Raw genomic sequence first — 144,179 nt, forward strand, 5'->3', positions numbered from 1 at the left:
AATTTACAAAATAAATAAAGATTTAAATCTTGTTTTTTCTAACTTGCATGAAATTTGTAAAAATGTGTTCTTTAGAAGAGGAAAAAACAGTACCCTATTCAAAAGCGCAAATTTAATGGTTATATTAACAATATAAAAGTAAATTTAACCTTATATTGTTGACTTTTCTAAATTTTACAATAGTTCTTTAATTAACACTCGAATGGATGGACGATCTTTAAATTATTTAATTTTAAACTGCCAAATATAATAATTTTTCTCCACAAAAATATTTAAAAATTATTTTTCCTTTCTCGAAGGAAATCTGTAAAAGAGTATCTTCCTTTAGGCGTATTACATTGCAGAAGAAAAAACAATACCTCATTCAAACGCGCGAATTCAATGGTTATTTTAACAATATAAAAGTAAATTCAATCACATAATGCGGACTTTACAAATCCAAAAGTACAACATTTCTTTAATTTATACTCGACTGAATGTACAGTATTTGGAGTTTTTCATTTCAAATATGCTAAAATTCTTAGTATTTTACGAAAATAAAAAAAAAAAAATAAAAAAATTCATATATAATTTTTTTTTTCCTGTCCCGAATGATATCTGTAAAAATGCTTCCTCTTTTAAGCTTCCTCTTTTATTTCTAAAAATGCTTCTTCTTTTAATTTTCAGAATTACTCAAATAAAGATTTTAAAAAAAATTGGAAATTTGAAAACAAATATTCAATATTCTGAGAGGATATTATGGAACTATTTAAACTTTTAATTGCATATGGTAAAAAATAGGGAGGAAGCTGCTGCATATTTTTCCTAGATTAATATTATTATTTTTTTTCATTTTTAATTTACCCAATTCTAGTTTTTGTTTTCTTTGTAACACTAGTCACAATATTTCACGCGCTTTATTGACATATATTGATTTCTATTTCATATAATTTGAGTTGAAAAGAAAGTTTTTCATGTATTTTTTTCCATAATAAGAAAACGAAAAAAATGTGCCGATTTAGATATATAAAAGAACTGTATTATTGGGATTATAACTTTCTTGGATGTGGTTTTTCGGAGAACACAATTGACTTTTCTCCGTCATGCAATAAGGCTAAAGGAAAAATTACTTTTTTACAGAGTTTTTTCTAGTCATAAAAAATTACTCTAGTAAGGGCATTCTTTTTTTTTAATTATTTATATTACTTTTAAAATATTACTTCCATTAAATGAAATATTATAAATTTTTATTTTATACTTATTAACTCAAGTCAGGAATGACTTTTCCATTTAAAACTTATAATATTCTTTTTATATTTTTTATTATATAGCCAGAATTAGAAAGTCTATGATTAAGAAATTGATACAGACTAAATTGTGATTAATAATTACTAATATTCGGATTAATAATTACTGATTGAAATAATTACTGATTAAAATAATTGCTGATTTATTTAATTTTTAAATGCATTGTATATTAAATGTGTTTTACAAATGTTCAAAAAATATGCAGAGAGAGTTCTGACATTACGAATCCTTTTTAAATGAAATTAAAATATTTTTATAGTGCACAACACAAGGCAAAAGTGTCTATTTCTTAAATTTTAACTGCAATCGTTTTTGGAATCAGTTGTGTTCAATAATCAAGTATGTTTTACATAATTTTTGGTCCTTATTGATATTTCAAACAGGACCAGAATAAGAATTAGTTAAAAAGTACACTGTTTTACCATACAAGCTTTAATTATAACTTTTTCAATCTATCATTGTTTAAAAGGCTGTCTCAAAATTGAGCAAAAACATGCCAAAAGAGCTCCGAAACAATACAGTAAAATTTGAAAAACCCATGTATTTATTATTGAGTATAATAGCATAAAAGTTGAAAGAGCATGTAGTTGTTTTTGAACAAAATGCATCATCCAAAAAATGATTTCAGGAAAAAATGTGAAAGATCGTGTACATTCCATTTACTTAAAAAATTCTTAAGATAAAGCAAAATGAGAAAAAAGTGAAATTAACATTATTAATCACCTAACCATATTGAAACCATATTTTCCATATTACAACTCTTTGTATCATTGAAAATTAGTTTTTTCATCATGACTATACTATATAAAGCTTTCTAACTCTTCTTGCACTGTTAGAAATTTCTCGGAAAGACATGGTTAAATAACATTTTATTGAATGGTTATTTTACCATATTTAATCAAAACAGTCAAATAACCATAAATAAAATAGATATCAAACTGTTACATTTGAGAAAACCAGTTTATTAACTGCTTTCATCTAATACGGTTAAACAACCAGAATTTTATCTCAGCAATTAGAATCACCTAAGGAAGCTACTTAGTTCTTTACAACTGTGTACATATCACAGCCGAGCGGGCTTATCTGTCAATCTCATGACCGGCAGAACTGGAGTTCGAGTCCTAGAGTTGACACCACAATATTTCCGCCATTCCTTTCAGCACATGAAGAATTTCTAGTTTCCGGCACTCTCCAATACCCATTACCTTACGAAAATCCAAGCTCCTTTGTCTAGTTAAAAAATTATTATTTTTTTTAAAGTTTTTGAAAATACTAATTGTAAATAATTAAAAAATTGTACAGTTTTGCATTCATGGTTTTAAAACCATACTTTGTTGTAAATGGTTTCAAAACAATAAAGAAAAAAAATGTTCTTTACCGTAAACTTCACTGCTATTTTACCATAATTTTAGAATGAAACTTTTAACAGTGTGGACTGAAGTGGTTCAAGCATCCGACTACAAACCCGAAGGTCTTTGATATTAATTCTGTAGGCAGCCAATAAATATCTTGGTTACACAATTTATCTTCTACATCATTTTTGAGATTATGACATTTTTTTTACAAAAATGAGTATATGCTGTTTCAATTTCCATGTCACTGTACTTAATAAAGAATACATAGCGTGCACAAACTCGACTATATTTGTTTCGAGGCTATTTTGATACATGTTTGCTCACTTTTGAGAAATCCTTTTTTATAGTATGATTCTATCAACTGTATTTTGCCGTATTTTATTAAACGCAAACGTTGATAAAAATACATAAAGTTCAAAGAATTACTCTTCTTGATAGCAGGAATAAAATATTAAGACATCTAAAGCATAACTTTTAGACTAGCTTTTCAGTTCAAATTATTTTTGTGTACATCTACTTATGAAGTAGACTACAGGACTGTATAAAAAACAATGGTTAAAAGAACTTTTTTAACTAGAATGTAAAAGCATAACTTTCACTAGAATTACTTTCATTACTTTTCATTACATTACTTACATTTATCTTTCGTAAAAGCATTACTTTCATTACTTTAATTTATTTAACACAAATTTCTTTTAACAATAATTTTTGCGGAAAATTTAAAATAAAAAGAAAATTTAATCTTCTGAAATAATTCATTTTCTTAAAACGATTTAAAATATTATGTTCAAACAGATCTTATAGTTAATTAACTTAGAAAGTAAGACATCACAGTTTGCTTTCGTTGCACAGTCTAAACCATATTTACTCCCTGCGTTCGGTAAACGATTAATTTAAAGGAATAGTTAAGCAAGTAAGATAAATCAATTTAAACTATTGCGCAGTTAGGAAACCATGACAAATTGGTGTTTTATTGCTGTGAACACTATTGGATCGTTAATCAGTGACATCTAATAAAAGATTTTCTTAAAATTATTCCTTAAATTTAGCATTATGAAGCATTAGGAATCTTAGTTTTGAAGAGAATATGAAAATATTATTTTAGCTCGTCCATTTAAATTTATTATTGGACAACAACATGAGTTAAGTAACATAAATGCATAGGTAATTTAAAAAAATGATAAATAAAATAAGACGAAATTAAAATTAACGAATTTTTAAAATGTCATTTAGTAATATTAATATTTGAAAAACTTTTTTTTCATGCATTTTCAGAACTATTTTTTCAATGTTAAACTATTATATGAACCGGAAGGTAATGCCATTTTGGTGTATTTGATAATTGTTATCAAGATTTTATTTATAATCAATATTGCAGAAAAAGTAATCTATATTTGACAATACTTAACATTATTAACACTGCAACATTCGATCATGCTTTCCATATATTCTGTATATATATATATATATATATATATATATATATATATATATATATATATATATATATATATATATATATATATATATATATATATATATATATATATATATATATATATATATATATATATATATATATATATATATATATATATATATATATATATATATAAATAAATAAATAAATACAAGAAAACACTAAGAAAGTATATATATATATTATATATATATATATATATATATATATATATATATATATATATATATATATATATATATATATATATATATATATATATATATATATATATATATATATATATATATTGTATTTTGACATTTTGTAACGGAATTTTAATTTTTTATTTAGACAATATCTACTTTGAAGTTGGAAATGTTTAATCAATATTTTATATTTCACTTATTTCTTAAGTGTCTACTTATCAGAATGAATTTATCCTTCCCTTATTTTATTCACATCATCGAATAATAAACAAAAAGGTATTAATCTATTTAAGTAAACCGAAATATAAATATTCTCTTCCTATTACATTTTACATAAAATCTTGTCTTTATTGAGTAAATAGAAAAGGGCCGCCGAATGTTTGAACTCAAACATAATAAAGTTGAAACATTTCACCATCTAACGTATTTTACTTTAAGGAGAAATATAACATTATTTACGTAGATGTACTTTGTTTACATAATTTGAACCATGTCTGCTAAAATTATTCTCAAAAGAAACTTACTCATGATTAAATAAGATTATATTTTCCTTAAAAAAGTAATTGAATTCAAATTGTAAATTTGTGTTAATGGGATTATGAAAAATATATTTTAGGGATAACATTAATAAATATTTCCCAATAATAAATTATTCACATCTATAGTGCAATTTGAATTTATATTACTATTCATATTCATTCCACATTTACATTATAATCGACTTAACACATTTACAAAACAATTTAATAATACATTACCAATTTACAATACAATTACCGTACAATATATCTTTACATTATTGTTACATTATAATACATCGATTACAGTTATATTAAATTATAATTACAATTACATTAAATATAATTACACTGGAATTGTGCAATTTAATTTCTTTTCAAAATAATTACTTTGCTGAACAATTTCATTGCAACATAATTGCATTACAATACATTTACATCGCAAAACAATTACATAAGAATGCAACTAATTTATAATACAATTTCATGAAAAGGTAATCACAGAACAACGAAGTCAAAATGCCATAAAATACAATCATTAAAATAGATCATTAAAATACAATATAAATACATTGGAATGCAATTATATTACAATATGGCACAATTGCTCTGCATTACAATTACATTACCACACAGTTACTTTACAACGTAAATACTTTACAATACAAGTATTTGGCAATAAATTTGCTAAAATTGCATTATAAATCAATTATATTTCTAGATAATAACATTGCAATATATTTACCATTATATTAAAATACAAATGCATTCACATTACAATGCAATTATGTCATAACACAAATCCACATTTAAAACAATAACAATCATTTTGAACTTTAGTTATTGATGAGTTTGTACAACAGCTTTAAAGAGCATAATTTGAATTTTCTATTCTAAGAGATTTGGTAGATGAATCAAAGATCACACTGTATAAAGAAATAATTAATTTTTAACTAGTTCATTATAATGCAAGTTCAGAATGTATATTTTATTTGCGTGGTTAGTAAGACATGTTTTATTTACTGTAAAATTAAACAAAAGAATTTTTTACAATAAGAAAGATTGCCTTGTTTCATTTTCAAGGATAGTTGCAAAAAATTTGGAAATACAACTTAAGTTGGTAAGATTTCATTTAGATATTCAGTTAAAGCAAACTGAAATGAAACAGGAACTATTGAAATATAAATTTAATCTTATAACAAAGCTTTCGTATAGTCGCAAATCACTTATTTACAAATGATAAAAGGATAAATTAATTTATTAGACACAATTTGATTGTCATACTACTGCCATGATTGCCATGTATTTGAGAAGTATACTCGCCTGATAAAAAGTAAATTGCTTAGTTGTTAAATACAGAAGCTTTTTTGTTTCAATCATTGAATTATTAGCATTCAGAAATTTAAATTTATATTCCTAGCAAAACTGTGAATTATTAATTTACAAAAGAAACGTTAATACATTTTAAATAGGTTTTCTTTTATTACGTTTTGTCTTTTTAACGTTAGAACTTTGACCAATCAAAATAACAACTTTGAATAAAAAAAAAGTAGCAGATAAATAAATGACAAAAATAAGAAAATGATATAAAAAATATTAAAAACTATACTTTTAAGTTAGATTTTCATCACAACAAAAACAAAACAAAACAAAAATTGATTGCATCACTTTTGAACGACGTTTGGGAGATTTTCGGTAATGCTATGAGTTTATTACAATAGTGATGCGTCATATGTTTTTAAATTTTGGTTTGGAAGGAACTGAATTAATTTTTTCACTTTGAATAAATTTCACTTTATTCAGAGAGTTTAAATTTTTCTAGATATTTCCGAAAATGCAATATACCTTTGTTAATAATTAATATAATATTTAAAATCAATTAAATTTAAAATATTAATCATTAGAAATTAATAAGCATAAGATGAGGAAAAAAAATTTTGATATAATAATCAAGATATAAAATATGAGAGGATTCAATTTTATATATCATAGATTTGCACACATTATTTCCCCAAAAGTCAAATTTTTTATATTTTCCTTTCTCTTCGTTGATTTAAATTGATACGAAAATTAGTAAAAGTGTATACTTGCATAGTAATTTATAAAATATTTCTAAAAAGTTCATATTAAGTTAATCAGTACTGATTAAGATTTTTAAAAATATATAAAATAAAAACAATTACCATCTGTTCGATACTAAACAGAAAAATCGCTAGACAAGCTATAAAAAATCAGAAAAATCACTTGACTTAGTAATCAAATTATAGAAAATCATGAAAATCGCTTGACTTGGTAATCAGATTATAGAAAATCATAAAAATCACTAGACTTAGTAATCAAATTATAGAAAATCAGAAAAATCAGAGAAATTAGTAATCAAACTATAGAAAATCAGGAATTTAATGGTACATTTTATAGATTAGTACACATTGTTTATTTAAAACTCAATGCTCTTATGTTTTCCCTTTTATATGTTTTTTTCCATACAAAACTTATTCGAATGACAAAAAAGCAGTTAAATCGATTCAGTTGCTAACAATTACCATCTGAAATAAACTTAATTAAAACAAATCTTCTGACTAAATAATCAATGTATAGAAAAATCAGGGATTTAGTTTCGCATTTTTTAGATTAGTACACATTATTTATTTATAACTCAATGCTCATATACTTTCACTTTTTTATGTTGTGTTTCATTTTAAACTTATCGGAATGACATAAAATCAGTTAAATCGATTCAACACCTTTGAAAAGCCACACCTAAAATGAAAAAAAAAAATCCTTTTTTTTTCCAGGTCAATCATTTTTAAAGCCAGCACAGCTGAGGTGTTTCCAAGCACTGCTTAACCTGCAACTTTGGACAGAGATTTCTACCAGAAACAAAACAGTGTAGGTGTATCGATCGATGACGTCATCGAGTCACATGTCGGAAAGTGGGCGTGGTTTCTGGAACAGAATCCGACCAGCATTGTGGCATCTAGAACTCTATAAAATTTGTTGCTGTTCGCGCTTTCAGTTGTTGGTCGCCCACGCCAACACTACACGTGACAATCACACATGTGAACTAGGATATCACACATGAACTCTTGAAAATCATGAACTCTTTTTAGAGTACCAATCCTCAAAAGAAAAGAGCGCAAAATATTTTAACTCCATGCTGTGTTCGGAATTTCGAACATCTAACAGGTGATAACATATTTCTTTACGCATGCTTTTAGGATTAAATCATTCAGAAGTTTATGGCATCGTATTTCTGTATGAAGATGTTTGTTTAATTATTTTAGTATTTAATAACAAATTCTGAATGTAAATAGTTGCAGGAAACTTATTCCTCATTTCTAGATTTGATATAGATAATTTTGCTTAATTATATTAAAAGCAAAATATCTTACTCTAATCAATGAATTTTTTTTAAATACTATAAGATGCAAGTTTTGTTAGTTTTTTTTTTAAACAAATTCCTTTTTAAAAAATATTTTATATTAACTTAATGTTTTATTATCATTTGCGTGCATATCGTTCAAATATTAAAGATTAAAATAATTTTTTTAGCAAATTTATATGAGTTATATATATATATATATATATATATATATATATATATATATATATATATATATATATATATATATATATATATATATATATATATATATATATATATATATATATATATATAAGTTAATCAGAATTAAAGAGATACTATCAATTAGTTCATTTTTTAATATGTAGACAATTTGTATAAGGTTGTTGTACTAAGTAATGTTTTGTTGGTTTTTACTTTAAAAATATTTTCGTAATAAATATTGTGTTAATTTTTTTCCATAAGGCATAACGTTTCTATGTTTGTTAAATTAAATAAAGTGGAAAATATCAAAATAAAAATAAATAATTAAAATATTAATGCATTTTTATACGATATTTTAATGTTATTGTTCTATGCAGTTTTCTTTATGGACATATAGTGATTGATAATTTTAATTAGAAAAATTAATTGATTATTCTAAATATATAAGTTATAGAAAAAATACAAACTTCAACATTAGTCTTAAAAAACTGAAACACATTACTCAGAATTACTAGAATTTTGATAAATGTAATATTAATAAAAATATTTAGTAAAAGTTGGTTTTAATAGAATGATTTTTTTAAAGAAATTAATAGTTATATGTATTCATAGACATGAAGTAGTTTTTGGTATTTCTATAGCAAGAAAAATATTGTAAAAGTAATAATTTTACAGATGCAATTGTTATATGAATTGTGTGTAAGAAATCGTTTCTAAGTATATAAGTATAGAAAAAGAAACATAAGTATAAAAAAAGGAAAAAGTTAAAATAATTGTTTAATATTTTAACTAACAAATCAAGAATGCATTTTTTGAAAGAAAATTTTTAAAATTGGAAATAGCTTTAAGATATAGCAATAAAAATAAATTTAAATACCTAGAATGTTTTTCTTTTAGATTTAAATTAAGTAGTATGATCAATTCCTAGATCTTAAATAGTTTTTATTATTAAAATAACAATAGATATTGTCAAAATAATGATTTTGTTGATGCAAATATAACATCAATTATTTAATAACTGAAAATATTTCTCAGGAAATATTTTAATAAGTAAAAAAGCACTAAATATATACAGAATATATTTAAATAAGTAAAAAAAATTTAATCATATAAATAAATAAAAATTTATCATTTTTTCATATTACAAATAAAATATTCGAATACGTAATTTGGAATTAATAGAGATTTTTAATAAGGTACTGCAGTAAGAATAAATTTCAATTTAAGATGGGTTTTTTTTTTCAATGCCCACCTGGGGAATGACCTTTCATCATACAAGTCATCTGAAGGGCAGATTTGTTGGCCACTTTTTTAGGGGTACCATATTGGGCGGCCCAACTTTGCTCTCACAGTAAAGACAGATGGTACAGAGAATGAAAGAACATCCATGCCTTGCCTGGGATTCGAACCCAGAACCTTTCTGATGCAAGGCCAGTTACCAGACCCCTACACAGATCGGTCGGCTCAATTTAAGATATTGCAGCATAGAGTTATCTTTTTTAAATTACATATTATAATTAGTCAGAGCTCGCGCTAAGGACTTCAAATTATTAGCCAGTAAATTAGCTAAATATCAAAAATAAAACTTCTTAACCAAAGAAAAACTTTAAAAAAATTTAATGGTTGATTTTTCACATAGAAAACTTCAAATCAAAATATAAATTTACCATTAATTGAATTATTTTATTAAATGCAAATTTAAATGAAGAGTCATTTTTTAGTTGGGGAGTTTGCAATTAATCAGAGCCTGTGCTAAGGACTTCAAATTATTAGCCAGTAAATTAGCTAAGTATCAAAACTATTAGCAAATTTCAAACTTCCTAACCAAAGACAAACTTTTAAAAAATGTTATGGTTGATTTCTCACATAGAAAACTTCAAATCAAAATATAAATTTACAATTAATTGAATTATTTTATAAAATGCAAATTCAAGTGAAGAGTCATTTTTCAGTTGGGGATGAGTAGCGACGAAATGAAGAAGAGAGAAGATGAAAAATGTAGCTGATGTCTTTGAGAGAAAGAAATAGGAATATATTGAGGTTAATTTTTGATAACTTCTCTGACTAGAGCAGTTATATACTTGGGCAACATTATGTTATTGTCACATTATTATATGTGTTATTTTCCCAAGAAAACATATTTTCTGCAAAAATGTATTTTGTTGTTGTTTCTAATTCCCAAGAGGTCCATCCCAATTAGACCAATTCCATAAGTCCAAAAATGTTCAGAAAGTCTAAAAACAGATGAGGTTTTGAAAAAGCCTCGTTGATCTTAAAATCGATACAGTTTAGAATATGCTCGGGCGAAGACTGAGCAGTCCTACATTTAGTGCAAAGTCCAAAAGTCTTTTGTCCCTGAACATACGAGAGACACCTCAAGTGACCACTTGCAAAGCGAGATAAACAAGTCTGCTGGCTTCTAGGTTCCTCAAAAAGCAAGGCACTTCCAGGTCATTTTCTGAAATACCAACTATGCGGAGGAGAAATCCTCCAGAGGTCCATAAACATTTTTGAACTTTGCAAAGACCTCATAGAAAGTGGAAGGTAAATGTATGGAAGATAATATGCATCTTGTTACGAGATAATCTGCTTTATTGACACTAACTGCAGGAAAAATTTTCATCTTGTGATATCGCGTGATCTGGCAACGAACGTAGTAATCTGTATTTTACAGTAGTTAGTCTCATAATATGTCTTGTTGCGTACATTATCTAAACTTAATATTAATTCTAGATGTAGATGCTTATATTACGCAAATATAAGCATCGATGTATATAGGAATATAAGTATACGTCGTAAATAATATTATACGACGTATCTAACGGAAACTATAATCGAATAAGAACAGGATTTTTTCAAAAAATTCCATTTAAACTTTTTTTTTCACTGAGGAAAATATAAATTGTTCTTTCTGGCAGAAAAATCTTTCTCCGAAACCCAATTTTTTTGACGAATTTACGATTTTATCGTATTTGGCGAGGTGTCGAATGCATAGCTCGGGCTTGGATTAATTATAGACTTGAAATAGTTTATATTACAAAGATAACAATAATTACTGTTAAAATAGAAATTTTTTGAAGCGAATGTAACAATAATTATTTATCTCCAAAAAAAATAATTTTACACTTTTTTTTTCATTTTGAAATTTTGTCAGAAAACAAGTATCTAAAATAGAAACTAAATTTTTAAATAAATAACTTTCCCCTATATTTTGACAGTAGATGAAATCAATTTTTTATTCAAATAATTTTATGATTTTGAAAAACACATAATTAGCTCTAAATGAAACTGCGAAACATGACAGAACCAAATTTTTTGAGTCATTTTTATCAGGCTTATGACTGATACCTATTCATTCTAGTGTCGTAATGGTCCTATTCCAATTTTAATTTTTCTTTCTTATAACGGTGCAGATATAGTAAAATTTAAAAGTAATTTAAGCATAGCATATGCGAACTGGAAAATAAACTAGAATATTTTTTCAGATTTTTTACTTTTAACATTTCATTACATATTTTTACATTATGAATTTTAATACTCAAATATTTCCAATAATTCTTATTCTTTCTATAGCAACGTGCTTTATCATTTTGAAATATTATGACCGTTCTGCTTAAAGGCTATTGTTTTCCCATATTGTATGATATGAAGTCGTAGCATTTATACTTTCTAAGAGTAGCAGTTTTGAATTAATTTATAAATTTTACACAAAAAAGTTACTTTTAGAATACTATGTTATAGTATTAAAAAGTAATTAATGTCCCTTACATCAAGTAAAAATATTTCCATAATCCTTCCTAATTTTAATACTCAAATATTTCCAATAATTCTTATCATTTCTATAGCAACGTGCTTTATCATTTTAAAGTATTGTGACCGTTCTGCTTAAAGGCTAATGTTTCCAGATATTGTATGATATGAAGTCGTAGCATTTATATTTTCTAAGAGTAACAGTTTTGAATTAATTTTTAAATTTCGCACAAAAAAGTTACTTGTCAATTTACTGATATATTGAGCTTAATATGCTTACACAAGCCTATAAATTTTTTACAAGTCATCGTTGAGTCATCATAAATTAGTTTGTTTCTCAAAAAAGTAAATTATCATTTCGTATATTCGAAGTTTTGTACTTAAAATAATCTATAAATTCTGCATAAAAAAGTTATTGTAGGCAACTTGTTATCATGAGTGTTGGGAGTAATATACTAACGTTTATCTATAAATTTCACAATTTTTAAAGAGTTAGTGTTGAATAGTTTATCGTTATTAAAGTTTATTATTATGTCTTATATTAAGAGCGAAGGTCTTAAATTAGTAAATAAATTACGCAACTTTTAAACAGTTATCGTAGGAAAGTTTTTATTTACACCCTTAAAGGTCATTATCACTTATTTTACTCATTAATAAAATTGCAAATACGATATAAAAATAAATAATCCTAACCCTCACCCTAGCACACTGGACCAGCATCCAAGATTTCATGGCCAAAATTAGTATTTCGATAAAATTTGTTTCAAAATTTGAGTTTTTTATTTAGGGGATTTTATGAGCAGGTAAATTGAATTCATAGTTGAAATTTTGAAATACACTAAAACTACCCCCCCCCTCCCCCCAAAAAATGGCGGCTGAAATATGGCGAGCAAAAATAAAAAAAAATAATATAGTATGTATAAATAATTAAATATAGCAATGAAAATATAATAATTTTCGTAATTTTATGTTAAAAATGTAAAGCAAATTAAATTTCCGAAGTAGTATTACAAAATAATGCGAATTAATTACAAAATAACGCTAAAACATGAAGAAGTAAAAACATAATTTTTGTTTTTCGGTAAATTTAGTCCACCTTTGTAATACGGGCAAAATGGGGCAGGTTTTTTCGAAAGAAGAAACATCAAAGAAGACAACAACAAAAAAGTTTAGCTAATTACCTCGTAGAACTTTTTGGAACTAAGTTTCGAAAGTCATTCAAACATTATAAAATGTCAAATGATAAGATATAAACTATAAGTTTGTCAAAGAGTATTAACTAATCCAACAAATTGAAAAATTGTCCTATAATTTCAGACTAATTACTCTGATGAAAATGTTACAGTAAGGTGAAATTCCTATATTTCTGAACTAAAAATTTTAAAGTTACATTTAAAAAAAAATTAAACATATTTTTCATTACATTGTACTCTCGTCGGTCCAAAAAGTAAATTATAATGTTTGGAATGATTATGAACACTTAATTTGGGCTATATTAAAACTGCCTATACATATTTTAGTTGAAAATTTAATTTTTGACTTTTGGCCAAAGATCATGGTCTTCTGGGCAACAGTGCATTGGCCAAATTATTTGCTTTAAATACACCTTTTTTTTTCTCTTTAGAATAATAATTTTGCATCAAATAGACCATGTTAAGAAATTTTTGGCTTACAAAAAGCTCTTTAAAAATGTTAATATTCCTAAAACTTTATTAGCATTTCAGAAATTGTTTGAAATTCGAGCATAAGTTATAATGTATTTCTTAAGAAAAATTTACAAAGTAGAGTCCGCCTACCTTTTATCATTATCTTTAACCTAGTAATGAAACACTGCTGTTTTTAGGTTTGGTTTTTAAAATATCCATAAGCTTACAGGAATATATTTATTGATTTCAGTAGTTTTTAGGATTTATTTTTTTATACACAAAAAAAGCATAAACAATAAAATTCAACTGATGTAGAGTATTTTTTCCCCATTCTTAAACAAACGTAGTTTTGTTTTGACTTTTTCACAAAAGTGTATGTATGATTAATTATTAATTAATTGGTTTACTTGAGAAAAAAATATCAACTTGAGCTTATACAGTTAGAAAGGTTTTTATGAGTTATACATTTAACTGTATTTTTTATAATTTATAATAATATTGTATAACTTTTATTAACTTAATTACCTTTTATAATATTATATACTTTTAATAATATATATAACTTATACATTTAAATAAATTTATATAAATGTCAGAATATACTTTAAAAAATCAAATAAATGTCAGCTTATATGTTAAAAAGTCATATAAATGTCAGCTTATATGTTAAAAATCAATAAAAATGTCTAATTTTAAGTTAAAAAATCATATAAATTTCAGCTTATATTGAAGAAAAATTATATAAATTTCAGCTTATACTTAAGAAAAATTATATAAATTTCAGCTTCAATATTGAAAGAGTTTCATATAAATGCCAGCTTCTACATTTTGAAAAATGTTCTCCAGTTTCTCTAATTTTGGTCTTGGGGTTAAATTGTTTATTACTCTAGTGAACCAGTAAAACCTTCCTGTAAAAGAGATTCTCCTCTTTTGGCCTCGTTATATCAGGAAAGAAACTATCTTTCTTCAAGCCGTGACTTCTTAAATCTCTTCAGTCCCTAGGCCACTATTTGAGTCTGAAACTTTGGGTATATATTTCAATTATATCTCTTTTCCCCCTGCTTATTCTGAATGTGGTAGTGATGTAATGGAAGCGAGGCAGAGATGCTAATTTGTGAATTCTTTAGAATGCAGCATTGTCTCTTACCAGAGTCTTGAAATATGAGAAAAGTAGAATAAAATTTTATTTAATATCACATGACATTTTTTTTATAAAAATCATTTCCGAGTGTTAAAAAAAGAATTTTTGCTTATTTATTTTTTATTTGGGAAAAAGTGTATTGAAAGAAACTATAAATAAATAAATAATTGAATTTTATTTTCCATTTCTTCGTGTTTCTTTTTTTTTTCCTCTTTAGTTTAATACACTTATAAAAAGGATATTACGCGCGGTTTTTTTTTTTGTAATTACATGTCTGGTTTAAAAAAACAACAACCCATAATTCTGATAATAAAGCCAAAACATACGGCATTTTAAACTATTCATTTGGTAATTTGTCCCTTAGTATAGTAACTGTATACCGAAAATTCAGATTTTTAAAATTATCGTTTTGTTTACCACGTCAATCCCTGCTCTAAGTTATCCTGATAAAACTACTAAATTTTATAACATTATATTTTATTTTATAAAATTAATTTTATTTTATAAAATTATACTTTATTTTATAAAATTACATTTTACCAAAATAAGGTTCTTCAGTAAAAAGTTTCGAGATCTTTGGTATTCCTATGCAGCCAGAAACATGATTTATCATATTCTGGTAGTTTCAATAATATTTTTTCCCTCAGTGTACATATAGCACATTTGATTCCCGGCCAGAAAAAAAAATATTTTATCTGTCTGTTGTTTGACAAAGAGTCTTATTTTATTTTATAACCGTCATAGAACAGTCGACCTAATTTCGGATTTACGACTACTATTATTCATCTCTGTAGCCTTGTGATTTTTAACCCAATCCAGAGGCCAAGGGAACTCCAGGATCAAGAATTGGGGGAAATTTGCTTTTGCGGAGGACTATTTAATGGGACTGACCCACATTTACGTTACACGGAAAGAAAAACCACGAAAACCTCCCACTGTGAGTCGGTTGACTCGGGGATTCTAACGCATGATCCGTTTATTACGGAAGATATTTTACATCAGACTGTGGTCGGTGTCAGCCGGATGCGGAATTCGTATTGACCAGGCATCGTTGAGATTTGAGCATGGTTCACCTCATTGGAAGGCGAATGATCTATCCCCTGAACCGCCACGGCCAACGAGTTGGTTGGCCAGTTTTGGGGTACCTTAGAGGGAGAATCATTCCTTCTGCCGAGGGTTGACATTATGATGGAATGTCTCAGATCATCCTCAGGAATTTTTAGATCATTCCCAGACCAATAGTGAAGTGTGAAGCTCTAGTGTAGTGTAAATTACTACTATAATTTAATCAGTATCAAAATGAGGATCAACATTTTTAGCACTTATTGCTGAAACATTATTAATACATATTTTGCCATTTAGCACTAATCAAAAATTTGTGAAAAATTACAAATGAAGAAATACTGAAACGTATCTTAGATTAGGAATGCTTATCCATTCATTACAAAGTCAGTGTGGAGATAACACTGACATTATTTTAAGAGATTTTCTTGGTTCATTAAGAAATGAGAAAAAAAATCACTCGGGGTGCGTAGCCAAATTACTCAACAAAAAATAAGCACCTTTTAAGCACTTTTCAAGCACTCAAAAAGTATTTTTAAGCACTTTAAAAATATATCATAATTAGGCAGGGTTGGAAAGTTTTTGACAACTGACAGTGTTATCTTGTTTTAACCATCATGTCAAAAAAAAGAAACCATTTTGGCATTGTTTTTGACAATCGTCAAAAATCATGAAATTTTGAATCCTGTGAAGCGAATAGCGTTTTCATACGCTACGGACTAACAATGCGTCGAAATATATTAGGGTTGAATGAATTGTGAAAACGTTGAATAGAACAATGTGAACTGAGTTCTTTTGCGGAATTCGGAGTGAAAATCAACATAGGAAAGGGAAAATTAAGAACTTTTTAAAAACACCCAATGAAAAAAGCACCTTTAAGGGCTTTTAAATAACGAAAATAAGCACATTAAAGCACTTTTTAAAAACGCTACGCACCCTGTCACTCCTTAGATTCCCTCTACTTGTCTACATCCTAAATGATTAAGCATATTTCACATAAAAAAAATCTAATATTTCCTTATAGATATTTCAGAATATTAAATACTTGCAATTAAAATATATTTTATAAATGGAAATTATAGATAAAAATTAAATATTAATAATTTAATGCTACCGACTTTTAATAACACTTTTATAGAAGTATAATTAAATTTTCATTCCAAATAAAGTCATTCCTAAGAAACATAATTAAATTTAAGTGTTATTGTTATCTTTAAAAAAAGTTAATTACAGTAAAAAAGAGTTTTAAATTAAATTATTCTTAAAGCATTTTTTCGTTTCCTTTTCCTTCACTTACCAAGGTGGATTTTATTAAAAAACAGAGATATTCTTTATTCGCGAAACGAAACAATGAATAAAGGTAAAATCGAAATGTAATATATTTGGAAACAGCTTATATATTAATCTAAAAACTTAATTAAAAAAATAAAGTTTTTTGGTTGGATTCTCAAGCTTTAATTAAATAATTCTCATCCTTTGGTTTAAAGAAAACAAATGATTTCATCAGCATTTGCAAGTTTTTTCAAGACTTTTGTGTTTGTTTATGTATATTGTTAATTAAATTTTTAAATCTAGAAATCTAAAATGAAAAATTTAAATTTATTTTATCAAAATGAAATATATATTCCTTTTTTTAACTCAATGTCTTTTTAAACTTAATATTTGATATATATTTATTTTTAACTAAGTTATAGTGGGAAATAAAAATACGTCTTTTTAGCGGGCTAAAAAAAATGAAGAAAAAAAAATTTTTTTCGGTTCAGCCTAAAATAAATCAAATAATTTTAAAAAGTTACTCTCTCTAAGTTAAAAGTGAGAACTTTAAAATGAAAAATAAAAATTTATTTAATCAAAATGAAATATATTCCTTTTTTTAACTCAATTTCTTTATTCGCGAAACGAAACAATGAATAAAGGTAAAATCGAAATGTAATATATTTGGAAACAGCTTATATATTAATCTAAAAACTTAATTAAAAAAATAAAGTTTTTTGGTTGGATTCTCAAGCTTTAATTAAATAATTCTCATCCTTTGGTTTAAAGAAAACAAATGATTTCATCAGCATTTGCAAGTTTTTTCAAGACTTTTGTGTTTGTTTATGTATATTGTTAATTAAATTTTTAAATCTAGAAATCTAAAATGAAAAATTTAAATTTATTTTATCAAAATGAAATATATATTCCTTTTTTTAACTCAATGTCTTTTTGAACTCAATATCTGATATATATTTATTTTTAACTGAGTTTTGGTGGAAAATAAAAATACGCCTTTTAAGTGGACTAAAAAAGAGAAGAAAAAAAATTTTTTTTTAGGTCCAGCCTAAAAAAAAATCAAGTTATTTTTTAATTTTTTAAAAAAACTTTTTGTGGTTTTGCTTGAAAAAGTAAGAAATCTAATATTGGATGTAACTTATAAAAAAAAAGAGTTGTTAAAGTTGTTTTCAGAAATTATGCTTATTGTGTATAAAGCAGGGCTGATTGTGCTCCGGAAAAAATCTGGATTTCCGGATTTTTCGTTAACCGTGATCCGGAAGTTTCCGGAGATCGAAGGTTCAGATGTTTAAAAAAATCGGTGATCACAAAAGATTTCGGAAATCAAATTTTCAAAGGTTGAACTTAAAAACGAGTTTATTTTATTTGTTTATAAGAGAGCTACTTTATAAGCTTATATTCAAGATTAATATTAATTTTTTATCAGTATAATCATAAACTCAAGAAAGAAAGACATATTTGTAAATTTCAATTGCTTCTCCAGGTCATCATAGGTATGTGTAAAATTTTAAATATATTTTAAGTAAACTAGGAAATATTGAGAAAAAGGAAAAAACCTTGTTTAAATTTTTTTCTAATTTTTCGGTTTAAACTTTTTTATTTATTTATTTTTTTTTACTCAAGAAATTTTCCGGAATTTTGACTGGGGCTCACAATTACCCCTGATAAAGTTTATCATAAAATGTGTTGCAATAACTTTTTTCTGAAATTTTTTTTTTAAAAAAAAGGCAGGTGAGAAGTCAGTGGTTCATTTATTTAAAAAAAAAATTAAAAAAAAGTTTTTCAACACCTTTAAGATAAACTTCATATAAAACGAACATAGTATCTAGAAAATTACCTCAAACTGTATCAACTTATTCTTATAATTTACATCCAATATTTTATTTCCCACTTTTCTTCGTGCAAAACCATAACTAATATATTTTTTAAAATTATATTATTTTATACTTTTTGTCCTAGGATTTAAGCCTTTTAAAGAGTAATTTGGGCACTATTATTTTACAACATTTCTCATATTTGTGTATTTAGTACAAATAGCACAGTAAACCTAAATTTGAGATTAAACGTGTTTGTATAGTGTATAACAAATGAGATAGGTCATATGAATCGTATTACAGGTTATATGTATTATAGGTTATATACATAACTGTTGATACTAAATTATTATTAAAGTCATTAATGAAATATTTTATAGACGAACCACAATATAGAGCATAGTGAAAACATATGAATCGTGATTGCAACACTGGCAGGATAGGGGTCCAAATCCCAGATCTTCGCATTACCGTCACGATGAGCTGTGCGTGCAAAAGTTTAATCTGAATATAAAATAATACAAGTATCGAAACTTCACGATGATGTAGGGGATGGGCAAAAATACTGATTAATCGTAAAGAAAGTTGGAAAAAAAACCAATGGAGGCATAAATTTTGAAAGACGTAAAAATGTATGATGATAGTAGAAGTTCATTACAAACGTGGTGCGTTTTACAAGTATCGTTTTAAGTGCGGCAAAAAAAAAATTATTTTATCATTTTTTACTTCACTTTAAGAACGTGATTTTTAAAATTTTTATTTTATTTTAATAATTTTCTCTTAAGTTTTATTAAGTTTTATGCCTACTAGTTTGCTTATGCCGCTAATCATGTCAAAAGTTTAATTAGGGATACATTTTACCTAACACACACACACACACACACACACATATATATATATATATATATATATATATATATATATATATATAACAACTGGGAGGAAGGAAAAAAAGAGGGATAAAATTTTTTTTAAAAGTCCGGAAAATGAAAGATATAATCTTTTCATCAGCCCACACGATTATATCCGCAAAAAAGAGTGCTTTCTGATATTGTATCAATATAGTCAAAGCAAAATATATTAATACAATAGTGTTAGGAGCACTCAAAAAAATTTTTTACGGAAATTACAACAAATAAAATAGGACACAATAAGTAAAAATAACGCGTAAAAACAGAAAATAAAATATAATAAAAGGAAAAAAAAGAATAAACAGCTTGCAGCTTATGCGCAATAAATGAAACTTATTGTTTTTCTTAATTTTCTTCGTGTTATTGTGTTTTTTTGTATTTATTTATTTTGTTATATATATATATATATATATATATATATATATATATATATATATATATATATATATATATATATATATATATATATATATATATATATATATGTCAATAAGTTCAATTATACTTTTTGCGGTCAAAAAAAGATAGAATCTTGCATTGTTGTCATTTGTCAAGTATAAAAATGCAGCCATAATTTACTGTGGGTTTTTTGATTGATTTACCGTGTTTATTTCTTATAATTGCCTCTTTAAAATAACTCTATAAGTAGCTTAGAAAATACAAATTTAGTTTTCAATAAAATTTTTAAAAAAAACGAAAGTTTTAGTAAGAACAAAATTCTGTAATTTCAAACGTTCTAAACACTGATCGATTGCTGTAAAAATAAAATTAGCATTGCTAATTTTACGATGGCAATTATAACATTATCTCAAAATAAACAAATCATATTTTTAAATTTTTTGAGAAAATTGCATTAGAGATAATGTTCGAAAGGCCTTTCAACTTACACGTCGTCGGTATTAGTATCGTAATGTAATAGAAACTGCATTCTTTTCGAAAGAATATTTCACCCGTTGCTTAGTGACGTCAATGTTAGAGATCCCTTATTCGATTTGGAAACTGAAAGTGCCGTTATGAATTATTAAATACGAACAAAATATTCCGCCATAATTTTTCCTTTGATGGAATTTTCCTCTCCATATGCACAACCCTATGGCCTTTTGTTTTTACCCTAAACTTGGTTATCGATTAGTTGTTACTTTCAAAAATCGTTTTAAAATTTTTCAATGTTTCTATGAATGCATAAAAGCATTTTGTTGCACATGTACTTTTGAAATAGCTTGTGTTAAATATATGTACCAGTCATAGAAACAATGTTTTATTTTATTTTATTACCATCGCTAAATAGCCGAACCAATTTTTGGGTTTACGACTTCTAATGTTCAACTCCGTAACCTTGTAGTTTTTAACCTAATCCAGAAGACAAGGGAACTCATTGATTATTGCGAGATATTTGCCTTCAAGGAGGATTTTCTGATGGAAATAAAGCCTCATTTATGTTACATGGTGAGGAAAAGCACAAAAACCTCCCACTGTTAGCCTGATGGCAAGGGAACTCTAATATATAATCCGTCTACCACTGAAAATATTTTACGCCATCACTATGGTCGGTGCGAGCGGGGTGAGGAATTCGTATCGACCAGAAATCGATGGGATTCGAACCCGGTTCACCTCACTGAAAGGCAGACGTTCTGTGCTCTGAGCCACCATGGTTCCATGGAAAAATGTGTGCGAAACCAATAATTATTGAAGACACTATCTCGTAGAGTCCAAAAAAATTATTTTGCTCTACCTGCTATCAAAATTCCGATAAGGTATGTGCTTTCTTTTCAATCCTTACTCGCTCCGGGTAATCTTTAAATATGTAATCATTTCTCGAATATCTTAAAGTTTTTTTTAATGAACACATTAAACAAGGTTTGGTTAACACGAAATTTATAGATATGAAGCACATTAAACATTCGCTTAATCCATATTACGCTTAATTCATATTGGGGGGGGGGGGGGGTTATGGAAATGAAAGGCATTAAATATTCGATCAAGCCATATTAAATATTAGGAGTAATTATGAAAATTGAACACAATGATAGAAATGAAACGTACTAAAAATCGGTTAGTCCACATTAAAAAATGAATAGTTCTGAAAACGGAACACATATACGGAAATTTTTAACACAATAAAAACTTGGTTAGTTCACATTAAAAAATGAAAAGTTATAAAAACGGAACACATTTATGGAAATTAAACACATTAAAAACTCGGTTAGTCCACATTAAAGAATGAAAAGCTATGAAAATAGCGCCCATTTATGGAAAGTAAACATTTTAAAAAATCGGTAAGTTCATATTAGACGATGAGGTGTATTGAAAATGGAACACTTTTATGGAAAATAAGACGGAACCCAACACGGAATTTAGGGAAATGAAAGACCTAAAACATTTGGTTTACATTTATTAAACATCATGATACGGTTATGAAAAAAACATTTATAAAATTTAGATACATTTTTTACATTTATAAAAACACAATATACATAAAAACGCACTATACATTACGCAATATACATCCGGTTAAACCATATCAAACATTGAGGAGTTATGAAAATGAAACACATTTTTGGAGAACTAAAGCACATTAAACATTTTTTAGTTAACGCGGATTTTATGGAAAGACATCATTCTTTTAAGATATCTTGAAAATTGTGGAATCGTTTTAAAAATAGATTGCATTTATGGAAATGAAACTCAATAAGCGTTTGATTAATACATATGAAACATTGAAGACATGCTATGAAAATGGAAACTAGTTATGAAAAAAACACATTAAAAATGTTTTTGTGGTTTTACCCGGGATTTCTGGAAATTTGTTTTTTTCACATTAAACATTGAAGAGTTGTTAGGAAAATAAAGCATAATTGTGGAATCAAATATTCTTTCAGAAGCATTAGCCATTTTGAACATGCAAATAAATAAATTAAATTTTTGCAAATAGCTATTGCTTGATTTCATTAAAAACTTTTGTAAAATCCAATAATCTTTTCTAATTCAATTTTACACTACGTACTCAACCTCTGCTTCAAAAGAAAACAACTTAATTAGTTTCCCAGACTTACTACTTAGAGAAATTGTTAAATTCTTACAAACCAGCAACCGACCTAAAAGTTACGAAAATAGTTCGATTCTTTGTTAACAAAATCAATAAACTATTGGGAGTTGTTTTGAAAATGGAACACATTTTGGAACGATTTCTTAAAGGAAACCACTACCCAAATAGTCAATTACAGAGAATATTACCCTAACTTTCTTTAACATGAAAAAGAAATTTTTAATGGCGCTATTAAATCTGTAATGACCATCAAGGAAAAATCCATTTGGAGACGATGACGTGTTACAAGACGTCATTTAAGTCGCGATTACAGTTACGATTTATGGTTTTTGTAAGGTTCTTAAAAGAAATGGAAATGAATTAGGAGTATGTCAAGAAGAGGATTTAATATAAGTTTTACTAGGTTTTCGTCGAACCTAGGAGTAAAATTTAATCAGTTACGAAGGAGATATTTATGTGAATATTCCATGGAATATTTCATTCTCTTCGTTTGAATAATAATTTAATGTTGCGTTAATCGTATGCATTTCCTTACATTAATAAATAAAAATCAAAATGACGAGTTTATAAAACGGTTTTAAGTAATTTAAGTTTATGTCTTTTTTAATTTTAAAATTTATTTTAATTAAAAAGAAGAAAAAATATATGTAACAAAAACCTGAAAATTGGTTAAATAAATAATTCTAAGAAACTAAAGTTGTAAGATATTACTCGATTAAAAGCTTCATCCACTTCAGAAATAGAGAAGTTTGAAAAAACAGTCGACGTGTTTCAAGCGCTCAAAAATAGGCACCTATTTTCAAGACTTGCCAGATGCGAATGAGAAGAAACAAAAGTGATTTGATTCATAAAAAACGAGACGTTGCCAAATAAAATTGAGAAATAAAGGCGAGAATCAAAAATAGAAAAACCACAGTGGCCAAACCTGGCGAATTAGGGTAAAATGTATTTCCATGCGCTATGGAGAGGTGGTTAGGAACTAATGTCGTTAACAAGGGAATCAGCATTTATATGAATAACACATGATCCATTGCGTCATTTTGTATTGGCAAATTATATTATATTGTAACAATTATACTTCCAAACTTGCTTTTATATGGACAAAAGATGTTTTATGCCCTGTATTATTTTTTCTGTTTTCTTTCATTTACTTTCTTTCATTTCTTTCATTTTAATTTTTTTTTATTTACCTGAAAGTTTTAGAAAATCTTTTTATAATGATTAAAACGCTAACTACTGTTTGCTGTTATGTTAAATTATTTACGCAGCATTACTTCTTATTGTGGTTTCAGCACCTCAAAATGCAATTATTTTAAAAATACTATAGAATAACTTTGCAATTTTAGATTAGTTATATATTTTTCTCAAACTTTAAGTTAAATATGTGAAGTTAATTTCTTTTATGAATTTTCAGAACATAATTTGTCAACGAGATACCTGCAAGTGACGTAGTATGGGTATCTCAATCCTGATTGATTGTTAAAATGCGTCATTTGTTTACGTTAGCAACTGTTTTTGTTTCATTCTATTTCGAGTAAACCAAACCCGTCAAGTATCAGTTCTTTTAAGTGACACATTCCATATTCTTACACAAAGATTCTTTCACTAAAGATTTCAGTTCTTTCACTATATATTTCTTATTTAACACAAAGGCAAGCATGAAGCTATGTAGAGCATAAACAAACTAATTATGCATCGAAGTTGCCAGGTATACAAAATAAAAATTTGTCTTGGTTACAATAAAATGCATTAACAAACAATAAATCTAAGATAAGTAAAAAGCGTAAGCACAAAAGAGTTATATTTCTACAATTCGATGTGCGATACGGCGTTGTATTTAATTAACCTCACGTTAATTAACATTTTAACTTATGTAGAGAAACTTAGCTCGACTTTAACAAGCCATTTTGCTTATAGACGGTCAGTTGGCGCTAGCGTCATAGGTCACATGTGCGGGTATCTGTTATTTTCTTCTTCTTGAAGTGCAAGTACCCAATTGTCTGTTGCAATTCTTAACATGAAAGGCAATTTTGGAATTTTTTTGTTTATACGAACTTCAATACTCTTTTGTAGAATTTATCTGTAGAAAATGTTAATTAACTTAATTAACTAAAATGTGAGCGTGTGTTTAACGTGAAGTTAATTAACTAAAATGTTAGTTAACTTCACGTTAATTAACATTTTAACTTATGTAGAGAAACTTAGCTCGACTTTAACGAGCCATTTTGCTTAAAGACGGTCAGCTGGCGCTAACGTCATAGGTCACATGTGTGGGTATCTGTTATCTTCTTCTTCTTGAAGTGCAAGTACCCAATTTTCTGTTGCAATTCTTAACATGAGAGGCAATTTTTGCATTTTTTGTTTATACAAACTTCAATACTCTTTTGTAGGATTTATCTGAAGAACTGTTGATAAATTATCATGCTTTTTTAAGCAAATAAGTTAAATAATAGATTAAAATTTACTAAATAAATTCCTATTAGTTTAAATAAAAAAATACTAACCTTTTCCTTTTAAAAATTTTATGTTCTTTTAAATACTTTTTATGATTATTTTCCCATTTAAAATTATTATACAAATAAGATGTTTGTTTCAGGAATCACAATATTTTAAAGAAATTATTAAGCCTTATTATTCATATAGACTACTTCTCATTAAGAGTACTTTTCATAGATCTTTAAATTTCTTGTATTTATTAAAACTGCTTACAATCTGTTTTAATATAAAGGAAATATTTGATGGTTTTTGATGCATTTGCTTCCAAAGCTGACAATAATACTTGGAAAAATTTTTTATGATTATCAGTAAATGAATATTTATAAAAAGAAATATTGTGTTTATAGGAAACTAAAACGACGTAAGATTTTGGCATGAAAATGCCATAAAGTTAAACCGGAGATGATTTTTAGAATATTTTAAAATCCTTTATTGAATACATTTTTTTTTAAATCTAACAATTTTGCATTAAATATTTTAAACTAAATAATACGCTTGTTACTTAAATATGTGTGTAAAAAAAGCCAAGGAAGTACGCGAAGAAGTAAATAAATATTATAAGAAATGTAAAAGTAGTATATATGCTACCGGCAAAGTATGAAACGCCGACATTAGAATGCCTAGGTATTGTATAAAATGCCGGATGTGTTTAGGAAAGGTATAAAATCTGAGAAGTATTACATACTTTTCCTGGGCATTATATATAATACCTAGGCATTCTATAGAATGACAAATGCTATTTGGGTAAAGTATGAAAAAAATGTCCTGATGAGGTTATTTGTAAATCATGTGCATTTCTCAAAAATAAAAATTTTATTCTGAAGAAATAATGAGAGTGCCATTAAAAAATTTTTATTCAAAATGCGTTAAGAAAAATGAAAGTTGTACAAAACATAATGTATGCCTTTCTTATTAAGGGAAACAAAATTTTCATATAAAAAATTATTCATTACATTTTTCACGACAAGACAGTTCATATTTTAGCACTTTGTTTTACGCATACATTTGACGAATCCTTGGCGAATCAAAGATGTATTTTATACTTTGCCAGTTTCTCATTTGACATTCTATAGAATGCCTAGGAAAGGTGTGAAATATAAATCATTTCATACATTGCCGGTTTCTCATTTGGCATTCTATAGAGTGCATAGGAAATGTGTGAAATATAAATCGTTTCATACATTGCCCATTTCTCATTTGACATTCTATAGAATGCCTAGGAAATGTGTGAAGTATAAATCGTTTCACACATTGCCGGTTTCTCATTTGACATTCTATAGAATGCCTAGGAAATGTGTAAAATATAAATCGTTTCATACATTGCCGGTTTCTCATTTGGCATTCTGTAGAATGCCTAGGAAATGTGTGAAATATAAATCGATTCATACATTGCCGGTTTCTCATTTGACATTCTATAGAATGCCTAGGAAATGTGTGAAATATAAATCGTTTCACACATTGCCGGTTTCTCATTTGGCATTCTATAGAATGCCTAGGAAATGTGTGAATATAAATCGTTTCCTACATTGCCGGTTTCTCATTTGACATTCTATAGAATGCCTAGGAAATGTGTGAAATATAAATCGTTTCATACATTGCCGGTTTCTCATTTGGCATTCTATAGAATGCATGGGAAATGTGTGAAATATAAATCGTTTCATACATCACTGGTTTCTCATTTGACATTCTATAAGAAATGTGTGAAATATAAACCGTTTCATACATTGCCGGCTAGTTTTAGGCATTATATATAATACCTAGGCATTCTATAAAATGCCGGATTTCAAACTTTGCCTGTAACATATAAAGTAAATTTAAAACGTATATGAAAAATCAAATTTCTAGTTTGGCTCTATATTTTGAAAGTCGTATTCTTGGATCTTGGAAAGTCACAAAGTAATATAAAGTGTAGAATATAATCCGGATATTTTGAGTTTAAATGCAAATAAATCGAATTTATTTGAAATGAAACTTTTTACAAACTTCCGTTTTGGAAACGCTGGTTAATTTTCAACTGTGTACGTAAAGTTGAACTGAAATGCTTTTAAGAATCTGTTATTGAAAATTCAATTTTCGAAGGAAAGTTCATTTTTTTTCTCATACGCATTTTTTTCTTGCTATTTCTCTATTATCAAGATTTTTTATATTATTGGATGTTGAGAACTAACAGTAAACCTTGAAGTACAAATTTTGTTTATAAAAATGCCCCATTTACTATGCGTCGAAAATTGATAAGCTTAAAAACAAATAAATAATGAAATAAATAATTAATAGCTTACATTAAAACCCTAAAGTAATTTTAAATTTTAATGTTTAAAATCAAATTGAACTAAATTTCAAGTTTGGCTCAAGTTTAACTTGACAATGATTGACAATAAACTTGATCAAGATAAATCAAGTTTAGTCTAAAACTTAAGTTAAATTTCAAGATAATTTTTAAAGAAAAACAAGTTTTTATTCTTTTGTTTATATGTTCATTTATTCTTTTTTCTTATTCATTTCTTAATAAGGATATTTTGATTTATTTACGAGTTGAGAAAATACCAGTTAACTATCAATACGTTAAAGACCACTTACTCTTATTTCAATAAACCGAGTGTATATATATATATATATATATATATATATATATATATATATATATATATATATATATATATATATATATATATATATATATATATATATATATATATATATATATATATATATATATATATATATTTCGGATTGTTTTTTTCCCGGTTCCTTGTTATTTTTACTTTTATTCTTCTTCTTTTTCCCCTTTTTTCATTGTTCTGTAATTTTTCCCTTGTTTTCTCTACATTTTGAACTTATATATTAATATGATGATGATTAATATAAAGAACAGCAAGTTCTGAACTTCAATCAAACAGGTTTTGATTTTCTGTACGTATGTTTTTCTAGGTAGTGATTCATCAAAATTTGATATCATTTTTAAATCTCTCTCGCTTGAATATTAATTTAAAGCAACCAATGTAAAGACTTTTTTTTCTATTCATTCTTTATGAGGATTCTAAAATTATATATGAAGGTGCTTCACAAAGCAAATTGTATATTCCTATGTATGCAAAGGAGAGAGAGATAATATATTAGTGAAAATCTTTGTGATGAAAAATTAAGCTATACCTTTATTTAAATAATAAAACCAAAGAATTATTCCTTCCATTTCAATCAAATCCAAAACACAATATTTGTTCAAATAATTCACATTTCAATCTTTTCAATTTTCTTTGCGTATTTATTTTTCATAGTATATTAGTCTCTTTCTCAAGAAAAGGAACAAAAAATCTGTTTGTGTGACAGCACCAGTTAATTAATAAGAGAGTAGCTTTTAGATACTCTCTTATTAATTAATTTCTTATTAATTAATTACTTTTTAATTAATTACTATTAATTAATACAAAAGATTTTTAACCTATTATTTTTTATAAAATAAAGATTAGTATTTGTAATGAAAACACATATGCATATTTTAAATTAAATTGTCACCGTGCTTTACTTGCAGTTGCAAAAATAATTAAAAAGGTTCATTTTGGTATAAAATGTATGAAAAATCGCAGAAATTCACCAAATGTACGAAAGCAAATATAGTTAGAAGATTCTTGTTAAATAATTGTGCCGTTTATCGTTCGATTTCTTATTTAGTATATAAATTGTTACTTTATAAAATGCTTGGAAAATGCAGACTTCTACAACACTTTGAAACAATATTTAACTTTTTTTTAAATATATTCTTTTAGTTTTAGAATTTAAAATGCACTTATTTAAGTTTAATATTAAATTTTAGTTTAAGGAATATAAAATTAAAACAACCTTCTAAAACACAACTGTTCGTTTACAGGATTAACAGTTAAGAATTACTTCAAAATTAACTAAATAAATTTAATATGTGATTAACCTAAAAAAAATATCTACAGCAAAGCATTCAGTCCATTTTACGAGTCGGGTTTCTCAGTTGCTTTGCAATCAAGCGAGAAAATCGTGAAAAGATAATAATAATTTTCAAGAAATAGTAGATTTTCGGGCAACATTTTCTCTTAACCCTTTGACGCATTTTTCATACTTTTTTTTCATTATTTTGCATTAATTTTGGTCAAAATAAGTGAAAAATATTGTATTTAGCATTTTAATAATATATGGTTATGATATACAAAGTAAACAATAACTACGCTAAAGTCAAAATCTTTTAAATACGGCTCACTTCCAAACAATAACTTTTCAAATCCACTCTTATTTCTTATTATTTAGTTATAAAATGAACATAATTTAAATTTAATTGATTTTTAAAATCAATTATTGATATACTTTTGATTAGGAATGAAAAGGAACTGCTTCTTTAGAATTTTGTATTTTAGCACAAAACTAATTCCAATTATGTAACATATTTTTTTAGTAACTCTTAGGCTTTTTTAATAATTAAAAATTACCAAATATATTTTTACTTTTAATTAGGGTGCCAGAAAAAAAATATATAAAAAGGAAACTAGTGATCCCATCTGCGTCAAAAGGATAACGGAAGATTTTGGAAAAATTTCAGTCATAATTTTTCCTTCATTAATTTTAGGATTGAAAAGTAAACTTCGAGTCATAAATGTTTCACTTTTTTCTTTATTTCTGTAAACAACCAAAGATAGACTGAATTTTGAACATTTAAATGAAATTGGAAACAATAAAACAGCTCAAATTGTTTAGTTTTTGAAATATAGTAAATGTTTACTTTTCCCATTTCATGTCACATATAGATTACTTCTTCGTTCTTTTCTTTCGTCATAAAAATCCATTTTAGTTTATTTTATTACATGTTGAAACGAAAGCAGTTAACAATAAGCCTTAAGTTACAAAAGACCATTCACCTTTGATTTGAAAATAGAATTGGCTATTTTCTCGGTTTGACGAAAAGAAGAATTTTTCAGAAAACAACTAAATGGTTGAAAAAAAATAGTAAACTACACCTTTCCTTTACGTCCATTAGAAAGAAGAGCAGGACGAAAACTCTTATCATTTTTTTTTCTTTCAGTGATAAGAGGCTCTTTTTTTTACTGAGGCTGATATGTATTTTTAGAGCCTTTCAGAGAGACTTTATGAGCCCATAAAAATTGCGAACTAGATCATGAGTAGCTATTAAAGAGAAGAAAAATTACGAGGTGTGATAGAAGTAATGAGAAACTGTTATTTCAAATAATTCGAATAAAAATTATAATTTTCATATTTTTGGAGTGTTCTTTGCTTTAACAACGTTAACAAATAATATAAATAGACATTTTACGCTGTTTTTTTATTTACTTTTTTTTTAAATTTGTGTGTTGCTTAGAAATAAAATTTTGCATTTTTTTTCTGTAAGATGTTGAATGTCATTTTTAAAAAATTATTTTAAATTATGATTATTTAGAATCGTAGCTATTTAAAGATGTTCAGTTCATATGTTAAACTCAATTGAGAACGTCATTAGTAGAGCCCGGATTTTGATGACCTAAAACATCTTAACTAATGCCCTTAAAAAGTGCAAAAAATGCCCTTAAAAAGGGCCAAAAATGCCCTTAAAAATGCAAAAATTGCGCAAAAAATGCATTAAATAAAGCAAAAATATTGAATTAAAAAAATATTTCGGTCTTTAAAATTATTATGAGTTATTTAAAAAATATAAAGCAATGCAATACTTCATTAAAGTTTGAAAAATTTGTTTTATATCCTAAAATAACAAAAAAAGGAAAATATATTGACACCAAAATATTTTTATTTTGTATAGAAACTTTAATGGATATAACAACTTCCATCTCATAATATTACTAAATATCAGAATTACATTGGATTATTAAATGTTTCTTGATAATTTGAAATGTAAACGAGCGTCTCTTGTCTGAAAGTAAAATTTTCATTCCTGCAGAAGCTTCTTTCAACGTCTACTGATGTTATAGGTGCGTACTTGAAAAAGACGGTCTCACTTACTTACAATTCTTCTTCAATTTGAAAAGATTTTGCTTCACCTGTTAATATTCTTTAGATTTTCTTCATTGTTTGGAAGCCAGTGTAATAATGAAAATTGATAAAAAATAGTAAACATTGGAAAAAATTAACAAAAAAACTTTAAAAAATGCATTAAAATGCAAAATACGCCCCAACATTTAAAGAAAAATGCCCTATAAATCTAAAAAAATGCTCTAAAAGACAAAAAATGTTCAAAAATGCAAAAAATGCATAAAAATGCAAATGTCATCAAAATCTGGGCCTTAGTCATTAGCATATATGGCAACGTTACTTTTAAAAAGTAACGAGTAAAAGTACAAGTATTTTTAAAAAAAGTAACGAGTAAAAAGTAAAAAGTTCTTATTTTAAAAAGTAACGAGTAAAAAGTACAAGTAAAAGTACAAGTACTAAGCAAAAAAAGTAACGATTTAAAAGTACATTTCTAGGAAATCGAAAATTCAAAGTAACCAAAAATTTTATTGAATAATATTCTTATGTTCTTTAATGTTTCTCCAAAATTGTTGTTATTTATTTAATAATTTTTAATTTTGAAAGTTATGGATATTAATTTATTTTTAAATTTGGAAGAACATTATAATATAATTTTATAATATAATCGTATAATATAATTTTATAATACAATCGTATAATATAATTTTAAAATCAAATATAATTTTAATATCAAACTTTTTATGGATTTGCACGAAAAAGAAGTTTTATCCATTGATTTTAATTTTTAGTTTATTATTTTTATTTATTCAAATTACCATTGATTTAAAATTGTTTTACTCTTTAGAGATACGTTTTAAAAGCACAAACATAAACAAAGCATAGATAGCTTTGTGATCTTTGAGCTAGTAAAAAATAATTGAATGTGCAGTATAAGTTGAAACAGAAGGTATTTAAACACGAAGTTAGCTGTGAATGCATATATATTGCACATTAATTTTATAAACTAAAAAAACATAAGCATTTTTTTTTTTAATTTAATTTTTTTCTTTTTTTTAGAAAGCTTACCGAGTTTTAGAAAAAAGTAACGATTTCATTCGATATTTCCGTTACAAATACTTGTACTTTTTCCCTAAAAAAGTAACGAAAGTACAAGTAAAAGTACTAAATTTAAAAAGTAACGAAGTACAAGTAAAAGTACGTACTTTTTACTTGTACCGGCGGTACAAGTAACGAAAGTAAAAGTACTGCCATATATGGTCATTAGTAATTAATCATCATTGGTAAATCGTTAAAAAATAGCGAATGATAGAAATACATTATGTATAGATTTTGTACTTAGGTAAGGATTTATTGATTGGTATGTCAATGTTTGAAGAACTATATGATGTTTTTTGAAGGCTCCGTCATCATATGAAATGATGAGATTTTGCGAATAATATGATATTTTCAAAATTGCTGGGAGTTTGCAATAGTTGATCGTCATATGAAATGATGAGAATTTGCGAATAATATGATATTTTCGAAATTGCTGGGAGTTTGCAACAGTTGATCGTCATATGAAATGATGAGATTTTGTGAATAATATGATATTTTCAAAATTTCTGGGACTTTGCAACAGTTACTCATGATTGTTAGGTAGATTTTAACCATCTGTAACAATCGCTCTTTATGCTTATTCTCAGAATGGAGAAACAATTATATGAAAATGAAAAACGTTTGTGGCCTCTTTTTAAGCTTTTAATATTTAAAAACTTACTGCAATGCTGAATTATCTGGGCTCATGAAAATTTGTAAAAACTAAGAAAAATGAAGTGATTTTAATAATTTTCATCAAGGTCATAAAATTTCTAATTGGAGATTTTTAAAAAAATATTAATACCGTAAAATATTTAAGTTTTCTGTTCCGATGTCCAGATAATTCTTCACGCAAAGATGGTATCTATGGATTAAAATTATTGATTTGATTCAAATGTAATGTAATTAAACTGTGCCGTTTTTATTTTCTTTGGCGAAAGTGCTTCTAAAATCCAAGTGATATTTTAACGAGTAATCAGCGTTAACCTTTATGAGTTAATAATAGGAAATAGAAATTATAAATTAAAGAAATTATAAATATTATTCTTATCCGTAAACTTCCAATTAGAAACCATAAGCTCTCAGCACTCATTTGCACTATTCGTGTCATAGCGTTCTTACTCTTGTTTTTATTTGATCTCAAAATAATGGTCTCTTTAAAGTTGTTTGTTGCCAAATGGGACGTTTTTCCATTTCAAAAATACTCAAGGATTGTCACATAGTATCTTCAATCACTGAGACTTTCGAAATTTAAATACATGGCATGAATTTAAATACTTGGAAAATCAATGTTGTGTAGGTAAATTACACTAAAATAAATTTTTTTTCGAGAAATTTTGCATTTTTCATAATTAATAGAATCTAGATTAATTATGCTTTGCATTAAGTATTTAATCTAATTTGTGGTCAAGATTTGTTTTCTTAAAATTAATAATACCAACAATTTTCTAAAACACCACTTCATTTTTATTTATCATTTATAAAATTTTTTAAAATAATCTACTTTTCGGATTAAAATTGGATCTGTGACCTTTACAGAATAATGAATATGTTTGTGAGTAAATTCGTCTGCTTAGGTGTCACTTTGTTAGTAAACAGCTGAAATTTTTGCAGCTATAAAACTGAAATTAATAGCAAATATTAACCCTGATTTATGCACTTTTAACAACGAATAAAATAAGAATCTCCCTCTTTTAAATACGAATACACCTATACCATTAACATCAAGATCATTGTCGAATTTCAAATGCAAATGTTTTTGTCTTTAATTATGAGAAAATGATGCTATTTTGATTGCACCATTTGTTTTATCTTAGTGGGAGGACTCTTTGAGAAGTCCGACCTTATTTTTATCTTCCATGGAGTAATTTGAGAAGAAAAGTTTTCTGGCTTAGAACTCAAACAGTTTCTTTTTAGAGTTCAAATTTAAAATTACGTAATGTGTAGTAAGAAAATCGTTTAGTTAATTAAGATCTGAAAAACATCAAAAAACTTTGAAACATCAATTTTAAATTTAATTATAAATAATTATTGAAAAATCTTACAATCAATATTCTCAGCATTTCTCTTAAGATAATGAATTTTTATACAGATTTTGAATGACTATCAATCAATACTGTTAAAGCATTTAATCTTTTTGCTTATTTTTTGGAGGTAACCTATTATCACAGTGCTAATATTAGGTATCGGTACCCAATATAGATACTGTAGTACTTACTTACGTATGATCTTCACGTCGCCTGTAGCCTAAGGTATCCAGCTTATGCACCCCGGTCTTTGGCTCTGAATCTGGCTTCCTCTTATCCTTTAAATTTTCCTCTCTTGAAGTCCACCTGTACTGGTCTCTGACATGTCATTCTTGGTCTTCCTCTCTTTTTCCTCTCATCAGGCGCTCGGGAGAGAGAGAAAGAGACGTGTGTTGATTTCTCTTTTGACCTTCTCAGTGCACGTCCCATCCATTTCTATCTTCTTTTGTTGACACTAAAGTTATTATATCTTGTTTTTAAATTGCCTCGCTAAAATAATTTGGAGACTCCGTTACCTAATAACCAATGGTCTGGTATGCCTAACAATCAATGGTCCATAATGCCAGTAATGCCTATTACCATAATACCAGTAGTACTTATTACTACAGATAATTAAACATTAACGACGTCAATATTAGTTTGGTGATTTTTTTTTCTCCACCAACTTGAAATAACTAAATGCCTTAATTTTATTCATTTACTTTTTCAATTATTTTTAATCACAAAATTAGCTCTATATTTCATCGAAACATATTTATTATATAAATTTCAACATCAGGTTATTGTTATCAATTTATCAATACAAACTTTTCATATTATTTCATAGTTGAATTTTTGATAAAACGTTTTACTTGCAACTATAACAATATTTATTAATTTTTACAGAACCTGAAGATCTTCATACATGGGAGAAAAGAAATTTGTTGCGGAATTAATGGGCCTTAAAAATGAAGCATTCCATAACAGTTATAAAATTTACAATATGACACAGTTTTGAGAAGTTTTCCAACAGTTTTTGAAATATGCAGCAACAAGCTGAGTCGGACAACAGAACTATCATCAATCTTACGATGCGATAGCCACCTGAAAATTAACAAAACAATACAAGAACAAATGGTGATCAGAGACTAGATTTCATACCGAAAAATGCATTCTGGACAAAACTAGCAATAAAACATAAATTTTCTATACTTCAAGAGTCTTTTTTAAAATATAGATATGTAAATTATTTTACGAACGCGTTCGATGCTTTAATACTTTACCACTCATTTTAGAAATGTATATTTTTGAAACTCGAGCTATCTGAAGAAATTCTGGTGATTATTTGAATTGTTTGTATAAAAACCTGATTATGAGTAGTAGGTGGAAAGTCTCTTATTAAGCCTTACAACGATTCTAGAAATATATTTAGTATTCGAACCAGCATATCACTCAACTATGTCTTCAATTCCCCAACAAGAATCCATGAAACCTTCTTCGAAGTCACCAATACCGAGAAGCAGATCTGATTTCAGCTATGTTGGATTAACACCCAAAGAGAAAAGGTGGACCACGGATTTTTCATTGCTACTTCCTCCATTTTCAAGAGACTCGTCAGGGTACTCACGCCTGACAGAGTCACCAGTGACTCTCCAACCGAAACCTAGAAACAATAGTGCAACTAAACTTGTCAAAAGTCCAACCATGGATTCCACTGCTCTAAGATCCAAGAAAAATACCGAATCTCGGACCATAAACAGAAGTCCTACTTTTGATCTACCGCTTACAAAATGCACCACAAAAGACATCAACGCTGCCAGCGATACCAAATACCAAAACAGAACATCTTCTCAGCTTCCAAAGTCTAGTCCAGTCAGTAGTTCCAAGTCTCTGAATCGAATAAAATACCCCGGGGCTTCTTACTGCAATTTGGAGCCTGGACGTTGCCTCAGGCATGAAATGTTGATGCGCCGAAGTCCGACAATGGATTATAAGGTTTTGAATCCCAACAGGATTACTGCTAGTATCAGTAGGAGTCCAACTCTTGATCCAACAGTATTGAGTCGGAGTCCAAGAGATACCTGTCGTTATGCAAACGGTCATCTGCCAGGAAGGAGTCCTTTGAGCAATAGAGTTACTTTATCACCTTCTGAAGTTGTCAGATCCCAATCAATGCGATCGCTTCGGAAAGCAGGAGACAAAAGTCCTTCAAGAATAAGAAATTCCGAAAGTGCCCAAGGTGACGTCACTTCACTACGCAAGTAAGTATTCTTTATTGACTTAAGAGTTACCTAAAAAAAGGCTTGCATTAAAGCATACCAATATACCATAAGCTGTTTCTTTATTCTTTCGTTATTTATTATTTAATTTTTCTTTATTCTTTCGTTATTTATTATTTAATTTTTCTTTATTCTTTCGTTATTTATTATTTAATTTTTCTTTATTCTTTCGTTATTTATTATTTAATTTTTCTTTATTCTTTCGTTATTTATTATTTAATTTTTCTTTATTCTTTTGTTATTTATTATTTAATTTTTCTTTATTCTTTCGTTATTTAATATTTAATTTTTCTTTATTCTTTCTTTATTTATTATTTAATTTTTCTTTATTCTTTCGTTATTTATTATTTAATTTTTCTTTATTCTTTCGTTATTTATTATTTAATTTTTCTTTATCCTTTCATGAAACTATTAACTGTATCCAATATTGTTCCACAAATTTTAAGTGAAAACAAAATAATACTCTAAAAAGCTTTATCTTTATTAGGGTGTGTAGCGTTTTTAAAAAGTGCTTATTTTTTATTTAGGTTTTTTAAAAGCCCTTAAAGGTGCTTTTTTTATTCGGGGTTTGCAAAACGTGCTTAATTTTCTATCTTTTAAAAATAGATTTTTCCTTTGCCGCATCGATTGTCGTTCTAAGTTACAAAAAAAATACATGATTTTCACAATTTCCTCTTCAATTTTTATCAGAAACTAGATATTATTTCACGATTGTGTAAAGTTTTTGATAATGCTTTTGAGATTTTATAGATTTTATGTTTATAAATTAAAAACTTTAAACGATAGAAAAAAACAATTTTATTACTGCATGCAACCTAATTTATTATTTTTTTTGGAAAGTGATTAAAAATATTTTTAAGTGCTTAAAAAGTACTTAAACGGTGCTTAATTTTATTTGAAAAATCTAGCCAAGCACCCTAATTATTGCCGTCTGAGACGGTGAAAATTGTCCCATTCGTTGACCGTAAATTATGCCAGGCAAAATCATTAAAAATACAGTTCTGTCCGTAAATTTTTTTCTTAAAACATAAGGCCACTGCCCGTAAGTTTACGTTAGGCTCGTAAAAAATATTTTCAGTTAGGGCCTCGGCGTTGTTTGAGACGTAAGCAATTAGTGAATCAAAGCAAAATACTAAAATGCTGCCATAAGATAAAATTGGAAAAAAATTTCAGTAATTTTGCGTGGGGAAAATACAAAATCTGTGCGAAATCAGCCGAATAGTTCCTAAGAAATCGAATTTTTAAAAAGTGTTTTTAAAATTCGATTTTTCAGGAACTATTTGACCGATTCGACTGTGATCTTAAGGTGTAAATTTTCTTAGTTTCTTTTATGACAGGTAATCTAAAAAAACAAATTAGGGGTTTTGATTAAGGAGTAAATTTATGATCGTCATTTTGGCACAATCTACATATTAGAAACGGTCATTACAAATAATCTTGTATAATTTGCTAATTTATTTGCGAAGTTTACTTTTAAATGGTAAAAATTAGGACATTTAAAGAGTTAAAACTGATAGCATATATTCACACAATCTTTAATTTAAATAGTTAAAAATTTCGTTGAAATAAATAACAGGGTAAGTATGAATTGGAATTAAACTTAAACACAGCGAAGTGTAACAGAAAGTTTTATATAATTAACGGATTTCACAGAAAAGCAAAATAATTAATTTAATTATAGTTTGAAAACACGTTTTGTTTTTAAGGTTAATGTCTAATAGATTTTAAAAAATTGCAGAGATTAACAATTTTTAACGCAAAAATACCACACTTGAAAACATTGAAATATCTATTTGAATCAGTAATTGCTGTTTAAACATTAATGTACTAAAATGAATGCTTGAAATTATTGTAATAATACTTTTGGTTAAAAATTCCTTTGAAATAAATAACACCATCTGTATGCTTTGTAAGCAAACTAAAACGCAACGAAATGTAATAAACAGTATTTAGTTTATTGTTGCGTTTTGTTTTAAACGTCAGTGTCTAATAGTTTGAAATGCAGAGATTGACATTTTTAAACACAAAAATATCGCACATGAAAATATTAAAATATCTATTTAAATTACTTAAAGCTGTTTAAACATTCATTTACTAAGATGAATAATAGAAACTTTCCCAGAAATCTAGAATAAGTTTTTAGCATTTCAAACTACAAAGTAAACAGATTTTGGCGACAGAAGTATTTATCGTTTGATGGTCTAATTAAGAATACACATTCAGAAATTTGGCATTTTGCCAGATCAAATCTTACGTCACATTATCTTTTACTGATTACGAAGCTAATTATCTAAATCTTTTAAGCGTGATTTCATTCATATCTGTAATATTTTCCATCTCAACGAAGAAGAATTCTTCTAGAATGATAATTTGAGGAATTTCTCTTGCACAAAGTTAATTTTTGGCGAATATAAAAAGAAGCCAAAGAATGTTCGGTAAAAGATATCGCCGAAATAAAAGGGGAAAAAAGTCTTAATATATTAATATATACTGATGAAACTTAATTAAGTGAGATACTGAATTTAAGAAGGCATTTTCGATTTGCATAATGAAATATGCATATTAAATTATTTGTGGGGGTTTGGTGTATTTTATTTCTAAAAATATCTATTTTATAAATATTATAGTAACTTAGATCAGTTATGAAAATTGATGATAAGAAAGAAAATAACTTTGTAACTGTGCAGTATAAATCATGTAACATTTGGTATGCTTTATTTTTACTTTTTACAAAGTTTTATTATGAGGCTTCCCTGTTTTGTTTGTTGTTAAAAACAAATTCTTAAATCGATATTTTAAAAATCTTTCTGACTTGCTAGAGAGCTCGAAATTTAACTGATTTGCTGTACCGAATGACAAAACAAGATTTTATCGTTTTTTGACCTCTAAAAGTAGGGCTTTTTGCTGCAGTGTGGAACAATTTCTCGCCCAGCTAGAAAGTTTAATGTGACGCTCTGCACCAGATTATAATACAAATTTCAATCTTTTCCTGACCATACAAGCAATATTTTTGGCCCATGAAGTTTTAAAGCTCTTTCCGAATAATTAAATTGCGTACATTTCAACCGGATCTCCTTGCCATATTACAATATGAATTTCAATCATTTATTGCCAATAAATGTTTTAAGCGCTTGCCAACAATCTATTTCCGACTAGCTAGAGTGTTTACATTTCAACTCGAGCTCTATACGAGATTACTGTACAAACTTCAATAAATCCTAAAATTTAAAAGAAAGAATCTTTGCGAATCAATTTACCACTAAGTAGCTAGCATGTTTAAATTTTAACAGTAACTGATCGATACTTTTTACAGTGGCTATTTAATTTTAACAGGAGCTTAACTTTTAACCGATTACAATACAAACTTTAAACGTTTACTAGCTCCTGTAGGCAGAATAGTTCACTAATCACTATTTCAACCTCTCTCCGACAAGTTAGAGTGCTAAAATTTTAAAATTTCAACTGGAACTTTGTGCCTGATAGTATTATAAGCTTCAATCGTTTTCTGGCTACTAGAGGCAGAATAATTCCCTTACCTATTTTTCCGACTAGCTAGAAATAGATTATTTCCAGCCGGACTTCTGTGCTAGATTTTAATACGAGTTTCAATAATCTTCGTACTTGAATTCGTTGCCAATCAGTGCTTTAAGCATTAAATTTCAACTAGAGCTTCATGCCAGATTATAATACAAACTTCATCATTTACTTACCATTAAGAGTAGTCAATAGATTTGCCTTTCTCAAACTAGCTAGAGAGCTTTAAATTCAAATTCAACTGTATGCCTTATTATAATATAAACTTCAATCATTTCTTGACTGCTATAATCAAAATTACCCGCTAATCTAGGTTTCAACCACTTTTCGAACTATCTAGCTTACTTAAATTTCAATCATGCTGGGTTACAATTTAAATTTTAAACGTTCCCTGACTGCTGTATAAGCATAATATTTTGTCAATTTATGTTTCAATAGCTGCCCCACTAACTAGAGAGTTTAAATTTCAACAGGAACTCTAGCCGTACTACGATATAAGTGTCATTCTTTTCCCTATCACTACAAGCTAAATATGTGACCATTTAATAGTTAAATAAAATTTATAGGCACAAATTTTCGACATATTTTAACTAATTCAAATAAAAAAGAAAATAATTTAATAAAATAAAAAAAAACACATATTTTAAGCAAATTAAAGTGGACCTATAATTTGTTTAAAATTTTTATCACACCTGTAACTAAAATATAGAGGGAATTACTTACTCAATAAATATCTATCATTGATTGTCATTTTTTTACGTCATTGACGGTTTAATACCCTTTTAAGAATTTTAGCTTTTTTCTTTATCACTCAAAATTTTGTAATATGATTTATGTCATTCTTTTCAGCAGCTATCTTTTCACAAAATATAATGCTTCCGACATCCTAAATAATATGATATTTAATATTCTTAGATTTTGCAAAAACGATACATAAAGTTTCAGAAACGTTTTTATTTACTTCATGAAATTTTTAAAAACCTTAAAAAATCCATAACTCAATAAAATTTTAAATTTTAAAAGGGAAAAATTGTTAAAAAAATAATAAATTAATTATAATGAACTACTTTTATCTACATTTCTAAAACATCTAAAAACAATTTTAGTTGGTTTCAAATTCTATAGACTAAATATATTACTACAGATCTCAACCTCATCTTTATTCGATGATGATTGGATAACACAACATTAATGGAAAAAAAAATTAAAGATTGAGACGAAGAAAATTACTTTTCTTACTGCGCGTGCATTAGTTTTATTAATTAAAATGAAAAAAAAGCTCAAATATTGCGAAAAACACATACAGTAGTTTTCGTTTTTGTAAGGATTAACTTTCGTCCTTATCAGTGTTAAAACTCAGAATAACACAGGGATTGTAACACAGATGAACAAAAGAAAATTTCAAACAAATTACAACAAGGAAAAAAAGTGTTTTGACCAATGGAATAGTGGAATAAGCTTGGAAAAGAGAATAAAATAAAACAAGATGGATAATAAACTTGTGTATAGGGAGACTTTAATCTGTTGCAAGCTGAAGAAATTAAAAAATAGATTTCAAAATAGCTGAAATAAATGGGTCATAGACTAAATTAAAAAAATGTGACATTATGATACGCTTTCCAAAAATCTAGATCAGTGAATTATGTTCTTCAGACACTGACCTAAGTTAACCCATCTTTACCTTGAAAAAAATGGCAGATACTAAATTTTTTTTAAATTATTTTCTTAAAAAAAAATGTCGAAATCAACTTTTCTTCGTCAAAGTCAAAACATACAACTTTTAAAACTTATTACCCTTTGACGAAATGGGTCTTGGTTCGGATTTCATGGCGTCCGCACTTTTCAACTACAATAATCAAGAGTAATCGTAAACAGTGCGCATGCGTTGCTAGGGTGACCGCTGCTGTTTGATAAATTTTTTAGAAATCTTCCTTTCACTTTAAATTTTGTTACACATTAAGTTGGTGAGTTTATTTTTGAGATATGGGACCAGAGAGATCCCATGAATGCTTCTTGAATTGTGAATGAAAGAGAATTTCATCATTTGAACGATATTTTTGTTTTTATTGTTTTTATTAAGAGTCAGAAATTCTAACCTAGCTTTCAAACTAAATCGTTTTCAATACTAATACAGGGGAATATCACAAATAAAGAGGTTCCGAACTGATTGAGACGGTCCAAAAGTTAGAGTTGGAGCAAGAAAAAAAACGATTCCAAACCGAAGTTGAAAAAGCCAAAGCCAAAGAACGTAGACGGGAATACCTTAAGCGTTACACAGAAACGGAAAAACGAAAGGATTCCGTTCGCAAACGCAAACATGAAGCCCATCCCTCACAAAAGTACCAAAGTGGTTGAGAGAATTAAACCTTACCGAAGAGCGAATGGTGAACCCTTCTCCAAACCCTTTTCATGCAAATACGAGAACTGGGGATAAAAGGATCCATTGTCAACGTACCCAATAACTTGCACAAGACCGTAGACTGCCTTTCACGCCTAGCTTTCAAATCATATTTCGTATAGGAACTTGTGAATACGAATCGGGTGTATGATGCAGCTTACAATCTCTATCAAACACCGTTGTACCAATTTGAAAATGTTAATATTAATCTCGATTGGCTGTTCAATGTCTATTCAGTCATCAAACGAATTTACACAGAATGCGTCTGAGCTGCATTTAAATATGTCTGTGAAATTGTATACCGAGCAATTTAAAATTAACAGTTAAAGATGTCATCACAATAGATGAATAAAGATGAAATCACAATAAAGTTTCTCTTCCAAAAAGAATTTGACAGCAACCATTCTGCCAATGAGTAACCTTTGATATTGACTTTGCGTTTGAAATTTTTCTAATTTTAATAATAGTTATACACAAAAATGTCAATAAACTGTTTCTAATTAACTTAATTTTCAATGTCATACTTTTTTTAACCTATTTATTCTTACCCCTGAAAAGTAAATTTTCTTTCAAAATAAATCTTTTATAAAAGTTTGTGAATTACTATAAATATCTTTCAGGAGAGAGATTTCCAATTGAAATAAAGTTCTCGCTCTTTATTATGTGTTCATAATTTATTTCTCCGCTTTTCATTGAAAATGTAATTAGTTCGCGAAACTATAGAATATTTGTAGCGAGAAACATAGAATGCCATCAAGAAGAACTGTTGGGTCCATAATGAGAATCCAATAAGAACTCAGATGATGATGACAGTATTGGAAATAGTAAGGTTTCTTTGATTGAAATAGTATAATCAGTTTTCTGAGTTTTTCCATGTAATTAAACATAAGTTATTAGAATCCATGTCTTTAGATGTTCTTCATCTTTTATCTTTATTACATACTCTGCTAATAGTGGTGTTTAGTTAGGAAAATAAAAAAAACGATATCACCCTGAATTTTTGTTCTAATGATTGGATTTTTGCAAACTAAATGCCAATCCTAATGATCCGTTATGGGGATATCATATATCTTACGTAATTAGTATTAACTATTAGTTAGGTAGCAGGATCATATACAAAACGTACTTTCTTTGAAAAAACTTATCTTTTTTTTAACAGGTTTAGATTTTTAACTATCAAACTTTGAGTCATAGTTGCAGTCTGGAAAACATGGTCCCGATGATAAACTTACATGTTTTTCCATAGATTTAGAATATTTACTATCAAAATATGAGTAGGATCTTCAATCTGAAAAACATGGTCCCGATAGTAAACTTACCTCTTTTTCGAAAAGTTTAGACTTTTGAATGTCAAAATATGGGTATCAGGGCCTGCGCTAAACATGCGCACCAAGCCAAATGAGATAAAATAGTAAATTTGGCGAATAAAATTGTATTTTGGTGAAAGAATTGGCGAATGATTTTTCCACTGAAAAGTAAAATATATATTTAACTCGATCCTCAAAATTACGTATAAATTACGGTAAAATAAATTTTTCTAAGCAAATCAGTATTTTTTATTCGATGACAGTAATTTTCTTTAAATGCACCGCATAACCAATTAGAATTGGGTTCAAATAATGTTAGTCTGAAACAAACGACAGTAAAATAGTTTTCTATGGGGAAAAAATTAATCATAAAAAATTGTTAAGATTTGCATTTGGCGAAGACTATCGAAAGTTGGCTAATACTTTTGTTATTTGACTAATTTACTGGCTAATAATTTGAAATCCTTAACTTTGATTCTGGCGTAGTAGCTGCAATCATGGTTCCGATGATAAACTTATTTATTTTTTGATGGATTTATATTTTTTACTACCAAAATATGGATAGTAGCTGTAATCTGGATAACATGGTCCTGATGATAGACGCATATATTTTTTGATGGATTTAGATTTTTTTACTATCAAAATATGGTTAGTATCTGCAATCTAGAAAACGTGCGCAATTTTTGCTCATTGTTATGAATTAGTGATTCCATATAAGAAATAATTTTTAAAAAGTTCATTTTTATTATTTATTATTTTAATTAATAAGGAACGCAAAAATTTTAAGTTGTAATTTGTACAAATTTTTTTACGTTATTTTAGTTCATGTAATCTTAAATGATAAAATAGAAAATTTGAATGAATTTAATTGAACAGTTTTCGAGAAATAGAGTTTTAAAACGACGATTCTTGTTTAACATTTTATAACTCAGAAAATATTTTACTGATAAATAATCTAAAAGATGTGAACCATATCAAATAAAAGAAAAAATAATTAAATAAAATCGAACGACCAAAAATAAAATTAAAACAAACTCTAACACTAAAACTACTGGTTATGGAATAGCTTCCAAACTTATAAAATTAGCATTTTTGTAAGTGAAAGAAATGAATAAAATAAATAACTAAAAAAAACAATAATAAATTCAAAAATTAAACAATTTACAAACGAAATAAAATATAATTCCGTTACTGTTATATTTTCAACATAAATTTTTGAGAAAATTTCTAATTTGAAAAATTTTTATATTGCGCTTTAAAGAATATAAATTAAATATTAAGCCCCATAAGTTTTTCCCTTAACGAAGTTTTTTACTAAATAAAATTATTTGAATTACCTATCGTAGTTTTTTTTCAATAAAATTTTAATTTTAGCCCCAATAGGTTCAACAACCTATAGTAATCGGTGAAAAAATAAACTAAAATTTCTCAGCGAAAATTAAATTTCGACGTCGATATATATGTATATAGCCCCGAAAATGCATTTCTAAGAAATTTTTTAATCACATATAGCAATTCGCATTTCTCATCATTAATTAAATTTAATTCTAAATTGGTTTTTGTTCTAACGGATTTATTTCCTAAAAAAAATTCTATCATCCATTGTAGCTTATATTTATTTATTTCAGTTAAATTTAATCCCTGATAAATTTTCACTCCAAAGAATTTATTTAAAAGAGAAATTTCAATTACTATTCTAATTTACTTTTATCAGTATACATTGAATTAAAATTTAATCCCCAATAGGTTTTTACCCAATGATTTTACTTCTAAGACAAGTTCAATTGTAATCACATTTCTATTTATAATAATTTGCATTATTTTCTTACAATCTGCTTAAATTTAAAAAAAAAACTATAATAGTGAAACAAACGTTTAGATGTTTTAAATATTACTCTTGTTTTGTTTTTTAATTCAATCATCAATTACTTAAACTATAAAAATAATAATAAAATACAAATGTGCTTTTGAAAGTTACTAACGGCAAAATATTTTACTCTAGCATTCAAGTTGGTTTCTGATTTTCTGACAAAAAAAAACTTTAGAAAACTATTTCTTTTTGGAAATGTTTCAGAAAAAAAATTCTTTGAAAGAGACATTAACGGAAAGACGCAAACTTTCTTTAAAACTTTCAGGATTAGAATTTATTTCTACATAGATATTTTTGACAGGTTTCTGTGAAAAGTCTTTCTAACTGATGTGTTTAATAGAATAAAATTAACTCCAGACTCGAACATTTTCCTTGTAATTTTTTTATGTTAAAGGTGCAATGAATGGTGATTTTTTTTATGATTATTATTATTTTTAAATGCTGAATAATCTAAAAGTTACTTTTTAGTTTCTGCTCTAATGTTTTTCAGATATTTTATGTGTTGAAGAACTATTATTTAAAATTAAGAAAATGAGTAAAAATATAAAAGAAAGAGCAGCAACAAAATTTCTTTCATAGTAAGTGGAAAGAGTATTTGAGGAAGTCTTTTTTTCTTCCTTCCTTAATTATTTTCTTTCCAAGAAAGTTTCGAGTTCTATTTTATAAACTAAGGTAAAGTTTCTCCAATATGCTTGAACAAAAATCAAATAGGCATCTGTAAAAGTTTGTACATTGCGAAACAAATATGGTCAAAATTACCAGAAAATGGTAAAATTTACCATTTTTCTAGTTTTAAAAGAACACCAAAAACTCGGTAAATTTTACTGAAATGCTTTGGTAATAATTTTTCTGAAATTAAAATATAGTTTTATAATGTGCGATAAAATTTGGTTAAAATTAGGTAATTTTCTCACTTTAGAGCATGACTTAAAAAACCGTTTATTCTGTTAAATTTACTTTTCAGTTTCAAATTTTTGCTAAATGTAAGGTATTAGGAACTATAATTTTTAAAACCGAAATTTTCAGTGAACCCTTACCATTTGAACACATAAATTACCAAATAAAAGGCTTAAATACTGAGTATTTTGGTTTTAATAACTAGAATTATGTTTTTTTACTAGAAATGTCATTAACATGCAGCATTGTAATTTTAAATTTTTTTTATTCGTACACTGTTAATATGAAACCCAATTGTTTAAAAAAATGGTAAAAAGATGACTTGGAAAGATAATTAAAAATTACAATTATTGAAATTAGGTTTTAAAAATGAGAATAACTTTATCGTATTTTACAATATATTAAAGATACGATAGTAAGAATTCTTTATTCTTAGTAATTGATAAATTTTGGGTTTTGACTTTTTTTGACATTTTCAATGTATTTTCAAATTTTATCATTTTCTCGACATTTCCTAATAAAATAAAAATAATTTCTTTCAATTGGAATTATGTACCAAATATATTTCTATAATTTTCACTCTCAGCTAGCGTAGTAGCTATATCTTATTAACTAAGCAACCAAATTCCTGATTCTATTAGCCGAAGGGTACGTTCTCAATGTACAAGTGAAATATATGTCCTACATGTATACGCACGAATTCAATACGTATCTGTAAAAGCATCCGTTGGTAATGTTAACTTCATGCTCAAAATATAATGTTAACTTTATTTACGAGTTAAACTTTATCCGTAATAATCGTGTCTACTTTAAACAAAATTCTACGTCAAAGTCAAAACATATAACTTTTAAAATATATTTGTAATTTTTTTTCTTTCTTCAAAAACTGGTTTTAAATATTGAAATATTAGTTTTAACGTACTTTCCAATATCAATATCAACTTGTTTTTAAATATTAATTTTAACATGCTCATAAATCTTCTCAGAAATACATTGAGAAACGAAAGCATGGTCAGAACTACTTGAATATGGTGCAATTTACAGAGTTTTTGGCACTATGGTAACACCAAAAAGCACGGTGATTTTAACCGAAGTGCTTTGATATTGACTTTGAGTTTGAAAATTTTCTAATTTTAATAATAGTTATACACGAAGTTTTCAGTTAACTATTTCTTATTAACTTAACTTTCAATGTCACAAGTTTTATCAATCTATTCATTCTCACCTCGGAAGAATAAATTCTCTTTCAAAATAAATCTTTTATAAAAGTTTGCGAATTACTAAACATCTTTCAGGAAAGAGATTTGCAATTGAAATAAGGTTCTCGCTCTTTATTATATGTTCAATAATTTATTTCTGCGCTTTTCACTGAAAATGTAATTAGTTCGCGAAACTATAGAATATTTGTCGAGAGGAACATAGAATGCCATCAGGAAGAACTGCTGGGTCCATAATGAGAATTCAATAAGAACTCATATGATGATGACGGTATTGGAAATAGTAAGGTTTCTTTGATTGAAATAGTATAATCAGTTTTCTCAGTTTTTCCAGAAGTTAAGCATAAGTATTTAGAATCACTGACTTTAGATATTCTTCATCTTTCATCTTTATTACATACTCTGCTAATAGTAGTGTATAGTTTTGGGGGAAAAAAGATATCATCCTGAATAACTTTTGTTCTAATGATTGGATTTTTGCAAACTAAATGCCGATCATAATGATCCAGTATGGGGATCTCATATATCTTAAGTAACTAGTATTAACTATTAGTTAGGTAGCAGAATCATGTATAAAACGTACTTTTTTTGAAAGAAGTACTTTTTTCGACAGGTTTAGATTTTTAACTATCAAAATATGGGTAGTAGCTGCAATCTGGAGAACATGGTCCCGATGATAAATTTACCTCTTTTTCGAAAAGTTTACACTTTTGACTGTCAAAATATGGGTAACAGGACCACCATGCCAAATCCAATAAGATCGTAAATTTGGAGAGTAAATTTTTGTTTTGGAGAATGATTTTCCCACACACTGGAAAAATATATATATATTTAACTCGATCCTCTTGCACACAGTTAAGCCATCTGATCTTAGGCCTACCTTAAACTTTAGTTTCCAACGGCTTGTAATTGAAGATCTTAAATGTTAATGAAGCAGGATCCATTCGACCGATGTTAGTCTCAAGCTTTAAGTTACTTATTTCAATGTATTTGTTGATATCTACTTCCTTAAGTAGCCTATATAGTTCACAATTGTGTCGTTGTCTCTGTAAGTCATCCATATTTATATCAACTTAATTTTTTGCCCAATGTAAATAGTTTTTTCACATTGAACAAATTTTATCGCACATCATAAAACCACATTTTTGTTAATTTTACCAAAATCCATTACCAAAGCACTTCGGTAAAAATTACCGAACTTTTTGGCGTTCCCTTAGAGTTAGAAACATACTCTGGTAGTTTTGACCACACTTTTTGTTTCTCAAAGTAGGAAGATTAAATATTAAAATAAGATTTAAGGCAATATTAAGAGAAAAAAACCCAAGCGAGTTCTTAATAAACCGCATTTCTGCCACGAAAAGGTTAAAAAAAAAGGAGAAATTATTAAGAAATAATTTTATTAAAAATGAACTAAAATATTTAGCGATATTGTATGTTTCATGACACCTTTCATATTTAAACGTGACTCCATACTGCGGCTACTAACTTGAAAAAGATTTAGAACATTCAAATTGTCATAGAAATAGCTGCTCCATCAAAGCTTTTAGATTTTGCAATCAAATTGGTGAGATTTGTAAGTAGTCGCCAAATAAACTACCATAAAATACACAAGTATGAGCAACTTTCGAACATTATTAGAAAATGAAAATTAGCAGTTATTAGAAAATTAAAAATTAACAGTTATTGGAAAATGAAAGATTAACATAAAAGGATGATAATTTAAGGACGATAATTAAAAAGAGATGATAAATAAAATAAACATACCCGTTCAAATACGTATTAGAAACCAGTCCATAATAGGGAAGCTCACCTATAGCAGTGTACGGTAGCATTTTTGGCCATCGGTTGCTTTGTAATTCTCAATTCATATTATGCGAACTATATCAACACCTTCTAGAATAGATAAGGCCTGCTCACACAACCACAAACGGGGAATCCGATCCTCTAGTAGTTCTAACGTTGTGACATCGTTATTAATAATCTCCAGTGCGCAGTTTATGTTCATTGTGTTGGATTGCCAAATTAATCCATGTGGAAGCCTTCTTTTTTTTAGGAGGTGTTTCGTATAAACCTTGCCTCCAGGTTTTTTAACACTATACTGAATCATATGGTATTCAATTATTTTATAGGCCTTATCCATTGGCGGAAGCTGACGAATTTGACGAGGAAGATATTCGCCGCCTTCGAAATTTCACTGTGACATCTAAAGGGTTAATCAACTGGGGTGATTCTTTTCGATCCCATTCACTGACATCAGTTCCTGCTCTGGACTTTACCCCATCCTGCAGCAATAGCCAATGGGATGTCGCCTCAACTAAATCGTATCCCATGACTTCCAGCAGTTCGCATTGGAATTGCAACAGAAAACCTCAAAGGTAAAATAAATTATTTTTTTACGAAATATGGGTGGTACTTTTTCCATTGTCTTTGTTTACTTTAAAGTAACAAAATTCTTTACACTAATTCTTGATTTCAGTTAAGAAATATATAATTCTATTTCTGCAAGAAGTAATTTTACAGTGCATTACTCTTTTCTGAAAGAAATAAAGTTCGTTTCTGCAATTCAAAGTATATGATTCTATTTTTGCAAGAAAAAATATCGTTTTCTTTAGTATCTGAGTTCACTTTACAGGTGTTAGGAATTTCTGCCTGACCAAAAGAGGGCGTTGTAATCACTCACAATAATTCTGTAATCACCAATGAAGCAGGCAATGAATGGAAGTGGATTGCTTACTGAAAGACCCCATTTCGTATCATGTTGTTTTATTTTTTATTAAATTTGTTTGTTATTAAATATGATTTATTTATTTAATGCACCAATTTACCACTGAATCATTCTGCAGCATCAGCGTATGCTTTTTTTGAAAGGAACAATGTTCGTCTCTTCAATTCATAATTTCAGTTCAAAGAATATTCCAGTTCAGGGTTCAAAGACTATTAGCATAGCTCCAGTTCAAAGAACATTCCAGTTCAAGGTTCAAAGACTATTAGCATAGCTCCAGTTCAAAGAATATTCCAGTTCAAGGTTCAAAGACTATTAGCGTAGCTCCAGTTCAACGAATATTCCAGTTCAAGGTTCAAAGACTATTAGCATAGCTCCAGTTCAAAGAATATTCCAGTTCAAGGTTCAAAGACTATTAGCATAGCTCCAGTTCTAAGAATATTAGATCCAGTTCAAAGAAAGCCCCATATATTCCAGTTCTAAGTATTTTAACATAGTTAAGATCAATACTTCAAATAACTTGACAGTATTTAAAAAAAATATTCTGAAAGAAACAATCTTATTTTTTTCAATTCCTGTTACAGTTCAAAAATATGACTCTTTTCCAGCAATACACTATCTTAGTACTTGAGTTCTATAAACAGTATATCAATTTTATTTTGAACTACTTATTGTTGCTAATGTTTAAGTTTATTTTACAGTTTATGATTCTTTTTCAGAACGTGACTAAAATTTATTATGGTGAAATCTATTGTTTCTAAAATAATGTAGTCATTTTCAATGCACTTATACACTGATAAATATCACACATTCATAGGTGATATTTATTTGTACTCTTTATTTAAGGACAAATAAACTAAGTAAAAGTTTTAAATGCAGTCATATATTATCTCCCCCAATTTGCGTGTTTTGAAGATTGATCAAAACTATTAATTTACTTTAGGTTGTAGATGATGTGGTTAAATATAAAAGAAAAACATTTAAAAGTAGCACAACAAAGTATGAAAGATCATTAATATATAAAGTGGTGATAATGTTCTTAGATAATTTTAAATTTACGACATTTTAAGTAAATATTTCATTTGTTGAGGGGGAACTTACTTTTCTGTCAATCTTAATTACTCTCTATGCATTTATTGCCTTTTAACAAACTAATTTAGGAGCTCGGACAAATTATTATCTCTATTCATGATAATATATTAGTTCCTAGCGTGTCTGTTTATGGCACTAAAATTTTATTTGTTGTTAAATGACTTATGTTGAGGTTTAAATTTTTTCTCATAAGTTTTGAAATACTGTTTTTAACTGTTTAGTTTTATTGTCGTACAATAACTTTTCTTTTTATCTGTAAAACGTTTGAGTTTAATACGCAGACTTGGCATACGGGGAATTTTACATGAGTGTTAAATACTTTAAATATGGATTATGAAATATAAAGTACAACAAACGGGTGGCTGTTGTTAGATGGATTTTATCAACAGAACATTTTAAATTATTCAAATTGAATTATAGTAAGGTTTAAATTCTTTCACATAAAGTTTAAAAATACTGTTTCGAACTGTTTAGTTTTATTGTCGTATTTTTTTTATCAGTAAAATTTTTAAGTTTATTACGTAGACTTAGCATACAGGGATTTAGCATACGTATTAAATACTTTGTATTTAGATTACAAAGAGTAGAGTGGTATAAAAAACGGATGGCTCCTGTGAGATGGATTTTATAATCAAAACATTTGAAATTTTTAATTTAAAGCAAATTAGATATGCAAGAGATATACATTAGATATATTAGATAAAGCAAATTAGAACAATATCGTTTTAATGCGATGTTGTTGGTTAGAAATATTTTAAATCACTCACATTTTGACAATATTAGTTAAACTAAACATATTTGCCTACTTTAAGTCGTATATTACATTCTGGAATACACAGATTCTAAACAAAAATAATTTGTGTAGAATTCGTTTTGATACGCAATGGTGCACTAAATATATATGTTTTGGTTTAATTTTGTTTTAATACGAATTAGTAGATATACCAAAATTTTGTATTGAACTAGTTTTTATAAGAATACTAAACTCAGCGGCGCGACAGACCTTGAGAGCCAAAGCCTACTGTGCCCATCTCAGTTTTCTTGACCTTGGGCACTGGGGTGCAGGAGCAGATGATCCAGTCAGGTGGTCAGCCGAACTCGGAACCCCCAATGTTTAGTTCCCAAGCATGCTTGGTACTCATTTATCGACCCACTGAAGGGATGAAAGGCTGAGTCAGCCTTGCCCGGCCCGAGGATCGAACCAGGGAATTGTGGCAAGGCAGCGCGAAGCGCTACCGCTCAGCCACCGGGCGTCAGTTTTTATAAGAACTGTCATTGAAATTAATTTTAGTTCAAACTAATGGTATAACTTGCTGGGCCCATATCCAAGAAGTCGTGGGTTCGATCCTCGCCGGCCGAAGACTCCCCGTGTAGTAAATGGTGACTGATGCACGTTAAATCTGTCGAGTCTCAAAGTCCTCCATGTTCCCACAACAAATCAATACCTCTGGGGGTACTGATCCAGGAGTTTCCTTGTCTTCTGGATTGGTTCAAAATTACAAGGCTACGGAGTTGAACGTAAGTAGTCGTAAACCCATGAAATTGGGCCGGCTGTTCAACGACGGTTATAAAATAAAATAACAATAAAATATGCTATAAAAATAAGCAAAGGTAAAGTGAGATTTCTTAGAAATATTTTTATATTAGATGATTTTTTAGTGTGTGATGATTTTTAGGGAGATTTTTTAGAAATATTTTATATAAATAAAAAGTTAGGGATATTAGAAAATTTGACACAGACTCAGAAAAAGGAGAATATTTAATATGCTTAATAAAGTTTATGAACAGGTATACGTCTTTGATTTAATAGAATTTTTATGCATATCATCATCTTTATGCTAATCAATTTTTTTATTATTCATCATTTCTTTAAAAATATCAAAATGTTTACATTATTTTTTACTAATGTAAAAATAGTAATTAATGGTTTTGAGAGTTAGAAACTAAAATAATAAATGATCATATTAAAAAAATATTTACGTGTTGGAATTTAGAAATTATGTTTGAAAACGTTTACTTTTATCATACTGGATTTAAATTACTTTAAAGAGAAAAGTTAGAAGTATTTAGTTTAAATAGTTGAAATAATGTAAACCGAAAAGCATTTTAATTTCACGCAATGCGTAATGCTTTAATAATGCCACTTTGACTGAATAATAGCGCTGTCCTAGGATATTACTGGGATATCCTAAGATGGTTGCTTAATTCGAAAAGTGATCTAGTAAAACCTAATTGAAATGTCGGTATTGCAGTTAGGGTTTCATCAGGATAATTACTGCAAAGGAAATGCGTGTCCGATGCTATAGCTAATTAACATTCCTACAAATGTGCTTGATAAAGTTCAAAATTGTTTCCTTTAATTAATATAGTGACTAGAGAATTGTAAGTTATAATAAAAGTGCTCATTTTAAATTTTAAAAACTGATTATTGGGATACTAATATTAAAAGTATTTAAGCATGAATGAATAGTTTACGTTAATTCTTTATTCTAATGGTAATAATTTCTTTAGACAATTTAAATTTAAAAAAATAGTTAAAATGATTAAACAAAATTAGTCATTTATAATTTTTTGTAACAAATAAGAAATAAATGTGTATAGTATATTTTAATCCGTAATAAAATAAAATACTGAGAATTATTACTGAATACATTATTTAATGTTTGATGTAAAAACAACAAAAGTTTGAGTTACTGTTTTTTTAGTTACATTTTTGACCATGTGTGAAATTTAGAAGAAAAAATGTCTTGAATAGAGATTTTTTATTTAGTTACTGAAGAGCTGTGTTTTAAAAGCATGTTGGATGGCCGCACACCTCTCCATGTCTTTGAAAGAGGCTCTGTGAGTGGTGTGAGGTATAGGAATGAGGTCTTGGGGCCCTATGTTTACTTTTTCAGGGGTGCAGTTGGCTCTAAGTTCATTTTAATAGACGATAACGTGAGGCCACGTGGAGCTCTTCAGGTCGACTAATTTCTAGAGAGGGAAGATATTCACCGGATGGATTAGCCAGCCAGATCTCCAGACCTCAACCCTGTAGAGAACGTCTGGAACGTTCTGGGGAGGGCAATTGCAACTCTCTACCCAACTCCAAGAACCATCCGTGGAATGAAAACAGCGATGCTGAATGAGTGAGATCAAGTGCCACAGGAAATGATGAACTGCCTTATTTCAAGTATGAAATCACGCTGCAAGGCTTGTATATCTCTAAGAGGGGACCATACCCGTATTGACCCTTTTTTGTATTTATTCTGGAACCGCTGTTTCATACCTTTCTACTCCAACGAGAGTTACGCACGATCATGTGTGTATTACAATTGTTGAATGGCTATTTGTTTGTATTGCATCAAATTTCATTAAAATTGGCCCAGTAGCTCTAGAGATAATCGACCCAGTCTGCAAATTCTCTTAATTTCTTACAACAATGTACAAGGCTGCGGAGTTGAACATTGGTAGTCATAAACCACCAAAATTGCTGCTGTTCAGCAATGGTCGCATGTTCAACGACGGTTATGAAATAAATCTGGCTAGTCAACCCGTTCAGAACCGTGATTACATATACCTGATGACGTGGGTCATTCGTCATGGCTCATGGTATTATACATGAGGCGAGCTTTTCTGAATCCAACAGCGTATGATCTAACGAAGTGTTTTCCAATCTTATGACTTTTGTGTACCCTTTCTAAATTTTTCGTAACATTGAGTACCACTAATAGAGAAACGAAGGAATTTTTTACGATAAAAAAAATCGCGCAAAAGTTAAAAATCACTGTCAACACCACTAATTATTAACTGTTAACTCTGCCAAAAGTAGCCAATGGAAAAATACGTAAACGTAAATTTTCATGGCTAGCTTTGTTTTTAAATAAAATTTTTTGAAATTTTCGTTTGTTGCAAGATATTTCGCATAAGAGCGCTTACCCCCGCTAAACTGTTCGCGTACCCCTGGGGGTACACGTACCACACTTTGGGAAACATTGATCTAACGGACTTCAATTACGAAAGTTTTATTTCAATTTTATAAGTGACACTAGATGGAGGTTGAAGTCCGTTATAATTTCTCTCTGTCTCTCTCTCTCTCTTTCTCAAGAGGATTGGGCACACATGAATTACTTATTTTTGATTGGATTTTTGCTTGACGGAGTAGGAAGAGGAAGGAATACTTATTGGTAGATGGGGGTGTAGACTTGTCGTTCACAATCGCAAGATATTTTTTTTTCAGTATCACGAACATTTTACTGCAGTATATTCAGGTACGATAGTAAACTGGAAATTTCAGCATATTTGATTGCAGTAATGACTTTATATAATTTTTTTAATGAAATTAGGCTTATATGGAGAAAATTAGCGTACGTACACTCTAGGAGTATGTGGTCCTGCGGAAGAGCTTCTTTCTCCTTTCATCTTGTCATGAAATATTCAATTAAATACAACTCATAAGTAATTTATTATTTAAAAAAGAAAATAAATACCCCTTTTATTATTTACTGATAATTATATTAATTGCATTTTCCTTTTCTGCAGATACAAAGTTGCATTGATGGGAGGTGATGAAGTGGGGAAGACGTCTCTCATTAGACAGTTTCAAACCTCTGAATACATTTGCGCCTTTGATACGAGCTATGGTGAGTTATACTTTGATGAACCTTCTAAGGTACAATCATTATTTAGCAACCATAGAGCAAAAAAGTCCAATATCGGAGAAAATCAAAAAATTGCCTAGAAACAACAGTGAAATATCTACTGAAAGGAATTTTTTGACAAAATTTTCCCTAAACTCCACATTTTAGTGTCCAATATTACACGGTGAAAAAGTTTCTGGTAAGATTACTGTGAGACTTTTCCGGTAAAAAAAAATTATATATATATATACAGTGAGACCTGTTTTTGTGCGGTCCTTTTTTATGCGATTCTGTTTTTGTGCGATTGGTTTTATGCGATTTTATTTTTGTGCGATTTTTTTTGTGCGAATTATTTTTATGCGGTATATGAACCTTAACGGCGTTAGCACCAGTTTAATGTTTCCTATCAATGTGCATATGCATGTTGTGGACGAACTCTGATTACGTGGTCTCCTTGACAACGATGTATCTGAACTTCGCGATGCTCTGTTTATTTATTTTAATAAGTTCATTTATTATCGTCAACTCCATTTTCTCTTCTGTTTAAAATTTATTCTACGCTAAACAAGTCAGTAAAAAATCGTCTGCTGTGTTAAAATACTTTGTATTTTAAAATTAAACCATTATTTTTATTTTGTAAATTCTCGTCTGCGCGTATCTCAAATATACGCTTCGTATTCAGAGTTTTTTACACGATTCATGTGATTAAGAATTCACTTTATAGTGAGATTAAAGGTAAATAAATTAATTACTTTTGTTTCTATTTATATGTAGTTTTTATGATTTTTATTTTATTTTTAGACATAGTAAGTTCTCCCTTAAAATGAATAATTATAGCCAAAACAAAGTAAAAAGACAGACAATAGAAACAAAAATTCTAATTATTAAATAGACTGGTGAAGGATCCACAGCTAATGAATTTAAATTAGATCAGAGAGCTATACACAAACGTGTATGAATCTCTTAATAATACAACAAACGACAGTAGTAAAAGAGCATCGTATTCGAGAAATATTGTAATAGAGAAGACGGCTCTCGTGCTGTGGGTTAAAGATTTAAATAAAAAACGAATCCCCGTTCACAAAGAATTAATTCAAGAAAAAGCTAGACAGTATTTCAACCAACTGAAGAACCAAGTTCGTCTTCCTGTTTACGAGAAGTGACATTTTCTGCGAGCAATGGCTGGTTTGCTGGATTTTTACAACGGTACGCACTTCATAATGTGAAGATACAAGGCGAGGCAGCGTCCGCCGATGAAACAGCTGCAATGAATTATCGCAAAGTATTAGCGGAAATCATTGATGATGGTGGATATTGCCCAGATCAAGTATTTAATGCAGATGAGACTGGGTTATTCTGGAAAAAGATGCCCAGCCGAACATTCATTGCGAAATCGGAGAAAATTGCAAGTGGTTTTAAAGCGGCAAAGGATCGAATCACACTTCTTCTTTGCAGCAATGCCTCTGGTGCAAAGATGTTAACACCACTTATTATAAATAAAGCTTTACACCCACGCGCTCTAAAAGGCGTAAATTTATCAGAATATCCAGTACACTTCATGGCCAATAAAAAAGCATGGGTCACATCAGCTGTATTTGCAACATGGTTCAACGATTCTTTTGTACCAGAAGTTGAAAAATACATGAAAGAGATGGGTCTTCCGTTTAAAGCATTGCTAATTGTAGATAATGCACCCGGTCATCCCTGTATAGAACATCCTAATGTACAAATAGTGTTTTTACCACCAAATACGACTAGCCTTATACAACCACTGGATCAGGGCATAATCGCAAATTTTAAGAAACATTATATCAAATTAACTTTCAGTTACATTTTGAAAAAGCTGGAGAGCGATAAACTAAACCTGACTGAAGTTTGGAAAGAATTCTCAATTTTAGACTGCATACACCATATTATTGCAGCAATTGGGCAAATCAAACAACACACATTAAATTCGTGCTGGAAAGCGATCTGGCCTGAATGTGTAATTAATCGAAACGTCACCGAAAACGCGTCAACGTTATTATCTGAAATTAGTGCGCTCGCACATAACATCGGCGGAGAAGGCTTTGATTCTTTCGGCGTTAATGACTTGGACGAGATGATTGAGGACCAAACTGTGGACGATAGTGACATTATCAATAGTTTGATAGATTATGAAAATGGACAAGAAGAACCGGAATCTATTACAGCAGATAAAATATATGCAGGGATCCAGATTTCGAAAAAATTGGAAACGTATTTTCTTAAAATAGATAAAAATGTGGAAAGACGCTTAAAATTCCAAAAAGAACTGAGATCATGCATGTCTCGCTATCGTGACGTTTACATGCAATTGACTAGTCGACCGTCGTCACAAAAACTGATCACTGACTTTATGGTACCAAAAAACAAATCAATTGAAACCCTATCTTCAAGCGACGACAGCGATTTTCAACCAATTCATTACAAGAAGATGCGCGTTTTGGATTACGACGAGTAGCGGCAAACTATTTAAAGTATAGTTTGAAAACTTCTTCATGTATATGTACAATGAAGAATTAAATATTTTTAAAATTTCTTTAGGTCTAATTTAATTATTTAATTTTATTGAAAGCATTCTCTCATCTATTTCATAAATCATTGATGTATTTTCTGAGTCCGACTTTTTTTATGCGGTTCCTATCAACCGCATAAAAAAAGTTTTTGGTGATATATCGTACAAACTTGTTTATTACATGTCAGAATTTATAAAATTTTCGAATTTTTTTTTGTGCGATTTCTTTTATGCGGTCCCTATCTACCGCACAAAAAAAGGTTTTACTGTATATATATATATATATATATATATATATATATATATATATATATATATATATATATATATATATATATATATATATATATATATATATATATATATATATATATATATATATATATATATATATATATATATATATATATATATATATACAAGAAAACACGAAGAAAGTTAAGAAAAACAATAAGTTTCATTTATTGCGCATAAGCTGCAAGTAAACAGAACTCATTTGATAAGTTCAAAATGAAGATAAAACAAAGAAAAATTATAGACATATGAAAAAAAGGGGGGGAATAATAAGTAAAGAAATAACAAGCAGCAGTTTAAAAAAAAAAGAAGAAAAAAAAGGATGAAATTTTATTTAAAAAAAACGGAAAAAAGGAAATAATCTTTTTTTATCAGCCCACCCCTATGCCATCAGGTTAAACGTGGGAGATTTTCATGGCTCTCCTCTCCGTATAACGCAAATGTAGATTAGTTCCATCAAAAAGTCATCCACGAAGACAAATTTCTCCTAATATTTGATCCAGGAGTTCCCTTGTCTTTTGGATTGGATTCAAAATCACAAAGGAAACGGAGTTGAACGTTAGAAGTTGTAAAATCAAAAACTGTGTCGGTTGTTCATTGACAGTTATAAGATAAAATTTTTATTATTTTGTACTTAAAAATGGAATTATCATGATTGAAAATATGAAATGAAATTCATCACTGTTTCTCAAATATACTATAAAGTTAATTATTTTAGATAATTTAGATTCAAATAGACTGTGTACTGATGAAATATCTTTTAGAGTAATGATAGGAATTAAAATTTTTAATATATATATATATATATATATATATATATATATATATATATATATATATATATATATATGCTCCTCACACTATTGTATTGATATATTTTGCTTTGGCTATATTGATACAATGTGAGAAAGCACTCTTTTTTGCATATATAATCGTGTGGGCTGATGAAAAGATTATATCTTTATTTTCCGGATTTTTAAAAAAAATTTCATCCTTTTTTTTCCAGTTGTTTATTATTTTTTTTCATTATTATTTTTCTCCCCCCCCCCATCTTTTTTTTTCATATGTCTATTATTTTCCTTTGTTTTATCTTCATTTTGAACTTATGTAATGAGTTCTGTTTACTTGCAGCTTATGCGCAATAAATGAAACTTTTTGTTTTTCTTATTTTTCTTCGTGTTTACTTGAATTTATTTATTTTGTTGTGTATATATATATATTAGATGTTAAACTAAAAAAACAATCTTGTAATCATATGTAAAAAGAATTACCTTGTTCAATAATATGATACAGATTTTTCTGGATGCCGCAAATTTACACAATATTTTGGTCAACATGTTCTAATATTTCAAACAATATGTGATAGTCTTCAAATATAATATTGTAAATTTACCGCAATCATAATAAGATGTTAAACTGAAATAAAATATCTTGTAATCAAGAACAAGAAGAATCAACTTACTAGATAATATAGCTCAACTACATAATTTACTATAACAGCAGTATACTTATAAAATATTATGATAAACAATAATAGTCAAGTTCGAGAGAGTAATAGATAAATAAAAACATGAATGAATGTCTAGTTCAATTCAAATTATTGTTCATGAAGCTTAAGTTTCTCAATTTTCTATCTAAACGAAATCTAACTCAACGACTTAAAAAAAATTGAAATCGATATTTTATTACAATAAACAACAACAATAATTGTCTTCTTTCATCAGATTCTGAACAATTTTAATAGAATTTTATTAAAAGCAACTCAAATGTAATTGAAGATCAAAAAAAAAAAATATACAAAAAAGTATTTTTTGTATAGCATAATTAAAATACACTTACAAGTGTACCAGGAAAACACCAAACAAAACCAATTTATTGAAAGTGTAAAACCAAGTTTAAAAAAAAAACAATCTCCTTTAAAGAAAAGTCTAACAATTCCATCAACTTTTTCAATCTCAGCGCCATTTTTTTTTCTCTCCCTCTCTCTCGACGCATTTCCTCGAAAAAGAAATTTCCTCCAATAGGGTGATCGTATTTCATTTCTTTAATAACATCTTAATTTGATAGTTCCACATCTAGAACTTTTTTTTATTCCAAATTCTCTCATCTCCCTACAGATAGCTCTCAACTAAGAATATTGATTCACGTTTATAACATTGACCGACACTCTTTACTCACGAGTTGCTTTTGTTCTTCTTTTGGAATAGTGTTGCTAAAAGCGTTGCCATTGGCAACAGAGTGTAATGTATGATCCGCTACTGTAATCCTTTCTCCTTCGTCGTAACGCATTTTATCTGTTACGGTAATGTGGAGTTATTTGAACTTATATGATTTGGTTTCGATTATCTAAGACTAAATATTTTTCTTGGCAAATTATTTTCTGAATATGTAAGAGATACCGTTCTTTTATTTTCTTGATTACTTAACTTGGGATGGTCCATAAAAAAGAACCTCTTTTCGCTGCAAGTAATAAAAATGCTTGAAAATTGAAAAATGAGGTTGTAACTTTTTTTTCCATCAAAATTTAACTTATTGTTTAAATGTATTATGGGGACCAAAAAATAATGTCTTTTCGGGGCATTAAATATTTGTTAGTCTTCAAAGCTTATTCACTTTTTTTTATCCATTTTGATTCATTTTCGATCAGGCATTGAAAGGTTGTTGCTAACGAGGGTGAATACATTAATAATTAAAAATAAAATCTTGATAATAAATATCAAATACTTTCCGGTTCCCGTGATATTTGTACTTTTTTCTGCAAAATATTTCTCAGATTGATGTCTAGTGCTTTTATTAAAATTTTACTGCTTTTTTTACATTATATATCATAAGTCGAAAGTAATAATAGCAAATTAAAAGAGTTTCAAAGATTTTGAATGATTACTTTCAATGCATAAATCTCATATTTTTACTCCTTATCTTAATGTCTGTATTTAAAATTTAACTTATTAAAATTTTACTGCTTATTTTACATTATATATTATTAGTCAAAAGTAATAATAGCAAACTAAAAGAGTTTCAAAAATTTTGAATGATTACTTTCAATGCATAAATCTTATATTTTTACTCCTTATCTTAATGTCTGTATTTAGAATTTAACTTATTAAAATTTTATTTAATTTAATAAACTTATTTAATAAAGTTTCGCACACAATTTTAAAATTCGTTTTACCCAAGATAATTCCACCCAAAAATAATTTTTAATAATTATTTGTTATTTTAATTGTTTTATTTAAAAAACTTATTTAATAAACTTATTTAATAAAGTTTCGCACGCAATTTTAAAATTCGTTTTACCCAAGATAACTCCACGCAAAAATGATTTTCAATAGTTATTTTTATTATTTTATTTAATAAACTTATTTAATAAAGTTTCGCACATAATTTTAAAATTCATTTTACCCAAGATAACTCTACGCAAAACTAATTTTCAATAATTATTTGTTATTTTTATTATTTTACTTAATAAACTCAAAAATATTTCGAATGGTAAGGTATGCAAATTTTTTTACATCATTTTAAAATATGTAAATTTACATGACAAAATACTAATCGAAATCGGTGGAACAGGTTCTGAGAAATCGAATTTTAAATGTACTACTTTCTAAAATTCCATTTCTCAGGAACTATTCGAGCGATTTTGCTTAAATTTTGTGTTTGTCTTATAAAATTCTACAAAATTATACAAAATTTGTATACATTACAACTCAAAACTTTTCGAGTATTATTAAATGAAATAATTAAAATTTTTAATAATAAATCCATAAAAAATAAAATTTACAAGAATGTCGCGCCAATTTTACATACCCTCATAATTTTTAAACAAAATTTACAATTTTTGGATGTTCAGAAAAAAATAAAATTTTAAAAACGGATTGGGCAAGAACCATTTCTTCCTCGAAATTCTTCGCCAATTTATGCTTTCTCAGTAGATTACTCGCCACCATCTTCACTATATTTCTATTTGTTCCTTTTGTCTACATGTGAACAAGAACAGTTTTTGCCCATCATAGCCCCTCTTCATTGTATAATAAACTCTCGATGAAAACCTATTTTACCCGTTATTTATTTATCAAAACTTAGTAATCTTTAAAATGAAACAGATGACGATCCAATCGTGATGTTTTTGCGAAAAATGGGCATGAATTGTCTCCCTTTATCTTCAAGTATTATAAATTTTTCATCAAGTCTAATTGTTGTTATAATTTTCTCCAGTAACTAGCTTTGATGTGGGACAGAATTTTTCAAGATAAAAAGAATTCGTTTATAGACATTAGGCAATCTTCTAATTTAAAGAATGTTAAAAAAAAACATTTAAGAATGCGATGCAATTTTGATGTTTCTGAAGATTTTATTTAATTGATTAAATTTCGTATTTATCTTTAGGTATTTATTGGCATTTTGTTTTAAGCATAAATTACACTTTTATTTGAATTATTATCCTTTTTTGAATTAAATTTATTAATTTGTAATTTATTAAAATTTTAATATATTTATTTACAAATTATTATATTATTATCAATATAATAATTTCTTAATATTATATAATATACTAACTTATTAATATTACATAACATACTAACTTATTAATATATATAAATTTATTAATAAGTTGAGATTTATAATTGTTTTATGGGAAAAGCTAACAATAAACATGTTTTTAAAAATTTTAGCAATTGTTTTTCATTTTAAAGTTTTTTTTAAATATTTTTTTGTAATTTTTAGGAATTTTTAGGTCATTAACATAACGGCCCTGGTAATAAAAATCATTTTTAAAGTTGATACTATAAAATTGACAAATATTATTAAATATTTCATTCAATTTCTAGATCTTTATCTTCAAGCCTTTACTGAACTCTGTATTACAAATATTATTGTATTTTGAAATTCCTTATTAATTTTTTTTAAAAAAATAACAATTGCTCCAAGTCAAAATGTTAAAAAAAATTCAGTTCTGGAAGGATAGTTAACATATTGACTTTTTCTTAGCTTATTATGTGCATTTCGGTATAAATTTGTTTTAAAATATTAAAGGAAAATGATTCGAAAGCTTTTCACGCGGCAAGGTTACTAAAAATATTTCAGAGAAAATCGAAAATATTCTATACAATAGCTCACTATCTGAGTAGCAAACAATTTCACATGCGTTTTCAAATACGAAATATATTATTGTGCTGAACAAATATGAATATTTTTTATTGAGGAAGAGTAAGTAAATATGAATATAAAAATGTACCAATAAATATTTCAGTTTTCTGTCTTGTTTGACTTTAACATCCCATGTATGCGTCACAGTGAATGAACGAAAATGGTTTTTGACGACTTTCACCGGTGAATGTCAATGCCCAAAATATTTTATAGTTCCGATTTGATATTAATGTATACATCAATATTTATTCAGTATTTTAATATATGATTAGGAGAAACATTAATGTTGCAAGCACCGAGCAAGTACAAGGATAATGACCGGTATTCGCTACCCAAACTTATTTTAGATTAGAACTCTTAGCCCAGTTTACACTTGTCCGGTATTCCCTACATTGATGTTTCTTTCCTTACCTGCTCCCGCTTGCGAAAGAATTGAAACAAATCATTCGCATAGGGAAGGATCTCAAAATTGAAAGGCTAGTGGTGCATGCTTGTTGTTTTGCAAATAGTGCAATCAGATTCAGGGTTCAAATTGCGTCAGCGACTGCTCGATTCGTATACAATTCTTTGGTTACCCTCCATTGACTTCCAAAGAAAATTATCAGTAGTTAGCAGATTACAGATTGTCATCGGGCTAAACACTGGAGGTTTTCATCTACATATAATCTCAAACACGAGTCACCTTCTTGTTAACTTCTGGAGTGACCTCTTTTATCTCAGTACTTCATGTAGGAATTTCATTAGTGTTTACTTTTAGTAATGCTACAATTTTTAAATGCATTTGCTTATTAGTTTTATTTATAAGAATTGGTTTTTTCGTATTTAAATACTTTGTTAAATTGTGGAGGATATGCTATTTTAATTTTAATTCTCAGTCGATACTTAATAATTCAAAATTCTAGTTTTAAAAAATTTTTAAACACATCTCAAATCTAAAACAAATACATTTTACCTTTTCAGATACTACTAAAGACTATGCTATAACTGTGATATTAAATAAAGAAGAATCCGAATTAGAATTTGTTGAGTTGCGTTCACCTGATGATGAGGTAACTATTTCTTAAACTATTGTGTAACTATTCTTTGCTGCCACATATTCTATTTCATCACAATGTTGTCCTATGAATTTTTACATTTCCATTTAGTAATAAAATCAACTTAAATTTGTTAAATTTAAATAAATATTATTATTAAGGGATATATCATGATTCAAATTTGTTTTATTTGAACTTTTGAAAGTTTCGCTATTCGTAAAACTAATTTTATTTATATTTACTCATTTTTATTGAAAGCAATATTGTATTGAATAATATTGAATTATATTGTATTGAATAATATTGAATTATATTGTATTGAATAATATTGTATTATTGAAGTATTTTAAAAATGCATGAATATACTTATAATTTTTAGAAATTGGTATTTTTGAAAAATACAATTTAATTTTTTTCAAATTGAGTTTTTTTTTTTAATTTTGCATTTGTGTTATATTACTTACACTCGTAAATAATTGATATTCAAATATTATTTTGAAAATGTGCAAGAAGAAATATGCAGAGTTTATAAATAGATTATTTTAAGTTATTCAAATTTTAATGAGGAACAGCATCTTTTCAGTTTCGATCTCTCTATTGATGAACTATACGTTGGTTTACAGTAGATTTAATCTTAAAATCCTTGACACAGTGGCCGAAATTAGTATATATGTAAAGAAACAAATTTTGATCTCCCTAATCTGTTTTTCTAGAAATGAGAATTTGTTTTCCTTCCTCATTTAAATAGTAATTTGATTCTAATAATGTGCACATTTTTCAGTTTAATTTGAACGAAGAGTTCAAAAATATATATTAAGGGCTGTGGATCATCCTAAATTCTTCTTTTTCTTTGATAAAAGTTGCAATTTAGGTATCGAAATACTTACTTAAAAATTGTATCTCTTGTGTTTACATACAGTGAAATATGCTTAAAATATATGTATATATAACATAGGGATCCTGTTGTAATTGGCATGCAAAATAAAGAGCAAATTTTTAATTTTTAAATGACATCAGAGCTAATTAATATTTTTTTTAAAAATCATTATAAATATTGAATATTTTCTTCTCTTTCCATGCATCCTAAATAAGCTGATCAGCTTTCCAATAAAGTAAAAACTGATAGCAAAATTCCTAAAACGACTTTCAAAAACGCACCTTTTTACATTTTTAATTAGTTAAAAAAATAATTCTTGTTAGAGAATCTCTGAGAAGAATTTCTGTTCTTAGAATATTCAACTGAAAAGATGAAGCAGTGAGTTTTCAAAAATCTGTATTGAAATTTTAATACTCACTTTTTTTAGTCTTAGCTGGACTTGGTTAGCTTGTGGGGGGCGGAGTTATCGACCATGCCAACCGTCATCTATCAAAAGGTACCTCTTGAGAGAATCAAGTTAGCATGCTTTATATACTAGTGAATGATGTTAAACTTTCATAGTGGTAGTTACGCCACAGTACTCCCCCACCAGAATTTTATCAGGGATATAATTCGATGAACAGATCTCACTAGTTGCTGTACTTGTGAAAGACCGGGAGAGAGAGTCACCGGATTTTTTTTTTTTTTTTTTGAGTGCTGAATGTGAGAGGTGTATTGACATCACAGTCGCTCCTGTGTTGCCATTAGCAGTCGAGAGTATGCAGGCGTTGAGAGTGTAGACGTTGTGTGTTCGAGACGAGACTGAGTAGCAACAGCGCAGGAGGTGAATAATGCATTCACATATAGCAAGTCAACGGTTCAATGTGGACTATCCATCGAAGTAGGCGTTACCGTTAAGAGATTACGAAGTGGGCGTTACTTGCGTGAGCAGATCACGTTCGAAGGTCACCAATGTGGGGGCGGAGTTATCGACCATGCCTACTGTCATATATCAAAAGGTACCTCTTGAATGAATCAAGTTAGCATGCTTTATATACTAGTGAATGATGTTAAACTTTTGTAGTGGTAGTTACGCCACAAGCTTATAATAAATGGAAATTGAAAGTAGTATAAATTGTCTTTGTTTTATGTATTTTTAAGTATCAATGCCTGTTTCTTTATATATTTCTATATGGTTGTGCGTATTATTATGATGTTTTGAGTATTATAATGGCACTTTTTTATATTTATATATATCTTAATACAAGAATTTTTTACGTACACATCTAATTTTATAATCAACAAAATTGCTGAAATTTTGAAATTATTTATGTGTAATTCCCTATAGTATGAGATGAGATCATACAATCACCTGATACTCAGCATCCAATATATTCGAATTTGCGCCCAATATTTCGAACAATTTCATCACTAAAAAATATTTAAATTTTTTTTCTGTTCATATGCTTTCCCAAAATGATTTTAAATTTAAAAATTAAAAATTTTACCAGCAATGGTGGAAAATTTTAATTAAAATAAAAAAAAGTATATAAGAAGGCTAAGAAAAGGTAAAGGCTCAGAGATAGGCTCGATTCGAGTGGTTTTTTGGAATGTTTTATGCTACATGAATATTTCATTATTTGAGTCAAATAGATTTCTTTTTTCGTGTCTAAAATGTAAAAAAATACTTTGCAAAAATGTCATAGTACATGTAAGAAAATGCTAAGAAATTTAAATTTATCACTTTTATTTAACAATTAAAACTAACTAAAAAAGTTAATTAAGTTGAAATAAATTTCTGTTTAAGAGATATGGGTTTATTTTCTCCTAAATTAAATATTTTGAATAAAAAAATATCATTTTCTGTCACTATTTTTAGCTTGGATCTCATGTACTAATGAATACTTGTTTTTCTTTACACAAAATAAATGTGTAAGTTATATTTCAGAACAATTTTCATCTCTCAAAAACATTTTATAGTTTTTTGTACTCTTAAAAAACCATAAGATTTTATCGTGTGAAATGTAACTTTGTGATTGATTTTGAAACCTTTTTAAGATATTTCATTTGAAACATTTTGTCTGGGTTCCGAAGATATATTTAAAATATGTGCTTATTTTTGATACCAAAATAAGCGGAAAAGAAATATTTTTTGGAAAAGAAATCTTCAATGCATCTGGTTTAAAAGATAGTGTGTAATACCAGTAAGGGTGGGGTTTGTTTGGTGATGAATATTTTCCAAACATTTTTCAATTTCTTGTTTATTTCCTGTAGTCTTTAATACAGTCTTAATGCTTAAAACTTTTAACCTAATTCTTTAATATAACCTAAAATAGAATGAAAAATATTATAGCTAACTGAAACTGGAAAAAAATTGACAAATTTTATACTGCTAAACATGACGAAAAAATTAAATTAATAAAACATACGATACGAAAACTGAAATTAATTATGTATTTATTTATATATTTATAGTATTATATAAACTTACTACAAATTATTTATTTCAACACAGAAAATTACTTGAAGATTAATAGCTGTGTTTTTATTGACGTAATTTCAAAAAGTTCTTTTAAATGGGTTTTACCATTATCAAACTTAAAATAAACTAAAAAATCCATTTTTTCGATTTTTCATAATTATTGGATTTTGTAAAGTATCTATCATGGGTATATTATAAACTATTGAAATACTTAAAACTTGCTTTAAGTATAACTAATTTTAAGTTTTACTTGGTTGTGATTAGAATTAATAGAAAAGTATATGTTAATTAATAAGTTGAGTTAGAACTTAATTTTACAACTCAGTTTTTCAAACTCTGTGCATTAAAAATTCCGTTTTAAGTATAGAGAAAGCCAAATAAACATTTGTTAAGTATTGTCCCGATTTTCAAGACATTTTTGAAGCGGAACAAGAACTTAGCTTGTTAATATTTTCCAAAACCTTTTTATGGAAGACAAAATACAAAAAAAAAAAACATTTAATGATCTATTTTATACACAGGGTGTTCTGTAATTGGCCTTTTCAATATGTATTATTAGAATCTGAAGGAAAAATAAATGAATAATTATTTTTTCATTAAAGATTGTAAATTTTTTTTCAATAGAACAATTATTAAATTCTGATAAATCGCTGTTGCTAAAAGCAAGATAGATTAAGAACCTCAAAACCTGTTTGATTGTCTGTGGAGAATTTAGAGATACGATCGCTTAAAGCATCTTCAAATTTCGCTAAAAAGTTTTGTTTCGTTTCGTTAAACTTGTTTTATGTTTTTAGCTCCACATTTCGTCAGGTTTTGAGTTATGTTTGATTTCTTCCTTGCTATTTATATTAATGAAACCTCAATTTCTATAATTTTTTATGTTATCCACAAAAATTTTAAAAAGTTTTTTTTTAATTGTAACCAAAGGTAACATAAGAGAACATTATTAGAGATGAGCTCGGCCTCGCTATTGGAGGGCCGCGAGCCTTCTCGATTTCAGACTCGGTCTGAGCTTGCCTCAGCCCTAAACATTGTGTATAGATATTTTTTTATAAAACGAATGAGACATTCTTACCTTGCATGACCAGCTTATTTACTGCAATTTAAGCATTTGTGTAGAATTAAAAGATATATTGGGCAACTGATAACAAGTTTTGTAGCTACAAGTAATTCTACCGTTAACCTGTAACTATCAATATATCTCTTCTGTGGTAACTTGTATATATATATATATATATATATATATATATATATATATATATATATATATATATATATATATATATATATATATATATATATGTATATAAAATTTTTCTTTTAAGTGATTTAATTTATCGAAATAGCTGAGTACTTAAAATATCAATTAATAATCTAAAACACATATAAAAATAATCTTTATTGAGATTAAGCGAATATAAATGAAAGTATAATTTAATTACAGTTGTGCCAATTTTTTTTTTTTTTACTTTTTGATGCGACATCATTTAAACTGTTAGAAATTGCTGAATAAGGTATTTCAGTGAAGTTTCTGTACGACCTGATTTATTTGAAAACTTTAACAATAATAAAATTGCCATTGATTTAGCGTACAAATTCTATCATTCAAACTACCGTTTTCTGTCTAAATTTGAAAAAAATTGTTAAATAGTAATCTGACATGGATGATAGCACTACGTTTATCCAACATAGTCACCTGATTGTAAGATACCGATTTATGGAATATAAGTAGAGTTTCAATTAGAAGATAATTATAAAAAATCCATGTAAAGTGTTGCAAGTAATTCATATAAATATTTAAATAATTTACATAAGACATTGAACATTTTCAAAGCCTGAACATTTTCTTTGACCTTTAAATATTTTTCTGTTTTCGTTGCTTCAATAATAATTTCTCTAAGAAAAGTGGAAGTTCATCTTCAGAAATTTTAATCTGCTTTAGAGCCTTTACTGTAACATTTATTTCAAAACATGTGATTACGTCAGAATTACGGTATCGAAAGCGCTATCAATATACAGAATTATACTTAACTAGCTCTAATAAGAGTATTTAAAGTGAATGTAGAGTTGTGCTAATGAGGATGATCTTAGAACAGAACAACGAGAAATTAGTACAACGCACAGAACAACGAGGTCTTTTTTTAGTGACTGAAGGTGATTGCACCGTTTCTTACCTGAGACCGAATGCGCCCCAGATGTCAGGAGTGGTAACTCTTAAATGACCTAAACTAAGCATTTCATCAACGGAAGCAAGAGATATATTGATTGCCCTGTTACGGTTGGGTATAGAATAAAAATGAAAAAGTTGCAAAAATGATAACAATTTAGAAAATAAAAAAACTAAAAATTAATGGCCGGGTGAAACATAGTTAGTGGTACATTTACGAAGTTTTGGCTAACCCAGAAAAATAGTAAATTTTCTTCTTCAAAAATACGTTCCAGAAGATAACAAGTATATTCAAAAAAACATACCTTCTTCTCCATAAAAAAGATATCCAGTTTAGGATGAAAACAACCCGAAAAATCCTTGGCTAGTGAAAAAGGAATTAGTCCAGTTCTTTTTTTAAAAAAATCATTGTGGTTTTATTGGAGGAAAACAAGTTAAACAAATCATCATGTTGAGGCACCTCAGGTAAGAAATCATCAATGGAACATCCTAATATTGTGGTAACTAGTGATAACTGGAATAAGCAGGAGATATTCCTATCATGAAGTTAGAAAATGACTGTGAACGATTTCCATCACTGTCGGTGGCTGGTCAGAGGGTCATCTTAAAAAAACTGGAGATTTATAAGCAGGAGGTATCTTTAGTAGGCATTAATCCGATTTATCAGGAACATTCTTTTAGTAGGCATTCATCAGCGACAATGACAAGGACAGCAGATTTTTAACATGGCGGTAGATGAGTTATTTTCAGAGAACAAAGCCAAACATCAAATAAAGATGGCGCAAGGAAGCCATCCTTCGAAAAAAAAAGCTTCTCCACCTTAGGGAGGTGGGAGCAAAAAAATATGAAAAACTCCGTTAAGCGGAGGGCAGCAAGTTATTTGATCATCAAATTATCGAAAGCTCTTCGTCTTTCGCGCTCCTCCTTTTTATAAGATACGAAAACTGAAAGTTGAAGTTGTAGTGCATGTTGTGCAAGTTAAAGTTAAATTATCTAAAAATCACGAGTTGAGACGAAAAATTGATTATACGTTAAAAGTTACGGTTGAGAAACACAACAAACACGCGGAGATGAAAGATGCCGACGACCAGTGGAATTCTCAGAAAAAAAAGGGGCTACCGCTTAAGGGGCTAAAGAAAGATGATGAAATAAAAAAAATGTATTACAAAATTATAAATTAAGTCAAAAGAATTAGTATTATTGATTAAAAAAAACAGGATATTTATAAATTAGGCTGTGACCTAATGTCACATTATACCCCCCCACTGCAGAAAAAAATTTTGAAGAAAAATTTTTTTTTTCGTTTTTGCCAAAAAAATATTAATCCAAAAAAATTTATAAATGAAATTAAGTTCTAACAGCCTGCAACTCCAGTTCACCACTACTCCACTTACAAATAGTCAGATGTTTACATAACAATCTAAATCAAAACTTTTGATAGTAAGAGTCTGAAATGAGAAAAGCTGTGCCTCAAACATAAGACATACAAAGAACTAGTAACACATAATAACACATACATATAAGCAGCTTTACATGGCTGCATCTTGATTAGTGAGATGGCCAAACAATGTTAATTGTTTGATAAATGGACGAAAAAAAACACAAAACAATCTTAATTGTTTGCTACATGAAAACAAACATTTTGACAATAAATCGTCAACACATGTACTATAAATTAAACTTAAACAACATATGCCTTGATGCATGTGAATGCCTATAAGTGCAATAACACCCGTATAAAAAAATTCAGGCTACATGAAGTAGACTGAGAAAATCTTCTCCAAAGAAAATAACATTAAGGAGGTAAAATGGATAATTGATTATTCAAAAAAAACAAAATCTCACTTAGTAATAGTGGAAAAGCAATTTTTGAGGTAAAGGACATTAACTCAAATTATTCCTTGTAAGAAGGAATTGAAAAAAAAATTGATTTGTTTGCTGGAAATTATTATGAAAAAAAATTGAAAAATTGCAAACAAACGAAAAAAAATCAGGCTACCATTGTAGACTGACAATACTCCGAGCTTAAACGAAAAAAACTTTGTACAACATTTTGTACATCAATCCATTAAGTGAATTTTGAGAAAAAAAATTGAAACCAATCAAACAAGATTGATAAGTAGTAATCCGAGTTAAAACGACAAAAATTAGTACACATCAAACTGTATACCTGAAACAAATCAAAGTCATTAGTGAGAGCAATAAGTGCATTAAAATTATTAATTTTAGACTTGAAAAAAATTTAAAAAATTTGCAATTAAATTTACTAGTTGTAACAGGAAAAGCCTAGGCAAAACATTAAACTTAACAAAAACTGCAAGGAATTTTAACACTTAAAAAAACAACAAATTGACTCACAGAACTTTGACCAAAAAAACTGCTAAAACAAAACAAAAAAAACAAGGCCTTGACACATTGCTTACAAAAAGCATTACCTAACAAAAATTGCTGAACAATATACAATTAACAAACTCAGCATCAACAATTTGTATAAAACAACATAACACAAAACAATAAAAAATCATAACAAACGTTGTGACACCTTGAGATGTACAATGAGGTGTACTTTTATACATCATTATGCAAAGAGAATTCACACTCTGCAAAAAATCCAAAAAAATTTTGTATGTAATAAGAGTGACTTATGACATACTAGAAAAGGAAAAAAAATACTGTACAGAACTACAGGGTCGAAAAACAAAAAAATTTGGCATTCGAAAATCAGACGTCATTAATTAATTACAATTATGTGTTTAAGTAATTTAAAAAAACAAATATTAACATGAAATATTTGTTAAAAAAATTGCAATCAGTTAGACATGAACAACCACAAACACGAACCCATACTTATAAGTTTGTAGAGTCGCAAAAAGGAGGGCACTGCTCATCATCCACCATAAGAAACCATATCACAATTTGAATACCTCATTCAATTAAAAAATGTTAGAATTATTGACAAAATTAGTTACAAGAACTGTATATCAAAAAAAATTTAACCAAAAAAATCACTGGTATTGCCTGACAAGTACTACAGGATCCCGATGTTCCGCGGATATGACGGCCAGCATCATATACACCGATACCCAAATAACACCCATCACACATAACAATGTTACATTCAACCAAAATTTATTAGAAAAAATTATTTACTTCTTAAATTGTAAGGACAAGCCTTAGGGAGAGTGATATCCTTATCAATTACACTAGGGGAGGTATCCAAAGAGGGATGAAAAAGCAAATTTTGCCTCCTATGAGGACATAGACGTAAACGGTCTATATGAACAGTTAGTTTAGGTGCCCTTGTATTGTCCAAAAGTTGGATTACATAATCCACATCATTAAATTTTGACAAAATAGTAAACGGACCATCAAATTTAGGTTTAAACACATTAGTATGTTTTAAGTAGACAATATCACCAATATTTAGTGATCTTAATTTTGCTTTTGCACCTTGTCTCGAATTTTGTTTGACTTGAGCTCGTTCAGAATTATGGTAAGCATTTTCATATGCAATATTGAGTTCATTTAAGGTCTCCAATAAATAGTGAGATTTATCCAAATGTATTGGTTCAACACTAGTTTCAAAACAATCAAAAATTAAGGCCAAATTACGACCAAAATGAAGTAAGTTAGGGGTGAATTTGGTTGAAGAGTGAATTGAACCATTGTATATATTTTGGTGAATTAATAAGCTGGTTGCAAATGACACACCTTTCTCATGTAAAGTTAAAACAGAGGACTTAATAGCTTGATTAATGCGTTCACTCATTCCATTACTTTGAGGATGAGCAGCACTGCTATGGGCTAATTTTATGCCTAACTTTTTATTGATTAATTCAAAAACCTCAGCTTTAAACTGAGTGCCTAGATCTGTTAATAGGTATAACATTCTACCATAATGAGTAATATAATTCATTAAATGTTTAGAAACAGTCTCAGTGGTTAAATTGACTAGTTGGTTTAAAATTAAATGTCTAGAGAAATGATCTATGAAAGTTAAAATATATCCACAATTCTTAATGGGTCCTACAATGTCCATTGAGACAAATTGTCCAGGCCTCTGAGGTAGCCACATTGATTTTAAAGGAGCAGGCTTGCTCGCAGACTGTTTATGTTTAATACATAATTCACAAGACTTAACATAATTACAGGTATCACTGTAACAACTTTTCCAAAAATATCTTTTAGACACAAGCTCATACGTCTTTTGAATACCAGAATGGGAAACATGACAAATATTTAACACTTTAGATTTTAATGAATTTGGAACTACAATTCTGTGTTTATGAGGAAAAACCTCAGTGGCATACATTAATATACCATCATTTAAAAAGAAATGTTCAGTCTTAGATTGATTAATTAACGTGGGATTGTTTAAAAGAGAAATAATTTCCTGAATATTTTGATCTTTACATTGTTCCGATTTAAATGTGTCTAAAGAAATTTCAAGAGGGGAGTCATTATTAGTTAAAGCATGAATTACATGGTCTTCATTTATATCAGTAAAAGGTAAAATTAGTTCAGAATCATTACTATTTAAAGCAGGTTGACAAAAATTAGGATCAGGAGAACGACTAAACCAGTCGGCTAACACATTCTCATGACCAGGTATATGTACAAACTCAAAAGTATATTCACTTAAAGCAAGCAACCAACGTGTGATAATATCAGCAGGTGATGTAACCTTGCGATAATGTTTTAGAGGTTTACTATCACTCAGAATTGTAAAGTTTCTATTATAGAGGTAAGATTTAAATGCTGTAACACCCTTAAAAATTGCATATAGCTCCAATTTGATGGCGGGATAGTTTTTCTCAGACTTGGACAAAGCCTTACTAAAAAAAGAGACAGGGCGAAGAGATCCTTCATGCTCCTGCATCAAAACAGCTGAAATGCCTAATTTGCTCGCATCAGTATTTAGGAAAAACGGTTTACTGAAATCGGGTAACTGAACAAAAGGTTTAGAAAAAAATGCATTCTGTAATGCATCAAATGCCCGCTGTTGTTCGTCATTCCATTTAAATTTAGATTGCTTTGTAGCAACTTTAGTCAACACAGCAATTAATTGGGCGAAATTTGGAATTAAATGGCGATAAAAGCCACACACACCTATAAACTTCTTAACCTGTTTGGCATTACGAGGGGTAGCAAATGAAGTAATTTTGGCTATATTGGATGAAGTAGGGGTTATACACTTATGGGAAATTACAAAACCGAGATATTCAACAGAATCTTTAAAGAAAGAACATTTATTAGGAGCTAAAGTTAAGTTGTATTTAGTTAAAATTTTAAGTAACGCTGATATTCTATTAGTCATTTCCTCAAAGGAATTTGCTCCGATTAGGAAATCGTCTTGATAAGCGTGGATACCTTTAATACCCTCAGTATTTAATTCCTCAATAATTAGGTCTACTAAAGCCTGGAAAGTACTCGCTGCCGTTTTGAGGCCAAAAACGAGTCGTCTATTAGCGAAGGATCCAAAAGGAGTAATGAAAGTTAGTATGTCCTGTAGGTGTTCAGGAAGCATAACCTGCCTATAGGCTTCTCGAATATCACACTTTGTGAAAAATTTATATGAAGAAATCTCATTAATTATCGTGCTTATTTTAGGCAAAGGGTAAGTGGAGCTTTCTACCACTGCATTAAGTAATCTTAAGTCCAAAGCTAAACGATACTTAGGTTTTCCTTGACTATTCTCTGAGTTTTTCTTTTTGACTAAGACTAGTGGAGCAGCCCAATGGCTAACATGCCTATGAATAATCCCGGCTTCCACTAATTCATCTAATTCTTGTTTAATGTCATCCCTTAAAGCATATGGAATTTCAAATGGTAAGGTTTTTATTGCATTGTCATTTTTCAATGTTAACGAGGGAACCACACGATCAGTACATCCTAAAGTTTTTATGGTTTTAGAAAATGCAGCAAAATTCTCCAATAAAATGTTTTGAAGAATTAAATTTTGATCAGTGTCTAAATGTGCTATATCAAAATCAGTAGATTTTAGTTCTTCTTTTCTTAAATTTAAAATATCCTGAGAAGCAGTAATTAAATTACACTGTTCTAGATTAGTACAATCATTTAAATCTACATTATTACCATCATTACTATTTTGGACAACAAAATTACAAATAATATTACCTATATTCAAGCCTTTATTTAAATGAACAGTGTTATCAGAATTATTTTGGATTATTGTATTAAACATATTATTGTCAACAACATTAATTGAAGGATGAATATTAATTTTTGAATTATAAGTAGGTGTGAAATACACTTCTTTATTTGTTTGATTAGCAAAAGAATTAATTCTTAAATGGGCAATGGCAGTCTCGCCTGGCTCAATTGTGAGTTTATTTTTTAAAACTACATCAATTTGTTCATTATTGGTATGATTAGAAGCTAACTTATCAAAATTATTTAAAGGAATACAAAAATTACTAAATTGCGCCAACTCGTCTTGGAATTTAATAAGAACATTATGTGTTCTTAGAAAATCAAAACCTAGAATTCCCTGAAAAGTATCACTCTTAATATCTGCAATAAAAAATTGATGTCGAAAAAAATTATTATGGATTTTAAAGGAAATTTCAGCACACGCCGAGAATTGAAGCTGAGAATTAACTGTTCTTATTTGGACTTTTCTTGATAAGAATTTTACTTTATTATGAGCCCTAATTGCATTAAAAGTATCTAATGTCAATAATGAGACTGACGACCCACTATCGAGTAGAAAATTTACATTAACATTTTTAAAGCTAGAAGCAATTGTAGGAAGATTACTTTCATGTGAAACAATATTTATGTGCTCAGTATTTTCTTTATAGTTACAGTTAGTCAAAAACTCCCTAATAGTAACATTTGAGTTATGCATCGATTTTGACATAAACTCATTTATATCAAAAATTTTGGATGGTTTGGTGGATGAGAAGACAGGGCCATCCCCTACTGCCTCCTGCGAGAGTTTAAAGGATTGTTACCTCTATAATTAGTATTATTAACCCTCGGTCTAAATTGTTCATTTTGACTAGGAATCGGTGGCGGTGGATACTGCGGTGCAGTGAACCTGGGAGAAACCATGGGGAACTGTGGCGGAAAAGAATGCATCGCCAATGGCCCAAATGAATTTTGTCTTAAATGTCTGAGATACGTTCGACACTCACTCATGATATGCCCAGACCTATTACAGAAAACACAGTGAAGGTTTGGAGTTGGGCGAGGTTGTTCATGTCCAACCCGATCCTGGTTCTGTACAGGGTGAACTAAAAGGGGACATAATTTAGTGCTGTGGGGTTTCGAACATATATTACAATTAGACTGCATAGTCTCAATTTTTGTTGTCAGCATTTCGAGTTGTTTTGAAATTAAGGTGAGCTGATCAGGTGCAGCAGAAGCACACTGAGTCACCGCATGAGCTGCGACTAAAGGAGTAGCCGATCCAGCTAAAGATTGTTGAATTGTCACAATATGATTTGCCCTTTTGACCATCTCGCGGTAATCTTGTATTCCCTCAATGAGAATAGTCTCCTTAAGGTGCAAAGGGATTGCAGATAAGAACTGCATAGCTTTTATCCGAGACAAAGCAGTTTGGTCATTTATAAAGTTATATGCCTTATGGGCAAGAGAATCTATCCTATATTCTAAATTTTTGATAGTTTCAGAGGGCAAAAGGCTGATTGCCTGAAATTTTGCCAAGTCAGCCGAGGAAGAATCTTCTTGTTTGAAAAAATTTTGAAGCAGCTGACATGCATCCTCGAACTTTGTGACCACCCTACATTCAGGTGAATTCTGAAAAAAAGTGAGAGCAGCCCCAGACAATTTTGATTTTAATAAGTATAATGCAGCCGGATTATCAAATTGATTTAATTTTACTAGATCTTTAATTTGGTTCAGGAACCACTCTACATTCTGAGAGTTTCCAGAAAATTCTGGACTATTGAAATTGAATTTAGGGGTTTGCCTATTGGCCTCTATGTTATTTACGTTGTCAGGCATAATTATTGGATTAGAATACGTTCTATTACGGGTTTGAATTGGGGTCATCTAATGAAAAATAGTAAGTAATGATAGTATCAATTAAACAAGTATTATTACTAATTGTAACCATTTAATAACCTCATGAAAATAATATAAACATTGAAATATAATAAATTTAAGTATCAAGAAAAACACAATTAAAAAAATTAGGTAACCCTTCAAATTAATCATATAACGATATACTTGCATAAACAAGAAATATCAACCATTAGAAAAAAATATTGTCATTAATTATTTCAAAGTGCAAATAAATACCCAAACATTTTCAAAAACCAATCAATTGTAGTATAATATATTAGAACACTAATAATTTAGCAATATAGGAGAGTAAGACATTGGCAATACCTATTAAAAATCAATTCAATAACCTTTCAACAAAATAATTAATTAAATTATTAAACATGACCTATTTCAAAAGCATACGAAGCAAAATTTTATTTCGCATAACATTTACCAAATATTAAATAATGATTATTTATTTTAACCAATTGCTGTGAAAAAAAAATATTCAAACCATTTATGTAAACATCAATTTTATAAATTAAAAGGAATCTTATTTTTAAATTGTTATATGAAAAATTATTTACCAAATCTTATCCAATTACTACTTATTATTTAATCAAAAATATTTATATTAATCATCCTGATCAAAATCGTTATTTTTAATCACTATTATAAAACAATTGTAATATTCAATTACAGAAATTATGACAAATAATTATTATCAACTCAACTTAAAAAAATTATCTATTTGGTTATTGTATGAAACAAATTAGTAAATAACCAAAACAAGATATTAATTAACCAATCAAAACATAAAGTCTATTAAAAAAATTTGATTACATTGCATAATTCATTATTGTTTATTTGGCTATTATATCAAAAACTATTGAAATAAACAATTCATTTCCTACTCCAAACTTAAAGAAATTTATTGAAATTAATTGTATTAAACATTGAATAATAATATCTTACTTTACTCATAGTAAAAAAATTTAATTTGAAATAATACACATTCCCTGGTCAAAATAAATATAGTTAAAAACTATATACACCAACCGAAAAGCGGAACGGCACCAGATGCCCTGTTACGGTTGGGTATAGAATAAAAATGAAAAAGTTGCAAAAATGATAACAATTTAGAAAATAAAAAAACTAAAAATTAATGGCCGGGTGAAACATAGTTAGTGGTACATTTACGAAGTTTTGGCTAACCCAGAAAAATAGTAAATTTTCTTCTTCAAAAATACGTTCCAGAAGATAACAAGTATATTCAAAAAAACATACCTTCTTCTCCATAAAAAAGATATCCAGTTTAGGATGAAAACAACCCGAAAAATCCTTGGCTAGTGAAAAAGGAATTAGTCCAGTTCTTTTTTTAAAAAAATCATTGTGGTTTTATTGGAGGAAAACAAGTTAAACAAATCATCATGTTGAGGCACCTCAGGTAAGAAATCATCAATGGAACATCCTAATATTGTGGTAACTAGTGATAACTGGAATAAGCAGGAGATATTCCTATCATGAAGTTAGAAAATGACTGTGAACGATTTCCATCACTGTCGGTGGCTGGTCAGAGGGTCATCTTAAAAAAACTGGAGATTTATAAGCAGGAGGTATCTTTAGTAGGCATTAATCCGATTTATCAGGAACATTCTTTTAGTAGGCATTCATCAGCGACAATGACAAGGACAGCAGATTTTTAACATGGCGGTAGATGAGTTATTTTCAGAGAACAAAGCCAAACATCAAATAAAGATGGCGCAAGGAAGCCATCCTTCGAAAAAAAAAGCTTCTCCACCTTAGGGAGGTGGGAGCAAAAAAATATGAAAAACTCCGTTAAGCGGAGGGCAGCAAGTTATTTGATCATCAAATTATCGAAAGCTCTTCGTCTTTCGCGCTCCTCCTTTTTATAAGATACGAAAACTGAAAGTTGAAGTTGTAGTGCATGTTGTGCAAGTTAAAGTTAAATTATCTAAAAATCACGAGTTGAGACGAAAAATTGATTATACGTTAAAAGTTACGGTTGAGAAACACAACAAACACGCGGAGATGAAAGATGCCGACGACCAGTGGAATTCTCAGAAAAAAAAGGGTGGAAACTTCTCGAAAGAAAGGGGCTCTTTAAGGAGCTGGTAAGGAATTTTAGGGGGAGAATGTCCAAATTGCGCTACCGCTTAAGGGGCTAAAGAAAGATGATGAAATAAAAAAATGTATTACAAAATTATAAATTAAGTCAAAAGAATTAGTATTATTGATTAAAAAAAACAGGATATTTATAAATTAGGCTGTGACCTAATGTCACATTGATGATAATGATGTTTGCTTGAATTTTGGGACTAGTCAGAGATTCGATATTAGAGTACACCTTTCACGAGAAATTTTGCGCCTTTTTTCTTAAACATATGTCGTAAACTATGTTCCCAATTAATTGCTACCATTTGACGATAAATATCTTTGCATTACACTCCCCTTATGCCACTGAAACTCTTATCATGGTGCTCTGTTCTGTTTGGACGCATTACTCTAAGCATGAATTTACATTCACTTTCAATGCTCTCACGCAAACTGATTTATTAGTTATTCGCAATATGTATAGCATTATTATAACGCTTGTTCTCTTCTCATTTCGACAACACTGTATAATTGAAGAGATTAGTGGAAGAAGCAGGTAAGTGACATGTTCAAGGGTATTTATAAATCAGGGGAAATAATAAAAAGTGGCCATATCCATATGAATATACTTAATGTAACGGAATCGCTTTTGCTTTCTTTTTAATTTTGACATAACTAATCCACATTCGCTTTAAGTAAGCTTGCACGATTTTTTCTTTCAAATTAGGTAAATAAAATATTGCAAAAAAATATTTTCCTCAACTTCTATTAAATCAACAAAAAAAAAATAGTTCGGATACCCCTTTTTACCTTCTTAAACTAATTAAAACCACTCTGAAAATGTCACTTATCTTGTTCTTCGCCTAAACTCTTCAATAACTGGACAACATTTTCTTAAATTCTTAAAATTGTCTAATAGTTTGCTTTGCATTTTTTTTCACAATATAGAGTGATGAAAAAGATATCAATGTGAAAGAAACTGCAACACATGTGCGCAACTCTCTGAACATTCCATACGCCGATGCCCACGTGATCGTCTATTCAGTGACAAACAGAAGGAGCTTTCTGCGCGCTTTAGACCTTACTTCCAAAGTTTTAAGAACGTTCAAGAGAAGTGCTGTTCTTTTAGTTGGGAATAAATCTGATTTGGTGAGAGTTAGAGCTGTAACTACGGATGGTAAGTGAGAATTAATTCACATTATAGCAGTTTATTTATTTTCAAATCGGAAGTCGTCATGGAGAAATCTTCAGAGGAAGGCATTGGCTCACATTGGGCTGTCTGTCCAACTATAATGATGATGATGATAACTGTTTATTTATCAAATTCTTTATTCTTTTTGTCTTGCTATGGAATTTTTAAACTTTAGATTTTGACCTATAGTTAAGTATCCATTTTAAAATGGATACTCAGTTTGAAATAAGAGTATTTAAACTTTTAATTGTATGTCAAAGAATTTTTAAATTTTTGATATCAGCGTATGTTCAAGTTTCCTTAATAAAACAAGAGTATTTAAATTTTAAAGTGACTGTCAAAGAATTTTTAAATTTTAGATATCAACGTGTATTTGAAGTGTCTATTAAAATAAGAGTATTTAAACTTTAAATTGAACGTTGAAGACTTTTTTGAATTTTAGATATTAACCTATATTTTAGTAATTTCTATTAAAATAAAAGTATTTAAACTTTAAATCAGATCTCAAAGAGTTCTTAAATTTTTGATATCAACGTTTGTTTAAGTTTCCTTAATAGAACAGAAGTATTTAAATTTTAAATTGGATGTCAAAGAATTTTTAAATTTTAGATATCAACGTGTATTTGAGTGTGTCTATTAAAATAAGAGTATTTAAACTTTAAATTGAATGTTAAATACTTTTTAAATTTTAGATATCAACCTATATTTAAGTATTTCTAATAAAATAAAAGTGTTTAAACTTTAAATTAGATGTCAAAGAATTTTTTAATTTTTAATATCAACGTATATTTAAGTTTCCTTAATTAAACAAGAGTATTTAAACTTTAATTTTAATAGTTGTGGATTAAAAATTAAGGTAATGCTTTTTAAATATTTTTCTTTTGGCATTTTTATTTTAAAAATTTTTAGAAATTACAAAAATATTGAGGATTATGGATATTATTTTTAAATTGGATAATAATTGGGTTTTTATTTTTATTTGAGTGCAATTCAGCAGAAAAACTAAAGTTCTAAAAAATTTTGATTTTTTTTTCAGTCTAGTATTCGCACTACGTGCTTCTTAGCACCTTTAATGCAATCAACTTTTTTAAAATTGACGAATCTTAACAAGATAAGAACTAAACTTTTCATCTCATTCTGTGACGGGTAAAAGGGATAATATGCTTACATGCTTTGCTAATTTTAGAAATGGGTTGTAAATTTCATTATTCAAATTTACCCATATAAACCATGAGTTTGAAGTGTACTCAAGAAGTCAAATATGTGAAATTTTAAAATTCAATCTCTCGAGAGCTATTCGTTGAAATTTTGTATTTTGTTCTTTTAGATTATATGCTTAAAAATCATGAAACAATTTGTATATCTTACAATTCTAATTCTTTTTTTTATGAAATATTAAAAAATAATAAACTATTATGAATTATTTTTTGTATAATATTGCATTTTGATGAAAAAAAATGAATTTCACAATTGTTTGCAAACATTTTCTGATTCACTTAAAAAGTTATTGAAATATGACGAAATTCGCAGTAACTTTTAATCACTATCCAAAAAAGTTTTCGAAACTATAATTTCCAAACTGTGATTTCTCACAATTTTTTAAGGGTCAAAAATCCAAATTCGTCGAAAAAGATGCAATTTTTATTCCGAGAATGTGCGTTTTAGCGTCTGATTTAGCAACTTAAAATATTATTGTGATGTCACAATTGGCATTACATATTTATTTCCTATCTTTTTAAAATATCCTTCATTACTTAAGCTTATTTTTATTAATAGAATTACATTTAAAAATAAATCAAAAACTTAATCTTTTTAAACGAACATAAAATATTTATTTCTTCTCTTCTAGATTAATGTAACGGATACTTTTTTTTATTTCATTACTAATGCAGACTTATATATTCACTGTCGCCTTTAATCGAAAACAAAAATCTATTTATAGCTTTTTATTCCAATTTTCCAACGGCTAAATGTTTCGGTTGCATGGTTGTAATAATTCACATAAATTGGTTGGCGACTCGTGATCGCCAAGGTGTTCTTTTACATCCATGTTGATATGCTAGTTGGCTTTGTTTTGGCTATGGTATATTAGGAAAAATCGGCAAATTATGGATCTCCTACCCATACTTTCTATGTCCGTTGGGAATAATTATATTCACTTTTAATTTCAAAATTTGCGATTATCTGCTTGCATCACAATTATCTGCTTTAATAAATAAACATATTTAAGGTGAGGCTCATGAACCATGTGAATTTAGTCTGAGCCAGTAAAAATCCAATCATTAGATCAAAAGTTATTCAGGGTGTTTACTTTAGGACAATGTACGATGTTTTTGCAACAGTTTAAGCCCGTGAAGTACGTCACACTTGTTTGCAGGTTAATGTTGTAAATAGCCTTAAATATATTTTGTGAATAAGGTGAAACCTATCACATTGTGAATATTGTTAAACCTATCACGCTGTGAATAAGGTTAAACATATCACGTTGTGAATAAGGTTAAACACATCACGCTGTGAATATGGTTAAACATATGACACTGCGAATAACGTTAAAATTAAACTTTTCAGCTTGTATATATCATTTAAATTGCACTCTTAATGTTGCGGATATCGTTAAAATATCACATTGTGAATAACGTTAAGCATATCATGTTGTAAATAACGTTAAAATTAGACACTTTATGTTGTGTTTAACATAAAAATTACATTCTTAATGCTGTGAATAACGTTATGATTTAAACACATTCAGGTAGTAAGGCACGTCAGCACGTTGTGAATATGGTTAAACATATGACGCTGCGAATAACGTTAAAATTAAACTCTTCACCTTGTATATATCATTTAAATTGCACTCTTAATGTTGCGGATATCGTTAAAATATCACATTGTGAATAACGTTAAGCATATCATGTTGTAAATAACGTTAAAATTAGACACTTTATGTTGTGTTTAACATAAAAATTACATTCTTAATGCTGTGAATAACGTTATGATTTAAACACATTCAGGTAGTAAGGCACGTCAGCACGTTGTGAATATGGTTAAACATATGACACTGCGAATAACGTTAAAATTAATTTCTTCACCTTGTATATATCATTTAAATTGCACTCTTAATGTTGCGGATATCGTTAAAATATTACATTGTGAATAACGTTAAGCATATCATGTTGTAAATAACGTTAAAATTAAACACTTTATGTTGTGTTTAACATAAAAATTACATTCTTAATGCTGTGAATAACGTTATGATTTAAACACATTCAGGTAGTAAGGCACGTCAGCACGTTGTGAATATGGTTAAACATATGACGCTGCGAATAACGTTAAAATTAAACTCTTCACCTTGTATATATCATTTAAATTGCACTCTTAATGTTGCGGATATCGTTAAAATATCACATTGTGAATAACGTTAAGCATATCATGTTATAAACAACGTTAAAACTAAACACTTTATCTTGTGTTTAACATTAAAATTACATTCTTAATTCTGTGAATAACGTTAAGATTCAAACACATGCAGGTAGTAAAGGAATTAAGTAAGCACGAATCAAATGGAAGCTTTATTATCCAGTATTGACCATTTCTTTTATTCACAGATGGTCAATCTGCCGCAAAAGAGAGAGGCTGTTCTTTCATTGAGACCTCAGCTGCCATCAATCATCAGGTTGACGAGTTACTCGCATCTATATTGACTCAAATACGAGCCAAAAACAAAACTTCCTCAGATTGCTCTGCAGCCAGCAGGTGGAGCCACTCTCCTTATTCCCTGTCAAAAGCCAAAGGGTTGATCAAGAAATTCCTGAAGAAAGCTTGCTTCCAGTCTAAATCATCAGACAATCTTCAAAGGCTGTAAGAAGCCAATGAATCAGTGCCTTTTTCTTTGTCAGAAATCTGTTTGTGGTTCGAATGATTTGAATTGTAGTGTGTTGTTCTCATCTTCATAGAATAAATGTTTTTAAAAAATGGTGTAATATCGTGCAGAGATGAATGTGGTTATCATACTTCTTGGATTTTTTTATGCATTACTATGTTTAAATTTGAATTGAAACCTGGTTCATTTTAAGACCTTATTACGATAGCAGCAAAATTTGCATGGTATTATGGATTAAGTTACCGATATTGTGCAATAGCGTTGAAAGCATTTCTAAAAATGCATTTAAATAAATATAATAATTAGACAACCAGAAGGAAATGTGGATATTTGCTTTATCATGATTCATACGAAATATGTGAGATAAAACTTGTCAAATTTATTAAGTATAGGCTTAAAAAAAAGAATGAGGAAAGGCAATAAATTTGCAATAAAAAATCTAAAATTAATTACTGTTTGTTTTAGTATCTTAAATTCAATACTAAAGTAAATAACACCTTAAATTTTTATAAAAGGTTTTTGCAGTTTGTTTTAGTAACTCAAATTCTATACTAAAGTAAATAACACCTTAAATCTTTATAAAGGATTTTGACAGTTTGCTTTAATATCTTAAATTCAATACTATCAAAAACAAATATAAACTAAATCAGGTGCTGTGATTGCTTAATTGCAACGAAATAAATAAAAATAGAAAAACTTTAATTAAATTTCTGAATTATATTTGCAATTTAAAATTATTTTTAGCTTGTGTGAATTATTTCAATGAATAAAAGAGGACTAAATTTTAAAAATATTCAGAAAAAAGTAAACAGATTAAGACTTAAACAAATAAAATAGAATTAATTCTAAATTAAATGAACGAGGAAAGTTTGGTTTAAATACATTTATTTTTAAAATATGAAACGAAAATTCTAAAAACTGTGCTTGACTTTCAAGCATTTTATTTTGTACTACATTATAAGTTAAGTTATAAAAAAATCCCTTGGTCCATCAGACTTCATAAAAATCATATTATTAGACTAAAAGTGATTAAAAGTCATTAAACATGTCTTAGTTTCTATTTATTGCTGTCTGACTGTGCTTCTTTAAGCTTACTGATAAAGATAAAGCTTCTTTAGAAATGCTTTAATGATATTATAATTATAGAACTAAGAAGAGTATTCTTGACTGATTTCGCTTATGAGAAATAATTTTGTCTATAACAATAAATTTCAATTAATTTATATTCTTCATAAAACTGAATTTGTTTTTGTCTGCTACAACTATAAGAACTATACTCTTTTTAAATAAAATATGCGTCTCAAGGTCACGCGAATTTATCCACTACCCACGTTTTTCTCACTCATCTGTGCTATAGTTTAAGTAAATCTCTTTTTTTTTTCCCCGGTTGTACATTTCTGTAAGAAGTTGGAATATGGTTCGGGGGAAAAAAACAGGATTTGCTGTAACCATGGTAACGGAGAGGGGGAAATTGGAGAGTGAAGAACTATTTACAAAGAGTATAAAATGATTGTCTAGGGGTTAATAGCAATATGAGAACATCACATCAATTCAATCATTCATGTAATCATTATCATTTGATGTTAGAGTACATAAACAACGATGTTTAAATTCATTATCATTCATTTAAATTACCAAGTGCTTGTACTTACGAGAATTACTCGTCACAGAACACAAAAAACTAGTCAGATTTTGCATTATTTTTAAATTAATATCTAGAAATTATTTATTTAGATAAAAAAGTAAGTCATAATTGTTCAACTAGTTTTAGAATTAAGTGTTCAAATGTTTTAAACTTGTGAAGTAATGCATAGAAAAATAGATATTTTTAAATTAATTCATATCAATTGATATCACTAGTCAACTGTTATTGAAATTTTTTTTCGTCAGTTATTGAAAATTACTAACGTATTTGTTCGAGTTTTAAGATATTGAATTCGGGTATTATCTCAATATTCCATAGTGATTTCGTTCTGCATATTTTACAATTTTAAAAAATAAAAATTATTATTATGGCGCCTGTTTGGATATTATCAAAACTTCAAAGGTTGCAAATACTAGAAAATTTTTGCACATCATTTTCAAAGGTTTAGTTTCTTTTTCTGATATGTTAATTTAACCATTTTGTAGATGATTCCTCATTTATTTATATAAGTTGATTGGAACTTTTAACATGACACATAACAGCGTGAAAAATTATTCTAACAAATCTATTGTGTCCTAAATGAATGGAGGTGCAAAGCAGTATTAAGATTTCCAATATCGTCAAAAACTATTCTTGTTTCTAAATTAAGAAAGGTATTTTAAGCTGCTATTTTCGATGCGAAAAACGATATCATCAATTTTGATTCATTTATTCTATTCAAAAAAAAGTGTTCTTTTTCTGTGGTGTCGCTGAATTTTTTTTTTTTAAATTCTTCATTCATTATTTTTTTTAATGACAAAAACAAAGCAAATTTTTTAGACGCATTTTAATATTTTACGGTTTTTTTATAATTTTCTACCATTTTTTTTCTTAATTTTAAGAATATATGATTTTGTTAAACAAAATTAAAAACTAAAAGAAATGTTTTTTAAGGCAGATGAATTGAATCCACAAAATTGATTTCATAAAACTAAAAGATCAATTGTATTAAAAAAAGGACCGAAAAGGTTTTGAATCTAAAATCTAGTTATTTAATTAAAATTATAAACACAATTATCATATATTGAAAAAATCCGATCCTTCATAAAGAAATCCGGATCAAATTGCAGCAAAATGTATTGGCAGCCTTAGTGCAGCATTCGTAAAATCTACTTACCGTAAAATTTTATTCCGTAGTTTCTACAATAATATTTGTTAATTCACAGTAATTCCGTGATTTTACAGTAAATATTACTGTAAAAAAATTACGGTATTTTTTAAAGTAATATTTATTAATTAACTGTGATTCCGTGATTTTACAGTAAGCGTTGATGTAAAAACTATGGTACATCAGCATGAATTTTTTCGATAAAAATAGACTATATGGTAAAAAGTACAGGTACCCTGATTTAATTTTCGACAAATAATTCAGAAATATGACATTATTTTAAATGAAAAAGCGAGTAGATGTTATTTCAGAGAGATGAAAGATCATACATTTAACTATCGATTAATTTTCAAACAAAACTCGAACTTGCGTTTGAATTCAATACCCTAACAGCTGAAACAAATACGCTAAAATATCTTGCTGGCATTTTGTTGACCAATGCAATCTTATTAGCAAAAGACAACGCTTTGATATATTACTGCACAATTACGAAGTAGCGTCACATTTTAAATAGAAAGTGTATTTATGAATGTGGTTGTAAAATATAAGTTCTGTGAAATAGTATTTATTCCATCTATCAAGTATAGTTTTGTATAATTTTTGAAATTTATACGAGGCCTTAATTATATACATAATTGCATATATCTTCCAAATTTTAACTTAAGCATTGTACAGTTGTATAATTGTTTGTTTCTGCGAAAGAAAGTGGACCAATTCTAATTCTTGTGCAGTATTATTTTATTTTACATTTTATATATGTTATTTGACGGGAAAAAAAATCCAGTAAAATTACCGTGCTGTATGGTAATGACATTCCTGGTAAAAAAAAATACTTAATTCTGGTTAATAAACCAAAAATATACGGTATTTAAACCGTTCATTTGGTAAATTTTCCGTTTATATGATAATGATATACCGAAAACTCTGGTTTTCGAAAATATAGTATACTACGCAATTTAGTAAAAAATGCAAAAGTGAGAAGTAAATTTAACCAAATAAGTGGTTTTATGTCATGCTTTAAAATGTCATGATAAACTTACCAAATTTCATCACGTATTATGAAACCATATTTTATTCTTAAATTTACCATTAAAATCATTACCAGAACGCTTCGGTAAACATTACGGAGTTTTTTGTTGATCCTATAGAGCTAAAAATACTGCAAATTTTACCATATTCTGGCAGTTTTTACTATTTTTTTCTTGGCGTCTTATTTATTTATTTCATATATATAATTTTATTATAATGTTCACCAAAAGTTGCTAAAGCTGTACTGTTTACTTTTTTACATTTTACTTTATGTTTCTAATAGTATTTTCTTTTTCAATTTATACGGTTATAGTCTTTTGGAAAAATTATGTGTTTCTTTTTTATTTTTACGAAACTAATTCCATTAAAGTGATACTTTTATTATTGCTATTATACTTATACTATTTACAATTTTTGTTAAAATCTTTTTGTAAAGATTTCGAAATAATTATAAAATTAAATTACTTTATAAAACACATATTATTAGCAATGCAATATTTTTAGCAGCTTAATGGACTGTTAAGCTTGTAAACTAGCTCATAAGAAGGAAAATAAATTTAACTTTTTGTTATAAATTTGATATATTTACATGTGTTATTGAAAATTTGAATACATATATATGTCACATAGACTTTTTTCCCCAAATGTTATAAATTTTGATTCAATGAATATGCTGTTACGGTTTGTATTGCCTTTTTTTTATTATATTTTCAGAAATGTCTAGTTTTAAATTCTTTCCCCAATAATGAAAAATAGATAATGTTATTAAAAAAAATTATTTTTTCGCTTTTGTTTTTTGAAAAAGGCAAGCATCCAGCTGTCTTTTAAGTTTGTTCTCATCGTTAAATACTCATTAATCTTGATATAAGTGCAAACTAATTCTTCCGGTTAAATTTGCTGTGACTTACTAATTTTGATTTAAAAAAATAAACTAATTAAAAAAAGTTATAAGTTTTCTGAAACCACTTTTAATCTATTTTTGCAATTGTTTTTAAACTAATTTTTTAAAGAAAACAATAAAGTTAGAATGTATTGACATTTTCTTTTAATTAAACACATAATTTTTCTAAATTTAATTATAATTTTCATAAAATTACAATTAAAAATAGAAAGAAGTAATTTTTAGAATGCTGACTAATATTATTATAAATCTAAACATCCTAATAAAAAAATGTTAAGGATTTATCCCTTTAAAATGATTACAATTAAAAGGATAAAAAACTCTTCAGATCGCAAAACTATTTTTCAAATATTTATAATTCTTTTTTTATTTTCCATTGTATCACTAAACTATTATTATGCATTTAACAACTTAAATAAATTCAACATATAAATGTAACTTACTATATGAAATGAAAACCACATCGACTTTCTAAATAGTATGTAAATAATTTAAGCTACTGGAGCTTAATATACTATAAAATATTTACTCGTGATTCTTAACTTATCTGGCTTAGCAACTTTAAATAGATTATTTACGTGATAAAAAAAATTGGCTGATATTGCTGATTTATGTGACAAGAAAAATTAAGAATTTTTTTCATTTTTTGAAAATAAACTATTTTATAAAAACGCGCAAAATCAAGTTACATTCAATAGATAATATAGATGTAAATGATTATATAGATATAAATTATAATATGTTATAAATTGTTTTATAATAGAATGGGGATGCGTTAGTTATATCCGTGTGGTATATAACTAACGTTATATACCACACGTTATATATAACTAATATATAATATATAACTAATATATAACTAACGTTATATACCACACGGAGTAAAAAATTGTTAAGTTCGTGAGAATCTTTAATGTATGAGATTCTTTAACAGATCTTAGATACTTTTGTATCGCTGATTTTTTAATCTGCAATCAGAAATTAAAAAGAAGTTTCTTAATACTTCCTGAAGCATTACTTTTAAGTTAATAAAAAACATTGCTGGACTATTTTAAACGTAAAATTGTTGCTTCAAATATATTTAAAATTATAATATTGACAAATTTTAATAAACCCATACAATTTAAGTTCTAAATTTCTATTTTGAATTTTATACATTTAAAATACTTACCATTTTAAAATTGCAATAATCATAATAAAAATGCCATTATCATTAATAATTTATGCATTAATAATAATAGAATTATTATTACTATATTAGGAAAAATATACATCTGAGCTATTCAAAATAAGGGAGAAAATAATATTATAAGAAAATAATTATTTAATTTTCAGTGGTAATAAGGACTGTAAAATTACAAAAAAATACCTGCGGATAAAAAAAAATAAGAAGATGATTTGAAATATATGCATTAACTATAGTATGTTTCACAAAAACTTTTCTTTCAGCTTTTTTTTATAATATGTATTCGAATCGAACTGTATTTCAATTTTTTCAAGGATTTATTACCTTAAGTTCAATATGAATAATTTTAATTTACATATAAGGATATTTATATACCATCTTTTATTCAGCAAAAATGTTGAGGGAATAAGCTTTTTTTAATTCTCTGTAACAGAATTTATCCTTTTTTTATTTAACAGGTGTTGAAAAAATTAACAGATTCTTCTTTAATTTATTTAATATTTGGGGTCATATCGTTTCCCTAAATTATCGACTGATAATTATGTAATTTGACGGTTAAAACTAAATAAATTTCCTTAGTTAGATGCATTTATCATATAAAAGATTTATGAGCAATATACTGTGATTATTCTAATATAGATTGTATAATACAAAGGCCTTGAAACAGCAAACTTTTATCTATGTCGAGCTTTGTTTTCTTAATGTCAATAAAAACTGTATTAATTAACTATCAGTGTGAAATTAATAAATTTGGTATTTTTTCATTTCCCCTGCACAAGTAAATTCAGCTATTTTATTTATCTGTTTGTTTATATTTTAAGGTACCCGAATACTTTTTGAGACAAAATATTAAAATTTTTCATTTATGAAAAAAACTGTTTAGAAATTAAGGGGGAAAACTGATAGACAAGTCCGTAAATCAACCTTGTTTAAAAATCAAATAGCTTTGTTGAAGTTTATTAGTTCTTCTTTATTAAAGCTTTAAAACACTCTTTAAAACTTCATTTACGGAAAAGAAACAAACTACGCATCGTACATAATAATAATTCTTAGATACTTTACAACAAATATCAAAACTAATCTGACAAAAAAGGCTAAAAATTGCAATTAGTTATTTTCATTCTAGTTGTAAAATAATTTAATCGAGTCTATCCCCTAGACCAGTGATTCTCAACCTTTTTTTTGCGGCGGCACACTTTTAACGATTACGAAATTTGACGGCACACAATGAAAACAATTAGTTTAAAAGTTGTTTACTTACCTATAATACACTGTGTTAAATAGTTTGTGACAATAATTTTGAATGTGAAATAAAATAATATGTACTACAAAAGCACGTTTATTAATGAATTAATTATTTTTTTCGACTAATTTTTAATTAGTTAGCGACAGTTTTTTATTTCTTTTGCTAGTTATTAATTGTTATCTTGTTTTCTATTGTTATTAACTGTTAGTTTTTTACATTAATTATTATTTTTTTCTGTGATTTCTTGTTAATTAGTTTAATTGCTAATTATAAATTGTTAGCTTATTTTTTGTCAGTTATCCTTTGTTAATTTGTTTTTTAGAATTATAAATTGCATAGCTTACTTTAATGATTAGCTTTTATTTCCGTTTGAAAGTTAATACTCAGCTTGCTTGCTTTTGTTAATTAATAATTTTAATAGTCATTAAGTTTTCTACTTATTTCAAAATTTTTTGTCAAAGACAATTTAAACTCTTCCTTCTTATTTTAAGATTGTCAGAGACAAGACAGTCGCCTACAAAGATGTTCACGTAGTTAAGGCGTGGAAAAATTATAAAAAAGTATATATATAATAGTATTATATATACATTTTTCTTAAATTTAAACTTTACTCGCAATAAAAAAAAAGCATTATAATTTTTAATGTATCATTTCTAATATTTGGCGGCACATTTTAAGAATTTGGCGGCACAGAAAAGTACCGCGGCACAGTGATTGAGAATCACTGCCCTAGACATATATATTAAAAACATTCAGAAAATCTAAATTCGAAATATAATATCTTGATTTATTCCATTTAAAACGAAGGAAAATAACTGAATAACTAGTTTTGAGGAAAAAGACAAAAAATTCATAATTATCATGTAATAGCCAAAATAAATAATTTTTTAAATCTTCGATTGAAATAAGTGAAAATAAATAATTTTTTAAGTCTAACTACTGTTCGATTTGATGTAGAAACAAAACTCCAACTTTAGAAAAAGAAAAGTATAAGATTTATTTTATATAAAAAGCAGAAAAATGATTTTTCTGTCAAAATCGTCTTACAAAAGTTGGTCGAGTACCTAATAAATGATCTTGAACTTAAAAAAAAAAAAAATAATAATAATAATAATAATAATGAATATAATAATAATAGTAATAACAAATGGTAAAAAATTTAATATAAAGCAGCTGAATTTATTTACACTCGATGACTTTACAATCTCTACTTAATCACCTACACCGGATAAATGGAAAAGTATCATATATTTATTCTCTCTAAATACATTCCATTTTACTATGTAAACAACACAGCAAATTGTGCAGCTATGTAAACAGCACCGGTGCTGCAGGTTCAGTAGCAGAAATATTCAACTCCGACTCCGAACTTTCTTGAGATATCGACTCCAACTCCATTGAAACTTTCACAGAATTCTAAGAAAATATTAATATTATTACTAAGTAAATATTAATTTCAAATGAAGTAATTTCAATAAGCTTTACTTAGCACAACATCTTATATTACATCATTAATAGCTGAAAAATAAACATTTTAAAACAATGAGTTTTTTTTCAAAACATTGAAATTTTGCAAAATCATTATAAGAAAAGAACGAGATAATATTTATTTAACACATTTACACATTTATGAACTTCTTTTAACAGGAAGATTCTTTGTAGAACATAGAAGTCCTCTACGTATATTTTTAATTCACTCTTCAACTGCTTTAAATCAATTTATTTTTTAAATTTATTTACTTTTTCAAAACCTCTTTCTCACGTATTTTCAAGAAAGTTCATAAATTAAATTTGAAATAAGCTGTGATTAAAACAGTCACAATATTAATTTGAATAATATTATTTGTTCACGTACTAAATTTTAAATATTTTTCAGAATTATTTTCAGAAGTTCAAAAAATGTATCCTTTCTTTTAGTCTTTAACTAGCCGGAGTATTATTCTTTACTTCATTTACATCACATTAGAGTTGCACAATGGGCTATTGGCGACGGTCTGGGAAACATCCCTAAGGGTAATCCGAAGGCATGCCATATCACTATTTTGAGAAGATGACTCCCCCCCCTTAAGTAGCCCAACGACCTGCGCTCGAAGTCGAGCACTTTACGGTAGAACAGTTTCACGAGGACTGATACCACACACCCACGGTCCCAACGCAGGAAAAGTGGTCACACACCTGCTTACTGACAGCAGTCAGTGATGCTTAACTTCAGTATTTTACTGGGAACCGTGTCTTTACTATCAGTCCAATGCGGGACCAGCCAGAGTCAGAGTCGAGCAAATATTTCCCACTTCGACTCCTGAAAAATTTTCACAGACATGGTAAACATTCATAAAATAAATTTGAACTCATGAATTTTTGTTTCAATATTTATTTTTCTAATAATAATAACTCATGAATGACTGGCTTTTTTAAGTATGTTCCAAAATATTTTAACCCCTTCCTTCTCGCTCCCGTGATATTGACGGGCTGGAGTGTTCAGTAGTAAAGCGCCAATAAGAATAAAACTAATTGATTTCTTTTGCCCGGAAAAAATTTTATTTCTCACTTTACACACCTGATGGCAAACCCAGAATATTTTTAAGATAATTGTAGATAGTTAGTTTATTTTAAACTAGTTGCCGCACTATTTAAATACGTAATACAAATACAAAAGCCAAAAAATAGGCACTTTTATGACCGTTTTCTTGAAAATTAACTGATAGTTAAGGGGTTAAAGCTCATAGAATACACGACTCCTTCCACGGCCTAAGCCAGGGTTCAATTTTCTGCGATAGAGGCTGGGTGTTTGATAGGATTATATTTTCTTCGATCAAAACTGGATAATTTCTATGCATAATTGGGTGGTTGCGTAGTGAAGAGTGGAGAGTGGGTGACTGCTACTACTACTATGTTTCCTCAGATCTATATATATATTATATATATATATATATATATATATATATATATATATATATATATATATATATATATATATATATATATATATATATATATATATATATATATATATATATATATATATATATATATATATACCGAGTATCGAGCCTACTACCTCCTCATTTCATAACAGTGTTTTTCAACAACACGGTTTCCAGAATGCATTATTTAATCCGTAAAAATCCGTTAATGCGTCCATAATCCTTAGTTGCAAACTCATAATGAATGAAATTTGTGGTACCGGTTATTCTATTTGACGAGTGTTAAAAATTCGTTCGTTGTATTGAGCATACACGAGCGTATATGTGTGTCAATAATTAAACAATGGGGCTTCCGTGGCTATCCTCTGATAATGTGGAGGTAGTGGGATTGAATGCCGCTGTAACCCTAATTGTATATTTCCTCTGTTCTATTCTAAAATGCACTATCTGCCTTTTAACTCAACAAGCGGTTTATAAGCCTTTTCTGTATTGAGAACACAAGCCGGCTTATGTTTGTAAAGTAGATTAAAGTAGTAGTAGATGTTAAGTTTGTTAAGTTAATTGAATGTCTAGTAGCGGCTTCTTGACTGTGTTGTCCGAATGTCAATAAATAAATAACATAGAGCTATAACGGACATCCCTTGCAGCACGCTATATTTCGTCAAACGCTTTGTAGCGTGGAGGTAGCGGGTTGGAATCCCGCCGCAATCCTGGATGCGTCCTTGGGCTGTGCTATGTTTCTATTTGACAAAGCCTTATAAGTCGTATTAGTATAATTGAGTACACAATCATACATATATGTGTATAAATAAATGAAAGAAAATAATACAATAAAATAAAAACAAATATAATTGGTGAAACATCTCTGACCGGGTGGTATCACCCACCAAATACTTTGTTAAGTGTGTAGGTAGCAGGTTCGATTCCCGGCGTAACCTTGGATGCATTCTTTATGGTGTCCTTCTATGTATTGTACCATCTGTCCTTCTACTTGACAAAGGCTTATAGGCCTTACTTGAACACACAAGATTGCAAATGTATATTGTACCAATAAATAAATAAATAAAATATAATTGTTAAAGTTAGGTGTAAAGTTTTCAGAATAGTTGTGAAAGTTAAAATCTTTTATTTTAACAAAATATTCGTGAATAAAAATTTTCGCATGAGAATAACCACTCTTCTTAAAAATTAATTGATGAAGTTACGAACAATCCTTGGATACCTCAGCTATATCAAATTGCGTATCAGCAACTGGAATTTCGAATTACGCTACTTGATAACGATGACAATATGCTGGTAAAATTTTGTTTTTATTTACTTTTTATTCTGTTGATTCAAATCCAAAAAATAGTTTGGCATGATAAACTGAATGTGAAATACGTTTAAGTCAAATATTATAGCAAAATTTTTTTGGAGAATTTTCATAAATAAAATGAAATTCAATTTTGCAATTTTTCACGTAGTTAAAATAAGTGACTCTATTAATCTAAAACTGTTACAAGTGAATTTTATACATTGACTCTACTACAAAATAATAATCGTTATGCGTGAAATTGGACAGGAAAAAAAAATTCTACTAATACCAAGAAACTTCTTAAAACTTTTCAACGTTGTTTTCATATTTAGATCGTGTCGCCATCTGTTATATCTTATGGAAAAGTATAAATGCTTGACTTGCAGCAATTAATTATAGAAAAATAAAAATTCTAATTGTGCCAGTTTTACTGAATTGGTCAATTGTATCTCATTTTTATCGACTAATATCCTGGCCATTAATTGAAACTCTGGAAATAGCTTGTTTTTTTTTTGGAATAGCTATGTTTTTTTTCCTACACTTTTAAATATTTTATCAAAACATAGTTAAATGTTATGTGTAATTTTGAAGGAAAAAGAGAGAACCAACGTTCCTCGCTATCTGAATGTGCTTTCTGATTACGGCAAAATGCATCAAGTTTTTTTTTTCGTGCTTTAAAACGCTTTTTTTTTCTAAAATATAGTTAAATTAGGTAACTTTTTTTAACGTTAGTTTTAAACAAAAGAAAGATTCATTTTTTAAGTCTTACCATTTGAACGCATATTTTATTAAAACTAAATAAATTTCAAAAATTCATCCTACCAACTCTAAAATCTTTGTCCTCGAAATGTTTTTTTTCTCTTGTTTTTCATGTTCACGGATTTAATGTCACCCATGAATTTCCAATATCAATAATGTTAAAGATCGCAATTTAGAACATTCTCTCAAACTAAGGTTCCCAAATAATATAAGCAGTATAAAATCAAGTGTATAAGACCAATTGCGAGCGTATTAACCAATAAAAGATAACTTTGAAAGTATTTAATTCGAAGAATGGAATTTTTTCATAGTTTTTTTACATTATTACTCTTAAATTAGACAGTTGGATTCGCGCTGCTGGAGTTGCATTAAATTTAGTTTTAAGTTTGTTTTTGGTATAAATACATAAACTAAAAATGAAGTAAATAAGCCGAATTATGGTTTTCGTTAAAAAAGAAAGCTAAAAGAACTATTAAACGTTGAAAATGGTTACCCAGTTAAGCATATTTCTTTATTGACGTTATTTAATATTTATTATAAAAGCGCGATAGGAAATACTAATGCAGTTTTTCATAAATGTAGATGTCCCGCAGTGGACATTTTCATAAGTGTAGATGTCCCGCATAAATGTAGATGTCCCCCATCGTTAAGACACGGTTCCCGGCAGATCACCGAAGTCAAGCATCACTGACTACGGTCAGAGTGCGGATGGGTGACCACTTGGATCAGTCTGCGTAGGGACCGAGGGTGTGCGGTATTGGTCCTCGTTAAACTGTTCTACCGTAGAGTGCTCGACTTCGCGTGCAGGTCGTTGGGCTACCGAAGCGGGGGTGCCATCCCCTCCGCAGAGGATCAAAATTGTGATGACATGTCTTCGGATCATCCTCAGGGGTGTTTCCCAGACCGTCGCCAATAGCCCATCATGCAGCTCTAGTGCGACGTAAATTAACTACAATAACAACATAAATGTAGATCTTTGTCATAATGTATTCAAGATTTTGTTATTTGTAAAATAATGATTTAATTATTTTTAGCATTTATTTGTTATCAGATTTTTATTTGAATTTCATAAAGAGTTCTGAAATAATAAATAGAGTTTTTAATTATATATAATTATAAATACAGATTTCAAATATCATAACCGTGAAGTAAAAACAAGCTCTCTCGAAACCTCTTTTATCCTTTCATGAAACCCTAGAGTTCCGTGGAACAACATTTGGGAACCCCTGCTAAGGAAAAGTAATCCCTACTAACTATCTGACACCGATTTTATGTAGTATTCACAATATGATACCGATTTTATAACGTGTGACTAAGGGCCGGGGTATCCTAGTTGGTAGGGTACTGTGCCCATATCCAACTGGTCGTGGGTTCGATCCCTACCGGCCGAAGATTCCCTGAGTAGTAAATGGTGACTGATGCACGTTGAATCCGTCGAGTCTCAAAGTCCTCCATGTTCCCATAACAAATCATACCTCTAGGGGTACTGAATCAGGAATTTCCTTGTCTTCTGGATTAAGGCTACCGAGTTGAACATTAGTAGTCATAAACCGAAAATTGGGCCGGTTGTTCAAAGACAGTTATAAAAAAATTAATAAAAAATAAACTTGTGACTAAAAATTAACCCCTATTTTGAAACTCCTACTAACTGTACCGACTGTATGAAGTATCCACAATGTAAACACGAACTGTTGTGACTGAAAAATAGCCCTTTTTCTAAAACCTCTACTAACTAACGAATACCAATTACATGAAATATTCACAATGTGGTAACGATATGAAAATTTGACTGAAAAGTGTCCTCCAATTTGAAACATCTACTTACTATCTGATACCGACTTTATGGAGTATTCGCAATATGATAACGATTTGATAACTTGTGACTGAAAAGTAACTCCTGTTTTGAAACCCCTACTAACTATCTGATACCGACTCTATGAAGTATCCACAATGTGATAACGATCTGATAACTTTTGACTGAAAAATAACCGTTATTTTAAAACCCCTACTAACTAACTGATACCAACTACATGAAGTATTCACAATGTGGTAACGATGTGAAAATTTTACTGAAAAGTATCCTCTATTTTGTAACCCCTTCTTACTATCTAATACCGACTCTACGAAGCATTCGCAATGTGGTAACGATTTGATAACTTGTGAATTAGAAGCAATTTCAATAGCTGAAATTATGGAATCTTGGAGTAATGAAAAAGACTGCGATTATACGTAGCCACCATAATTTAATGAAGCAGCAGTTCTGTTGCAGAGATTGAAAATTTTCTTGGATGAAAATTTTCAATCTCTGAAATGATGAACGAGATGGAGATGGATGCTTTGGAATTACCGGAAAATACATTGAGTTCTGTAGAACAAAAAATGGTAAACAAACAAAATTCTTTTTCGTTAAAATAATGCAAGTTTTTCGTATTTATTACATAATAATACAAGTTTCAGATTAAATTTAGGTATAGTATACCAAAACATTATTTGCTGCGTACGCATTTAAGTTGAAATGTTCATACGAAATATCATGTCCCTGATATACTGACGTCTCGGTATTTACATTTTTTTTCTTAGTCCCAAACAGCGTCATTAAATGGAGATTCAACTGATTTAAAAAAAAAAAATTTAAGTTTCAAATATCCAAACTTGTACATTTTTATAATAATAATAAGATTCGTTTTTTCCTGACTTAGAAGCATTATTTGAATGGTCAGTAAAATTCATAATTTTGAGTTTTTCTGAATTAATCGAGATTTGAATGTCGAATTTTTTATAAAATATGCATATTTAAAATATACATGCTTTACAAAATATTAGAGTAAAAAATCAAACAAGATGGAAGAAAACTAATCTCAAATAATAGTATTCAATTTTTTTTTTATATTGAAAAATAAAGTTTAAATTCTCAGCAGTAACAGTCGGACATCAAAATTTTATTATTTTTTTAAGGAAGGGGTATTTTTTTAAAAATATTTTTAACAAATATATGTTTTCAAGTAAAAAAGAAAAACGTCATCAATATTATGTTTAACGCATGTGCTCAAAGTGTATACTGTTCCTAAAATCAAAGACTTTTTGGTGCTTACAAATAATCAACCAAGACCACGCTTTGGTATGCAGTAGACAAAGGAATAAGAGGGTTTGTTGCAAAATAAAATTTAAAAAAATATAATTTGCAAGTCGCAACCAGTTTTATAGTACTGTGAAAAGGTTACATACACTCTGGAACTAAGCCTTTTAATTATTTACAGATTATGGTAGTTGGATTTCTAATTTGTTGTTGGCAACTCCTTTAAACATAAATATTATAGCAGTTTAACTAATTTTTTGAATATGTGCACTTCAAACCCTACAAATTTTGGACAAAACGAGTTTCTACGCATGTCATTTGGCTTAATATTAAAAGCATAAAACTCTATTTTCATTGTTTTATTACAATTATTCAGTATACATAAAAATCAGATAAAAACGAAGGTTTAGTGCATTTTTATTGGACAGATAAATGGCTTGGCATGATCAAGTGCTTCCGCATGAAGATTCAGATTGCTTTGGTTGTCATCAGGTAAATATTAATATAAGTTATAAATATATTGTTTAATTGTAAATTAAATTTTATCCTTTATTTAGAAATATTTGAGTGTAATATTCTTTAATCCTAAAACTTTAATTATAAAACTTTGTAATCATAATATTCTAGTATAAAACTCTATCTTCATTCTTTTATTACATTTATTCAATATACATAAAAATCAGATGAAAACGAAGGTTTAGTGAATTTTTTGTGGACAGATAAGTGGCTTGGCATGATCAAGTGTTTTCGCATGAAGATTCAGATTGCTTTGGTTGTCATCAGGTAAATATTAATATAAGCTATAAATATATTGTTTAACTGTAAAATAAATTTTCCCCTTTATTTGAAAATATTTTAGTGTAATAATTTTTAATCATCTCTTCTTAGTATTATTCTCTAATATTACGTTTCTGCTTTTGAATATTGTTCCAAGTTAGAGTATTATAACCAAACACGGTATTTATTGTAAAATGTTCTTATAATATTACTTTATTGTGCAACAATTTATGATAAACACATTTAAATCGATATTTAAAATTATTAATATTTACAATTAATTAACGGCAAATGTTTTACGATTGCTCAGCGGCAATTTTTGCGAAAAACTGTTTCTATTCAACCAATGCAATAAATTGATGAATACAAAATTCTTTGTGCAAATAGTGGAGGTTGGTAAGCAAAACGTAAAGGGGTAAAGCACCCTTGAAAAAAAATTCATAAAAAATAGTTTAACAGCGAATTAAAAATATATTTAGTTCAAAGCTTTTGTCTCTTCTTTTGAGGAATAGCAAAAATCTGCTTTTATATTTTATGTAAAGAGCTCGCTATAATCATCGAATATTTTTTTTCTTATTTGTTTCTTTCTCGATTATTGCAAAAAGTTTATAGACCTAAGTGCGCATGCTTTATCACTTTTTATATTTTTTAAGGGCATATTTTTAAAATCGAAAATTTAAAATTGAGGCTGCAGAATCACTGGCTGCTAGATTGTTTTCTTATTGTTTTCTTAAAGTATTTAATCGTATTTTATTTAAAATAGAAAATTGATTTGAAATTGAAAATTTAAAAAGAAGCATTTCCGAATAGTCCCTATTTGCGAAATCGTCTTCTTAAAATGTATGTTCCTAAAATATTAATTCTTTATTTAATTCTTAACTCATTTTATTTAATAATATATGTTCGTAATTAAAATGCTTGCTTAAAAAAATGCTTCCGAAATATTAATATTTGCGGATTGTCTTCTTAAAATAATATGGTTTTAAAATGTTTCGTCTCATTTTATATAAGAACATCTGTCTGAAATTAATAATTTAATTTCAAGGAATTTCGCTTTCTACAAAATCGTTTTATTTCAAGTATTATGTTAAGTTCTTTATTCTAAAAATCTTTTTTGGAATAAAACAAAATCTTATTTAAACACCTTTTGGTGGACTTATGATTCTAGTCTGCAAAATTTGATTTTAATATATCATTTTTCACAAAAAATGTTAAAACTTTCTGCACTTTATCATTAAGAAATATCAATATTTTAACTACCAAAAGTTTTTTAGATTTTTATTTTTTTTCTATACTTCCAAGCGTAATGTTTCTTTTCACACTTTGACATTTGAGTACACGATTTATCACAACTATTAAGAATTATTTTCATTGCTTAGTTTTTTCATCAAAATAATAAATAATATCAGTGAACTGTCTAGATTAAAAACTATTCTACAGCAAAAGATTGCAGTCAGCGCAAAATTCAGAATCTTATTTTAAAATATTACTTACAAAAAAACTCTCTTTTTTAGACTATTTAACACTAGAAAAGAGCATTATCGCAGTCGCTCAGATTTATTAAATGATAATTATTCTCTCAAAAAATTGACAATTGCAAATAGGCAAGGAGAAAGAAACGAAACAAACCCTTCATCAGGTACAATAGTTTAATTAAGTATATTAAATCGCAACCGAGGAATTTCGATAGTTTCAGCTCTTCAATATCGATCTCATTTCCATCGTTCCCAGGGTTCATCCCGAAAACTTTCGTGAACTTTGCCATTTCGCGCCAAAATTGAGTTTCGTCTAGGTAATAAGTGCGTTATAACGAACGTTTGAAAGCTCTTTATGTTAGAATGAAAGATTAAAATTTGCGCAAAGTTCACAGAGCATTTTTGAGCATAATTTTCATGACCTTCTAATTCGATGATATTTTTAGAAGATGTTATTTAACTCCTGCCAATCTCCATAATTCAATCAGATCGAAAGATGATTCAATTATATATATATATATATATATATATATATATATATATATATATATATATATATATATATATATATATATATATATATATATATATATATATATATATATATATATATATATATATATATATATATATATATATATATATATATATATATATATATATATATATATATATATATATATATATATATATAATTATTTAATTATTTAATTCAATATAGCAGGAAGTTGATGGTTTGCTATAAAATTTTAAGCTACTTTTAATAAAGTTCGGGCCTAATATGGATTTGCCTGAATTGTATTTGCATGTCAAAAAAGATTCAGGATAACTGGGATAAATGTTTTTGGCATAAATTTATCTAGCATAATAAAAAAATACAAAAAGAAAAAAGAGGTAAACGAAGAAAATTAAGAAAATCAATATCTATCTATCTGTCCTGTCTGTGTTGAGATCACGTGACCATTAATTAAATTTTCTTATTAATTGGAGCTAACGGTATGCAAAATTATAAAATCACACGTAAATCACTTTTTTTTCTGAATAAATAACCTATTTTTTCAATGGATTTGGATATCAAACCACTAAATAGGAGATGTAACTGTTGTTGAGTAATTATAGCGCCAATAATTTCAGCTTGCGAGTAGTTGAAAACTTACCCCATTTAATGTCTTTTCTAATTTCATAACGGTTAAAAGCAACGGGTGTACTATAAATGCATTGTACTACGCACCAAGTAAATAAATGCATAAACGGACCACCTTAAATAACAATTGATCTGATGATCTGATCTTCACGCTCTTGAACTCTTAAAGGGTTCAAAGGGGGACATCAAATATGCTAATTAATTAGTATATACGATATTTTAAGTTACGAAATGCAACAGAAAAACGCGCTTTCTCTGAATAAACTTGTTTTTTCAATGGATGCGGATTTCTAATTAACAAAATGTAGGGAAAAGCCGCAATCTGAGAAATATCCCAACAGCGGTCCTACGTTTTGGCCCCTTAATGTTCATTTTACTTTCTGCGTACTTAAACAAATACTACTTTTAATTATTTTCAGAGAATTGAAATATTTCTGCGCATAATTGTAAAATTCTTTTATTCAAAGATTATTCTATGCTGAAAATAGCATTTAGGAAAAATAATTTAAATCTGTTTATCAATAACAAAGAAAAATTTAAAGTGAAAGATATGAATTTTTTACGTCAGTTTGAAGAATCTAATTTTATTTTGCAAAATACAAAATTTGAGAGAAATCGGTCGAATTGTTTCTGAGTAGTCGAATTTTATAAAAGTTGCTTTTGTTATTTGTCATACGTTTTTGTATCTAATTTTGTAACTCAAAATAAGTCTGCTCTAATTAGTTAGCATACATGAAGTCGCCCTCTCAAACCAGAATGTGAAGATCGAATCCTTAGATCAAAAGTTATTTGGGGTGATCTGTTTATCTATTTATATATATAAATTTGCTCTCAGTGCACCACAAATTATCATTTGTAATGCACAATATAAAAAAATACATCAACGCATCACATAAAAAATTACAACTTACGTCCTCGCTGCCAAATGATATCTTTTTTCCTTGAAATCTCAAATGATTTTCCAATAAAATTTTATGCAATTTATTCCCATGTTTATCATTTATTACTTCCATGTTTAATATTAAGAAATATTAAACTAATATAATAAATATAATTTTATGGAATATTCCAAATTCCTTTTTGATTATACTTAAAATTCACAAAATTTAATTTTTCTTTTTGCAATGTGAAACTAAAGGCATCGTTACAGATGCAAATGTTATATTCACATTATTTTTCACATTAATTATGCTGAATTATGAATATAATATATTTATATTAGTAATTCAAAAAAATTTTTTGATTGAGCATAAAATTGGACGAAAGTTCATTTTTCTTTTTGCAATGTGAAATTAAATGGAGCATTAAAAATCCAAATGTTATATTCACGTTATTTTTCATACTAATTATAAATAATTGTGAATACAATATATTCTTATTAGTAATTCAAAATTCCATTTTGATTAAGTCTAAAATGCACAAAAGCTTAATTTCCTTTTTAATATGAAACTAAATGCAGCTTTATAGATGCAAAAGCTATATTTACATTAGTTCCATATTTATTAATAAATATGAAAAAATGTATTTATATTGGTAAGTGAAAGTTCCATTTTGATTAAACATAAAAATGCATAAAAGCTCATTTTTCTTTTATAACTATAAAGTTAAATACGGGGACGTGGCCTGGTAATGTTACTCGTATAAAAGTGAACTTTCTGTATTTTACTTACGTCTGATCAATGTAACATTTTACGGTTCAGCGTAAGATATTCGGTTCAGAATGGTTTCTATGGAAACGGTGCGTACTTGTGACGTAATAGTGACGTAAAAGAACTTCCTCGCCGGACCCCCAGTTGCCGAAACTAGAGTAAAATGATTATATTCTGGGAAAGTTCGATTTCAAAAATAAACCAATGCTCAAAACAGACGTCCTGAAAGCATATTATAGATAAACTGAAGACGAATTATGTTTTTTAAAAAAGAATATCTACTTTTGGTTTACATAGCCAAAGGTTTATTTGGATAAATATATCGCGTATTCTTTCAATAGATCCGGTTTTAAATTGGGAAATTTGCTATTATGAGATTAACTTGGATATTTATTCTTAATATAGAACAGTAGTTTATTTATATAACAAAACTGAAATAAAGGAAATTTAGTTTGGTGTATCTTATATATTTTTAATTTTAGAACTTGCGTTAAAAAAAGGAAAAAAATTCGAATCCAAAATAATTCGCTATATTTATATTCTTTGAAAAGTGCACAGTTACTAAAGGTTGCAAATATTACTGTAAAAATAGCCCATACAGTACTATTTAAATTTTACTGTAAATTAAATGGAAAAAGTAGTCCAGATCAGAGGTTCCCAAATGGTGTTCCGCGGAACACTAGGGTTCTGCGAAAGAGTTCTAAATAGTAAAACAGTTTTCCTTACATTTTAGAAACCTGTAATTATATTTAGATCCAATGCATTATTTACTTAATATTTTGGTTGCCTTACGATATTTTAAGTGGAACGCCAATAAAAAAAGAAATACCACCTTTTGCAAAAAATACATACTTTTGCAAATGACAAATGTAATAAACAAACTATGAAAATGGCATGCATTTATAAAATATTGCATAACTATTTCCCAAAGCACTTTTCAAACCAAAATAAAGTCACTAGATTGCTAATAAAGAGATATGTTTTCTTACTAGCCCTTACTTTAGTTATATATTCTTGGTGACGTTGAAGAAATGTTAATCAAAAAGGGATTCATATTCGAAAAAATTGGGAACCACTGCTCTACTTTAATGTTTACAGACGGCCGTAGTATTTCATTTCATACCAAATTTGACGTCATGATATCGCATTTCATCTGATTTTTAAAACGTCTAGACTGGGTGATGGGACGATACAGAGAGTGTGTCGGCTTTTTCGGTTTTGAATCTTAGTGATAACTGTTCGTTGCTTTACTTGCTTTTTTCCCATTTTCCTCTACAGTAAATTTTTTCGATAGCTACTGAATTTATGGTAAAAATTATCCTGCTTGATGCTTCATGATACCCTAACTTTTCAAGGCTTTTATTGTTATTTTTTTGACAGTGTTAGTAAAATTATTTAACATTCCAGTTAGTTTAGTAGTTTGAAAAAAATTCTATTATGCGTCAACAGTAGTTGTTACACTATACCCAGGGAATAATATCAATTAAAAAGAACACGAAGACACCTGCACAAAATATAGAGTTTTTATCGTTTTAATTTTTAATGTGCAATTTTGTGAACCTGTATAAATAAAAAACCTATTATGTGATCAGAGGGTTTTCTTTCTCTGTATTAAAACTAGGGGAGAGTAGGGTCAATTGTAACATTTTTACTTAGCTATTTTTAACTAACAAAAATTCCAATATATTATTAGTATTAATTGACAGAGGAGTAAAGTAGAATATCCTCCACTAGAAAAAAAATAAATACCTGACTTTAAATATTATTATATTAGTTATTAAAAATTTTTGACAGTCGTGCACTTGTTACAATTGTCCCCACTTACGGGGTCAATTGTAACAGTTCATAAATTCAACTAAAACATAGTTAATTATACATATTATCATAGTTGTGATATATTTTTTTATTGATTAAAATAGTAGTAAATACACAAGTGGGTGACCTTTGTGCTAAAATACAAACTAAGGTAAATAGCGTTTAAGAGCACAAAAATAAATATTTTTTTGTGCTCTTAAACGTTGTTTACCTTAGTTTGAAATAGTAGTGATATTTTAGGAGTAAAAATAATAATGAGCAGAGACCTAAAGGGTTAAACTTTTAACTTTAAGGGGTTAAATATTTTAATTTATGCTGTGAAAGATGACAAATAAAATAATGCACATGCAACATGATATAAATGATATAGGAAACTATTGGTGGTTCTTAAAGAGTTAAGTAATGGTTTGTAAACATAAGATTATTTATTTTCAGCTGTTACAATCGTCTCTTTACTTATTGTTGCAATCGTCCCCAAGACGCCATTTCAGCTTCATTTGTTAAAAACAATGCTAGTTAATTAAAACAAAACTAATCTTTTTTTTCATTTTTCATTGAAATGTTAATTAAGATGTCCACTTACATAGTCGGTTAATGATTTTTGTTTGTTTAAACAAAATTACTCTGTTACAATATAATATTTTAATACCAAAAAAAGTACTTACGTAGCGTGAAAATATCTTTTGTGATGTAACTCTTTCAAAAGTACATAAAAATGGTTGCCAGCAGGAGTGTACATGTAAATTTATTAAATACACCTGTGCGCCACCTAGTCTGCCTAACCAAATCTAGAACCCGACACTCGAAATTTTTGCTCTGTTACAATCGTACCCTGTTACAATTGACTCCACTCTCCCCTACTATTTAGTTATAGTTAAGTTAATTAAAACTAATGCTTCTTCAAATTTATATAGTTAATATAGCTAATAAAGTTACAATAGATCTACATTGTTATAATATAGTTTATATAATTTTAAGTTTTATATAGTTCATATTAGTTTTCATACTAGTTAATTGTAACAATACTAATACATCAATACAATGCATCAATATAATAATACATCAATACAAGTTAATGTTGTTATTATTGAAATTTACAATAAAGCAGTGGTGTGTTTGGGGAACTGTTTATTTGAATTGTCTTTTTGTAAAAGCTTATTTAATTTATATCAGCACCTAATTAAAATTTAGTTAAGTATCATAAATATATGTTGTAATGAGTTAGCGACTAATTTCTTCATATCAAATTCAAAACAAATCATTCCATAAAAGTATTATAACATTCATCTCTAAGTTATACCAATCAGTGATTGTCTGATTCATGAATCGCTTCTTCATCGCTTCGAAGTTGATAAGTAAAAATAGTTAAATCATATAGTTAAAAATTGTTAAAACCATATAAACAATAACTTAAATTGAAATTTTAGAAGTAAGTATAAAGTTTAATAGTTGTAGAGTTTTAAAGTTCAGTAATTGATATGTAAAGAGTTTAGTAAAATATGTGTATGCAAGTCAGCAACTGATGCGTAAAAAAACTGGCATGTAGGTAGCAGTTAAGTAATTAATAATTTTTGGGGTTCGGTTATTCATTTGTAATATATTCAGTAAATGATCTTTAATGAGTTCAGTAGTTATTATGTAATAAGTTTAGCAATTGATATGCAAGAAATTCAGTAATTGGTAAGTAAGGAGTTTTGTAAAATATGTGTACGCAAATCAGTAACTGATGCATAAAAAAACTCGCATGTGAGCAGCAGTAAAGTAATTAATATTTTTCGAGTTCCGTTATTCATTTGTAATAAATTCAGTAATTTATCTGCAATGAGTTCAGTAGCTAATATGTAATAAGTTCAGCGATTGATATGTAAGAAATTCAGTAATTGATGTACTTGACTATCAATAGCTCGTAGATAAAAATTTCGTAACCGATATTTGGAAAGTTCAGTAATGGATAAGTAAGGAGTTCAGTAATTGATATCTAAGAAATTCAGAAATATGTCTGTAGTTTAGTAATTCATTTATAAAGTGTTAAGGAATTGATGTGTTATAAAACTAGAAATTGATGTGTAAAGTGTCCGGAATTGAGATGTAAAGAATTCATTAAGTGATATTTAAGAAGTTCTGTGACTGGCATGTAACTGATTCGTGGGCTATACCTTTAATTTAAAGAGTTCAGTGATTAATGTGTAATAAGTCTGGTAACTCATGTGTTATTCAGTAATTGATATGTAAGAGGTAATAACTCATAAGTAAGCAGTTTTGTAAACGATATCTAAAAAGCTCACAAATTGATAGGTTTTGTTTTATTAATTGATATGTAAAGTATTTAGACGTTGATATGTATTAAGTACAATGATTGTTTTGTGCGAAGTAATAATTGTAACTTTTACGGACTTAATTTACATTCAATTAAATAAAACTATTTCACTCAAAATACATAACACAAAACCATTTTGCATCATTACTCGTGACTGTTGTTGACTGACCTGTGCAAATTTCTGCTTAGTCCAGGAGCATACAAAAAAGGCTAAATTTTTAGCTGACAAAACAAGAGGACTAGTGGAGATTTTTCAAGCAAATTAATGAATAAATAAGAAAAAAATGAAATTTCACTTTATTATATTTCACTCAACTCAAGCAGAATGAAATGTGTTTTTTTTTCTTAATTAATTTCGGAATAGCACAAAAGATATTACAGTGTTTAGTAAATTATTTTTTGTCCGAAATTTGAAATTTGTCATTTTAAGTTTGGAATTTGTTAATTTAAGTCCGAAATTTGAAATAAATATAGTTTAATAGTTTTCGAAAAAATGAGAATTTAAAAATACTATGCTCATTAAAATTTTCCCATTGATCTTTAAAATTAATTTCGAAATTTCTCTAGAATAAATTATAATTCTCCTATATGTGGGAGCACAATCTTTTTGCATCGCCTACATTCGACCAAAAATAGAATCATTTTATCAATTTGTTAAAACTTTCCCAGAAAAACCAAATTCTAAACCAGAAAAAAATCATCCTTTACTGAAAAATTTCCATATAAATAGAACAGATTTATAAAAGTCAAAGAAAATTTCTGTGTAAAATAATTTAACATTTTTAAAAAAGAGGGAAATGGCATGCTTTGTTGATTATATTTGTAAATCTAGTAAAGCTTGAAGGTAGTTCAATAGAACGTTCCTTAGTTTTATTTTGGTGAAAAGACGTTAATTTAATCATTTATTGTCTGATATTTACTCCCACGTTAAGATAAGAATATGAACTATTTACAGTTAGTTTTCAGTGAAGCTCTTCAGTTGAATTCCGCCAACAAAACTTTTAAAAAATATTTTTTAATGCCTACGCAACGGTTTAAAGGGCCTAAAGTATATCACGTGGTTTATTAATAAATGAAATATTTTATTTGTTCTCTAGAGAAAACGACTTGTACTTCCAAATTATTTATGCGGAAACGATTGTTAAACTATTTCATTTTATTTTATATTACAACTGGCGTTGAACAGCCACTTAATTCAGAGTTTACGACTTTTAATGTTCAATTCCTTAGCTTTGCAATTTTGAATCTAAACCAAAAAAAAAGGTAGCTCCTGCATCAAGCATTGGGACAAATTAGCCTTCTGGGAGGAGTTTTGATGGAACTAACCGGAATTTGAGTTACGTGGAGGGGAAAACCTCCAACGGTAAGCCTGAAGCCCATGGTTCGTCTACTGTTAAGATATTTTAAGTTAGCACAGTGGTCGGTGATCACCGGATCAAAGTTCATATCAACCACCGCTATGCTCCGAACCTGGGTCACCTTATTGAGAGGCGATTGCTCCCTTCCCTGGCCACAGTGGCTCGAAAATTGTTTCATTTAATAAAACTACTGAGATTTAACTAAAATTCTTCATAATACTTACTTACTTCACAGTTCTACTATCTAGGAGGAATCTTGACCTTCTCTACAATGCAGCTTCACTTTTTCCTACTATTTTTTGATGATAAAAATCTTTTTTCTTTTTTGAAGCGTTAAAAATATGTAATTTTTTTGCTATATAATTTTTTTAATGGACCTAAAAAAAACTTTAAAAATTTTTTGGGAGGGGGATTTTGCGAAAAACACATGCAAGTTATTGTTAAATAGCATTTTTCAGTTTGCTACATTATAATAAATAATTTCAATTTTATTTTTGCTTTATTTAAAGTTATTCTCTTTTGATTTAATATGAAGGTTAATAAATGTTTAGTATTTTTGTTCGAGTTTCTGTTTTAACTCTATTCTTTCTTGAACATTTTTAGAGTTATTGGTTTCAAGCTCTCTTTTTACTTTCAGACTAAAAAATTTCATTGAATTTGTTGAGTGAAAATTGCTTGATAAAATTAATTTAATGAGAAATACGGTTTTTAATAATTATTTTATTAAATTATTTTGAATAACTTAAAAAATGAAGTAAAAAATATATTATAATCCGATTATAGGAACAGTGATTAATTTAATCAGGGAATCTTTTTGCTATTTATTTTTGATTTATTTTTTATCCCATATTAATTACATAAAATTCTATTAGTATCTAATATATTCAACTGTCTTTAAAAGAAAACGAACATTCGTGTAAAAGTAATAAGCAATTCTACTGATATAATAACAGAATTAATAATGAGATTTACTTTACCCAAGTTAAGCCAATTTTTCAGCTGCCTAACATCGAAGAAATGATCACAATAATTAAAAATTTGATAAATACTAGAGTTTACTTGTAAGGTATCTTGGTGATTTTTCAGAAATTTATGACAAGAAAATAGTTAAGATTAATGCCAATGATTTTTGCAAAAAATCCTTTTCACAAGGCATATATTATTTCTTCTAAAGTACATAGATTTTTGTTCAAACATTTTCCGATAGTTCAAGTTTTCCCGGTCATTCCATTTCATTTTGATGCATGAAAATTCAGTTCTTTTTTCTCCGATTTCGAAATCTTTGCACTTATTATATTACTAGCCGCCTAAGGCGGCCAGCTGTCCGCCACGCTGAAGGTTTTCACAAATAAAGTTTTTTAAAACATAGCAGGAAATCTGAAGATTAGTGAACAATTAAAGTGTTCCTATCCAGCAATTTTGTCTTCATATCCAGTTCTGCTGCAGATGTGTTATAGCTCTTGAGGATGTTTGAAATTATATAGCTACAACGCTTAAGAAGAAAAAAAACTAAAATGCTAAATACATGAAAGGAACACGAAAACGAATAAATTTTTTATGGTATCAATTTCTATTTCCATATAATTTTTTATGGTATCAAATTATATTTCTATATCTGTTACGTCAAGCACTCAGGTATTATAATTTGATCTAGTTGTGCTTGTATAATTTTGATCTAGTTGCGCTTTCTACGTCATTTTGTTAACATCGTTTGGTTTGTTATTTAACATCGTTTGGTTTGTTATTTAATTTAACTTTCAAAAAATTGGCTGGCATCAGCATTTTTATTCTTTAAGTTGTTTATTTTTTCTTTTGGAATTCGTTCCATTTTAGCGAAATGTTTTTCAACTTAATCGAATTCTTTGCCGACTGTTCTCTGTATATATAAAGAAAATAAAGTAAATATTTTTAAAGTGTTGTGAAAAGAATTTTTAGTTGTACAAAGTACTACAATATCGCTATAAAAATTATCGTCTTCGCTTAAGAAAAAAAAATAGAGCGTGGAAAGAAGAAGAAAAACTTATTATAACAATTATGAACAGCGACAAACAAACAAAGCGAAGCGTTCTATTTACGTATCGAATATGTTGCCACATTTTTAATACAAAAGTTAAACTTTTCTCCACTTTAATAAATGTAAACTAATGCGAACTTTACAATTAAATTATTAATTCCTTCGTATATTTTTGGTTTAAGTTGTCGAAAATTAATATTTCAATTGGGTATAATATAGCCTACGTCACAGGTTGTGTTGTTCCTACTAAATTTAACCCATGAATGGCATTTTCTGCGAGCCTAACTTCAAGCCACAAATAAACAAACGAAGTGTTCGATCGTTTAAATAGCTGCTCGCCAGATTTTATTGCATTATAAAGAAAAGTTATTGAAACTAAATACAACAACAACAACTAAAACAAATAACAACAACTACTAATAACAATAACTAAATAAACAACAACTAAATTCCATTCGTTTAGCATTGCGTCATATGTTGTTCCTACTAAATCGAAGTAGTTGTGTTTTTTTCATATTATACCCAATTGTGAGGTTCGCATTAGCATACATTTATAAGAGTGGGGAAAAGTATATGCATTTTTTAATAGTTTTTTGAATATGGCTCTTTGAAGACGAAAAAGCAGACGAAAAGCATAGACTTACAAAATGACTGATAACTAAATAACTAATCAAAATTTTTGAAAAAGAAAAAAAATACTTCTTCATTATGTCAAAACACAATTATGGGCCGAGTTTCGTGCCCGGGCGAGGCTTCTGGGGCGATATATTGTGATTACAGACACACACACACACACAGCCGCGTTTATTATTATGTATATAGATGTATAGATAAATTTCATCCACTAATTTTTTACGATTGTTTTAAAGATTTGAACTCATCTTTTGAAAACTTTTTGAACTAAAAATCAGAACTCTGAGGATGAAAACTGTATGCCTTTAGCAAAAAACTTAGATCATTGTTATTTTTTAATTAAGACGTTTCCATGTTATAAATTTTTTGGAAACCATCAGTCCAATTTAGAACGTCCTATATCATACTTATAGAATAATTTTTAGCTCAATTATTAAAAGTATTTAGTTCTTTAAGTGAGGAGAAGAAAGAGATTTTCTGAGGAAATTATTCTATTAGGTTTTGATTTCAGAATTTCCTGCGTATCTTTTTTTTCTCATTTTAGTTTGTTATATTGCAACCCATTTTGAGTAATAAATTGCAGTACTATGATAGTTTGTAAGTTCTGCAATAGATAAAAACTAACTTAACGGTTTAATCATGAATTTAATTACAATTTTTCTTATATGTTAACACATTTCATATCAATTACATGTTTTACACATGTTTTGTTGCTGTATTAAGACGTAACATCTATTTACTCGTATTAAACTGAAAATTTGTTTTTAAAAAAAAACTATAATATATAAATGTTCACAATCTCATATCTTTAAAATCAAATTTTTTAGATATGTAATGGAATATATGTTTATTCATTTATTGAAGTAATTCTATTATTCATCACGAAATTGAAATAAAGAAGGAACTTAATTCTAATTGTTCCAAGAGAAAATGCTGTCTTAATTAAGATAATTTTAATTTTTAATTTTATTGAAAATAAAAATGCTGTACATATTAAGCTGTAAACTCTCAACAAATTTCAAGCTTAAACTCTCAACTTGCTGAAGCATTGTAAATATTACGTTGGATTAGACTAATGACAAAATATTTTTCAACCACTACTTTTGCTTCCCCTTAATTGTTGTTATCGCTTTTTAAATTTTTTAAAAAAACTAAATAATCTGTTTAATAAAAAAAAGGAGGAGTAGTTATACATTGTTTTTTATTTTTCAAAATCATACAAATGATAAATTCTAATAAATTCTATGTTTATTTACACATCTGTGACTTATTAAAATACTATTTACATTTGATGGATCGTACATCGCACTTATATATATATAATTATAAGGTGGTTATCTGATCAACAGATGAATCACAAAATTCACGATACATCACAAAATTAAATTTAAAAAACATCATTGGCACAAATCGAAAAAACACGTTACATAAGTTCTGTTTTTATCATAATAAGTCAAAATAATTTTATATTGATGTCTTTGTAAATTGAATCTGTAAGAGGTGACTTCCAATAGTATTAATTTTTCATTCATAAAGTCTACCAAAAAAGCGTACCGCAATAAATTTCAAATTGGAGGGATTGGAGGACTTCATACAGTTTCAGTTTAGAAAGACACCCTTTCTAACATAAAAGAGTTTACAATATATTCACTATAATGTCACACAAGCTTATTACATTTGTTAAAATCTAATTGTTGAAAACTTGTTCGAAATGGCTAAATTAACATTAATTTTTACATCTCATTTTGTATTGTAATATGCACTTATAGTAGTAAAGTTTCACAATTTCAATCTATTTGGTCATGCTAAATCTAAATTATAGATATTTTATTTATTTGACAGGTTTATTGCTTCATTTCCCCGTCATTCAAAAACCTTTAAATTGCAGTTGCTGTTTGCTTAATTGAAAAGTATATCATTCAATAAAGACTATTCTTTTCATTATAAAGCATTAATTATATTCATAGTTCAATTAAAAATTCCACTTTTTTCCTTTTAAAAAAATTATATTATCAATACAATTCTTAGAAAAATGCATTTCTAAAAAAGTATATGATTAAACAGAAAATCATACAAGTTGACATTGTTTTGCTTACAGTATACTATTTTAGAGAATAATGACTTAATAACTTAATTTCTTTTTTACTTCGCTTACATCTTAAAAACTTCACTTTAAATATCTCTTAAGAAACATAAGCAACTTAAATTTTCACTCCATATCTGTTTTAAACAATTTAAACCAGTCTTTCATATAAGTTTTTAGAAACTTAACCTACCTCAAATATCGTTTAAACAAGTTCAAACTTTAATTCGTATGAATCGCAAACAACTTGAACTACTCAGAACTTTACTTCAAATATATTTTAAACAACTTAAGCTACTTAAACCCTTAGTTCATATGTCTTTACATCTACTTAATTTTCCCCAACAATTAAGCACTTTGTTAAGATTAAGCACTTGGTTTCGATATTCAAGTATAAGATAAAGGCATTCTGAAGGCTATACTTTACTTTGGTCCTTTAAAATCATTAATATTAGCACCTATTAAGCTATTCAATAGACATTCTGTAGATTTAAAAAGTCTTACAAAGAATTTTAGTATGAAAATTTTATTTCGGAGTTATTGAAAAATTTCTAAAGGAGCATACTTATTTATACAAATATTTTACGTAATGTTCGTTGGAATTTTTTTTTTTTACTTTGAAACATTAAAACACCTATCTCTATTTAATTAGACTATGTGCTACAAAACTTTAAGTAGGAAATAGAAATCTCAGTGGTTTTTTTTTAAATTTAAGATACTATAATTATATAATTAATAGTAAAAGGAAATAAAATTATATTTTCCAATAAAATATTCATGAATTTGTTGACAGTAATATAGTAAGGGTCTTTTTTCGACTAAAGATGTTAGATGTTGTAAAGATGTTAGTATCAATGGGTATTTTAAATATACCTGCAAATATTCTACATCATAAAAGTATCGAAAACATTATTTTTAGAAAATTATTTTAGAATATTAATTTCATACTATTATATATTAAAACTTATTAAACAATTAATGTAAATGGAAACAATCTAAGAAATCTATAATTCATGAAAACGTGTCCTTAATATTCAATAGAACTATATCATCAAATGTTTGATAGTGCAGCTATGATTAATTAATATTGCATTTCAAAAAGATATCTTTGGTACTATGACACTTATAAATAGATACAATCAAATTTTTTAAAAAAAAAAGAATTCTTGATAAATTATAATAAATTTTATGTTTATTTACGCATTTGTGATTTAATCCTTTCACGCAGAATTTTTATTGAACATATTTTTGGTAATTTTTTTCATTATTTTCTATTAATTTAGGATAAATTAAGTGAAAAAAATATTATATATAGCATTTTAGTAAGTTATGGTTGCGAAATACAGCAAGAAACACCGATGTCTCTTTCTACTTTAAAAGGAAAATGTTCCAAACACGGCTCACTTCCAAGCAATAAATTTTCAAATTTGCACTTATTAGCACTAATTAGCACTTATTAGCACTATTATTTAGCTCTAATAGAAACGAGTTATTTATGATTAATTTTCAATTCATTATAGATAAATTTCATTTCAGTCAATTATAGATAAATTTTAGAATATGAATGAAAAAAATTATTTCAAACTACTTTGTTTCTGGATTTCATATTTTAATGAAAATATAATTCCGATAATATAACAGCTTTTTTTAGTAATTATAAGACTGCTTTAAATAATTAAAAATACCAAAATATACTTTTTCTTGAAATTAGTGTCAAAAATATATTTGTATATATAGGAGACACCATTGTCCCATCTGCGTCAAAGGGTTAAAGTGATTATAAGAAGTTTCGGTTTAAAAGTAAAATATTCAGTTAAAAAATCAAAAGGGAAATGCTACCACTCACTCTTTTTTAATATATTCAGTGTGTTTTTAAATCAATTTACACTGAAAAGTTTAAAATTGCAGTAAACAATGCACAGCAATTGAAATTGCAATCCTTTTTTTTTAGATACGAATTCTTTTTCTTCGATTACAACTCAATTAGGAATAATACAAATTTTACTCTAACTTATAATCACACTCATCACTTTATGAACTCATCGTGCAGTAAACAACAATTGAACCAAGCATACATTTACAATTTCACACATTCATGAAGGCACTATATTTACTTTTAAGAAACTCTAGATTTTTAGAGAACATGCAAATTGTCACACGACTTAGATTTCATACACGCTTTTCTCAAAATTTTTTTCAACACTCCTGATGCCTTAGAACCGGAATAAATGGAAGATCTCCTGTTGCCAGATTGGGAATCTCGTTTCTTTTTTAGTTTTTCCGCCACCTTGGCCTTGATGCGGATTTGAGATAGTGTTCCAACTAGGAGTTCATCAACTTGATGATTGATAACAACAGATATCTCTATAAATTTGCACCCACGATCTTTTGCCAGCGACTTTCCTTCTGTAAATATATATGAATATTCTTTAAAAAAATCATAAAAAGCTAGCTTATGAAATAGATCTGCTTAGGTTAATTCGAAAAATTCGACTTTTTTCTAATGTAACCTGTATTTTTTATTTTTCCAGACTGATTGGAAGTCTGATATATTTTAGATTTATGACAATTAGCCTAAATTATTTTTAGACTAATTAGTAAATGCGTAAAGAATTACTCAATCTGACTGGATTTTCTTTTATTATTGGGCTTATACATAAGACTTAAATCTCACAATTAGATTTAATAATCTAATAAAAAGTTTTTCAAAAAATATTTTTATATAAACAAAGTTTAAATAATAGCTTCAAATATTTTGAAAAAGCAAATAATAAGAAATTTAACTTCATTGAAAATAAAACATATTCAATAATGATCAAAATATTCGAATTTTTTACTACAAGATTTTTTACTACCAGATGCATGAATCGAATTTCTTAACGACAAGAAAATCTGAAATATAGTATAGAATATCTTAAGAATGAATACAGGTAGTCTTTATCAATCCAAATAGCAATTATACTGACTATTAAAACTAATTTAAAACTAAATTTCGAATAAAAATATTTGACTCTATTATATACAAGATTTCTGCATTTTGTGTTAACATTAAAAGAACATTGTAAAAAACATCTACTTAAGGGGTTTTATTTATTTTGAGTTATTCATAAAATGTTTCCCTTTTTTAAGGTTACAAATTTATTTAAAATGTCCCGTTTTTTAAATTTTTTCTGGACTTCTTTATGAGCATTCACTAAAAGGCAATTCATAAAAAAATCAAAAAGAAAGCTAAATATCGAATCAAATCATTGAATTTCATAATATAAGAGTTCTATATTTTATCGTTGCGCTAAGAGAAAATTGCAAAAAACATCTAATTAAAATGTTTTATTTATTTCGAAATATTCCTAAAAAATATACACAATTTCAAAATTATGAAATTATTAAAAGTATTTCCCTTTCTAAAAAGTATTTTTTGGGGGCATCTTTATGAACATTCACTAAAACGCTTTTCAGAAAAAAATAATAAAAAATCTGAAATTAAGAATAAAATATTTTAAGAATGAATATAGATAGTTTTTTATTAATATAAATAATAAACATATTGATAATTGAAACTAATTTAAAGCTAAACTAATGTATTTTTATCTCGTTTTCAAGAAATTAAATGTAAAAAAGGAAATTAATACACTTTTTATCTAAACAAACTTCATCTGTAAGCGTTTTTTATATTCACAAGCTTTTCAACTCAAATTCTATGTCCAATTTTGGTATAATATTTCACTTTAACTTTCGTGTTCGAATGTTCAAATGTTTGAATTGTTTGAGTTAATTGTTTTAAATGTACTCACCATCAGTAGAAACTACTCTCAAACGTGCAAGATCCGTTTTATTTCCACACAGAATTACTGCTTTTGTATCAATACATTTCTCCATAAGGCAAAGGATGTGTCTCGCTAGTGAGTAACTTTTCCTGTCCGTCACTGAGTAGACTATCACGTAAGCGTCAGTTTCAGAATTTTCAGATTTAGGAAATACAGTCTAAAAAATAATAAAGAAATTATTTTATAGATGAGAAAATAATATCTACACATTTTTTATTATAAATTTTTACATATAAATTTTTCTTATAAATTTTATTTTTAAAATTTATAATTTTCCTTGATATAGTTAAATACAATTTTAATTATAATATAATTTTAATTTTATTTTATATAATTTACAATTTTAATAATAATTTTTTATAACTTTTTATGAAGATTTATGTTTTTTAAATTTTTCTTAAAAATAATTTTCTTGTTAATTTGTATGATTATGTTCTTTTATATTTTTCTTATAAAATGTTTAATTAATTTTTTCATATGATGAAAAAAGGAAAAAGACTTTTGGAAAAGTTTAGTTTTATAGATGATTAAAAAAATTTAATGCAACTTAAGATTAAATCAAATTTAATTACTTTTTAATATTAGATTTATAAAATATCCTTTTTATTTACAAATCTTTTATTATAAATTAAAACTAATAATATTGAAATAAATACTAATCTTGAAAATCATAGGATTTATTTACATCTTTAACAATTTATAGTTCAATATTGTATTCGTTAATAGAGCTCCTAATCATCCATTTTAATTAAAAATTTTTGAAAATATATTTATAGCATATGTTGTTAGTAAAATGTTTTTATTCTATTTTGAAATTTTCTTAACTATCGAAATATAATATGCATTTAATATGATAGAAATTTTATAAATTATAAATATAATATGCACTTAATATAGTTTTTTTTAATATCATAATATATATATTTAATACTTACAGTTCCTTCATGAAACGTTTGCTTATCAAATTCCATCTGAGATTCTTCTGTATTTAGAATAACTGTTACTGCTCTGTCTACTTCTTGATCTAAATATTAAAAAAAAATCATTAGTGTGATGTAAATAAATTATATACAACGCTATTTGAATTAAAAATTTAAAGTCTTGAACGTATGAGCGACTTGAAACAAGCATCTTATGTTTAAAGTAATTTGATTTTAAGTTTAAAAGTTTTTTCAAGTAATTGCAAAGAATTAATAGAATTAAGAGGTACTGATACTTTATTTTATTTTCATATATTCATAAAGTACATTAATTAATCAAGTTTATTCGGTATTAAAGTTACTACTTAAGCGATTTACCTTTTTTTTAAAAAAAGAAAAAAAAGAAAACGAGTCCGAAGACAGAGATTTGCGCTTTTACTTCCTGTTTCATATCTTCCTTTTTCATATTTCTTCCTTTTAGTTTACAACATCCTTTAACTTGGTTACATACATAAATTAAATTTATTGCCTTGAAGTGGATTCCATTTATTTGGCCGTTAGATTCTACAAGTTATTTGAACTATAAGTTATTTATAACTTACGAATAATCCGAACTTCTCGTGATATAAGTTATACTTAACTAATTAAAATAATTAATTTAGATCACAATTTTTAGTGTTACTGATCTACTGAAGAATGTGAGTAAAATAATCGTCAAAAATATTTAATAATCCACTACTATTAGCTATTAATAATTATTTAAAATATTCAAACAATCTTATAAGCACCAGAAATTAATACTTTACTAGTTGAAAGTAACTATCTTCATTGCGTCGAGGACATAAAATATGCTATTAGGCATAATAAATTTAATTTAATTTCTTCAAATATAAATATTGAATTGATTTTCGGTTAATATTTCTTGCATGTTATTATTTAACATTTGTATTCTTTAAAATTACGTCGCTGTCAACAAAATTTTTTTAATTAATTTCACTACTTTTAAAATTAAATCGAAAATTACAGTTAAAAAAACATTAGCAATTTAATTTAGATTGAAGTAAATCACAAATATTAATGACAAAAATATTTTATTAACCAATTCATATTGTTTACTCATTACTTTATTTTAAAACTTTATTAATTTTTATCATCTAATTCTATAGCCTCAATCATTACAAAATAAGACTTAATCACTCGCATGTCTTCTTTGGTAAACTTATATTCAGAAAAACTAGATATTACTGATAGCAAAAACATAACAATTGACCATTATTATCGGCAGTTATCAAAAAGATCATGTTTATTACATACTTTTTGCTCTATAATATTAAAAGAAATAAAATTGAAAGTTGAGTCTGAGTTTCCTAAAATAAGTTAGAATTGCATCAGAATTGCGTTAAATAAGGTAAGCATGACACTTACCGCTAGAAACCTCATCAGCGCAAATATATTCTGACGTTAGAAACTGTTTCCACATAGAAGATTTCCCTACTCCTGATGCACCCACGAGAAGAACTCGATACGATTTCTTTGGTACTGACAATTCCTTTTGTTCGTTCCTCAGGGGTGACGCATCTTCAACGGTGTCTTTTCTTTTCACGGTCTTCTCCTCTGAATCAGCAAAACGTGGATTCGATTTGCATCGAAATGAGTCACCCCTGTTGACGACTCCCTTAGAAGTTATACTAAAATTTCTCAGCCTGCAGTAATCTGTCTCATCACCAGGAAGAGGAAGAGATCGGTTGGACACAGTCCGTTCCTTCACCTTGACACCTCCACTTTGAGTTGTATCACTAGGTATGCTTGAACCTCTATGCCTCTGCCTGGACTCCGCAAGCTTCTTAACAGATTTCACTGAATAGGACCTAGAGACTAATTCTGGAGTTGTGGTCTCTGGATGAGTCTTGGGCGAAGCTCTGGACAGTCTCCTGTAGAGGAGACCATTGTGCTCTCTGTGGTCACCACCATTCAGTTGCAGTGGTCTCAAAATCATTTTTCTGTCGTCTTTGCCAACCCATTCACTGCATCTCCTTCCTCTTTTTTGCAAAAGAGTTGTTGCTAATCCATCATAGGACGTATCAGATTGGCTTCTAGCAACGGATAACATATCGGGCAAAAGTGACATTTTCCTAAAGTCCGACACTGGTGTCATGTTAATGTCCGTTTGGCTATTTGAAGTATAAACTAGTACAAAGTAAGCTCTAGAACACGCTTTATAACGGGACCGTCTAAAAAATAACTCTCGTCATCTGTAGTTCTCTAATTACCATCGCTTTCTGTCCCGCTTCCTCGGAAGACTGGATTAAATAGTGATTGAATCCGAGAGACGGAAAGATGTCTTATTTATAGCATCGCGCGGGTCTGTTACGTCACCTTTGACGTCACGAGACGAAAGTTAAAGGCAGGGACTGGAGAAAGAGGAAACTCACGTGATGTGACGTCATTTATAAATGATGCGGAGGAGCAGGGATGGACAAAAAGACGATCTTTCTTTTTCCTCCCCATCCTCCGTTGAAAGGGAGAGGAAGGTGATGTTGGAATAAAATAAAAAGAAAAACGTACTAACGTCATGATTGCTCTTTTTTCTTTCTTTTTATCTTTTTTTTTTACTGTTGATGTTAAGTTTTGTTTCGTTTGTAATCTGGACTAGGAAAGAGACACGATTACGGGAATTTCTCCTGCGAAGAGTGACTTTTTTTTATTTAGAATTTCAGGGAACTTTGTTTACTTTGAAATAATTAGACAATTTTCTGAAGAAGCCGAGAAAGGCATATTTGATTAATGTAAATGTGAAAAATAGCTGCCGAAAAAATTATACTATGTTTTGTTAAAGGGGTTCATTAGTTCACGTAAAAGAAATATTATTTCAGCTGCTATTATATGCTTTTTCGAATAAGAATACAAAGAGCTAGAGCTGAGCTTCAAAGTTATATTTTGATGCATTAGCTGCATTCTTTCATTTAACATTGCATATTTTAATAGTTTTTTACTTTTGGTCATTTTTTCGAAGAATGTTTTTATTAATTAAATATTTTTGGTCGAATTTCTATTGCAATTAAAATATTGCGTATTAAAATATTTAAGTTTTGAAAAAAGTAAAGTAAAATAGTAACATCGAAAATAAATTTTGTGAACTAGATCTTTATTGCATTTATTGCACTGAAATTCACATTCAAATTTTAAACATACAACAAAACATATAAATCATATGATACAATTTTTTAATTATAAATTTTTCGAAAAAAGTATTTAGGTATTTTTTAATATTCAGAAGTATATATTATAAGAATGATTAATCTGTGTAATACTATATTTTTATTTTATACGCGTGTTAAAATGATTTATAATTTCTCAAAAATGTCACTTATGTTTGAAAATTTCAAAACATCGATAATTTTAAAATAGATTAGGTAATAGAGGGGAAAGGAAGACAGAAAAATATAGTTTTTTCGAAAGCACTATTTTTGGAGTTGGACATTATTTCTCAAAACTTAATAGCCCGACCTCATTGAAATTTTTCTAAGTTTTGATGAGAAGTTCTTGAAAGGAGTCAAGATGAATCGGATCTTATAACTGCAAGCTCAACGATGAAGTTTAAATTATACACACATTAAAATTTTTAAGTAAATTTAAAAATCTACCTACGGTCACGATTTACCATAAATCTCTGCAAAACTTATTAAAATTACTTTAAAATTAGACCTAAAAATTTAAATTTTCCGTTAGTAGCCAATGGCCGGTAGATCTTAGTATCCACTTTTTCCTCCAACTTAATGAGTCCGTCGATACGTCCTTTTTAATTAATAGACACTTTTTCAAACTTTTTTGTTTGCTTGAATTAAATTTTTTTTTGTTGAAAAAACTCCTATTAGAAGTAATCTACGGCTGTAAAAAGTTCATTTAACAGTAAAAATAATATAAATATGTGACAAAATTTAGTTAAATATACTGACTTTAAAGAATTGTGCGTAAAAATATTTAGTAAGGCAAAACATGTTTAATGTATGCATTACAACTTATAAATATGCAAATTGTTAAGGAACTTTCTTTCCATATGAATCTTTCCAACACAAATTGAGGGATTCTGAAGGATTAAAATCTTGATAGGTGCCATTGGACATTTTAATGAAAATTCTGCTTTCAAGAGTTTTTTTCTACATTGGTGTACTTTCATCATTAAATGATTTTTTTTTTTTTTGAGAAAGCGATGGCAAAAAATTACAGGTTGTTTATTTAATTTCAGTTGCTACTTTTTTTGCTGACTAGCCCCTTGGTGAGTGGTTATTTTTATTCTATTCAAAATACTTTTTTCCTAAACTAATAAAAGGGCTAATTTTTTGCACTTAATATTGTAAACGGAGCAAAATTTTGAAGAGTTTACAAATCTTTAAAAATGCAAATGAGAGAGTAAATTTTCGATTGCCAGATTACTTAATAATGACTACAACAAATGTCAGCACTTGTTGAATTATATCTATTTTACTTTGTGAAAGGTTATTTGAAAAACAGAAATCTAGTAGTGCACAGATTTCTGTAAATTATATAAAAAATAAACTGTAATATTAAAAAAAACAGACAAATACACAGTATTAAAATAATTAGTCAAATTTACTAACCCTTTGATACAGATGGGACGCCAGTGTCAATTTTATATATTTTTTCTGTAACTCTAATTACGCATAAAAATATAGTTTGATACATTTTAATTATAAAAAAACAGTCTTATAGTTACTCTAAGAAAATCTGTTAGACTATCGGATTTACATTTGCACTAAAATATAAAATCAAATAAAAAGTAGCTTGAGAAAAAAGTTAAGAGTTTTATATTCAAACATTTATCTATAATTGATTTTGTAAATTTAAAAAAATTCAATTATTGCTTTTCTTAGATCTAAATAACTGCGAATAAGTGCAAATGAAAAATATATTGTTTGAAAGGAAGTTGTATTTTAATGATTTTACCTTTAACGCAGAAAAAGACACCGGTGTTTAATAGTGATCATAAATTATTAAAATGCTAAGTATTTTTTTATATTTATTTTGATCTAAATTATTGTAAAATATAATTTAAAAATTGTGGGAGAAATATGTTTAGTAAAAATTCTTCGTCGAAAAGTTAACCGCATAATTTCATTGTAGTATTATTATACCGCATTTACGGTATAATATAATTATATCGCAGAGAAAATTTTCATTCAAAAAAGTATAAAGGGCTTTTTCTTCTTATTTATTAAAGCAATACCTTAATTTTCCACTTTAGGGATAACTGTTATTGATTGATAATCTATCATTAAATGTTTCTTACAAACGTCGATCAAATGAAAATCAAAAATTTAATCTAATATCTAAGAGGAGTTTGATAAAGATGACTCTAGTTATTCTTCAAAGAATTTTTGTTATATGAAATAACGCTATTTAGAGAAAAATACGCTGTTATAATACTTGCTGTCATTTTTCAGCACTTGTTCTTAATGGCTAGATTTAGTTTTGCTCAACAGCTTTCTGTTTTGCATAACGAAATGAGTTAAAATGTCAGTATGATGAAAAACCATAGTTTTGTGAAAATGAAAAGTCATTCCGATATTTTTTAACTATTGGTATAATGGGTGCTGTTCTAAATGCTTTATCTATTGGGATAATGAGTGTTCTAGATTTTCAGTGTCCGCACACTTCGACTAGACCTTCTTCAGTGACTAAATAAATTTCCTCACTATAATCGCAAATAAAGAGTTGTAGCATTAAAGATCGGGTTAACGTAAGTATTAATAAAAAGGTAGAACAATAAGATCAAGTAAAAAAAAGCAGACGATAAATTTGGAATATCTTGTTGATTATTCTCCAGTCTGAGTTTTTTCTTTCTATTTCAACCTTCATTCATTTTTAATGTTTCCACGCATTATTGATTTAAAGTATTTTTATGAACTTTTTGCTATTGACTTATTCACAATCACTGTCTTAGAGGAGATTTTACTGAAAATATGAATTCTGAGGAAGGAAATGAATTTTGTAACGTTTTAAGAAGCGTGTGTTGCATTGGCTGGAATTGAAAATCAATCTAAACCATTGAACGGCTAGAGGGCAAACACCAATTGTATACTTGTGAGCAACGTCAAGCATTTGTCAACGAATTAGGTTCGACGCAAACGAGGGACGTCGCTTGAAGGTATCCAATTAAATCTGATCTAAAAATTGATTCAGCGGGATAATAAACCCAAGCCTTCAAGCTGTAAATAGTTAATACACCATGTACAACTACGTGATTTTAAACACAACGATGAAATTCGTTGCAAATATCCAATTGATGCAATTTTTTAACCCAGGACTTGCAATTCTGTGGCATTTATAAAAGTCTTCACAGAAAAGAAAAACCTATGACAAATGTAACCAATGACCGCAAAAATGCGATCATAATTTCTTACTCTCCTTAAAATTAAGAATTATCCATTGATTTTGACATATTGATTGGTTCAAATTAGGGAAGGGAGGTTGGAGAATAATGCTAAATTGATGATTTTTTAAGTGAAAGTTTAATACTTTTTCAAATATTTGAAAATATTTGTCCACGTTAAAACCCACACGATTAATCCTTTTCACCAAGATAATGTGTAAGGTTTAAAATTAAAGCTTCGCTTTTGGTTATTTGGTATTCAAACTGCGTGTATTTTTACTTTTTCTGGACGAAATAATTTATAAAAACATCTCCAAGGCAACCTTTACTTCAGAAAAAGTTTAAAGATAAAAATAGTTGGTAAAAGTTTTATTTTTAGAATTTTGATTATAAGCCTTCAATTTCGATTTATAAAGCAATTACTGGTGATACATCTCTTTAAGGAATTACAGGAATTTTCAAGAGAAAATCGATAAAGCCTTTTCTTGAAAGCACTAATTAAGTTTTATTTCCACAAACATGTCAGGGGTAATTTCTGGTAAATTCGCAGCTTGAAGGGGGGAAAAAGAAAATTTTGTATGTAACTGAAAACATTTTTTCCTTAAAAAAAATATAATCTTTTTTTTATTGGACTTTTAAACTTTCTAAGAATTCCGCGCCTTAAGTTTTTTCTTAATTGCTTTGTACACAGAAGATTCTTTAGAAAGGATGTTCTTATTTTTATTTTTTAAAGAACAGTGATAACATATTTAGCAGAGAAATGGATCATATTTAAAATGTTAACTAATTCTTAACTTTAGTCAGAAAGTAAGTTGCAACAGCAAAGCTAACTATGGCTGATAGTATATATTATAAATATATATATATATATATATATATATATATATATATATATATATATATATATATATATATATATATATATATATATATATATATATATATATATATATATATATATATACACTGAAGAGCCATTCCATTATGACCACCCTTCATCTATGACAATGGGTGACCCATAATCCTCATAGAACAATCCCTAACGTCTGTAAGCTACTTGAACATAGTTGCGCAGACCAGGTTCACCCATTAATGGCAACAGTTTTTCCTGCGGAGGGATGGTGTTTACCAACAGGATAATGCACCATGTCATAAGGGTCGAATCGTCATGGATTGGTTCGAGGAACATTTCTATGCCTTTCAAATCATGTCTGACCCCCAAATTCACCTGACCTTAATCCAATAGAGCATATGTGGTCCTACTTGGAAAACCAAATTCGTGCTGCCACGCTACCCCCTCGCAACGTAAGGGAATTGCAGGACCAGTTGGTGAGCGCTTGGTGCCAGATACCTCAGACTACCTATCAGCACCTTGTGGAATCAATGCCACGGCGGGTGCTAGCAGTTTTGAGGGCTAAAGATGGTGCTACATGTTATTCGCAGGGTGGTCATAATGTAGTGGCTCTTCGGTGTATATATATGTGTTACATAGATAGAAGATATTTTATATATATGTAAATACAAAAAAATATTTTTCGGATTTTTTATTAATTTTTTTTCCTTTTTTTCGGATTTTTTTTCTTCCGGTCTTTTGTTTTCTTTCACCCCATGGAACCCTAGAGTTCCGCGGAACGCTATTTGTGAACCGCTGCAATAAACTAACATGACGGCAAGCAAAAAAATTGGAAACTTTTTGAAGCCTTGTTACGCTGTTCCTAAGTTAAAGTTTAATTTTATTCCTTATCGAAAATTTATCAGGGTCGAAATGCTAGAGGCGAGCTGTCAACAAACTGCTAATGAAATATGTTTTTACAAAAAATTGAAAATTATATAATGTATCTAAATTAAAGAGAAATAGAGTAGGGGTTGTCGAACTACTGTTGCCTTAGTAAGATAGGGCTCAGACGAGGTTAAAAAAACACCCAAAATTTGACGTTCGCTTTCTATTCGTAAGGTCGTAAATTTCGTCCCTGTTAACCAGTCTGGTGGAAACGCGATGATGTATGGCCAACCAAGGTTAAACTTGCATTTTCGCACCCCCGATTTAGAAATAGAAGTCGTGTGACTGATTTATAACTTGCTTTCTTTATAAAACAGCACGCTCCTACAATATTAGAAACATGTTTTGTTAAAAACCATTTGGGTACTATAAAGTAAAATGTAATTTAAGTAACAACTAAAATAAATTACAAAAATAAACACACGTGGATTGTTAAACGAAAAATTGAACGAATGATAAATTATTGCTCAATATTTATTAATAAAACAACTAAACCTCAACTTGTCCAACTACAACTGTCACCATGTCTACTAATTAAATATGCGGCATTTAAAGAGCAACTAAAATGAATTGAAAAGATTGACACCTGTGAATTATTAAACTAAAAATTGAATGAGTGATTAATTATTGTTTGATATTTATTAATAAAACAGCTTAGCTTCTATTCTCTTATTTAATTAAATGTGCCGAACCCTTACGTTCAAAGAGCTTAGTAGGAAAAATTTATAATTGCTATATTTGATATAAAATTAAGATTTCTGGGGAAAGATCGTATTTTTGCTTTATTTATCTATATAACATTAATTTATTTTTTCGAGTCTTATAACTTATCTCAGTGGATGAAGGTTCGATAGGTATTTTCGAAGTTGAAGAGGGTTCCAAGTGCATTTGGCTAAAATCCATCGATGAATAACCTCAAAATAATCTGAGAATTCGAATCATAGAGTTCATGTATGTTTATATGAATTAGTAATCCGTAGTTTCTTTTTAGTCTTTCAGAACATTTCTTACGTCATTTTTGCTCATTCCAAATTTCTGCCTTAAATTCCTCAAGCTAAGTTTTTCCATTTCAATTGTAGATTAATTAAATCAACTTTTCTCACCAAGTATTCTACTCTCCTCTTCCTTGACTGTAATATATAACATGCAAAAATTGTACTTAAGCTCAAAACTGCACTTTTTCACACAATATCATAGCCAGTGCAAGCACTGAAATGAATGGAAATTGTCACTCGGTGCACATTGCAATGTTCCTTCAAATTAATAACCCATCATTATCACTGGATGGTCCAATCATTAGACTAATCTCTTATCCGAAATGGTCCATGTTGCTGAAACAGTTCCTGTCTCGGTAAGGCGTTTTCTTCCATCCTGTACTGAAAAAATTTCTTTAAATGCGAAGTGCCTTTTAATTGCACCATTGCATGCCTTTTTCAAGCATATTGTACTTCCATCTTCCATTGAAGCAGCAATCGAAAGAGAGAGAGAGATAAACATACAAACAAAAAGCATTTCAGTTATTAATCTATTACTTTTTTAAACTTTTTTCGTGGTCTTTTACCCGTTCAGGACTAGCACAAGGAGAAAGAAGCGCTTCCCCAGGTCAGAACGCTGGGAGAGAAGTATACGAAGTATAGAGTATGTATACTAACTAATGAGATGTATGCGAAAGCACCGAATAAAGATCACGTCCGTGTGGTCTTAGGCCGTTGGAGTCTGTAAGGTTCGTTTTATATATGATACAGTAAACCGTGAAAGAAGAATCACGTGATCACGGCTCTGAATAATGTAAATAAAGTGCACTTTATTGAGAGGTAAATACATTAGGACTCCTATTCAGAGGTATTAGGACCAACAGAGTTATCACGTAAATAGAGACTGCTTTTTATTTGGAATTACCCCGTATAGTTCTAAACAGTGTAAATAAAGTGCACTTTATTAAGGGCTAAATACATTAGGGCTCCTATTCAGAGGTATTAGGATCAACAGAGTTATTACGTAAATAGAGACTGCTTTTCATTTGGAATTACCCCGTATAGTTCTAAACAGTGTAAATAAAGTGTACTTTATTAAGGACTAAATACATTAAGGCTCCTATTCAGAGGTATTAGGACCAACAGAGTTATCACGAAAATAGACACTGCTTTTTATTTGGAGTTGTCCCGTATAGTTCTGAATAGTGTAAATAAAGTGTACTTTATTCAGAGGTAAATACATTAGGGTTCCTATTCAGAGGTATTAGGACCAACAGAGTTATCACGTAAATAGAGACTGCTTTTCATTTGAAATTACCCCGTATTCCAAATGAAAACCCTAAACAGTGTAAATAAAGTGCACTTTATTAAGGGCTAAATACATTAGGGCTCATATTCAGAGGTATTAGAACCAACAGAGTTATCACGTAAATAGTTAGACGTGCAGACAGAGTTATCACGTGCTTTTTATTTGGAGTTGTCCCGTATAGTTCTGAATAGTGTAAATAAAGTGCACTTTATTCAGAGGTAAATGCATTAGGGCTCCTATTCAGAGGTATTAGGACCAACAGAGTTATCACGTAAATGGAGACTGCTTTTTATTTGGAGTTGTCCCGTATAGTTCTGAATAGTGCAAATAAAGTGCACTTTATTGAGAGGTAAATACATTAGGACTCCTATTCAAAGGTATTAAGACCAAGAGAGTTATCACGTAAATAGAGACTGTTTCTTATTTGGCCGTATATATTGCCCGTATAGTTTGTCTAAAGTAAGAACTCCCCTAGCCATTCGTCTGGATCCGTGGCAGTGACTATGGTGTCGAAGTATAGCTATTTCAAGTAGGGATGTGAGGTCATTGTTTAGGACAAGTTTTGGATCGGTCTGGTCGGCGAGAGCAAGGGAATCTTTTTCTTCGGTCTATTATGTTCGCCTTAGAATAAAGAGAAGCTACCCTCCCTGAAATACGCTATTCTTGTTTCCATACGCTAATTTACAATCCAGCGACCTTTAACGACTCGCTCTCTTTTTTGGCGAGTTTCCTGTCCTGTTTTGGCGAGTAAATTGTCCCAATTATAACGCAAAACTTTAATTCCTTTCAAAATTTATTACCCGAAAATTCCATTCTATTCTATTTGAAATTTATTACTTGAACTAAAAAAAGTCAAGAACCAAGATTTTTTTTTATTTAAGAAAAAGCCCAACAATTGAAAGGGTCGTTCGTTAAAGGTCGCTGGTTTGGAAAATCGCTTCCCTACGTTCTGATGCATGCATTAAATTCGGTTCGCTACATATTCCATAAAAAAACTGATTTTTAGGTTTATGAGTAATATTTTTAAACAATACTGTGACTGGAGTTCTATAAGCCGAAAACGAAAAACTCCATGTATTTTTTTTAAAAAAATAAAGGAAAATATTACATTAATCATATATAAATACGTGGTGGTTGCTAGATGCTAATAAAGAATACAATAGAATTTTTTTTTTACTCATGACTTGCCTAATTCATAAACTTTTTGACAAGATGAGCAAAACATTTTAGTGAATTAGCTACTCTACAAAAATACTCTTTGTTCCAAATTTAGTAAAGATGAATAACTATCGTTTGAATCATCCATTTCTTTTTTTTTTCTTTCTTTTTTTTCCTATGTTGATATTTTTTATGCTCTTTGGCGCACTTCTTTGGTTCTTTTCCTCTGTTGCGGGAACATCAAGTAGATGAATGTTTTCTTTGGTTTGTAAAAAAAAGTTCTAAAAATAGGAGGCCCCATAGTCAAGAATTCATTTTTTATTCGAGCCTTACCCTCAAGCTAAATAAAAACTAAGCAAAGTAAATTTATATTGAGTTTGCCTGTATTATTTCACTGGAGCGAATAGTGGAAAAGATTGCTTCAACAAACTCCGTTTCCGCACGGATTCAGTTTAAACTTAGGAAACTAATTCCATAGTCTTCTAATTCACTCGAAATCAATTATGATAATGTTATTTTAGCATTCCAATTCTTGACGAATGTTACCGCCTGTTGATCGGCTCGTATTTTTTCCAACAAGTGCGACAGTTAATAATTCTATAATTATCGAATATTGAATTTTTATATTTCATTATTGTACTTTCTGCATATCTTCGTAATTACTAGTTTTTAATTTTTATAGTTTGCGGCAGAACAAAATGTAACTTTAAATTGAGCACCCGAAGCACAGTTACAATTTTTTTAATATAATAAGATAACATCAGAGAAATTTGCTAATTTTGAATTCTGTATTTTTTTTAATGAATTTTTAGCACAATCTTTAATAATAAATTATTCTTCATTCGTTTAGTCAGATAAGTTCAAGAATCAAGTATGGTGCCCGAGGGGTACGTCGCCGAATAATGTCTCTTTAAAGTTACTTCAAAAAACATGTTTATTTTGCTTTTACTTAAGATGTTAAATTAAACTTTATTACTTTATTTTAATATTTTAATAAGTTGAACTTCTAAAATATTAGAGTGCGTGTTTTGCTTAATTTAACAATGACGGGAAGTGTTTGTCTGAAATCACCTGAAAGGAGTAACAGAGAGAGCCGCCAAATAATTTTTCATTGTTTTTTATATCTTTCAATGTCCTGTTCAACGCCTCAAGCGAATGTTTGTGTGCCATAGTGATAGATCCCAGATGATAATTTTACAGTGTTTCAACACTGTGGACATTGACAATTGCTTTTTTAAGTTGCACACTGCATCTGGATTGTTTTAAGTATTTAGTGGCAGCTAAAATACTGAATGAGTTGTTCTGCCTGCATCCAATAAAGTTGCCACAATGCCAGATGATGAAATGGCCAACGCGATGCCATTATTTGATCGTATTTCAGCGAGAATTAGCGATATAATAAGTGTTTTGGCAGTTCCACCTGGTGCATCCAAAAATAAAATCCTCCTTGTCCTGCCGAAACTGCGACTTTAATGCGGTCATAAATGTTCCTTTGTTCCTCATTCATTAGTGAAACATTGCAAGTAACAATCGTTGTCATTTCTATCGTATTGTATTGAAGTTCTCATGTCATTGTTTAATAAATCAGATGCACTTCGATTTGGTGAAGGCATACCGAAATGACTGAGTGGCATGTTGGCAATAATAATGCAAAGATCCTCAATAGCAATCAGTGCTTCATTGTACATAGCATCGCTGAATGATATCGTTAGATCGTTGCAACGTGTGCGATGTTGATACCATATATCATCAGTCATCGAATCTTCGTGATTATCCCATAACGTTTCTATACGGACAGGAGGATATGTAGTTAATACTATAGCAAATAGTAGACGAATTTGTTTTGCGGTACAGTCTCAGCAAGCATACATTCCCACTGGTTGTCGTCTTCCAGCAAGCCGAGTGCAAGGCATGCATCTTTATACGATGGATGCTGATGTCCATCGACTTTACGTATATCTTGAATTGACAATTAGCCGGTGACATTGACCAACAACAGTCGACAATGAAAGCACTCAATCTGCCTTGGGTTGACTGTACTCTCCCCAAGGCGTTTGATTTGAATAAACCGGGACATGCATCAACCGGTGTGCCTTGATTGCGGGGTGTCCATTTTTTTGTTTGAGCCCATGTGAAATAGTATGGTACTTCTGAGTAGAGTAATGTCCATGCAAAGGCACCAAAAGCATCCGCACGATTACACAATTCAAAAAAATTCGGTCAGTATAGTTTTTGGTGGATTTATAGCTCGGTCAATCGCTGTCTCGTTCGTGAAATATACGCTCTGACCGTTTTCAAGATGGACGGCTAAATGACTAACGGTTGGATCATGAATTTGGAATCCAAAGTTACGCCAAACAGCTTCATTGGAGCTGATGTACCGGCCAATTTGGTACAGCGTTATTTCGTCGTTGTTATTCACTGGAAGAGCAGTCACATTAGTATTTTCAACTCGAAATACTGCCATATTATATACTGCCTTTATTCACATACTTGCAAATATATTTGATGCTCTTCTTTTAAGGGCGAGCATAAGTATTACAGTTTAATATGACTTGTTGCAACGTGCGTGAATGTTACTTTTGATTAATTATGTTTCTATGTCTAGTTTGGAATCGTTTAAATAAAGATATATTTAAAATATACGTTAAATTTGTCCAAAAAATGAAAAAAATTAGTTATAAACCTATTCTCAGACCTACTGAATATACATATAAAATTTCATCAAAATCGGTCGAGCCGTTTAGGAGGAGTTTAACCACTAAAACTGTGACAAGATATTTATATATATATAGATATATATATATATATTTTGTTAGGTAGCCTTAAGTTAAGATTTAAGTAGTGATGAATACTTAAGTATCATCACTACTATAAGTATAGTATAAGTAGTTATACGTAAAGTATTTATGTAGAATAATTGTGTACTTTAATGGAAATAAAAACTTAGTTATGAAGTAATTACTTAGATTTTTTTGATTTTATGATGCTTTCTAGAATGGGTGAAGAAATTTTAAACGTAAAAGATGCTATGGTGCCTGATACTAATTATTGGTGACGGAGCTTAGCTTTTTACGAGAAATGGCATATATATGCTGTACGAAACTGAAGTTATGGCTCGAGAGGTGCGTGAGGAAGTAGTACAGCACATATTGAAGTACGTAATTTATCTTACTACAGAGATGGAAATCATTTTCATACTTCTGCTGTTTAGTATGTTGAAATGTCTTGAACTCGTACTTATGGTGGTTTGTGTACAATGTACAAGATAATTTTGAAAGGTAACCAAGCATTTTGACAAAGAAGGCTAGTAAATAAATAAAACTCTGAGTTGTTTTAGCTTTTTAATCACATCTATGAATGCAATTCAGTTTTGTTCATGATTTTTTAGTGCTGACTAATTCCGATTTATTGGTTATTTAATTTATTTTTAACCCGTTTGAAATGCAGGTATTCCGATAATATAGAGTAAAATTGCGAAATTCACCAGACCTCGTTTTTACTTCTTCGCATAAACCTCTTAAATCTAGATAAATGTTTAGTACTCTAACTTTAAATCATTGTTCTTGAATTATTTTATAAGAATTTGAATTAAATTTTGCCGACTGTCAGTTCATCTTTTGTCGCGAACCTAATCATATTTATTGCTAGATATTGTTTATAATACCACTGAATTATTTTCCTTTAAATAAGAATGTCTTAAACATTTGACACAGTATAAATGATACTAACAAACGAATAAATCAGCTGCAAGTAAATAAACTGAATTCAGTGGTTTTAAGAAGAAAGCTCCTATCAGCTACTTAATGCACTCAATAAGTATTTTTTATCAAAGGTTTTGGCAAACTTTTTTTTTTTTAAAAAAAAGAACTTATTTCTTAGAAACAACTCGTAAAGTCAAAGAGAAATAGAAATATACCACCTGCTGTTTACGTTCTTGGAAATGACTTTCCGGACTCTTCGACATTTTATACACGTCAAGTAAAAAAATATTTAGGCACATAATCAACTATTAAGACAATAAAAAAAAAGATTTTGGAATTTTTAATGAATATCTATTTTGAAATTCACATTAAGTTTGCAAAAGATTTTACAAAGTGACGCGTGTTTCACAACCATTTAATTCCTTATTTTTTTTATTTAGCAACCTGCAACACCTCTTTGTGTGCTCCAAATCGAAAGTTATTGAAAAATTGCAATTTAATTCAATCATTTACGTTAAACTGACGGCATACTTTCGTCAAAGGTGACAATATTCCACGTTTTTAGACCAAAAATTACGTTTCTAATTTTTACTAATCGAACTTTGACCGTTCTAAAGCAACTGTACTTTCTTTTTCAACTTCATTCAAAAAAAATTTCGCTTTTTCAAAATGTCTTCATGCCACTCGTTAACCTGTTCCTTTTAGTGTATTTTCCTAAAACCTGTAAATTTTAACTGAAACTTTTCTCTAGCAGTACTGCCCCCAAGAAACTAAATATAAATATGCGTATTAGTTGCATTACTTTCGCTCCTTTAAAGAAATGTTTTACTCAACTATTCATTCAAAGAAATTTAACAAAATCAGGATGCTTTTCTTGAAATTTTTTCAGAAATCCTCGAGTTATACCAAATAAATTTCTAAAAATATTCGAATATTTTTCTTAAAAAATTAAGCTGTGGTTAAAGTATTGAAAAGTTTATTTTCATTACTAAAAAGTTAAAACTGTGTATGTGTTTTCAATTCTTAGAAAATAATACATCTATCTATATTATATAAAACGCTAATACGTACGTATGTATGTATCAATAAAACCGATGATATTTCTTTTCTCGCGCTGGCAACAGTTTTCATTTTTAATTGATTGGATTCGGCGCGCAAGAGCACGTAGTGAGCAACCAGATAACAATAACCAGAGTGAGCATTATCAGGTTGTTCAATTCAGATTCATGCACTAAAAACATGACAATATTTAATTTAAACTCAATTCGCGATCGCAACGCTCGAGTACGCCGTCTAGCGGGAGCCTGTAAATATCGGACATTAATTTATCACGTTTTCATTTAGTTCCATCAAAGTCATTGACTGAATCAGGCGCCATTTTTTAGCAGCAAATAGGAAACAAAATTTCCCTAAGGAAAAGGCCGAAGAACTTGAAAAAAATCTCCAGAATATTAGTAAATCTTTCAGGAACAGAACACGCCAAACATTTGAAGAAAAATTCCTCAATAATTTTTAATTTCTATTATCAACAAACTTGCAACTGATGACTTCCGATTTCGGATACTGTTACAGACGTGTGTATTAAGGTAAAATGCATTTCTTCTGTCTTCAATTCATTACGAATTAAAGTGAAGTCAACATTGCTTTCGTCATTCCAGTGAATAAATATGAATTCAGAACATACAGAATTGTAATAGTTATAGAATAGTATATATTTCTGTATCCATATAATTCGGAAAACAACAATAAAAAATTATCCAAGTTACTTGAAATAGTGCCATTTGTGCTGATTCTTAATTAATTTAAATCGTTTTCTTGGTAAGTTTTTTTTAATTTTGAAAGAATAAGTTCAACTAGAATTCAGCTATTCTGTTTTTAGCTACATATTCAAATTCATATCAATTATAAAATTTTGCTGTGTAGTATGTTATCTAAAAGTAATGAAGGTATAAACTATGTATCTATTATTTGAGAATAAAGTTTTCAAACAAGGAACTTATCATTTTGGAATTCTCCGGGAATCATAAATCAGGTAAGTGCAATGATTTTTACAATAAAAAATTTGCTTGTAAATATTTTTTTTTCATTTGATGATGGTTCTCTACACTACAGAATGGGTTTTTACGTCTGATTAAGAACTATAAGAATAATAAAAAAAGAAACAATATGAAAGTTTTTATTTCAATGTAAAGAATTCTTAAAATCGTTTTTTTATCCTAAGAATTCTTTATTTTCCGTTTTTTAGTTTATAATTTTTTGATAAAAATTGTTCTCAAAATACTTTTTTAGAAAAATTAAATGGTATAACATTATGTGTTTATGTAAACTTCTTGTATATTCCAATGTTTGAAGTAATATGATTCAGAAAAGTATGGAATAAAAATTCGGTACTAACGTATTAACGCCACCGCCGCTACAGATTTGGCGGTTTTTAAGTGCCGCTAATCTACACTTAAAATTTTTGCGACAATTCATAAAATAAAACACTTTATTTAAAATCAAAATAGTTAATCGGATTTCGGTGGAAAATGAGCCGATATAGAGTTTAGCATAGATTCAAAACAATCATATCGCCATATGAACTCTAATGAATAAGATTCCAAATGAAATAACATTTCCAAAACGTACGTTTACCAAGATAAAGTTTTATATTGTGGGAATTGGTACATTTTCGTTTTTTCGGTAAAATATTTCCCTCCTGAAAAAATAAAATTGCATCTTGTTTTGTTTTTGGCAAATCCCAAAGACGAATATTCGTAGCACTAAAAATGGCGACAAAAAAGAATTGTTTTTTTTTTGTTTGTTTTTGTTTCGTCAGCATTCTTTATTTTACGTTTCTTAGTTTCTAAATAATGATTTTTATTGAAACTTGAAATTTTTTGATAAAAATTGTTGCCAAAAAACGTTGTTTACAAAATTAAATTTCATAAAATTATGAGGCTTATGTATACTTTTTGTTCATTTTAATTTTTGAACTAATATGATTCTTAAAACTATAGAATGTAAAGTTTAAATGGGCCTTTCATGTTATATCATTAAATTTAGTAATACTATTTCTCGGGCATTAGGTTTTAACTCTTATAAGAATATACATATTTTTTTCTGTTAATGTACAAATATTTTTCCGATGTGTTTTGGATGTTCCTTCTCTAATAAAAAGAGATACCATTTTGTTTTCGGTTGTACAAGAAAGAAGATCAAGCATTTTTCTTTTTTAAATTTAATAAGCCACATTAAAGAAGGAACGTTGCAATGCTACACGCTACATTAACGACGTCTCCAGAGTAACTGAATGACGGTTCATATAGAAATCGCAGGTAAGCGTCTCATACAACAACGCCCCCTATAGTTCGTTGCGATCGCGAATTAGGAATTAATTAATTAATTGAAGTGAGAATGCTTTAAAAGGCCGCTGTTGAATTGATATTTTTCTACTGGGAGCTACCTAAACGTCTAAAAAACGTTTAAGTGTTTGTATTGAATGCATTGAATTTTTTTATATTTCGCGTTTATTTATGCATTGAATTTTCACGCTTTAAAATGCAGAATATTAGTGAAGCAATATTTGATAATTTATTTTTCTAATATGTTTCTTATTTAGCTAATGTTTTGATTTTTTCACCATGTACAATCTAAATAGCTAATATACTTTTTTAAAAGCCAATAAGAACATTGGCAGAATTCTTCTACATAAGTACAATACTATGTCTTTGATGATAAAATACTATGTCTTTGATGATAAAATACTATGTCTTTGATGATAAAATACTACTAATATATTTTCACCACGTACAATCTAAATAGCTAATAATTAAAAGCCAATAAGAACATTGGTAGAATTCTTCTACATAAGTACAATACTATGTCTTTGATGATAATATATTATGTCTTTGTGCTAGAACATTGTGTTCATTGGCGAGCGAGCGCAGCGAGCCATGGTTCACGGCGTGAACCACATAGGATTGCGTAGCAATTCTCGGGGGTTGGTGAGCGTTAGCGAGCAGGGGGCGGAGCCTCCTAGTATTTACATAATGGGTAAGAGGTTCAGCTGCACAAAATGACCTCTCGAAACTAATTCCACTATTATGCTATTATTTCACAACAAATAAACGACAATTCAATTGCAATTTTATCTAACTACTCACAAACAATTTGATCCCCTTATTATTCCGAAGATGCCAACTACCACCATTCCATCATACCATTCTAAACATATATATGTTTGTAAAATGTTTGATTTTCTACTTAAAATAATATAATCGATCTCTAAGCATAAACCAGGTTGCTGCATAGACATATATTTTACTGTTACACCATTTCACCCAAACAAAAAGTAACTGTTTAGAATATCCTTGAGGAAAGACCTATCCTTTTCCATTACGTGGAATTATTGCAGAAAATTGCGACATCTTGTTCGAAATTCTGCCAACAGTTCCGACGACGGCCTAGCAGAAGTAATCTGTCTATTTTTTTCGACGAGTCCTTGCTGAAATGTTCTTTTCGATTTCACATGGTTTCGTGGGTAGGGAAAGGGAGTCAGTCAATTCACTTCTTGGCTCCAGTATCCATAAGGATTACCGGATACTGACAGAGGCAATTAAGCATGCGATGTCATTGTCGCCAAAGTCTTCCAGCCCTTGTGTCTTAACTCAATTCTGATTGCATGCAATAAAAAGCAACTCAGACATCGTACATCTTGTTGCAAATAGAGGATTGCATTTGGTATGGCAATAGATTAAATTCTTAATGAAACATTTAGCAATCCTTCAACAACAAATTACTTTGATAACTACTTGATTTTATTTTTTTTTGATATTACGAATAAAATAGTACGATTTTTAAATAATAAAAAACAAATTTCGCCGTAAATTTAGCATTTTGCTGTGATTTTGAAAGGAAAAAAAACTGCGCATTCAATATCTTCTATTTATAATATAAATAAAAGAAATTATTAAAATTATTAATAATATAGTTATTGTTAAAAAAATATTTAAGCAAATGCTAAATTCTTGGGAAATTTCAGTACAATTTGCAACCCAAATGATGTCTTTATATGTCTTATATCATTCGAAAATAACATTTTAAATGAGGAAAAAAAATATTTTCTTTTAGAAAATGGTTTCAGAAATGAACACATTTCTAAAATATTTTTGCTTGGTTTATATTAATAACTTCTTTGTTTAATGAAATAGAACATATTAAAAAAAAATTTAAAAACGTAGTAGTAAAACAGTAAAGAATGTCAAATGTTAAACTTTATTTTACCATGTTTCTAACAGAATTTATGGACGTGGAGTTTTCCTTGGACATTGAAAAATGTCATTGAAAATTTCCAGAAAGTTTTCCTTCTTAGCTATTTTTTTTTCTTTTCTGTTTACCTCATCCATAAACTTTTTGGCTTTGGCATTTTTTCTTCTTATTTTATGAATACAATCAGAAGGTATTTTTTCCGATAATTTTGGATCTTATCAGAATTAAGATTCTGAATCTTTATTGAAATTAAGATTTAATTAATATCTATTCGTTCCAAACGTTATATTGTACTTCCTCTTGTGGTAGTTATGCAGTAGTTATGTATCTAATCAGAGTTAGGGCTCATTCAAAAGCTGTTTCTTCCAAGTGTTATTTTGTTTGTAGTAGTTATGGATCATATCAGAGTTTAAGTTCATATTGGAGCTATTCTGTCCAAGAGTTGTTATCACTTTTATGGCAGTTACGAATATTATCTATCACTTTTATTGTTATTTCTTTTGTAGTAGTTATGGATCATATCATATCAGAGTTTAAGTTCATATTGGAGCTATTCTGTCCAAGAGTTGTTATCACTTTTATAGTAGTTACGAATATTATCTATCACTTTTATTGTTATTTCTCTTGTAGTAGTTATGGATCATATCAGAGCTTAAGTTCATATTGGAGCTATTCTGTCCAAGAGTTGTTATCACTTTTATGGTAGTTACAAATATTATCTATCACTTTTATTGTTATTTCTTTTGTAGCAGTTATGGATCATATAAGAGTTTAAGTTTATATTAGAGCTATTCTGTCCAAGAGTTGTTATCACTTTTACGGTAGTTACGAATATTATCTATCACTTTTATTGTTATTTCTTTTGTAGCAGTTATGAATCATATCATAGAGTTTAGATAGGATCGTAGTTTAGAGTTCAGATAGGAGCTATTCTGTCAAAGAGTTATCACTTTTTTTAGCAGTTACGGATATTATATATCATAGAATTTGTTTTCAGTTGTCAGCAGCACAGTGCATAAATATAATTTATAATATAATTTGTATTTTAACACTTGCGTGACTGCTCAGCATGCAATCCAGATGAAAATCCGTTAAACTCTATATTTTTTACACTCATTATATTGTCTCTTTATTCTCTTTATGATAGATGTGATACATATAATTATATTGTATCAGCATTATCTTCATAATATGTATATATGATGCATATAAATTATATTGTATCATTATTCTTTTTATCATAAGTATGATACATACATTACATTGTATTGTTTTTTCTTTTCATGACAGATATGATACTTATAATTATATTGTATCATAATTCATTTATGATAGATATGATAAATACATTGCATTGAATCATTATTATTTTTATGATAGATCCATTATAGATATCATCAAACTTTTAATAAAAAATTAACGAGTTATAAGTAAGTGTGTACTTTGTTTCACACTTTCATTATTTTTTGCGATGCAAATTTAATTATATTTCCATTTTTTCTAATAGAAGAAAATAAGCTTTACATGTTAAAAATTTACAACGTTGCTTTCCAATAATTCAAATATCAATATTTGATAGAATATTTCATTAGCAATTAATTAAGTTCAAGGCCCAAATTTGAATTACCTCACCCTTACCACCAGTATAAAATGACATCAAGCAACATATGACCTCATTAAATAATAGTTGGGCCAATATATGTAAACCACTTTTTGTTCCTCAAAAATTAGTCAACGAATTTAAATTTTGACATTTTTCTTTTAAAGTTATATTTTCTGTTATAGTTTAAAGAATTTAAAATAAATTTTCAGCTTTTTTTGTTCTTATAATTTGAATAATAAAAGTTAATAAATAATTACTAAAATTTATTTCTGTTAAAATCATCTTTGGATAGTAAGTTTATAAAAATGCTCAAAGCATTTTTTAAAGTAAGCGTAGTTAATTTCAAATAAATGATTTAAAACGAAATAAGAAAAACCTATTGCGGCTATATATTTTTCAGGTTCTGACAACCTCAGTATTTTGAGAATCAGAAATCCAAATTCATTCAAAAAGAAGATATGTTTACTTAAAAACAGCAGTTTTAAGTCATATTCAAAGTTTTGTATCGGAAAGCATGTTATGGTTTTGTGTGACTTTAATTATAGTCAGCACGGTGAAAGCATGTTTTAA

General features: G+C 28.2%; 2 protein-coding genes across 2 annotated transcripts; one reads left to right on the plus strand and one right to left on the minus strand.

The window, feature by feature from the left end:
• Positions 1-7,756: 7,756 nt before the first annotated feature.
• On the plus strand, positions 7,757-87,120 carry LOC107457418 (uncharacterized). Its single transcript, XM_043044283.3, has 7 exons — positions 7,757-8,014; positions 35,461-36,815; positions 50,186-50,431; positions 56,392-56,492; positions 65,428-65,516; positions 82,104-82,332; positions 85,950-87,120. The coding sequence occupies exons 2-7, from the start codon at positions 36,013-36,015 to the stop codon at positions 86,204-86,206; spliced, it is 1,725 nt and encodes a 574-aa protein (XP_042900217.2). The 5' UTR covers positions 7,757-8,014; positions 35,461-36,012; the 3' UTR covers positions 86,207-87,120.
• Positions 87,121-117,951: 30,831 nt separating this feature from the next.
• On the minus strand, positions 117,952-123,760 carry LOC107457420 (uncharacterized). The gene is made up of 4 exons (XM_043044284.3): positions 122,866-123,760; positions 121,456-121,544; positions 120,488-120,677; positions 117,952-119,102 (listed from the first exon to the last, which is right to left on the minus strand). Exons 1-4 carry the CDS (start codon positions 123,593-123,595, stop codon positions 118,831-118,833), a joined length of 1,281 nt encoding a protein of 426 aa, XP_042900218.2. The 5' UTR covers positions 123,596-123,760; the 3' UTR covers positions 117,952-118,830.
• Positions 123,761-144,179: the final 20,419 nt, after the last annotated feature.

The sequence above is a fragment of the Parasteatoda tepidariorum genome, chromosome 9 (genome assembly GCF_982258835.1).
Source record: "Parasteatoda tepidariorum strain Cologne lab strain chromosome 9, Ptep-v5.0, whole genome shotgun sequence".
Classification (NCBI taxonomy): domain Eukaryota; kingdom Metazoa; phylum Arthropoda; class Arachnida; order Araneae; family Theridiidae; genus Parasteatoda; species Parasteatoda tepidariorum.

What these genes read in the sequence shown, in the direction of transcription:
- LOC107457418 (XM_043044283.3), top strand. Translation starts at nt 36,013, where the DNA reads ATGTCTTCAATTCCCCAACAAGAATCCATGAAACCTTCTTCGAAGTCA. An exon ending in GACGTCACTTCACTACGCAA is followed by an intron (nt 36,816 to 50,185) that starts GTAAGTATTCTT and finishes ATTATTTTATAG; the next exon opens with GCCTTATCCATTGGCGGAAG. An exon ending in TGCAACAGAAAACCTCAAAG is followed by an intron (nt 50,432 to 56,391) that starts GTAAAATAAATT and finishes CCTTTTCTGCAG; the next exon opens with ATACAAAGTTGCATTGATGG.
- LOC107457420 (XM_043044284.3), bottom strand. Translation starts at nt 123,595, where the DNA reads ATGACACCAGTGTCGGACTTTAGGAAAATGTCACTTTTGCCCGATATG. An exon ending in CGCTGATGAGGTTTCTAGCG is followed by an intron (nt 121,545 to 122,865) that starts GTAAGTGTCATG and finishes TTTAATATTTAG; the next exon opens with ATCAAGAAGTAGACAGAGCA. An exon ending in AAACGTTTCATGAAGGAACT is followed by an intron (nt 120,678 to 121,455) that starts GTAAGTATTAAA and finishes ATTATTTTTTAG; the next exon opens with ACTGTATTTCCTAAATCTGA.